Source organism: Ornithorhynchus anatinus, chromosome 14, assembly GCF_004115215.2.
Source record: "Ornithorhynchus anatinus isolate Pmale09 chromosome 14, mOrnAna1.pri.v4, whole genome shotgun sequence".
Taxonomy (NCBI): Eukaryota; Metazoa; Chordata; class Mammalia; order Monotremata; family Ornithorhynchidae; genus Ornithorhynchus; species Ornithorhynchus anatinus.
The window spans coordinates 33,898,924-34,020,819 of record NC_041741.1 but is presented as its reverse complement, the minus strand read 5'-3'; the positions used below and the strand labels follow the sequence as shown (position 1 = coordinate 34,020,819).

Below are 121,896 nucleotides of genomic sequence, written 5' to 3'. Positions count from 1 at the left end.
CTAAAAATAATTGCCTGAGGGCTCAGAAATGTAACTGTCTCATTTTCATGGAATAATTTATCATATTTTCTCAAGCAGAGCAAGATGAAAGGTGTAGTCTGAACTGAACAAAATAGTAGCATAAGGTTCATCCTTGTGTCGCACAATTAGAAACTCTCGTATTAAAAAAAGGTTCAATACCAAAAAAAAAAAAGGATACATTGAATATCTCTCCCAAGAGGCCTCCCCTGACTAACCCCTCAATTCCCCAACCTATTCGCCCCTCTTTAACGTTGCCTATGTTCCTGGGTGTATATTCTTAAATGCTTTGATAATAGTAATAATAATGTTTGTATTTGTTAAACACTTACTATGTGCCAAGCAGTGTTCTAAGTGCTTGGGGAAATACAAGGTAAGCAGGTTGTCCCATGTGGGGCTCAGGGTCTTAATCCCCATTTTACAAATAAGGTAACTGAGGCACAGAGAAGTTAAGTGACTTGCCCAAAGTCACACAGCTGATAAGTGGCAGAGCCGGGATTAGAACCCACAACCTCTGACTCCCAAGCCCGTGCTCTTTCCACTAAGCCACACTGCTTCTCTGATACTCACCCCACCCAGCTCCACAGCATTTTTGTACATACCCTTATACTCTGCCATCTCCCCTCTCTGTAGTTTATTGTAATGTCTGCCTCTCCCTCTAGACTGCAACCTCTTTGTGGGCAAGAATCGTGTCTACCAACTATATTATATTGTACGCTCCCAAGCACTTAGTAGAGCACACAGTAAACATTCAATAAATACCAGTGATTGATTAATCAATACACTCTACAAAATGGAGAAGCAGACTGAAAGAAGAACAAAAAGGCAAATGCAAATGATCTGTAAAACATAAAAACACCCACCTGTTCTTTCTTATTCTTCACACTCTGTGACCTAAATGCAATAGATACAGAATATGTATGAAGTGAGCGGCAACAGGTTGAGCTCTGACAGTATTTTGGGCATAGGTCTGCTTAGCCCAGGTGAAGAGGAGTCTGGACCATTCTGAATGATTTACAGACTTACTTGATGAATAGAGCACGGGCCTGGAAATCAGAAGGATCTGGGTTCTTATCCCAACTCTGCCATGAGTCTTCTGTGTGAGCTTGGGCAAGTCACTTTACTTCTCTCTGCCTCAGTTACCTCATCTGTAAAATGGGGATCACTGGGAGCCTCATGTGGGACACAAACTGTGTCCAACGTAATTAGCTTGTATAATAATACTGGTATTTGTTAAGCGCTTACTGTGTGCCAAGGGCTGTTCTAAGTGCTCTATCCCAGCGCTCAGTACAGTGCCTGGAATATAGTAAAGCCTAAACTATGCCATATTTAAAAAAAAAGTAACCCACTTAGGAATATCAAGCCTTGGATCTTGGAGCTAAATGACCTGGTTGGTCTGCTTATTTAGAGGAAATCAAAGCATATTTCACTGTATTGAAATAGACAGTGCAACAGTGACCCATATTAAGGTTTACATATATCCAACTTAAGAAACATTTCATAAATGGAGAACCCATCTATAGTAGCCTTGTGGGAATCTAAAAAAAAAAAAGTAATGTCATTTTTACATGATCTTGGAATCTGTCCTTTCTTTTTGAAGCCAAGGAGTTTAAGCTTGGAAACCTAGAGAATAGTGTATGCTCTTTTGAAGAAAGGCAGCATGAGTGGGATGTGCGAGAAGAATAGACGGTAATAGGATATGTAGTCAGCTACTGTATGATGAACTGGAAAGGGATGGCAGAAAACAAGGGGGACAGAAGAAACGTTTTAAGGATGCAGTAAAATGAAGCCTCAGACCCTATGGTATCACTGCTGAAAAATGGCACATTGGATCAGAAATTGACTCATTGTAATCAAGAAAGGAGTGGTACTTTCTTTGAACCAAAGTTTCAAGTCAGTTCTTGGCCCTCTTCTATTCTCCATTTACACTCACTCCCTTGGTGAACTCATCTGCTCTCACGGCTTCAACTACCATCTCTACACAGATGACACACAGATCTACATCTCTGCCCCTGTCCTCTCCCCGTCCCTTCAGGCTCGTATCTCCTCCTGCCTCCAGGACGTCTCCACCTGGATGTCTGCCCGCCACCTAAAACTCAACATGACCAAAGCTGAGCTCCTGATCTTCCCTCCCAAGCCCGGTCCTCTCCCAGACTTCCCTATCACCGTGGATGGTAAGACCATCCTTCCCGTCTCTCAGGCCCGCAACCTCGGTGTCATCTTTGACTCGGCTCTTTCGTTCATCCCACACATCCGATCCGTAACCAAGACCTGCTGGCCTCACCTTTATAATATCACCAAGATCCGCCCTTTCCTCTCCACCCAAACGGCTACCTTCCTGCTACGGCTCTCGTAATATCCTGGCTAGACTACTGTGTCAGCCTTCTCTCTGATCTCCCTTCCTCCTCTCTCTCCCTGCTCCAGTCTATTCTTGACTCCGCTGCCCGGCTCATCTTCCTGCAGAAACGGTCTGGGCATGTCACTCCCCTTCTTAAAAACCTCCAGTGGTTGCCTATCAACCTCTGCACCAAACAAAAACTTCTCGCTCTAGGCTTCAGGGCTCTCCATCACCTTGCCCCTTCCTACCTTTCCTCTCTTCTCTCTTTCTACTGCCCACCCCGTACGCTCCACTCCTCTGCCGTCCACCTCACCGTCCCTCGGTCTTGCCTATCCCGCCGTCGACCCCCGGGCCAAGTCCTCCTGCGGTCCTGGAATGCCCTCCCTCCTCACCTCCGCCAAACTAATTCTCTTCCCCTCTTCAAAACCTACTTAAAACTCACCTCCTCCAAGAGGCCTTCACAGACTGAGCTCCCCTTTTCCCTCTGCTCCCTCTACCCCCACTTCACCTCTCTGCAGCTAAACCCTCTTCTCCCTCCTTTCCCTCTGCTCCTCCCCCTCTCCCTTCCCATCCCCTCAGCACTGTACTCATCCGCTCAACTGTATATATTTTCATCACCCTATTTATTTTGTTTAATGAGATGTACATCACCCTGATTCTATTTATTTGCTATTGTTTTAATGAGATGTTCTTCCCCTTGACTCTATTTATTACCATTGTTCTTGTCTGTTCATCTCCCCTGATTAGACTGTAAGCCCGTCAAAGGGCAGGGACTGTCTCTATCTGTTGCCAATTTGTACATTCCAAGCTCTTAGTACAGTGCTCTGCACATAGTAAGCGCTCAATAAATACTATTGAATGAATGAAAGATCATGAGAGGAAGAGAAAAGTGAAAACAGTGGCGGGCATGGCAAACAACGTACACAACTGCGCACCGCTAGACAGGTCTGGTCTAGTCCTCAGTGGCTCAGTGGAAAGAGCAAGGGCTTTGGAGTCAGAGGTCATGGGTTCAAATCCCAGCTCGGCCACTTGTCAGCTGTGTGACTTTGGGCAAGTCACTTAACTTCTCGGTGCCTCAGTTACCTCATCTGTAAAATGGGGATGAAGACTGTGAGCCCCACGTGGGACAACCTGATTCCCCTGTGTCTACCCCAGCGCTTAGAACAGTGCTCGGCACATAGTAAGCGCTTAACAAATACCAACATTATTATTATTAGTCCTGTGTAGGCCTTTACAACCACAAGTGCAGCCAGAGATAAACATCACCTTGTAGTTTTACAGCATCGGGGTGTGTGTGTGTGTTGACATTATAAGCAGAGGTTATAACTCCAGTGGTTGCTCATCCACCTCCATATCAAACAAAAACTCCTCACCATTTGCTTTAAAGCAGTCCATCACCTTGCCCCCTCCAAACTCACCTCACTTCTCCTTCTGCAAACCAGCCAGCACACTTTGCTCCTCTAGTGCTAACCTTCTCATTGTACCTCAATCTCACCTGTTTTACCGACGACCCATAGCCCATGTCCTGCCTTTGGTCTGGAACGCCCTCCCTCCTCAAATCCGACAGACAATTACTCTTCCCACCTTCAAAACCTTATTGAAGGCACATCTCCCCCAAGAGGCCTTCCCAGATAAGCCCCACTTTTCCTCATCTCCCACCCTCTTCTGCGATGCCCTGACTTGCTCCCTTTGCTGTTTCCCCCTCCCAGCCCTGCAGCACTTATGTAAATATCTGTAATTGTATTTATTTGTATTGATGTCTGTCTCCCCACCTCTAAACTGTAAGTTCATTGTGGGCAGGGAATGTCACTGTTTACTGTATTAAATTCTCCCAAGTGCTTAGTACAGTGCTCTGCACACAGTAAGTGCTCAATAAATATGATTGAATGAATGAATAAGCATCTGTCATTGTCCTAGGAAAGGTACTGAGCAGTTGCATGCCACTCTGTTTCCACACCTGATAATAAAAATAGCTTGATACATACTAAATATATCTGCTATTATGTAAAGAGTTATTTCTCTCAAATTTTTGGAAATGTAGATCTATGGAACTCTCCTTGTTAGCACGTTGACCTGGGGTGATTGACAAATTTCAGGCTCATTCATTGAAATGACATATCTCCAGTCTTGCTGATGGGTGTGAAGAATTTACAGCTGCGAAGTGAGGAAGTGACTTTTACTGGCAAAAACACCCAATCCACAACCCTGCATTCATTTTAAGTTCTTGCTACTGTGATCATTTATTTTTAAGTGGTTGAGATATTTAAAGTTTTAAAGGAAGTGCTGAAAAAATAAGTAATATATATTTAGGCAGTACTTTATTTCAAAGAACTTTTGCATCTTTTATCTCTTTTTCTTTCATAGACATGAACATAAATCTAGGACTGCTATTAAAATGAAGAGGATACAGATATTGACCACTCTTTTAGGTTCATATAATCTCTTTCTCTATAACATTGATTCTCTTGAATACTTCTAACTTGGTTTCACATGGCAATCTCGGAAGGTTTTTCTTTTCTATTTTGAACAGGAGTAGTGGAGGCCTGACACCAATTTTGGTTTGCTCCTTACTATTCCTAGAGATCTGGAGCCCAAGGCCATGTGTTATTTGTTGTTGCTTATTATTATTGTTCTCATTATCATCATCATTATTATTTTTGACATTAGTTCAGCATTTACCAAGCACTCTTCTACGTGCTGGGGTAAGTACAAGTTAATCAGGTTGGACACAGTCGTTGTCCCACATGGGGCTCCCAGTTTAAGTAGGAGGAGGGAAGAGACATTGAATCCCCATTTTACACAAGAGGGACCTGAGGCACAGAGAAGTTTAGTGACCCAACCAAGGTCACATAGTGAGCAACTGGAAGGGCCAGGACTAGAACCCAAGTCCTTTGACTCCCAGGCTTGTGCTCTTTCCACTAGACTACACTGCTCTTAATGTATCAGTACCAACTTCTAGGTAATCACTGAATTTCCAATCTATCCTGAAGAAGACCATCTAAACCAACCAGAGAGTTCTACATCCCCACTGTGTCACTGAGTTGTCAGATTAGGGTCAAATACATTGCAACCTTATCACTGATTCCTATAAACTTATCCAAACTTAGTTATACCCTCCAAAGCTTCTTTCATTTATACATATATGATTCATCATTTATTTTGACCACTCTACAGCGCAACAGCTGCATTTACCTGTACTTAACTTCAGTACAGGGCCTGGCACATAGCAAGAGCTTAACAAATACCTTAATTATTATTATTCTCGGTGCCTCAGTTTTCTCATCTTCAGAAGGGGTATAAAAATACCTGCTCTCCTTCCCCCTTAGACTGTGAGCCCCTTCCGGGGGGGACCACGGAAAAGGTCCCCCCGCAGATGTCGTCAAAGCGGGATCAGCAGCAATGCTTAAAAGGATGCCAGCTCTGGCACCAAAATGACTAGGAAGCTGCCATTATGTTTTCTCAGTCGAGCATATGATTGCCAAACACCTCAATGAATGTGAATGATGTCACCAACGATAGCGCTCCCAACAAGACTGAAGACAAGTCTGAGAAAATCAGAAGTGGCCACAAGCTAATATAAGGTGGATGTGGGGTTTTTTCCTTCCTGGGGCATTTTTCCCATTAGATAAGCCCCAAACAATCCATCAATCATATTTATTGAGCGCTTACTGTGTGCAGAGCACTGAACTAAGCGTTTGGAAGACTTCAATAGAACAGAGTTGGTAAATACACTCACAGACCACAAGTAGCTTACAGTCTAGAGGGGGAGATAGTCGTTAATATTAAGAGATAAATCAAAGGAAGAGTCAGGAATACACAACAGAACCAGATCCTCCTCGTCCCTATAGTCTCTTTGGTGCCTTGCTCCATTTAGAAACACTGGCTGGAACCATCCCGTTTCACCTTGCTCCAGACCTGCAATGAGCTCCTGTAGTGGGAGAGCCATTGTCATATCAGTGGTATTTATTGAGCACTTATCATGCACAGAGCACAAGTACGTACTTGGGAGAGCACAGTACGAAGAGAAGGGAGGTAGTGAAGGCTAAAAGCAGGCCACAGTCATTGCTCTGACAGCTGGTGGTTGTTTCCTGCTGACCCAAACTGCACTTGTCAGCAATTGTTTCAGTGGGAAATAAGGAAGGTGGAGGGTGGGGATTGGAGAGGTGATTAAAAGACGTGTGTGTGTGTGTGTTTGTGTGTATGAGAAATTCACTCGATGAATTTTTTTTTTCCCACTTCAAGCCTTGTAAAGGTTAAATCTTTGTACAGTCAGTTCTGCCAAACGGTGTGTTTTCAATATGTGTTTTGACTAGAATGGGATTAGAGAATTAGGGACCCTTCTTCCAACAACAGGAACTTGGAGTGCAGTGATATAAGTGATATCTGTGCACACGTACACAACAGGTGAAAACTTCAGAGCAGGTGTCCCCTTAATATTGTGTAGGAACACAATCTCTGAAGGGTTGGAGAACTGGATAGGTGTACTGTCCTTATTTCTCTGGCATTTATCACGTCAACCCAATTTGCACTGCTTGAATCAGTTTCTAGCAAACAATGAATTTTAAATACTTGGAATTGGCTTCCTTTGAAATGCTCATGAAGGACTGAAAATAGTTTCCACACACCTGACTGAAACAGTATTGCTGGGCACTGTGATGAATTTGTAGCCGCATAGTCTTTCATCCAAATAATGTCATGAAAATATTCATTTTAGCAGAAAATGACTGAAGCAGTGTGACCTAGTGGAGAGAGCACGGGGCTGGGAGTCAGAAGGATCTGGGTTCTAATCCCAGCTCTGCCCCTTACTTGCTATGTGACCTTGGGCAAGTCACTTAACTTCTCAGTTTCCTCACTATAAAATGGGAATATCTGTTCTCCCTCCTACTTAGACCATGAGCCCCATGCAGGACAGGGACTGTGCCTGACCTAATTAACTCTTACCTACCCCAGTGCTTAGAATAGTGTTTGATGCATAGTAAGGGCTTGTGCCATTAAAAATAAAATGACCGTAAGCAACTCTCTAATCCAAATGCCTCCCCAGAAAGAAAGGCTCTGTGGGACAGAGACTGTGTCTGATCTGCTTATTCATTCATTCGTATCTACTGAGTGCTTACTTTGCGCAGAGCACTGTCTCAGTGCTTAATAGAGTGAGTGGTACAGAATAAATGCTCGATAAACACCACAATTATTACTATTAGCAGTAGCAATAGCTGAGGACCCCAGTGTAGTTACCAGGACCCCTGTTTAGCCTCTTGAAATCTTCCTCTGGGATGAAGGGTTGCTCAGAATCCTAAATCAATGATTTTTCCCCAGGTGAGTGTCTGACTGTGCTCCAGAAGGGAAATTTCTTCTGCTGCTGATGGATTGACCACAGTTACTAGGTTGTGGAGAAATCCAAACTGGTTTCTGACCCCATCGTTAGCCTGAAATTTTGGTGGCATGGAACAGAATCGCTCATTAGAAACATGAATGCCAGCATCTGCTGCATGGAGAAGGCCCCTTTCACATGTCAAGAGCTGTGTACTTGGAAACTTGGGGGAAACCAGCCTGTCAGGGATGGTCATTTGAAAAACCTCCCTCCCTGTCCACAAAACCCCAGCCCAGGCTCAACAGCTGCATGATTTTGGGCAAGTCATTTCTCTGTGCCTCAGTTTCCTCATCTTCAAAATGGGGATAAAATACCTGCTCTCCTTTGCCTTTAGACTGTGAGCCCCAAGTGGGACAGGAACCGTGTCCAACCTAAGTATCTCCTATCTACCCCAGTGCTTTTCCCAGTGCTTGGCACCTAGTTAACACTTGACAAATACCATAATCATTATTACTATTATTATCATTACCAAGAAGAGCCAGATACGGCTGGCAAGCTATAGGCTTCTACCATAGCTCCGGCATAGTGAATAGAGCATGGGCCTGGGACCCAGAAGGTCATGGGTTCTAATCCTGGCTCTTTCACTTGTCTGCCGGGTGACCTTGTGGAAGTCACTTCACTTTTCTGGGCCTCAGTGACCTCATCTGTAAAATGGGAATTGAGAACCACATGGCACAGGGATTGGGTTGATGATGACGATGACATTTGTTCAGCGCTTACAATGTGCTAAGCACTGTTCTAAGTGCTGGAGTAGATACAAGGTAATCAGGTTGTCCCACGTGGGGCTCAGAGTCGTAATCCCCATTTGACAGATGAGGTCACTGAGGCACAGAGAAGTTAAGTGACTTGCCCAAAGTCACAGAGCTGACAAGTGGCAGAGCCAGGGTTAGAACCCACGACCTCTGACTCCCAAACCCGTGCTCTTTCCATTAAGCCACGCTGCTTGTTCAACCCCATTTGCTTGTATCCACCCCAGTGCTTAGTACAGTGCCTGGCACAAAGTAAGCACTTAACAAATACCACAATTATTGTCACGATTATTGTTAGGGTGAGCAAAAATTGAATTTATTCTGGCAATCTAGAAAACCTCCAGAAACGCAACAGCAGGGATATTTCTGGCATCTCTGTAGGTAACTGGAGTGAAACCTCAGTGGGTGGTACATTCTAAAGGGGCCATAGACAGGAAGTTCCTAAGAATGGCGAGGGGAGGTGAAACTTGACCCAGGTGAAAAATGTGTCAGTACACCACTGCACTCCTGAAAGCAGGTCTGAGTAAGGCTTATTCTGTCCAACTTCATCCTGGTGTTTGACAAAATGAATCCTCAATTGCAGCGGATTATCTCATCTGTCATCTAAACTCACTGCCAAACAGAAATAACCACATTCCCGTTGTTACCGAAGCTCACTGCGAGGCTATAAATAGTTAAAAAGACACAAAGAGATGCATTTCTTGGAGTGAAACTTCAGAAAGCACTTTTTGCTCCATTCAGTCTGATGTTACACTACTAATGGAATAGCTTTTTTTCTCTGTTGGTCATGAGAGCCAAAAGGAGTTTCTAAAACTAGTGAAACTAGATCTAATCTGTTAGAATGAGGCTTCGTTTGCAGTTGGCTGTAGAACAGCATTCCAGCCTTAGGGAGGTGCATGTAAAGGCATATACACAATCTGTAATTTATTTATTTATATTCACGTCTGTCTCCCCATCTAGACTGTAAGCTCGTCACGGGCGGGGCATGGGTCTGTTATATTGTTATATTTGTTATATCATATTTGCCCAAACGCTTAGAACAGGGCTCTGCACACATTCGACCAACTGAGAAGACACAACACACACACACATACTCAACACACTACACTTGACAGCAGCGTGATGGCACATGAAGCACTGTGGCTTAGTGGAAAGAGCACGGGCTTGGGAGTCAGAGGACATGGGTTCTAATCCCAACTCCGGCACTTTGTCAGCTGTGTGACTTTGGGCAAGTCACTTAACTTCTCTGTGCCTCAGTTACCTCCTCTGTAAAATGGGGGTTAAGAATGTGAGCTCCACGTGGGACAACCTGATTACCTTGTATCTATCTCCCCCAGCGCTTAAAACAGTGCTTGGCACATAGTAAGTGCTTAACAAATGCCATCATTATTATTATTATTATTACTACCCTTACATTTATTAGAGGTACTATCTATCTAAACTGTAAAAGATCCCACTTGAAATTCTGAGATCCAAATAAGAAAGAGAAGAGTAGTATTGAGCACTTACGGCATGCAGACCACTAAACACTGAAAAAGAATACCCAGGTGGGAATTAGACAAGGCCTCTGTCCCTCTTGTCTCGTCTTATGCCGTCGAGTGGTCTCCGACCCCGAGTGACACCATGACTGCATCTCTCCCAGAACACCCCACGCTTCCGCCTGCCATCCATCTGGTAGTGAATCCATGGAGTTTTTCTAGGTACAAATCCGGAAGCGGTTTATCATTGCCTCCTTCCGTGCAGTAAACCTGAGTCTCCTCCCTCGACTCTCTCCCGTGCCGCTGCTTCCCAACATGAGTGAGTTTTGCCTCTGTCTCTGGGAGGGCTCAAAGTCTCTCTTCCCCTCTTCAAAGCCCTACTGAGAGCTCACCTCCTCCAAGAGGCCTTCCCAGACTGAGTTCCCCTCTTCTCCCTCTGCTCCTCCCCCTTCACCTCCTCTCAGCACTGTCCTCATTTATATATATGTTATTTATTACCCTATTTATTCTGTTAATGAGGTGTCCATCCCCTTGATTCTATTTATCGTGATAATGTTGTCTTGTTTTTGTTTTGTTCTGTTTAGCTTTGCTGTCTGTCTCCCCCAGTTAGACTGTGAGCCCATCACTGGGCAGGGATTGTCTCTCTCTGTTGCCGAATCATACATTCCAAGCGCTTAGTACAGTGCTCTGCACATAGTAAGCGCTCAATAAATGCTACTGAATGAATGAATGAGTGAACAATCTATGAAGGGGCAGAGGGGACTGGCAACAGACACAACTCACACCCTTCGCTCCTCTAATGCCAAAATACGCACTGTACCTCAATCTCGTCTATCTCGCCGTTGAACTACGTCCTGCCTCTAGCCTGGAACTCCCTCCTTCTTCCTCTCCGACAGATAATCACTCTACCACCTTCAAAGTCTGACTAGGTCCTCATTTCCTCTTCTTCCATTCCTTTCTGCATTACCTTTGCACTTGGCTTTGCACCCTTTTATTCACCCCTCCCTCAGTCCCACAGCTCTTTTGGATAAATATATTATCCATAATTTATTTATTCATTCAATTGTACTTATAGTAATGCCTGTCTCCCCCTCTAGTCTGTAAGCTTGTTGTGGCAGGAGGCGTGTCTACCGGCTTTGTTATATTGTACTCTCCCAACTGCTAAGTACAGCATTCCACACGCAGCACTCAATAAATATGATTGAGAGAGGAAACCAAACAGTAAGACAAGATAAAAGCCAAAAATGAAGATCAGTAGGACTTTGAACTGAATGATCAAAGCACAGTAGGTAGTTCACTGTCACAAATGTGAATGCTGAATGTTTAAATAGAAAATAAAAATCTAAAATGTGGTTGCAAATTTTAGAAGCAGATACCTAAAATGGACTAATTCAAACACAGAAAGGACTTTCCCAAATGAGCTTCACTCAAGGTCAATAAATCAAAAGTATCAAGAGAATATTACTAACACTTGCTCTATTGACTCAGCACCGGGGCCCAGTTTGAGTCCCAAATCTGAGACACCACATGTAGTCCAAAAACAAACAGAAAAACCCAGAGGTACAAAATGGACTCAATTCATTTATTTTGACTGTGTTCTTAGTACATTAGTAAATGCCCCCAAAAATTATTTTATGAAAGTAATTAAGTCTGAATAACAGACCTCTCTCCAAATCTCTACCATTAAATTTCCCTCAAGTGGTATAGCCATCTTGTGAATTGTCTAAATTATCAGGGTATTTCACACTGGAAATCTAAGTGACTTGTTTTTTTCTTAAAACATTTTCATAGGAGAAATTAAAAAAAACCTCTGAAATCAAAGTTGTCTTTAAGTCTTCTTAGCCAAAAAAAGAAAAAGAAATATAAAGTCTGGATGAAATTTCTTCTCAATCTCTTTTATGTACCTTCGTGAAGTGTGGCATAAATAAGATGAATCCAAAGGGGAATTCAGATAATGCTGAATGGCCACTGAGTATTTGTGTTTAGGGGATGGCTTGAATCTGGAAATGTCCTCTGTCCCTTTCTTCAAAATACACTTACTTCAAAATATATAAAATAAATAAATCTTGCAGGTGCTTCCTGAAAATGCTGAAAAGCAATCTGTTTTGGAGACAATGCGAATTGCTGCATTCCACTTCCTCTTTTCTCGTCTCTAGTATTATTACTAGGAAATCTTATACCAGGTCAAGATCTTTGATTTAATAGAGGTAACATTTTCTGCTTGAATTAAGAAACGAGCCTCTCAAGAGCTATTGAGTGATAACCCTCTCCCTGCGAGGTATCATCACACACCAAAAAATTAGAATTCAAGTGGGAAGTGAGCAGAAGGAGAATTCCAAAGCCCATCTTCTATTCTGAGGCAACTGCCCTTCCTATTCCTTTTTTACTGAGTGGAGGAGTGTTAATTAGCAAAAGTAAGTTGCAAGAAGAATTGCTACTAAATAAAATGTGTCTGGAAGTTCTGCGTGGAGTATGGGCTTGCTGGAAACTAAAGAGCATTTAAGGGTGCTATTGCCTTCCTCTAGAGAGCAACTTAATATCTGTTGGAAACAGGTCATTTGAGGCTTGACTAGCCTCGGGATATCTGATTTCAGCTGTTCTGCTCTTCAAGTTTTGACTTAAATCCAAGAAAGAAATTCAAGACATTTTAACAGGAAGTTTTAAAAACATACAAGTACAATGCCTCAAAGGGGCTTATTGCCATGTGCAGTGCCCCCCACCAGCACCCCCCAAAGTCATACTCAATTACCCAGAATCTATTTTTAACACAGACCACCTACTAGAAGCGATTTTTCTGGCAGAGAGTGCTTAATTGCCAGAGCACTGGGTTAGATGATTTGGTTCTGTGGGATTTACTGCCACAGACAAAGTGGGTGTCATGGTAATTCTCTACCTCCTTCCTCCCCTCCTCCTTCCTTAAGAAGCTCTGGCCTCTGACGGCCATCCCAGTTCTCACTATCTTCCTAAGTGTCCGATTCCAAAAGCTCCATCCCGAGAGCAGACGCAGACCATCTCAATAAAACGTGTTTACCTCCAATGCTTCTTTCCTTGCCTCCGGGCTAACAGTGGCCAAGCATAAGCCCTTGACTTTCAGTGTGTGCCTTTTCAATCAGACTTTCCCCAGGTTTATTTAATTTATTTAATTTTTCCTGTGGTCACATCTGGTTCTACAGGTAAGTTGGTTCTGGCCAAAAACTAAGGGTCTGACTTTACTTTAGTAAATCAAAACCAAACATAAAAATGCCCCCACAAGGCAGCATTTTTTCTCTCCATTCAGAATTTCTTAAATGCAAGACTGCTTTATTTTAAAACATAGTGAAGTATGTTAAATTCTCCTCCCCCCGCCCCCACAGACCCTTTATCTGGAGTAGCCATTCAGCTTTTAGTGCATTAAGAAACTTAGTTGATCAGGCTCAAGTGACACAGACAGGCTTACTGTCTTCTTTGCATCCTCCCTTTGCAATGACGAAAGGGATATTAATATATAAATCACTCATTAACTAAGAACAGTCAGGATCATTGCTGGAAATGCTATAGTTTTGATTATGATTTGCACTTCTATGGGGAAAGGTGATGAGTTAAATAGAACTTAATATATTCAGCTTTTTCTAAAAAATGAACCCAGATATTTATTACAAATACCAATCGTATCAGATCGGTTTCCAAGATTAAACATTTTGGCATTCAATCTAGTTCTAAATACCACTTTGTTCATATGTTACATTACATAATATCATAAGAGAATGCAAACCAGGCAGATTCTAGAAAATACCCGGGAGGGATACCTATTTGGATAGTAACTCTCTTTAGTGTTTCATTCTCCCCAATCTAAACGAAACCAAGTGTACATGACTATTTCTCTCTGTAATACCAAGGACTATGTGGATTAATTGCCCTCCATTGTGTGATTTATTTTTTTTAAATGAGCACACTATATAAAGCTTCAGAAAGCGTGAACATTACCAATGATTGGTTTTCTTTCTCTCTTTTTGTGTTCTCTTTCATTCCAAGTCAAAAACTAAATATCCGCTATATATTTATCAAGGTCATCTTGTTTCAGGTCTCTTCTCCAGGGTCTCTGCATTTAGCCCTTCCATTAAAATGGGGATTTATCTTCCACAGCTTAACTTAACCAGCGGTGCTTGCTGAATCAGTTGGGCTATTTTAGGCCCGTCGATCTCAATTTTTTCTTTTAAATAATCCCTGAAAATATTAAGTGATGATGTGTCTCCATCAGGTGTGACAGATGAGCCATCAGTCCTTCATTCATTCAAGCATAAGCTCTCTGTGGGCAAAGAGGACTTGCCTTTATCCTTTTGTCTGGCCTCCCAAGTGCTTAGTATAGTGCACTACACTCAATGTACACTCAGTAAATACCATTTATTAATCTATTACTTCCACCACCACCACCACCAAATCCTGTTTCAGGACCGAGAACCTGAGCAGATGAATCTTTTTTAGTGAGAATGCTCCATGCCACTTACACATTCTCCGGTCCTGGTCAGCTACGGGCCACAGGGGCGCAGGGCGCAACGAGATGTAGGTCGGCAGGTGTGCGGCACGTGGCCGGGACCACGGCACAGTGCTGGAGTGCTGAAACCCAGCAGGTGGTCGCCTTGGTAACCGCTGCAGTCTCCGCTGCTCCATCTTTCAGGATCCTTGCCGGGCCCATCCACCTCACGGAACACACTAGGTGATTCTTCGGGCAGAAACCTCCACCTCTGAGGGTGTAGTTTCAATAGGCCTAGCCCGGACTAGAACCCAGGTGTCCTGATTCCCAGAGCTGGACTCTTTCCACTGGGCCAACAGCAGAGCAAAGATTCATAAGGTCATCCATGCTTAACTAGAGCATCGCTACTTAAAAGGGTTACAGATATGAGAAGTCTGCTAAACTGTGGTTCAAATCATGTAGGCTGGTCTTCGCCTGGACCTCCGATGGGATTCAGAATTCTGGGAGAAGCTGAATCAACAGCCTGGAAAACTGGAGCCTTCCGTTTCTCTTGCTCAGGTGAGGCACGTCCTACTGCCGACCTGGAATGCCCTCCCTTCTCACATCCACCAAACTAACTCTCTTCCCCTCTTTGAAGCCCTACTGAGAGCTCACCTCCTCCAGGAGACCTTCCCAGACAGAGCCCTCCCTTTCCCTCTGCCTACTCTGCCCCTCCCCATTGCCCCTACTCCCTCCCTCTCCTCTACCCCCTTCCCCTCCCCACAGCACATGTGTATATTTGTATATTTATTACTCTATTTTATTAATGATGTTTCTATACCTATGATTCTATTTATCTCTTTGGATGGTATTGATGCCTGTCTACTTGTTTTGGTTTGCTGTCTGTCTCCCCCTTTTAGGCTATGAACCCGTTGTTGGGCAGGGATTGTCTCTATCTGTTGCCGAAATGTACCTTCCAAGCGCTTAGTACAGTGCTCTCCACACAGTAAGCGCTCAATAAATACAACTGAGTGAATGAAAAAAGGGCTAACCAACATAAAATCATGTTCTTAAAAATCAATATGAAAAAGTCAGCTATGTTTATCCTAGAAGATGGGCCAAGATAACCAAGCACCAATTTTTTCTGTCAGGCAGAGAAAGAGATTGAATCTCAAACTATACCTCACAGAAGCACATCAGGACATTTCAGCCTGGTTAAAAGAATACACAAAAAAACAGCTCTACAGACATGCTTCTCCTGTGACAAGACAATAAGATAACCAGCAACACTCAAGGAACTATCACACCTACTTCTTAAGTACTGAATGTTAGAATTTTTTAACAGCGCTCATTTCACAACTTAATATAATGGCATTTGGGATATAGAGAGATTCTGAACCTACACCTCACCTTCACATTAGGTATGTAATACAGTTGGCCTTTTATGGCTTCTCTTCCTTGTACTGCTGCCCCTAATAGGGAAGGGGATTGGAGATAGTCTGATGGAATAAGTACAAGTCAGGGGTCTGCCCTGCTTTATGATCCTGGGCAAGTTCTGGGCCTCAGTTTCCTCATCTGTAAAATAATGACAGTAAAACTGACCTTTCCCAGATTCACTGAGGATAAAATGTGAAAATCCTTGATGTGAAAGTCATTTAGAGAAATAAAAGTACTATATAAATTCAAGGAATTATTATTAGTAGGGAGAAGCAGCATGGCTTAGTGGAAAGAGCACATGGGCCTGTGAGTCAGAAGGACCTGGATTCCAATCCTAGCTCTGCTACTTGTCTGCTGTGTGGCCTTGGGCAATTCACTTCACTTCTCTGTACCTCAGTTACCTCATCTGGAAACCGGGGATTAATACCATGAGCTCCAGGTGAGGCACAAACTTTGACCGATCTGATTAGCTTGTATCTAATCGACCCCACTTATAACAGTGCCTGGCACACAGTAAGCACTTAAAGACCATTAAGAATTATTATTATCATTATTTTAAAAAATACCCCGTGGGAGAAGACGGATATTTTCTGATCCTGGACCAGACCACTTCTGGACCAGAAGACCTCAAACAGAACCTAGGAGCCCCTGCTTCATGCTCTGCAGCTCATTCTCTGAACTCGAGAGTTCAGCCCACCTCCAGAGGAAGAGGGGTGTGTCTGAGTGCTGTTTTCTGAGCCTGGAAAAGAGGTCCTAGGATAAGGAGAGTCCTCTGGATTACTTACTCAAGATCAGAAAAGAGGACCTGAGAATCTCCCCTATTTCCGACAGTCCTGAGATCCGAACAGAGGCCAGGCTAAAGATAGCTCTCTTTACCTTAGAGAAGAAGGCTGCGGGGGAGAGCTGGGGCTCCTGGGTCTCACTTCTGATCCTCTGGAGCGCTGGACTCCACCTAGGACCTGAAAATGGGGCTCTTACAACCGCTACTCTACCACAGTCAGGCCATCCCAGTGGATGGAAAGGTGAAACTCACATTTTTAACTGCAGTTTTCTGCCTCGATACCTGCATGTATAAAATGAGATTGTGGCTCCCAGGATGGTCCAACACGGAGGCAACTGGATTCCAGCCTCAAACCTGAAGGGATCTGGGAGGGCGTCTGCATCAGGGGTGCAATTTGCCTATAAGGCATTAGATTGGCTTACAGTCGTCTGGGCGTCCTATCGATTCTACCAATCCGGGGGCGAAGGGGTTGACCTGTGGTCCAACGTGGCACTGCCTCCCCCTCCCAGTCCTGTGACACAATCTGATGCCACTCTGAGCCTATCCCACTACAGGTTGCTGCCGACGCTTCCACCGCTGCTGCCAGGCTACGTGAGTGAAGGGAGAGGTGTGTGCAGGAAGGTCCTCTTCCCTCCCCTTAGAGCAGGAAAGCGGCTTTATACTAGCACCTTGGGAAGGTTCATGCTGAGGTCCAGCGTGACCCTCCTGTGGAGCTGGGAAAGCCCAGGCTGACTCCTCCCCTACCCTTGTCATGGGGTTCAGCTCCAGGTTCCCCCACACCCGCTTCGGTTTCGGAGGAAAGTATGTGCCCACGCTTAGCCCGGGTTCCTTTTCTTCCTCCCAAGCCTCCCGGGAAGTCCCACGGGAAGGTCGGGTGACCTGGTAATTCAAACGCTGAGACAGATCAATGAATAGCCACTAAAAATGCCCCCTTGTCATGTCACCTCGAAGGATTTCGCTTGAAAAACGTTCCGTAGAACAACTCACCATGGAATCCCGGAAGGCATTTCCTACCCTAATAAATAGTTGTTATAGTTTAGAGAAGTTAGAATAAACAATATAAACTATAGAATACAGGTAGAATAGAATAAACAACAATAGAATGGTTGTTTCCTGTAGACACCAATAATAAAAATAAAAATAATCATGCCGTAGTGGAAAGAGCACAGGCCTGGGAATCAGCCGGGGCAGTGGTGGGACAATGGGAGTGCCACCGTCCTCAACCACGGTCGCAATAATTCCTCCGGGCAGGTTCTTGGGTCTCAAGTCTCAGGGCAGGCATTGCCAACCAGAGACTCCACCGCCACGAACATCCAGAAATACAGAAGTAATCATATTCGAACCAAGCATCTTTCTAGGGAGGACCAGGGCAGACTGTCTTGAGCTTTCTTACTGTCCTGTTATCATCCCTCAGAAACTATTCAGAGTGCCTGGCAATAAAATGTGCAAGTGTGGAACCTGGGAATTACCCAGGTCCCTTGCTTCCTCTCTTCCTCCTCTTCCTGGCTGTCTGCCTTTGAGCCAGTTCCCTACTCTTGAGGCCCTCTTCCAGAGATTGGCCAGGGAAATAAAAGGAGAAGAAATCCAAACCGGTTTACATTCTGCTTCTTGATTACGAGTTCTGATGAAAAGTTGGGTTGGGTTGGAGGTTGAAACTGTTGGCAAAACTGAGGTTTTGCCACTGCAGGGGGATTTCAATTCTTCACTCTCTCTGTTCCCCATTAACCCAGGTAACCAAGAGTTGACTGTATACTCAAATCTGCCCAACAGACAGATTCTTACCAAATATAGAACCAATGATCACAACCTGGAAATAGAAAGTCGGGAGGCAAAAGGCCCACTAGAAACCTAAGGAGGGGCTGTTCTGTCAAGATGACAGACGAGAAAGTAAAATGGGAAGGATATTTCCTACACCTCCGTGTAGAGATTACAAGGAAAGAATATCTGACTTTCAAACAGGCACAATTTGGGATCACGATTTTAGATTTTGGACTAAAAAAAGGAGAGGCACATCCTAAACTTCAAATGATAAGAAATTTGAGGGGAATCAAACAGAAAGAAAACTGGAGGGGGATTTATAGCTTCAGCTCAAGATTCGTAGGAAGATAGAGGGCAGAAGGTGAGGCCTAGAGGAAACAAGACTAGAAGAACGTTACCAGAAAAGGGGCAAAACTGCAGGAAGATAGGACTTAGTTAAATTAAAATGGCAACACTGATATGTTAGGAAAATTGAAGCAGAGAGGAACAATGAAAATCATCGGGTTCCGCTGAACAGTGAACCATGTGTTTCCCAAACACTTTAAGTTCAAAGAAAAGAAGTAAAACTCCACACACTAAAACTGCTTTAGAGATTGACCGGGGGGGGGGGGGGGGGGGGGTGTCCCAAAGGCTGGCGGCAGAGTCCAGAAAAATTGAAACCACTGTGGTGCTCCAAAACTTCTCCAATGATTCTATTCGAGGGGAAATGGAATTACCCCAGCCTCTGTTGGATTTTAACATGGCTTCAGCAGGCAGCATCGGCGGATCCAAAACGACAGCTCTGTGATTCAGAAAGGAAGGAATCCAAGGGCGAGGGGGGAGAAAGAAAGCAATGCCATTATCTACTGCTTACTGACCGGAAAGACCGATGAACTGAAATAGTGAGAAAAATAAGCAAAGATGGTGTCGGTGACTACATGCTATTCAAATCACAAGAAGGAATGAGATTTCAGAACAGCATACAAGACAAACTTTGTTATTTCATGGGCGTAAACCTTGAAATTAAAAAAATCCGGTATCGTCGGTGAGTCAGGAGCGGTACAAACATACTAAAGCTCAAGACATGGTGAATTTTCTCTAAAACAGAGTGCTCGGAACAAGAAAATGTTTAGAGGGCCTCTCAAAAGCCTAATGGAATATAGGTTAAGCAAAATATGCTCCGGGCTGTAAATGGAAGTAAAGGCAGATAAGTGAGGTGAGGTTCATTGCTGAAAAAAAGAAAGAAAACCAAAAAGGAACCATTTCTATTTCTAAAAACAAGTTTGTAAAGGAGGGAGGGGAGAAGGATCAAAAATTGACAGGAGAGAAAATAGGCCTGTAGACAAAGGAGCAACGCACGGGCTTAAAGCTCAATAAATTGATCAATCGACTGTCGGCTCTGAGATGAAGAACTTTGAACGAAAACTTTGTTCAGAAGGATTGAGACTACCGGCTCATGTCCTAAAAGCTACCGAACAGCTGTGGGACGATAACACCTGCCACTCATCACAGACCTGAACCAATGACCGAAAAGGTGAAAGGCCCGAGTCCTAGAACATTCCATCCCTAGGATCGTTTTTAGGACGCCTTCCACTTTGCCATTCTTCTCTTTGTGCCAGGTACACCCTCCTAAAAACAGGTGACAAAAGATTCCAGATGGCTCCCTCCCAAGGCCTATTGCTTACCTTTTGATATTAATACTTAAACGATCAATCAACAATCAACCATATCTGTTGAGCACCCACTGTGGGCAAACCCCTGGACTCATTGAAGTAGTAGTAGCGTTTACTGAGCACCCACTTGGTGCACTGCACTGAACTAGTCGCTTGGGAAACACGGAATAAAGTGACAGGCTCCCTGCCCGCAAGGCGCTTACACTCTACTAGGGAAGACGGGACTGGGCACGTTCTCGATTTGCTGACATCTCACCAACAACTCTGTAAAAATCATCAAAGTCGAAGCCTGGCGGTCATGTAAAAATCACCTCCTCCACTTTTCTCACCAGAACAGGTGCAGCAAAACATCTTGGGCCTGGTTGGCACCTGTGCCCTAGAGCAAACAGTAACACCGCTCGATCTGTAACTCCTCCATTCCAATGTCAGAGGTAGGATGGGGAATTCCGAACCCTCCCCTTAATTTTTTGCTTTATAACTTCGGCAACCCCTCTCCCGTGCTCGGTTCCTCCATCTCTAAACCGTCGAAAATCTTTGGCATCCGCCAAGCCGGCATGTGGCGATCCTGGGGTTACTGTTTGTGAGATCCTGGAGTTACTGTTTGTGAAACACCAAGTTACAAAATCTTCATTATCATTGCTGGATTAACAAATAGGATGAATGGAGAGCTGGTTTTACCACCTAGCCAATTCAGTTTCTATTGTTATCTCTAGTTTTCCACCATAGGCAGCCTGTAAATAACCCAGTGTGACTATTCAATTCGGTCACTTTCTGAATGTCTGTTGGTCTGTTTTGAATAGCACATTCCAGGAATAAAATTGGCTAAGACTCTGGCACAATTTACTGCTTCCAAACCGAAAAGAATTAATGCCTCTGCCCTTGACAGAAAATGTTTCCTCTGGAGCAAATACAAGTCTAGCTTAGCGAAGAGCCTTCCGACAGATGAGGTGGGGGGGTGGGGGGAGGAGGAGAAGCAGCGGCAGGATAGGGCAGTAGGAGGGGAGGCCAGGGCAACTTGGGGAAGGGAGGGCAGGAGGTTCGGTGAGAGAGACCTGACTCTGGGAGCCCAGTTCTGGGAGCCTGCCCCAGGGCAGGATCTCTCCCCGGCCTCTTTCTTCAATCTCCCCACCACGGCTGGTTTTCTCCCTGGCCTTTCTGCTGCTTCTCGGGAGAGTGACCGAATGGTCAGAGCGAGAGGTCGGCAACTCCTGACCCGTGTGGGTAAATTTATGAAAACCAGCTAAACATTCTGGCTGTCGTAACAGAGTAGACTACGAGTATCTGTTCAACCCCCTTCCCCCCAGCCCCCCCACCCCCAGCCCCAAGATTAGAGATCTGACACCCAGCATCACCAAATTGCAGCAGGATAAGGCTTATCTTCAAATTCCAACAAATCTTTTCTTCACCGTGGGTACCGAGCAACAAAACAGTGTAACGAAGGGAATTCATTACAGAGGAGATTCTTCGAAATGAAAAATATCAATAAATTGAAGAGGGGTTTGGATAAATTCACGGATCGGATGCCCATAAATTCGGGACGGAGGGGGAAAAGTCAAGGTCGTTGGAAGGAACACCCCTGAACATTAGGAACGATGGGGTTTCTCCACCTATCCTGTTGCCACTGTGAGAGCTGGAAATGGGGGTTAGGGGGCTCACCCATCTGCACCAGTAAATTGTACATCATTTATGTTGCCTGGCAAAGCTTTCTAACTGTGGAGTGACAAGGTGGGTAAAAACCACAACAGGCATCAAAAAACATCCATAAACATCACTTGGCACGAACCACGTGGAAGAAGATCTATGAATGCGTCCCATTAAAAGACACTGCCAAAAGGACCTCAGACTTAAAAATAAACCACCCGGAGGGAAAACAGGGTGTCACCTCATCTCCAGCCACCACCAAATCAGACTGACTTTCACCGGTTGAGTCCCGAGTATGAATACAGCTCCCATGTAAAATACCAATCATAATTTGTAATTCTAAAAACTGATTATGTAACTTTATTTGAGCTTCCCTCCAGTCTCGAAGCGCATTCGAAACATTCCTTCGGTAATCCTCCCATCGCTCGTTTGGTATGGTTAGAGACCAGATTTATCCTTCCCATTTCGCAGAGAGTAAAAATAAGAACGTGGGGAGGTCAGTGATTCCCCCGGGTACGATCGATATTAGAACCCTCAGCTTCTACTCTTCTAACCCTTTAAAACTACAGCAGCTCTAACGTCAACGAGCTTGCAGCCCCAGACCTTGAACGCTGTACGGGGAAAAGGCTAACATAGTAATTATGGAGGAAAACCTGTGCTTTAGTTTCAGCTTGGGGTGTAAGGTTGTCGGTTGCGTGAAAATCTCCAGAAGAGAGGTGCCCTTTAACCCTGCTGATTTTTCTTTCATTAGTTGAACCAGTTATTCACAATCACCGAGACGGTCCGCTAAAATACTTTTCTCGTGGCCGGTTCGGAACGACAGTCTGAGTGAGAGGAGGCGCGGTTTCAACACTAACCCTAACTCTACGGCAGGGTGACGAAGATTTTGTACCTTCCACGCAGCTGGCTTGGGTGAGTATGAAAGAAGTGAGCCTTTTTTGAAAAGATTTTTAATGTTTGTGGAAGTGCAAGTTTTCTACAACTCCAAGAAATTAATGAGTGCAACTTGTCAAAGTTTGCTTTATTTAATACACTCTATTCAAAGTTCGATAATAGCTACAGCAGTGGATAAACGCTTTCGAAACAGGCAAGTCTTCCCCTGTATCCGGAAGAAAATTAAGTGAAAGTACTCTACATGGTAGAAGGGAAACAACTGCTGATACCTGTGGCTAGACAATTCAAAACAACAACCTGGAAATTTCTACGGCCCTTCCTAAAAGAGCCACGGCAACAGGTAAAGACACCGCTACGTCAGGAAAACGAAGGAAAGGACCGTCTGCCAGGTACAGATTTGAAGAATTCTGTGGGATTGCTGGTAGACATTTACAATTTGCCTTTGAGAGAAGTCTCCCCTTTAGGTGGACTACTGTGTTCTGGAACTCAAACGAGACAGTCGGATGAGAGTGGCAAAAAGACATGCACAGAATCGACTGGTCTGACTTGCTTTCGTTAACTGCATAAAACACGGGATCAAGTCTCACGAGCACGATCTGTTTTACCAAGGTCTAAGCACGCTAGAATGTACAACCCAAATATCCTCAGACACCACTTCACCATCTGGCGAGCAAAAAAAGGGAGCCACCTCCTCTCAGTTTATTAGCCTTTCTTCCTTCTTGCGGTCTATCGTCTCAGAAAAGAGCACTCTCCAGATGTATCTATCGGGAGAAAGATCACTCGGGAGAAAGTACAGTGAAACCAACCGAGCAGAAATCCGGGAGAAAAACCTTCTGAAAAGATGTTCTCTATCCTGTGAAAAATAAAGGTACAACCGATACTTCTCCTTATGGAAGGGAGAAACTAGTCCTTTTCGCACTGGGAGCAGAAATAATCTTTTCCTTTCACCCCGCCCCCGTCCCCCTCACCCCCCCCCCACAACACACATTCTTAGATTGACTTTTGTTGTTTTGCTATATGACTCCACTTTGAAACATACAGCTGGCTAGTCAGTATTTTTTTTTTTTTGGTGGTCTCGACGTAGCTGCATTCAAGGACAGGAGGCGTACTTATAAAAATAGAGATACTTATACCTGGTACTGATATTCTTTCAGGTAGTCTTTTAGTCTCGTCGGTAAAGGCAATTCCCAGATCTTACTTGTACATTTGTTTATGGTTAATCTACAGAGATGTTGAAGTGATGGAGTTGAAGTATAGAGAGGTTTGGTCAAATATAAGTGAACAGTTCCATTCCGGGGTGTTTCGGAGCCAGTTCTCTTATCCTTACACATTCGAACGTAGTACTCGATTAGATGGGCCACACTGTCAAACTGCTTGAGCCTGGATTTGATACATATGATCGAATCCAATCTGAATTTCCCATCTTGATATTCTATGCGGAGATTGGTCGGTCCGGCTGATGTTTTTACAGATATAGTTAGAAGATAGTCCGAATGGGAACTGTCTCTAATCAGAAAAGTTCCTTCTGGAGCATCTTTTAATTTTTCTTTGGCTTCATTAACAGTCATGTTTCCCCAGTACCACCCTGGTGGCAGTTTGTATTATATTTAAAGAAAAAAAGCGAGAGAAAGAAAAAAGGGAAAAATTATTAAAGGATTAGATAAAGCATAATCACTCCGGTCATCAATTTTCCTCGCTTCTAGGGAAAAGACCGCTGGCAAAAACGCACCGAGACTGCCAGAAATTTATCAGGGGAGATTTTCCGAAATTTCGCATCTGTGCCATTTTGGAATTACAGATCGAGCTAACTCTCTGCAATGGAATTTTAAAGTCAAACACCGCAATCGGATTTTTTTCCTCCAGACAAACGACTGGCGACGACCGCTACGGGGGACGTCGACCCTGTGGACGGTGACGCCTTTTAAAAATGCATTTAAAACGAAGGGTGTATTAAAACTTAGTCCTTCTCCCCCCCCCCAACCCAGATAGTTCAGTTCAATTCTTGTCTAGTTCTTTTTCACTGAAAGAGTCAAAAAATCAAGGGGGGAGGGGGGGCGCGACGGGACTTAGTCCTCCTCTCCCCACATAGTTCATTTCAATTCCTGTCTAGTTCTTTTTCACCGAAAGAGTAAAAAAACCAAGGGAGGGAAATTTAGTCCTCCCCCCCCCAGATAGTTCATTTCAATTCTTGTCTAGTTCTTTTTCACTGAGAGTCACAAAATCAAGGGCGGGGGGGGGGGGGGGAGACTTAGTCCTCCTCTCCCCAGATAGTTCATTTCAATTCTTGTCTAGTTCTTTTTCACTGAAAGAGTCAAAAAATCAGAAGGGGGGGGGGGACTTAGTCCTCCACTCCCCAGATAGTTCATTTCAATTCTTGTCTAGTTCTTTTTCACTAAGAGTCAAAAAAATCAAGGGAGGGGGGAGGAAATGAACCTTGCATTCATTTTGAGGGTTTTTTTTTCTTCCGTGTCCGAAAACTTTGAATCGGCACGTTCGGTTCCAAGATTTTGAAAACGGCGGTGAGCCTTAAGCCGACACCGTTTTGTTTTCCCGAAACGTTTGGTGGAGACCTGGGGGTAGCCGAGCGAGGCGTCGGCGTGCTTGGCGCCTGGGAGGCGCTTATCAAATAGCACCGTCGTTATGACGACTCTGACGATGCTGCTGCCGCAGGTGGCGTTACCGGCTCGGCTACCTCGAAGGACGGCGGGCAGGTGTCGGGCGCGCCGGGCGGGAGCGCGCCGGGCGGGAGCGCGCCGGGCGGGAGCGCGCCGGGCGGGAGCGCGCCCGGGTCCCGGCGGGGGCGCGCCCGCGCGCTCTCGCTCTGGCTCTCGCTCCCGCGCGGCCCCGCGCCCCAACCCACCTGTGTGCGTGAGCTCCCGCATGGCCTTGGCGAGGCCGGGCGGCTCGGGGGGCTGCTCGTCGGCCGCGCCTTCGGAGCCATCGCTGCCGGCGCGGGGCTGCGGGCAGCGCAGGGTCATGGGGCCCGGGGGCAAGCCCGGGGGGCGGCCCGGGGGCGGCGGCGGCGGCGGTCCGGTCCGGCCCGGCCCCTCGGACCAAGCTGTCCCGCGGGCCGCCTGGAAGGAGGACGACAAGGAGGACAGGGGGGGCACACGGTCAAGTCGGGGCGGCCCCAGCCCCCCTCCACGCCCCGTCTACCAGAGCCGGGGGGAGACGGGACCGGTCCCCGTCCCCATCCCCGTCCCCGTCGGGCGGCGCAGCCCCCGCCTGCCCCCTCGCCCCCCCGACCCTTAGGAACCGACCCACCCATCTCATCCCCATGCGGCCGTGCGGCCCCCCGGGGCCCCCCATCTCATCCCCATCCAGCCCTAGACACCCCCCCTCACCACCTCCTCCTCCCCGGGGGCCAGGTGCCATCCCCATGCGGCCCTGCCCACCCCCCTTTCCTTTCTCAGCCCCCCCGGGGGGGGGCTTAGCCCCATCCCACTGGCGCAGCCCGCTGCCCCTGAGTCCGGGGGTAGGGGGTAGAAAAATCCCCTCTCGATCCATCCGTGCACCCCCCGGCCCCAAGGGCCTCCTTTGCCCCCGGGAAGAGCGTCGGTCACCTCCGGGACCGGCCGCTGTCAAGGACAACTAAGTCGTCAAGGCGGGGAGCGGGAGGGACAGGGGGGCTCCCACCTCCCACCCCCCCCGCGAACGGCAGCCCCCGGCCCGGGAGGGTGATGTCCTGGGGGGGGGGGGATGAAGCCGACCATACCCCCGAGGGCAGGGCCGGGCCGGGCCGGGCGGCGGCCTCGCTCGACTCACCGCCTTTCCCGGGAAGGCCGGTTGGAGCCCCTGACATTGAAATGAAGAGGCGGCCACATCCTCACCCTGGAGACTCGTCCGGCCCCGCCCCCGCCCCCTCCCTCGGTGACCGGCTTTTGAGGACGCGGCCCGGGGCCGCCGCTGTCGAGGAATCGGCGGCTTCTTGGAGGAGGAGAGGAGGAGGCCCCGGGCTTCCATACACACGGGGCAACCCACGGCCCGGGCCCGCTGGGGACCCAACAGACCATAAGACGGGGTCCTTACCTTCCCCGCAGCCGCCGCCTTCTCCTCCTCCTGCGGACGAGACCGGGGGCAGGGGGGCAGGGGGGCTGGAGAAGGGAGGTGGGGGACCGGCCCTCCTCGTCGATGTTCGGTTAGGATGCGGGATGAGCGGGGAAACGGCTGACACCAAACCCAGGGACCGGCCGGGGGGGGAGGAAGGAGCATCGGCCCGGCTCCGCCCCGGCCCCACACGAGAGCCTTCTCCCGCGGGGCCCGGCCCCCGCCTCTCCCCTCCTTCCCCCCCACCCCCCGACCCGCCCCTTGCCGCGACCGAGGAAGGATGGGGAGGGGGCGGGAGGGCCGGCTAGGAATTAGGAGGCGGATTAATGAGGCTGCACATTTAGGAGAGGCTGAAGAACCCCCTCCCGCTCACCCCGGGTGCAGGGGGGTGGGGGAGGTGGGGAGCGATGTAAAGCGGGGCGGGCGGGGACCGGACGCCTCGGCGGGGAAAAGGCCGGGTCGGGCTGGCTCCCCGGGGGCAACAGCTAAGCGTTTGGCGGAGAGTGCGGGCCTGATTCCGCCCCCCTCCATCCCCCTGCATCCCCGCCTTCCTGCGCGCCGCCGGGCGGAGCAGGCCGGGGCCGCTTTCCAGGAACTTTCCAGGAATCTCCGTCACGTGGGCGCGGCCCCGCCGGCCGCTTTAAAGAGGAGCAGGACCGGCTCGGGAGGAGGAGGAGGAGGCGGAGGCCACGGCGGCCCGATCCCGCTCACCCTCCCCTTCCCTCCGGCCGCGGTGACCCCCCCCCAGGTGCCCCCCTGCACCCCGCCAACGCCACGGGGGCGGGCAGGGAACGGATCCGCCTGCAAGGCCCTATCCCGCCCTGTTCGACCGCACGCCGAGCGCTCAATAAATACGAGCGGTGGATGGGACTGGTCGAGGCCTCGACTTTTCCTTCGGGGAGGAGAGGGTGGGGGGCCGGGGGCCGGTCCCCGGCCCAGCAGGGATGCGCCTCCTTAACGGCCGCCAACCTCTGCTCGCTCCCCTTTTCCTCCTCCTCCTCCTCCTCCTCCTCCTCCTCCTCCTCCTCCTCCCCTCGCCTCTTTGCCGGTCGGGTCCGGGCCCGCCTTGGTCTACCTGAGGTCGCCCCACCGCCCCCGCTTGCTAAAAAAAGGACCTGGCTAAGAGAAGCAGCGTAGCCCAGCGGCCACAGGCTGAGGATTCAAGAGGTCATGGGTTCTAATTCCCGGCCCCGCCACCTGTCAGCTAGGTGACAGGGGGCAAGTCACTTCCCTGGGCCTCGGTGACCTCATCTGTAAACGGGGGAATAAGACCGTGAGCCCCACGTGGGACAACCTGATTACCTTGTAAGCCCATAAAACGACAGGGACTGTCCCTATCTGTTGCCGACTTGTTCATTCCAAGCGCTCAGTACAGTGCTCTGCACATAGTAAGCGCTCAATAAATACTATTGAATGAATGAATGAATTGCATCTACCCCAGCGCTTAGAACAGTGCTCGGCGCATAGCTCTTGACAAATACCAACATTATCAGCATTAAAAGGAGAGCCTAGTTTGGCAACGCGGCTCTCCGTCTTCCTTCCCGAGGGTGACCTCTTTTGTAGACGCGACCTAGTTTTTCCAACACTGGCCCTTCACGGGGAGCGCGCTGGGGAGTGGAGATGAATAGCAGCCCGTTGCATCGCTTGTCCAAAGGCTGGAAGGGCCGTGGTCCCTCTGGACGCGGGGTTGACGCGGGCCGAGGGAGACCGAGGGCTGCGGGAGAGGGTTGGAGGGTTGGACTGCTCGAAAACCGTGCTTGGGGCCTCCCCTGCTGGCCTGACGGCAAACGTTAAGTTTCCTAAGCCCCGTTTAGGCCTACGCCGATGTGACTGTACGCGGGACACTAAATTAATCAGATTGTACACAGCCCCTGCCCCACATGGTGGTGTGTGTGTGTGGGGGGTCACGATCTTTATCCCCATTTCCCTGATGAGGTAACTAACCGAGGCCCAGAGAAGTCAAGTGACTTGCCTAAGGTCACCCAGCAGACAAGCGGCGGAGCCGGCATCAGAAACCCGGTCCTTTGGACTCCCGGGCCCGTGCTTTAGCCCCTAGGCCCCAGCGCTTCGTACAGTGTCAAGGACCGCCATTAGAAAATAATAGTAATGATGGCATTTGTTAAGCGCTTACTATGTGCAAAGCACTGTATTAAGCGCTGGGGGGGATACAAGGTGATCGGGTTGTCCAACGTGGGGCTCAATCCCCATTTTACAGACGAGGAAACTGAGGCACAGAGAGGTTGTGACTTGCCCAAAGTCGCACAGCTGACAAGTGGCGGAGCCGGGATTAGAACCCATGACCTCTGACTCCCAAGCCTGGGCTCTTTCCACTGAGCCCCACAAAATGAAAGTGGGTTAGGACTGTGATCATGTGGTGTGCAGGGGGCATGTCTACCAATTCCGTTCTATTGCACTCTTCCAAGGGCTTACTACAGTGCTCTGCACACAGCACTGTAGCTCATCCCTCTAGGCAGGAAGCTCATAATGGGCAGGGAATGTGTCCATGTATTTTTCTATCACACTCTCCCAAGCCCTTACTATAGTGCTCTGCACACAGTAAGCACTCAATAAATAGGAATGAATGATAGGCGCTTAACTGGGGGAAAGGCACAGTAGAGGGAAATAGAGCCTTTCATCTTTTTATCAAGTGCTTTCCACCTTCAATGTGGAAAAGCTCCCCCACACAAGTCAAGTTGGCGTGGTTGTATATCCTCCCAGTGATAAGAGAACAATGAAGCCCCCCCAAAAGGAAAATCATTGAAAAAAATAAGCCCGCTATGGTCAAAAGACAATTTGAATGTTAATTTGCCTGGTGAGCAGCCGACCTGGACCCTAAGACCCGCCTAGACCACGAAAGGGGTCTGAGTGAGTCCTGCGGAAGTTTGAGCAGGTCCTTCTCCAACCCCCTGGAGGAAGTGGGAAGGGAAGCAAAGCCTCAGCAGTTCTGGGACCTACCGACTCCAATTCCTGAATCCAGCAGTCTGGATGCTATCGGGTCCAGTCAGTGCTGGAGCAAGCCAGGCCGCCGCAACTCCCCTTTTTATTTCATTTCATGGTATTTGTGAAGTACTTACTGTGTGCCAGGCACTGTACTAAGCGCTGGGGAAGATAAAAGATTCGACACAGTCCCCGCCCCACATGGGGACTTATCCCCATTTTACAGATGAGGTAACTGAGGCACAGAGAAGCTTAGTGACTTACCCAAGGTCACACGGCAGACGAGTGGCAGAGCCAGGATTTGAACTAAGGTCCTTCTGACTCCCAGGCCCGTGCCCTCTCCGCTAGGCCGCACGGCTTCTCGGCTCCGGTATGAGAAAAAGACCTGGAGAAGGCGTTCCGGGTGGCGTGAAGGAGCTTCACCCCTTCACACGTGGGCCGAGTCCAGGAGGAACTCTGCCACCCAGCCAGCCTCTGACCCCCACACCCCGCTGTCTGCTGTCTCTTTTTATCTTCGGCAGCGGTACCCTGGCCTCACCCATTTTACCCCATTCCGAGGCCGTGGGCTACTTGCCCAGTGTCTTCTTCAGGCACTGGCTGGCAGCTGCACAGAGTAAGCACTCAATAAATACCATTGATGGATTGATCCCTCCCTCAGGGAAAACTGCCATTGCCTCACCCGTCCCAACCTCCACAACTGAAAGCTACCAGAATTCTAGCGAGATATAGAGCAGTAGGGTACTGGGGCTGGAAGAGCAGAGTTTGGGGCTCTTCTGACAGCCACGGTAGGTATCGACTGCAACCACGGCGGCTTCCACAGCCTTCCTAATTTTCTAAATTGTGTGGAGGCCACATGCTGCCGATGCTTCTTTCTGCCCCCCCAGGAGCTGGGAGCCTTCCCTGACTAGGCCCTCATTTCCTCTTCTCCCACTCCCTTCTGCGTTACCCTGGCGCTTGTTTTCGCTCCCTTTTCCTTCACCCCTCCCTCAGCCCTACATCACTTATGTTCATATATGTAATGTATTCATTTATATTAATGTCCATCTCCCCTCTAGACTTTAAGCTCATTATGGGCAGAGAGCGGTCTAATTCTGTACTCTGCCAACTGCTTAGTACAGTGCTCTACACGTAGTAAGTGCTCACTAAATACCATGACATTGGCATTAAAATGTGTCTTAAGCTCCCTCTTATTTATTAGGTCTCCTCCCTCACTATACTCCAGGTCACCCTCTTGATTCTGTACTCTGCCAACTGCTTAGTACAGTGCTCTACACGTAGTAAGTGCTCACTAAATACCATGACATTGGCATTAAGATGTGTCTTAAGCTCCCTCTTATTTATTAGGTCTCCTCCCTCACTATACTCCAGGTCACCCTCTTGATTCTTCCCAAGCTAACGTTCTCCATGTGATCTGTCCTCCACGTCCCTCCTTCTACCCCCTTGTTCACTCCCTTTTTTTTCCTTCCTGGAATTCCTCCCCTTTCAAATCCTCCAAATTCCCTCTTCCCATCTTCAAAGCACACCTCTTCCAAGCGGATTTCCCCATTTAATTTTTTTCTCCTCAGGTCACATACCACTTATTTCTTATGGTATTTATTAAGATCTTACTATAAGCCAGGCATCCTACTTAAGGCTGGAGTAGATAAAAACTGATCAGGTTGGACACGGTCCCTGTCCCACGTGGGGCTCACAGTTTCAATCCCCATTTTACAGATGATGTAACTGAGGCACAGAGAAGTTAAGAGATTTGCCCAAGGTCTTGCAGCAGACAAGTGGTGGGCACTTTTGCACCTACAACCACCCTTTACTTACCCATTAATCAATCGATTTATGGTGTGTGCAGAGCACTGTACTAAGTGCTTGGGAAAGTACAATATGATAGACTTGGGAGATGCAATCCCTGCCCACCAGGGTTTAAAAGAATAGAGAATGATGGCATTTATTAAGCACTTACTGTATATTAGGCGATTAGATAAACACAAGATATGAGAGCCACATAGGGCTCGCGATCTGAGGAGAAAGGAGAACGGATATTGAATCCCCTTTTTATAGATGAGGAAACTGAGACCCAGAGAAGTTTTTGCCCAAGGTCACACGGCAGGTAAGTGGCAGAGCTGAGGTCAGGGCCCAGGTCCTCCGACTCCCAGGCCTGTGCTCTTCCTGGTAGGCCACTAGTGGATGCTGTTGAATGCTCTGTCATTTTTATTATCATTCTGGATCATGATCGGATAGGATTTGGGAAGTGGGAAGTAAAGAAAAGGGGAGACGGGGTGTGGCAAGGATCAGATGGAAACCTAGCCTGAATTTAGGTCACACAAGAGATGACTATGTGAGGTTAGAATCTGAAACTAACAAAATCACCCCCAATTGTGCACATGCAAACATGTGCACCCCCACCCCCTCTCATAAATCCAATAGTTAATCCAGTCAGAAGGTTACGGGGTCTAACCCCGGCTCCGTCACTTGTCTGCTGCTGTGTGACAAGTCACTTCATTTCTCTGGGCCTCAGTTACCTCATCTGTAAAATGGGGAGTGAGACTGTGAGCCCCACGTGGGACAGGGACTGTGTGTCCAACATGATCTGCTTGTATCCACCCCAGCACTTAGTACAGTGCCTGGCACATAGTTAAGCGCTTAACAAATACCATTATTAGTATTACTGTATGCAGGGCACTGTACTAACTGCGTGGGAGAGTACACCACCACAATATAACGGACACATTCTCTGCCCACAATGAGTTTACAATCTACAGCAGGACCCAGATGTTAATATAAATTGTGGATATGTACACAAGTGCTGTGGGACTGGGGTGGGGGGTGAATAAAGGGAGCAAGTCAAGGTGATGCAGAAGGGAGTGGAGAAAATAGGAAATGGGAGCTTAGTCATGGAAGGCGTCTTGGAGGAGGTGTGCCTTCAGGAAGGTTTTGAAAGGGGGGAAGAGTAATCATCTGTCAGATATGAAGAGGGAGGGCATTCCAAGTCACAGGCAGGATGTGGGTGAGAGGTCGGCGGTGAGATAAACGAGACTGAGGTTCAGTGAGTTCAGTATGTTCAGTATGAGGTTCAGTATGGGCTGAGTTATACTAGGAGAGTAGCAGGGTGAAATAGGAGGGGGCAAGGTGATTGAGAGTTTTAAATCCGATGGTAAGGGGTTTCTGTTTCAGGCGGAGGTGGATGGGCGAATACTGGAGGTTCTTGAGAAATAGGGAAACATGGCCCGAGTGGTTTTGTAGAAAAATGATCCAGGCAGCAGAGTGAAGTACAGACCGGAGCAGGGAGAGACGGGAGGCAGGGAGGTCAGCAAGGAGGCTGATAAAGTAATCAAGGCGGAATAGGATAAATGCTTGGATGAACATGGTAGCAGTTGGGACGGAAAGAAAAGGGTGGACTTCAGCGATATTGCGAAGGTCAAACCGACAGGATTTTGGTGACAGATTGAATAATGTGGATTGAATGAGAGACATGATTCAGGGATAACGCCAAGGTTAGGGGCTCGTGAGCCAGGGAGAATTGTGGTGCTGTCTGCAGTGATGGGAAAGTCAGGAGGAGGATAGGGTTAGGGTGGAAAGATAAGGAGTTCTGTTTTGGACATGTTAAGTTTGAAGTGATGGCAGGACATCCAAGGAGAGATGTCTTGAAGGCAGGAGGAAATGCAAGATGGCAGAGAGAGAGGTCAGGGTTGGAGATGTAGATTTGGGAATCATCTGCGCAGAGGTGGTAGTTGAAGCCCTAAGAGCAAAGGAGTTCTCCAAAGGAGTGGGTATAGGTGGAGAATAGAAGGGGACCCAGAGCTGAACCTAGAGGGACCCCCACAGTTAGGGGGTGGGAGGCAGGGAAGGAGCCTGCGAAAAAGACAGAGAATGAGCAGCCAGAGAGACAGGAGGAGAACCAGGTGAATGAAGCCAGTGTCAGTGAAGCCTTCAACGGTTGGATAATGTTTCCAGGAGAATGGGGTGGCCGACAGAAGGCAGCTGAGAAGTCGGACAGGATGCTTCTGGCAAGGAACAAGGGAGAAACAAAGTCAATTGAAAACCTTTAATTACCGGGAAGTCGGCATACATAAACAGGAAGAACAATCTGCAAGACCAGCTGTTCCTCCTAAAGTGGCTAATCTGGAGCCTGTAGGTACATGAGTTCCTGGTAGAGGACTTTGAAATCTAGTGTTAGGATGAGGAGGATGAGCTGGGCTATGGGTTCTCTATTGTCCCAGAAGACAGATAACTTCATAAGGAAGGGGCAGATCCTCTCTGGTCCTTTGTGTAAAGTGAAAAATAGCTTTTTGAGATTTTCCCCACCTCTTGCCTCTTGGCTTTCAGTCGAAGCTGTGAGGTCACTCTGGCAAGGTCACCCTGGCAAGGTGACAAAATTGCCAGGGACTCCTTGGGGATGAAACTCTTAAATTACTTCTCTCGGTGACTATAATGGTGAGACAGCCCACACCTCCTCCTCTTCTTCCAAAGCAACAGCAGCTAGTAGTGCTCTGGGTGCCATCACTGAGACTTGGCCTAGAGGAAAGAGCACGGGCCTGGGAGTCAGAGGGTTCTAATCCTGCCTCCGCCACTTACCTGCTGTGAGACTTTGGGCAAGTCACCTCACTTCTCTGTGCCTCCGTTCCGTGCCTCCGAAGCAGCGTGGCTCAGTAGAGAAGCAGCGTGGCTCAGTGGAAAGAGCATGGACTTTGGAGTCAGAGGTCATGAGTTCGAATCCCAGCTCTGCCACTTGTCAGCTGTGTGACTGTGGGCAAGTCACTTAACTTCTGTGCCTCAGTTCCCTCAACTGTAAAATGGGGATGAAGACTGTGAGCCCCACGTGGGACAACCTGATTCCCCTGTGTCTACCCCAGCACTTAGAACAGTGCTCTGCACATAGTAAGTGCTTAACAAATACCAACATTATTATTATTATTATTCCCTCATCTGCAAAATGGGGATTCAAAACCTGTTCTCCCCCTTACTCTGTGAGCTCCTCGTGGGACCTAATTATCCTGAATCTACCCCAGTGTTCAGTACAGTGTCTGGCATATTGTAAGCACTCAACAAATGCCACAGTTATTATTATCACTAATAATAATTATTATTATTATTCTCTGTGCCTCACTTTCCTCATCTGTGGATAGGGACTGTCCTGATCTGATTATCTTGTGCTTGATACAGTGCCTGGCACATGGGAAGCGCTTAACAAATATCGTAATTATTCATTATTATCTCCCCCAGTCCTTGGCCCAGTGTTTAACAAATACCCAAATCCTTATTATTAGCTGACCTGACCTATGCTGGGCGTTGTAGTAGAGTTTCCGGTGTGGCTGGAAGAGCGTGTTTCCAGTTGGGTCAGAAAGTAGAACAGTACAGTGCACTTAGTAGAGTTCATGGCTATTACTACAACTGCTGAAGGGTTAGATAAAGGTAAAGGGACTCCCTGTTGCTATGACAACAACCTCTGCCCCCACTGTGCTCTAGGGTCTAATGTGTTTGAGCCGTTGGCCTGCCTCGACCTCTCCGGGACTCTCTGCCCAGGCAGCCTTGGGGATCATATGGGAGAAGAGGCGGCAGTCGGAGCTCCAGAATTTAGTGAAAGCAGCATGGCGTAGTGGCTAGAGCACGGGCTGGGAGTCAGAAGGACCTGGGTTTTACCCTTGGCTCTGCTACTTGTTTGTTGTATGACCTTGGGCAAGTCACTCCGTTCCTCTGTGCCTCAGTCCCCTCATCTGTAAAATGGGGTTTAAAACCTTGAGCTCCCTACTGGACAGGAACTGTGTCCAACCTGATCGGCTCTGATCTATCCCAGCGCTTAGAACAGTGCTTGATACACAGTAAGCGCTTAACAAATACCATCATCGTCATCATCCGAACTGCAGCCCCCAGCTCAGAGCCTGTGTAGGCAGCAGCTCAGTGCCTACTTCAGTCCTGCAGGAGCCCATCAATCAGTTGTATTCACTGTGCGCTTACTGTGTGCCGAGCACTGGACTAAGTGCTTGGAAATGCCCACTGGCAGGAGCCAGAACCAGGAAACCACCATTGCTCTTCAGAAGTCAAGATCATCCTCAAGTCTAAGTGACAAGTGTCATGTGCTGAGTGGAGGAGGGGGCTGGATGCAGGCTAAATTCTTGCTACGGAATTATGGACCAACCTCGAACCTGAGACTTCAAGACCAAGAACTTGCACAGAGGAATTGATTATAAGCTTCTTGAGGGCAGGGATCGTGCCTACCATCTGTATCGTTCTCTCCTAAGTGCTTTGTACAGTAGCGACTGATTGACAGACGGTGTGAGTCACTTGACACGTGCCCTTCCTCATTCCCGCCAATCACGTTCCCACAAGGGCATGGAGGGCAATGAGTGAATTGGTAGGCAGGGGTGCAGGACGCTGTGAAGTGCGTGTGTGGCAGGAAAAGGAGAGCTGCGACTAGCAGATAGGATTCTCAATTCCCAGAGCAGCACTCTGTCTACTAGACCAACATCAGGGCACAGCTAAAGAATCCAGGCTGCTAAAGAATCCAGCAATGCCCAAGCTAAATAAGTTCCTGATAAGGGTGGACACCACTGTCTTCATCATTACAGATATCGGTCGAGCCCCTCAGAGCATGTCGTGCAATTCATATACAGAGAGTATTCAGAGAGAGAAACATGGGACTCTATGTACAAAACTGAATAAAAGTGGGGGCCTGCATAGGAGGAGCTCATAATCTAGGGATGGGAACTGCTTCCAGGGACCAAACCATCACCCTATCATATCCTCTGTCGGCTAGGTGGGTTCCATGTGTTAGTTTCCCCAACCAGTAGCATTTTAGTTGGAATTTAACGCTTTTCAGCTGAATCCTCCCTTTCTCTCTGGGAAATTCTTCTTGTCTTTCTGGAACAACCAGTGCTCAACCTCTTGAGTCCAGAGAACCATCTCAAATCCCAGTGACGACATGCCAAACAGTAACCCTGTCTGAACCCGGAAAGAACTTCAATAAAGACTAGGTTGTTTTCCTTTCCCAAAGCTACTGCCGCAGAGCTTCTTATTTTTTTTTGACAATAAACACTAATGGCATGATTTAAATCAAGTCTTATGTAACATTTCTGCCTTTAAGGAAATCAAAACTTCTACAGCAGTGTGCAAATCTCTATGGGCCAGAAAGTGGCATCCTGGGTAGGTCTGCCCAGAGTCTAACTGTTGTGGGGAATTGGCATTTTCCCCTTATTCCAGGTCTCTTTTACTGCTTCTAGGCAGCTTCTACTGGTCCTGGCCCTGCCTCTTCTCAGGGTACCACGGGAAGAACTGGTCACCAGATGCCAGCAAGGGAAGCAGGGCATCAGCTAACTGGGGATATGGGGGGACGTGAAGGAAGAAGGCAGAATTGGTTTGGCGCTCCAGGACCACAGGGGTAAATGCGGATTTGGGACCTGTCCCATCCTTGGCATCTATTGTCTATCCTGCCACTAGATCACCCAGACACAAACAAAAGGTTGCCAGTGCCCTGCCGATCCTTCCACCAGCCCGACGACATACTTCTTCTCTGCCCACTTACATCTCCCTGATACCTGGCATCTGACAGTACAATCCTTCTCCCAATCCAGTTGGGACAAACGTGTTTTAAAAGCTGCCTGAGAATTCAAACCTGTGGGGAAACACAGCTGGAGGTCCTGGCGCTACAGCCCCAAGTAAAAAAGAGGACTATTTCCTTTATGGAGGTTTTTGTTCTTTCCAAGTCCTTTTTGGATCAACTTAAACAGTTCCTAAGTAAATAAATGTGGCAAAGATTCCCTCTACGTGCTCAGATGGGGGAGAAGCAGAATGTTTTGATTAAATAAACCATTTACATAAAACAAGTTCCTTGTTTACCAACTGCTGTCATATTTCTTGTCATTATCTAGTGAAGTGTGAAGTCTTAGTATTCTGGATATAACCGCTCTAAATAGGAAAAATACTAAAGTTCCTTAACCTAATGTTCTCGCTGTTAGATCCCATCCAAAATTGCTAATTCAAACCAAGGAGCAAAATATACCCCTAAGTAATCGAGAAGTAGAAATAGCAAAGAATGTCGTGGTTTATCTTTCTCTGAAAACCACACATTACCACCACGACTCTTCTTTGTTTGTCTTTGTACTTTGTTTCTAATGACTAGTTTGTCAACTTATGTCAATGGAAAACCATAAGCAACAGATCAGTTTCATAGTCACCTCTCTATTAGCCACCCTGATTAAGGGCTGAAGTGTGGATAATCCAAAACAACGGATAATGCAAAACAGGACTGGAAACCTGGCCCCATTTACAGAGATGAAAGATGACCCTGACAACTGGGTGGGTGATGAGGGAATTGTAATAGTCGCAGAAGTGGTACTATTTATTAAATGCTTACTATGTCCACGGCACTGGATTAAGTGTTGGAAGACTATATATTGAGTGGGAATTAGACATACCCCGGGCCCTGAATGAGAAGTGGAACTGCATTAATTGAATCCTGAAGAGAGGCTCCGCTACAGAGACCCACAGAAGAGAGATGGAGGAAAGGCAGGTTGCAATTGAGGAGAGATTAAAAGAAATCTGCTGCGGTTAATCCATTCATGGATAATCAAAAGTCGACTATCCTATTCTGTGCTTCACGTCTGAGGCCCTTTACAATTTCTTCCTTGGTTATACCCTAGACATTGCCTTTCCCCTATACACCCACTGCGTACTGTTTGAAATCAGCCCGTGCATTCCCGTGAAACTAAGCTGTGAGCGTTCAACATTCTGTCCCTGAGAAAGGCATTGTTATCTTCGACAGGCGGTATTGAGCGTCCAGTGGTCAGATTGCTTGATCAGTCATCAGAAACGAGAAGCAGCGTGGCCTACTGGGTAGAGCATGGGCTTGGGAGTCAGAGGACCTGGGTTCTAATCCCAGCTCCGCCACTTGTCTGTTATCTATGTGATCTTGGACAAGTCACTTCACTTACCTCAGTGACCTCATCTGTAAAATGGGGATTAAGACTGTGAGCTCCATGCAGGACACGGACTGTGTCCAACCCGATTAGGCTTGTATCTACTCCAGCGCTTAGTACAGTGCCTGGCATACAGTAAGCGCTTAACAAATAGCATTTAACACAAAGGAAAAAACAATGGTAGCCTGATGCACTGTACAGCTGGTATCCTGGAGCTTTTGGACAGGAAAGGCTAATCCCTGAAGAGAAGATGAGTTTCCTTTGCCATTGGTCTAAGGGACAGGTAGGTGTTTGTTTCCAATTTTCATATCATTTGCTTGCTATAATAGACGGTAGGGTCTATTCTTAGGTACCACGAGAAAAACTGGTGGCCCACAACTTACTTTCAGATATAGAACCTTGGGCTGAGTGAACCACTGATCTCACCCACCTTGGACTCTGAGCCTTTTGTAGTTTGATAACCAGCCACAGGTCTACAATCATTATCCATTTTGCACTCAGTGGTAGCTGGGGGAGGGATGTGCGAGCACTTCCAGGTACCGCCAAAGATATCAACTTTCCATTTTGACCACAAGGGCAAAAAAAAAAGGAGCGGGGATTTTAGCGAGGAAGGGGAGAGAAGGATTGGGAGGGGCAGGTGTCGGAAGACCTAATAGGCCGAAGAGCCATCATCTGGAATCTTTTCAGCCCTGACTGGAAACTCTGATTTTGGGTTGAGCAAGTCTGGGAATCGAACCCAGAAACTGAGGAGGCATTTCTCCCCATAACCTCTCTGGGGAAAGTCCCAAATATTCTGAACTGGAACACAGAAGAAATGCAATTTAAACTACAGAAAGAGAAAGAGTGAAAAGTGAAATCAGATCCAAATGACGTCAAAGCCCCAGACTAAAGAAGCTTATCTTTGCAAAGTTCCATGACTGGAGTTCTAAAAGGATGTACTCACATATGGCATGTGACGGGTTCTTAATAAAAATGGTATTTGTTAAGCAGTCACTGTGTGCCGAACACAGGGGTCAATACAAGGTAATCAAGTTGGACACAGTTCAGTACCACATGGGGATCACAGTCTATGTAGGAGGGAGAAGAGGTCCCTAACCCCATTTTAAAGACAAGGAAACTAAGGCACAGAGAAGTTAAATGACTTGCCCAATAATACCCTGTAAGCAAGTGGTGGAGTTGGGATTAGAACTCGGATCTTCTGACTCTCAAGCCCGTGCCCTCTCCATTAAGCCACGCTCCTTCCCTGACTCTTCAATAAGACTATCAGTACAGTTCAGAACCAAGGCAGCAGAGAAATCAGAAAGCCAAAGAGTCTCCTCTCTATTTAAAGTCAACCAGTCAATCGCATTTACTGAGTGCTTACTGGGTGCAGAGCACTCTACTAAGTGCTTGGGAGAGTGCAGTGTAACAATATAACCAAAATATTCCCTGCCCACATCGACTTACAGTCTAGTGGACCAAAGCCAACCAGCCAACCTGCTAACCAGCTTGGTTGGCTTTCATTCCCAGGGGTTTTGAGCTAGGTAGGCCTTTGCTTTCTGGGACATGACACTCTCAGGCAGGCTTCCTACTTCCCTTCAACAGCTCGACTTGAACATTATCACACAACCTGCTTCTGTGCTCTGCACTCAGTAAGGGCTCAATCAAAACCTTCAGTTAAGTGAATCATGTGTCTCATCATTCAAAAATATGGTTTCAGTTGCTTGAAACTATCTCAACTAGATGTTTGCCTGTTTAATTTTGGAAAATAATTACTTCCTAACACAATTAAAAATCCAGGAGTTTTGTTGCCCTTTCCACCAGCCTGAAGTAGAGAACAAACTCTGATGCTCCAATCACTAGACAAGACTAACTGTGGGAATATGAGGCAGTAAATCATTCATTTGAAATGTGGGGGCTGAAACAAAAACAGGGCTTAATGAACAGGGTTCAGATGAGCCGATGATCAGATGTTTCATTGAAGAACAGCAGGAATCCATTGAAAGCAACTTGAAATGACTACACAGTTGCAGACCTCTGCTGAAACATAGGGTATTGGAATCTTACCTACATTAAACCGGTTTAAACTCAGACCCTAAGAGATAAGATACAGTCAAGGAAAGGTTAACAATTAACAAGGAGTTGGCAGAAAGCTTTAAAAATGTCAGAGTAATGGGACATTGGTGTAAGTCAAGGAGAGAGCACTGGGTTAAAAAGCAAAAAAGGCATAAAGCTGGCATTGTGAAAGATTCAGTGTCAGCAGGGTTTAGCCAGGGTATGCACATTTTGCAAAATGTGATCACCCCGCTAATAATAATAATGTTGGTATTTGTTAAGCACTTACTATGTGCAGAACACTGTTCTAAGCGCTGGGGTAGATACAGGGTAATCAGGTTGTGCCACGTGGGGCTCACAGTCTTCATCCCTATTTTATAGATGAGGTACCTTGAGGCCCAGAGAAGTTAAGTGACTTGCCCAAAGTCACACAGCTAAGTGGCAGAGCCAGAATTCAAACCCACGACCTCTGACTCCCAAGCCCGTGCTCTTTCCACTGAGCCACGCTGCTTCTCTGGCAGCCAAGTCCCTCTGGCAGCCGAGTTCCTCTCCTCATGCAGGCGGGACCCTGCTGGGGCAGTCATTCATTCAGTTGTATTTATTGAATGTTTACTGTGTGCAAAGCACTGTACTAAGCGCTTGGGAGAGTACAATGTTACAACAAACAGAATGAGCCCACAGTCCAGAGGGGCACCAAGTTATTCTAACACAGCACGTGGCATAGTGGACGGACCCGATCCTGGGAGTCAAAAGGTCATGGGTTCTAATCCTCACTCTGCCACTCGTCTGCTGTGTGACCTTAGGCAAGTCACTTCACTTCTCTGGGCCTCAGTTACCTCATCTGTAAAATGGGGAATGAGACTGTGAACCCTATGTAGGACAGGGACTGTGTCCAACCCGATTTGCTTGTATCCACCCCAGCACTTAGTTGGTAGACCTGTTCCTTGCCCACCAGGAGTTTACAGTCTACAGGGAGAAGCTCTCACACTATAACTTACACCTCATCGGTTGTCAGTCTGCCAAAGATGGCATTTTTAATCTGCCTCTCTTGATGCTTTCAGTATAGCATTCCACTAGGGTCGGGGCAACATTCTCTTACTGTGCCTGAATCGAAGGAAGGGAGCTTGGGCTGGAGAAACCTAGCTGGCTCTGCATCTTCCCATACAATCTTCCCTGCCTGGACGGTCTGATTGCCCTCCAATCAATCAATCAATGGTATTCAATGAGTGCTTACTTTGTGCAGAGCACTGTTCCAAGCTCTTGGGAGAGTACATTCCCAGCTCTGCTATTTGTCTGCTGTGTGACCTTGGGCAAATCACTTCACTTCTCTGTGCCTCAGTTACCTTATCTAGGGATTAAGACCGGGAGCCCCAAATGGGACATGGACTGTGTCCAATCTGATTTACCTGTATCTACCCCAGTGTTAAGAACAGTGCTTGGCACATAGTAAAAGTGCTTAACGAGTACCATAATTATTATTATTCTGATTTCTGAGCAAGGAGCCTGATGGGACAAGCTCCTTGGATAGTAGGAATCAAGTCTACCAACTCTGTTGTATTATACTCTCCCCAAGTCGTGCCTTGTGACACAGTAAACACTCAATAAATATCACTGATTGATTGACCCTCCTGCTGCTCTGATTGCCAGATTGTCTGAAGAGAGCCTCTCGGGACTGTGTTGGGTATGAGAGCCTCTTTCTTCTGTAGCTCTTCTTCCCACAGGCCTCTTTCCTCTGTGTCTCTCTCGATACCGAAACTAGAAAGCGGTCGGTTCGAAACAAGCAACAGGAAACACTTCTTCAGTACCACGGAAAGTTGTTCAGGCTGAAAATATCAGTAGGCTCAACAAGGGCTTGAATAAATTCATGGATACATGGTTCATAATGGGTTTCTTAAGGGCAAGTTAGGAATGTCAAGGGGAAATGCAAGGGATGATAGATAGTACCTCTTACACTGTGACCGATTGAGTGCCAACTCCTCAAGGACAAAGTCAGTGTCTTCCACTTTTATTGTACTCTCCCAAGTGGTAATTCAGGGCTCTGTACAGACAGTAGGCACTCGATAAAAACTAATGAATGAACAGGCATCAAGGAAAGCAGCATAAAACTCCTCCAAGAATCTTGTAACCACTGTCAGAAACAAAATACCGGCTAATGGCCCCTTATCTGAAACAGGAATGGCAATTCTTTTAATCTTATATTTTGGGTAAAATGAATATCTTTGTGGGAAAAATTTTCTAACTGGCTTGGAATTATGCACACTTAGGACTTGTCTTCTGGCTTGTAAACTCGTTGTGGGTAGCAAACATATCCACCAAATCTATTACAGTGTACTCTCCCAAGAGCTCAGTACAGTGCTCTGCACACAGTAAGCACTCAGTGAGTATGATTGATATCTTATTCACAGATTTTATTTCCTTCTATTAAGGAAATACTATTCTGATTTATTGTCCCTACCTGTTGATTGATTATTGTTAAATTAAAATGACACCCACTCGGGAGATTTTCCTTATTTTTTTGCATATCAGCTTCATCTAAATATTTGACTTTATAATGCTCATAGAAAAGGAGGCAGAAAAAAAAGATACAGGAAGTGGGGAGGTGGAGGATTTTGAACAGCACTAGGTAGATATAGAACATCTGGGCAAGTATAATAGCTAAATTCAACCTGTCAATTTATCCTTATTAAAAGGGTCTCCTTTAAATAAGGATTGTGAAGGTTTTCTCTTAAAAAACGGTGCCAAGCACTAGTCCATGTGCCAATTCATGCCCAGTCCCTTTTGGGCAGGGGAAATGTATTTTGAAACAGTGTTTAAAATGTATTTCCCATCTCACTTTCTGTGCCAAAAGTCAATATTAGTGAAATCTGGCAAAGCTGATGACATCAGAGTCACCTCTAACAGTGCAGGAAATTGCTATTCTAGGTGCCTGTGATGACTTCAACTCCTGGAGAAGAAACAGGAAACTCAAGAGTTCAGCTATTCAGTGATAAGTAAAGGAGGAACTGGCTTTCAAATGGGTTCTTTCAATCCGGTATTTTAGCAAGGCCCCAGTGAGCCCAGGTGTTCCATCTCTCCCAATTTCCCCATTTTTAACCTTCATTGTCTAGCTAGGAAGCAGCAGCACTGTTCGGAGAGAGGAAGTGGGAAAGGGGAGGATACAAGGGCTGATAACAGCATGATTAATGACCCCCAATTCATCCCTGTGCCCTCCTGGTGGCACCAAAGATCTGGGTGTGGTCTTGGCAAATGGGCCATAGCAGAGATGAGGAGAAAAGGATGTCCATACCCTTCAGACCTTTCCCCACCCCCTTCCTCACACTTCCATCATCCTCACAGCACAGTGGCCTGACCCTACCTATGACTGCGCATCACAAATTGTTCTTCGACCACCATCCTGGCCCTACCGTTTGCCATATCCTAGATTAACGTCAGGCTCCTCTTTGGTCTTCCTGCCTCCAGTCTCTCCTCTCTCCAGTCCACACCACTCACCTGGATAATTTTTCCAAAGTGCCATTCTGTACAAATCTCTCCATTCCTCAAAAGTCTCCAATGGGTATCCATTCCTTTCTGCACCAGCCAGAAAATCCTGACCATGGTCAATCAGCTCTCTCCCTCATACCCATCCACTTTCTTCTCCCACTACCCTCCACTTTGCAAGCTTTAATCCTCTCAAGGCTCATCAGTTCGCTATTGCTCATTCTCCTCTTTCTCACCGCCAATCTCTTGCTCGCACCTTCCACTCCCTTCCGCTTCAAAGTGGACAGACCACAACTCTCCCTATTCAAAACCCAGCCCTTCTGAGGAGACTTCCCGAGTTAATCTCTTCTCCCCTGCCTCCGGAGGCTACAGCCCACCAACCATGACTTCGCTTGGGTACGTACCTTACACACCTTATTACCTAAGCATTACCTCATATAACTATTTCCTTTGCTTCTCTCCTCCTGTTAGTTATTTTAGTATCTGTTTCCCCTAATAGATGGTAAGATTTTTGAGGGCAGAACTCTTAGATCCTCTGTTGGACTTTTCAAAATGCAAAGGCACTTAAAAAAATGGTATTTGTTCAGTGCTTACTATGTGCCAGGTACAATACTAAGCGCTGGAGTAGATACAAGATAATCAGGTTGGACACAGTCCGTGTCCCAGATGGGGCTCAGTCAATCCCCATTTTACAGATGAGGTAACTGAAGCACAGAGAAGTTAAGTGACGTGCCCAAGGTCACACCAGACAAATGATGGAGTGGGATTAGAACCCATGACTCTCAGGCCTGTTCTCTTTTCATTATGCCATGCTGCTTCTCTAAATACTGTTGATTGCCATTTTAAACAACAGAATCAGTCAACAGCCTCTCACGTATAAGCCTTGGATGACTAAGCCCCAGAGGTGAGGCTCACAGTCTCAGTCTCAATCCCCATTTTACAGATGAGGTAACTGAGGCACAGAGAAGTGAAGTGACTTGCCCATGGTCACACAGCAGACAAGTGGTAGTGCTGGGATTAGAACCCATGATTTTTTTTGACTCCCAGGCCCGGGCTCTCTCCACTACACCATGACCTGTCCTCTTCTAGGGGCTCAGAGGGTTGAGTAGGAGACAAACTGGTTGGACTTTTTCAAGATCTTTCAATAATATCGGTAAGACTGCTCTAGTAATAGTCCATTGGGAAAGACAGGTTCCCAAAGTATTTTACAAAGGTTAACTAATCACTTTCAGAGATTAACTAACTTCACCAAAGCTGCAAACTGAACTAGTCCTGGGCTGAGACGAGAATTCAGTCCCCTACTATAAAACTTTTCTGCCTTCCTCCTTCACCATCATTCAACCTTCCATCACCACCACCAAAATCACTATCAGCATCAACAACTGCTCTAATCCACTTGAAAAAGTGCCAGAAATTTCAAAACCACATCATTTTCAAAAAAGCACACCTTACATCCAACTCACCCAACACGCCCTGTGCGGCAGAGAGGAAGGTAAGTATGAAAGAATGTTGGCAATTGGACTTCTCTCACAAACCAGAAACCCAAATACCCTTTATTTTCTGAATTCATATTTCTGCCCTGGAGTGAATAAACAATCCTGGGAGACAGTATAAGACGATTTCCTAGAACTTAAAACTTCAGTTCTAAATCGACAGTTGGAGTAAAGAGTCAGAATCCCAGACGCCCGCCCAAGGCTGGCAGAGGCTCAGAACCGAGGGTCACACGGGGATAAATAGGCTGACGGGAAAGAATCCGTCTGAGTTCCTGGCCTCAAAAATCAAATAGCTATTTGATCAGGTGGCGGTTTGCAACTCTGTGCTGGACACAACTCTATGGGGAAAGACAAAAAAAACTTTCAAATTAGAGGAAAAAAAATCACCCCTCAGGAAATGAGGATTGTTGCAAGGGAGTAAAGTGTATACGGCATAGGTTTCTAATGCCCCATTTGGGTGCCCCAACTGAGTCAGAAAATACCAAAGAATGCCAAAAAACAAACCAGAAAAGTACTACAGAGGAATAGATCTTCTAAAGTACTTAAAATAGAACTTCTTTCCTCTCAAAGTTACTATGAGAGAGAGCTCTTTATCCAAACCCCCATTCAAATCCTTAATGTATCTCGCTTGGTGATATGCGATGGAATAGAGGCATTTTATCCACCAGGGACCATCTTTTTATTATTTATCTATTAGATTGGGAAGGTGCAGCATGGCCTAGTGGCTACAGCATAGGCCTGGGAGTCAGAACAACCTGGGTTTTAATCCTGACTCCACCACTTGTCTGCTGTGTGACCTTAACGTCTCTGTGCCTCAGTTACCGCCTCTGTAAAATGAGGATTAATACTGTGAGCCCCAAGTGGGTCACATTGTTTCCAACCAACATCAGCATTTAGTACAGTGCCTCGCATATAGTAAAGACAACAAATTCCATAAAAAGGTCTCTGCAGTTCTTTCCAAAACGTCTTCATCTGCTTCTCTTGACACTTCAGAGGCAAAGAAATGTCAGAAAATGGGAGGTTGGGGAGCTTCCTTATATCTCTTTCATGCTGATTTCAACCATTTCAAAGGTTTCATTTCTGGGAACTAATTATTACAGTGTGGGCTTGTGTTGTAGTTTAGCATTCTTTGTTTTTTTCCTACCTTAACAATTCTCTTGAGGCTCAGTTCAAGTATTGTTTCCCAGTAGCAAACTGCTTAGAGAGGTATTCGCATCTGCATACATTGCTATTTGATCGTCAAAACAGAAAAATGTAATGGAGATGAGAATTAGGTTTGAAATCTTCGGGGGAATAAAAACCCCATTAGCCTTGTTGCTGCTTTGAATAGATTCTTAGAACAGCTCTAATGTCCCTGCAGCCCAATGAGGATGAAGGAAACCCCACAAGTCACTGGGGTCATAGGCCAGGGACCACATCTTCCTGGCAGAAGCCAAGGAATAGGGCTGCCATCTTGGCTCCACCTCCAGCCCCTTTCTGACTTGAAAGAGTGGGTGGGCTTGAGCTACCTTTCCTACCCAAAAACCTGTGAGGGTGAAACAAATGCACTTACATTTGCACCCTTTATTCACCCCACCTTCAGCCCCACAACACTTATGTACATATCTGTAATTATTTATATTAATGTCTGTCTCCACCTCTAAACTGTAAGCTCCTTATGGGCAGGGAATGTGTCAGCCATCTGTTACGTTGTACTCTCCCAAGCGCTTAGTTCAGTGTTCTGCATACGGTAAGCACTCAACTGACTGACTGATTGGCATCGCCCTCACACTGCTAAATCCACAGGGGTCATCAGCCCCATAGCCCCTATGGAATGGATGCTTACGGTTCCAACTCTCTTCCTCCTTTCCAAAGACTCTCCCTCGTTTCCATGCTGTAAAACACGATCCAGCCCTGCCCTCTTGATATTACATGCTGGAAATGGCTGAACCCATCTCTCTGGTTTCAACTGAGTTTTCCTGTCAGATACAAATATAGTCAAGAGATAACCTCTCTCTTCCTATTGCATCAGAAAGCTTCTGGGTTATCACTTAGACTGTCCCCAGACTAGAGGATTGACTCATCTCAAAAGAAAACGCAGAAGAGAGTGGAAGGGAATGTGGGCCAAAGCTTTAGGAAATCTCCCGACCGGGGTCAGCTCCTGTCTGGGGTGGGGATCAGCACATGACCAAGAGCAGGGAGAGGAGAGATGCTTGAAGTCTGAAGAACGATGGAGTGCAGCCAATAGTGTGGAGACATATAGGGTCTGAAAAGAGAGGGTTGCTATGTTGTGAGCAGAGCCAGCTCTCCACTGGCAGTGTCGCTGGCTACTTATTCCCAAGCCATGGCAGAGTCACTAATTCCTAACCTCAGCCACTACACTGTAAATAATAATAATAATAATGTCGGTATTTGTTAAACGCTTACTATGTGCTGAGCACTGTTCTAAGCGCTGGGGTAAATACAGGGTAATCAGTTCGTTCCACATGAGGCTCACAGTTAATCCCCATTTTACAGATGAGGTAACTGAGGCACAGAGAAGTAAAGTGACTTGCCCTCAGTCACACAGCTGATAAATGGCAGAGCGGGGATTCGAACCCATGACCTCTAACTCCCAAGCACGAGCTCTTTCCACTGAGCTACAATTAACTCCTTAAAGGCAAGTGTCATGTCTACTCATTCTATCATACTCTACCAAGTGCTCAGTGCAGTACTCTGCACGTAATAAGTGCTCAATAAATTCCATTGATTGATTGATTTTTTTATGGTATTTGTTAGTCACTTACGATGTGCCGGGACCTGTACTGAGCACTGAGATAGACACACGATAATCAGGTTGGAGCCAGTCCGCGTCCCACATGGGGCTCACACTCTTAATCCCCATTTTACGGTCGAAGTAACTGAGGCACAGAGAAGTGATTTGCCCAAGGTCACACAGCCGACAAGCGGAGGAGTCGGGATTAGATTGTATTTTTGCTAGTGAACCAAAATAGCAGAAGATATACCACCCTGGAGAAACTGAGGACAGAAGCACTGGCGGAGAGGGGAACTGCTCAGAGTAGCCTTGCCCATCACGTTGGGCCCACGTGCTCCTGTGGCATCCAATGTGCTTCCTGCTGCCTCGTCTTACAGGAGTAATCTACACAGTTGACCTAAAATACCACCAGTTCACACTAATCCCTTCTTACACGGCCCTCGATGAATGAGATTCTACCCAAAGCCGCTTTTGAGCATCTTGTCTCTTTACTGCCGCCACTGGTTTTCCTAGCTCAGCTGCCACCCCCAATTACTTAACTCCCTTTCGATCCACATCTCTGTCTGCAACCTTTGATAGCTGTCTTACAGAATAAGAGAGTAAATCTCAAAATGACAGAAGGCTGCATTTGCTCATATCTTCTAGTTAGAACGAGGGGTGAATGTTAACTGATTTTCGAAGCTGCCGTTAGCCCCCACACCCTTTCAACGGTGGGTTCTGTAGACCTGAACTCTAGTGTCCAAGGGAAAGAGTTGAGGAGCCAAAGGCTACGTGGATTCTGAGGTGGCCCTCGTGGCTCTAGGCTCCACGACTGCACAGATGTCTAATGCACCCCTGTGGAAGTCTGCCCAAGGGTCCCAGAACCTAGAGTGTTTCTCCGGGGGCATATCTGAGCCTCATAATTTACTCCAGAGCGTTTGCATCTCCTCCCCAAATAGACAAGGACACTGCTTGCGAGCTGCGGAACTCGGCAGCAGCAGCCGAGGCAGAGGGAAGCCGGGGACAGTTCAGTATGGTATCTGAACTGGCCAGGGAACAGGCCAGAGGAGAAGCGGACAATCCAGTGTGAGGCTGCGACATGAAAGAGAAATCAGAGAAGAGGCAATTGGGTAAAAGGCCCGTGGTGCCACCTCACTGCAGGCCAGACATAAGGACGGGGCCGGGACAGAAGGGGACTCCAGGCCAGAGTAATCCTGAAAGATTCCCCGGGGTGATGAGGCAGAGGGAAACAACAGCTCTGTGCCCGTCTGCCGTGGCTTTTAGGTGTGGTGAGGTGTGTGGTAGTGGCCCCTCGTACTGTGGGTGTTTGGCGAGGTTCCCTTTTAACCCAAGGCCCTGAGAGACAGTTTTAAATGTTTCCCCTCCCCGGTTGGAGAGCCACATTTGATACCATGGAGAGTCGGATATGGCTCCCGAGCCATTGGCTGTCAACCCCTACCCTAGAGCAATGCAAGCTCCCTGATCTATTCCTCCGAGTCTCAGCATCTCTCAACAGAAGCGGACAGATACGAGGGATCCCCGCTGAACCTCCCTTGGGATTGTGTTTCTGCAGCAACTATCAACAATACGTCACCCGAAAAGTTACAATGGAAAAGGAAAGAAATAATAAATTTAAACATATGTATAGGGCCTTTTTCCTTGCTTGACAGGCCTGATTTTTTGCTGTAGTTATACAGGTAAATAGAGTGACTAATAGACCACATTTAAAAGCCTGAATCAGCAGCCTATGGAGAAATGATTTCTATTTTCTCCTGAAAAGATAGAGCTCCTGAATTGCAGGCTATTAAGCAATCTGTGAATCTGCTTCTATTCATTCCACTGCCACTTGGCTCTTAAGCTTTTATATTTCACTCTTCCAGCTTCTCCTCCCATATTTCCCTTAAATGGATAAGTTGAGACGAGCTTCTAGTCACTGCGCATAAGCTGGCCTCGGTGTCACTAATCAGGGGTAATCAGTAAGAGCCCGCTCTACCTGAAAACTGGAGGAGAGAGAGCCCTCTGGTGTTTCTACAATAATACTCTTTGACAGAAGAAAATGTCGTAAGAGTACAATCATTTGTATATCAGGAAGACAAAGGGAAACAACTGCTTCACACTGGCTTTAAAAGATTAGATAGCTGTTGACCAGATTACAGATGATTCTGTCTGGTACTAAGAGAAAGCTCTATCCTTGCTAGAGATACATGAACAAACCGGGTATGGTACAAGGATTTTTGATGGGTAAATACTGCTATCTGGTTGACCAACAGAAGAAAGGATCATGGATCTATCTGTTTGAATTTGAATTTTGTCATTATTTTCTTCAGTAAACAATTCTTTTAAGAAATGATTTGTTGTTTTGGGCTCAGAACAGGTCTAGGGTGGCAGAACCACACACTGAGGGTCCAAGACGGCCTGTGAAAATGATGGTATTTGTTAAGTGCTTACTATGTGCCAGGCGCTGTAAGCCTGTGGCCTATGGATTGGAAGAATTAGCAGGGGGTGGGCTGTCTGTGGACCAGAGGGAAATATTACAAAGTGGTGGGAAGGAGAGGGAGAGGCAGAGTTGATAGACGGAGAGTTCCAATTGGACATGTCTGGGCCTTTGAATGAATACACTGCCCTATGCACTAGTCCACTTCTCCAGGATTGCTCCACTTTCCTCTATGTCAGGGATGGTCACGTGTACGTGGGAGGGGAGGGAGACGGGGGAGAGCAGGAGAAAGAGAGAATGTGTGTTTGTATCTCCCTTTCTTCTGTATTTGTGTTTGTGTGACCATCAATGCATTAGAGAACTGGAGTAAGCTGCTTGAAAATTCTCACACAGGGATGACAGGAGAATTGCAGGAAACGAAGCAGGGACTACAAACCCCTAGATCAACCCATGGTGTTTACCGAACACTTCAGTGCTTTGGAGAACACAATACAACAGAGTTGGTAGACACATTCCTCGCCTACAGGGAACTTAGAGTCTAGAGGGGAAGACAGAGGACAAATGGACTGGTTTTGTCTACACTTCCCAGCGGCTGTTGGGACACTGGGAGGATATTGGCTTTTCTGAACCTGAACCTCCCATGGGGTTAGAACAAATACTCCTGAGGAGAGCTCCAAGAAGGAAATCAAACGTTGGAGTTTCCTGTGCAGCAGTGCTGAGGACTTGGGGATCAGCTTCTGGTTGAGACCATACCTTATCACGATTTCCATGTGGTACAATATAGCTCTCTGCAGAAGCTATCTGGGGCAAAAGGGAAGTTAGGATGAGTTAATTTGGGAGTGGTCTTAGACCAAGCTCCTCCTCTAGACTGAAAGATCTTTGTGGGCAGGGTATATGTCTACCAAATCTAATGCAGTAGAGTTATCCAGTTTTACTATAAACTAAAGGTTACATTCTACGAAAACTCGCCTTAAGGAAAACTCACGCTGTTGTGTTCACCGGTTCGGATGCCATTGCTTCAATAACGTGGCCGGCCAAGCCCAGACAAGCTTGCGGTGTCAGCAGGATGTTCCCTTCATCACATTCTAGCCAAAATGTAAATTAAAAATACCTGTTATGGCCAAACTGAGTGCACTGTTAATGCTCCCATGACAGTACGGATGCTAAGTGCTACAAGACAACCTCCCTGCCACCCACCACCTCATGGTGACTAGTGATCCGGAGATGCTAGGAAATGAACCAGGTACGTTAGCATGTGACCCATTGAGTGTGGTCATTGTCAGTGGAAAGCCACCTCACAATAGCTTCGCTGGATGGGGTACGTGAGGAAAATAAAAGACAGCTGCTGATTAGAACAATGAAATGAGCACCTGAAAACTAGGAAGAACAGAAGAAAGGCTCTGAGGTTGTTGCAAAGCAGAATCTCAGAAAACAAAGCATCACAGTGAAAACTGGTTGACCACCAAGGCCGCCTAGCCAACCTGGAATGCTGAAAGTAAGGAAAGGTTCTTTTCAAGCGGAATTTGGAAATAACTATGAAACTAGGGGGCGAAAATGAAAACAATGCCAGGCCCATAAATAGAAAACATGTAAAGGCTTGAATATGCATGAGATAATACAAGAAATAATATTTTTTAAGCACTACGTGCACAGAAACGTACTGATGGGAAAGAATACGCAGATGGGAATTAGTCACAATCCCTGGCCCTCACAGGACTCACAATCTAAAAGAATATGAGAGGCTAGAAGGAGCCAGAGACAGACACATTAGGAGTGATGAAATAATAGCACACTGAAACAACAAATGACAAGGACAAATACACAAAATAAAAAAAAAAAATCAGTAGGATGCTGTAGCAGGATTTCAGCATCCTCGTGACCCAGAATCCAAAGCACACCCAGAGCCACAGGGACCACTACAGCAGCTACCAGCCTATCTGAGGTTTTGTGGAGGCCTCCATCTATCAATGGAATTCACTGAGTACTTACTATGTGTAGAGCACTGTACTATGCATTTGGGAGAGTACAATGTAAGAGTTGGTAGGCACATACCCTGACCACGATGAACTTGAAGCCTACAGGGGGAGACAGATGTTACTATAAATAGCTCCGGATAGGTCTGCAAGTGCTGTGGGCCTGAGGGTGGAGTGGATATCAAAATGACCCAAGGGTACAGATCCAAGTGCAAAGACAACGCAGAAGGGAGAGGGCCTTATTTTCCTTCCTGCCAAGGTGGTGGAAAGTCAGATCAGACACGCGTCTCCTCAGTGACACAGAGGACAGACAATGCAGGTTCCTGGGGATACAGCACAGCTATCTAGCGGGGGTGGACACCAAGGCTGTCAACTATGCCGGGACCACATGGATAAAACACAACTCTGATAACTTGGGAGCGAATGGGGCTACTGAGCTTGAGTGGCAGGAACGAAGGAAGTCACACCATAGGGAAGATCTTTTGTTCCCTTAAACTCCCTTGGGCCACCGCGCGGCTGATGCCAGCAGAAGTGCGCTGATAACTCCTTCCTTTCATGCATAGATTCAGCGCTTATCCCCATCCCCCTCCTGAGCGTGGAAGGGTTGTTTCAGGCCAACACTGCTCAGCCTCAAAGACATATGGTCTCTTCTCATCAGCAGAGACCTTATTAATTCAAACAGTAAATTTTAATCCCCTTCATTCTAAATAGTTCCACACCCAGGGACAGGGGAGAAACTCTCCTAAGCAAAGAAAGTCCCTCCTTTAAAAGGGAATCCTAAACTACCCTTCACACAAAAACAAAAGCCCCTTATTTACCTGGCTACCCCTCTCAAAGGACAACCCATCAACAAGAGTACCAGTCCCCATCCAAGGACATTAAGGAGGAAATCCAAAATGCATAAAGTACAGCTCAACTCTTGGTTTCAACCGACATCATGGCATCAGGGGAGAGGGTTAAGAAAAAAAAAGGGTAGGTGAACGAACAGGAGGAAGAAAGTCTATCGTATTTGAAAGCAAAGGAAAAATCAAGCACCAAGGGAGGGTGCCCAGAGTGCACGAAGTTGTCCTCCATTCTTTGTTCAACTACCCCTTAAATTATCTTATTTTCCACCATCCCAGGCCCACTGAGGCAGGATATAGTAGCCTGCCTCCTAACTCCCTGCCAAGAGAGGCTCTGTGGTGAATGAGGTTCTGGTGAATTAGGCAAGACAAAGGGAGGAAGCTCTACTTTGCTACTCCTGGCAGGGGAAGGAAGAAGAGGAGAGATATGTGAGGAAGATCGAAGGTCAGATAGCCGTAGGGGGAACAACAGAACCTAGGGCCCCGGATGCAGACATCTGGCCTCTGGGAGGGTCCTAGCCCCAATCCTGGTCTCAGAAGTTTGGAAGGAATTCTTTTTCAATGAGATTTTCAGGAAGCATTCTTGAGTGATGAAAACCGTCCCATTTTCAAAACTTTTCCAATAAATATGTAAAAAACGGTTCCTTTATCTAGTGGATAGCCTGATTTATTTTCAGAGGCCCACAGAACACTTTAAAGGGTTACCCTTCAACTACAGGGTATACTAATACCATCAAAGTAAATGTCAGTATATTGGTGATACTCTGTAACATGAGGACAAACTGGCCACAGAAAAACGAATAGTGCCAATTATATTTTGGAATTAGCTACAACCTAAGCTAGATAAGAAAATCCTTAAGGTCACAGATCGAACCCAACAACTGTATTGTACTCTTGCAAGCACAGAGTACCTTGCTCTGAACAGAATAAGCACTCAGTAAATACTATTGATTGATCGAGTGAACAACCTGATAAAGAACTTCATTTCATGTGTTTGTAAAAGGCCAATAGAATACTCAACTGTCTTTACTGCAAAATGCCAAATGTATCATCTGACACAAGAAATATGAATTGAATTCTATGGATCTTGAAAAACATTTTTATTAAATATTACTTGAAAAGAAATCAGTACTTGTTTTTGTTCTGAAATGGTAACCAATGATTAAATATTGGACAATTGTCATCTTGTTGACCAACAATTACTTGATATGAAGTTCTCAAAATCACCGGTCTTTGGGAGGGTTGACCTTCTTGCGCCGCATATGGTACCTTGAAAATAGAAAGAAGGCTGGTAAGTCATTTTTAAAAAGAACATGGATTTGGATTTCCTAGTCAGAAGCTCTAAGAAGTGGTAGTGCTCCTCATGGAAGTCGACAAAAGTATTTATTGAGCAGCCAGGTGCAGAACACTGTAGAAAGTGCTTGGGAAAGAAAAATAGAAGCACAGTAATTTCTTTTAATGTCTATCTCTCCCAGTAGATTGTAAGCTCTTTGAGAGCAAGGATGGTATCTATTGTAGAGTACTTTCCTAAGTGTTCAGTAGAGTGCCCTGAACACAGTAAGCGTTTAAAAAATACCACTGACTACAACCTAGACTGTAGACAGAGTCCCTGTTTTCAAGGAGCTTTCTTTCCAACTTGTGACTTTCCCTCCCTCCTCAAATCCACCACTCTTCCCCCCTTCAAAACCCTACTGAAGGTGCACCTCCTCCAAGAGACCTTCCTATACTAAGCCCCCTTTTCCTCAGCTCCCCCTCCCTTCCATGTCACTTCGACTCGCTCCCTTAGCTCTCCCCCCCTTTCCCCTCTCCATAGCACTTATGTATATATGTATATATCTGTAATTCTATTTATTTATATTGATGCCTGTTTAGTTGTTTTGATGTCTGTCCCTGCTCCCCAGACTGTAAGCCCATTGGGGGCAGGGACTGTCTCTCTTTATTGCTATATTACATTTTCCAAGTATTTAGTATAGTGCTCTGCACACAGTAAGCCCTCAATAAATGACTGAATAAATGGGTGAATGCCTTTCAGACAGCTAGGCAAGGTTTCTCTGATTCTCTTTTAAACGAGTTAATTTACCAGCTGTTCGCCTCAAATGGGCATTATGAAGATGATTAATAATAATCATAACACTTATGATTACTGGGGATACAGCACAGTGCTTACTATGTGGCGAGCACTGCTCTAAGTGCTGGGATAGATAGAAGTTAATAATAATAATAATAATAATAATAATGTTGGTATTTGTTAAGCGCTTACTATGTGCCGAGCACTGTTCTAAGCGCTGGGGTAGACACAGGGGAATCAGGTTGTCCCACGTGGGGCTCACAGTCTTAATCCCCATTTTACAGATGAGGTAACTGAGGCACTGAGAAGTTAAGTGACTTGCCCAAAGTCACACAGCTGACAAGTGGCCGAGCCGGGATTCGAACCCATGACCTCTGACTCCAAAGCCCGTGCTCTTTCCACTGAGCCACGCTGCTTCTCAGCGTGAGTTAATCAGGTTGGTCATAGTCCCTGTCCCACATGGGGTTCACAGTCTAAGTAGGAGGGAGTAGGATTTAATCCCCATGTCCTGAACCTTTCTGTACAAAGATGATCTGGGCAGAGGAGCGAAGTATGGACTGCAGTGGGGAGAGGCAGGGGGTTGGGAGGTTAGCAAGGAGGTTGATGCAGTAATCTAGGCAGGAGAGGATGAGTGATTGTATTATCGTGGTAACAGTTTGGGGGGAAAGGAAAGAGCAGATTTTAGTGATATTGTGAAGGTGAGACCGACGGGATCTGGTGACAGATTGAATATGTGGGTTGAATGAGAGAGCGGAGTCAAGGATAACGCCATATAAATACGACTGGATGAATGAATGAATCCCCATTTTACATATAAGGTAACTGGAGGCCCAGGAAAGTGACTTGGTTCAAGTCACACAGCAGGCACGTGGTGGAGCTGGGATTAGAACCCAGGTCCTTTAATGGACTAGGGATCTAAGGGGTTGATTTAAAGGCCCCAAATAAGTTCAGACAACCTTAACTTGTTTCCTATGACAATGCTTTGACTTATGACAAAAGGGTACTTACTGTAATCGCAAAGACACCAGTTGGGTGTTTAACAGAGGCACAGTGAAAAGTGATAGTGGAAAGGTGAGTAAAAAGATGATAGCAACCTACAGTGAGAAATGAACAGCCGTTATAATAATGGCTAATAATGTCACAGAACCCTGCTGAGAGATGCCCAGGGCAGGCTTTCTTTTTGTTGTCTGCTGCATCAGCTGCTGTTTCTTATGAATTCCAGAGGATGCACTCTAGCATATGAATATGGTCCTCCAAAAGTTGTGCCTTAAAGCTACTCTTTCACCTTGCAAATGGAAGGTGATAACTAAACTGTTCTGCATCCTTTTTTCATTGTTTGTGATCAGAAATCGTAAGCAATTCTTGGCATTAAGCAAGGATGCAGGGCAAGTATTATTGTTATGTGCTTTTATTCCTGGCACTATTTTCACACTACTGAAGACAGCGACTCTTTCAAAGGACTGGGAAATGAATGTGACTTGCAAAGAGTGCGGTGATTCTCAGCACGAGTACAATGCCGCTCTTCTATTCCTGCCATCATTCAGGTGTGGCATTTAAAAAGGGATAATTTTCTTCTGGGCTCCTCTCTGCTCCCCATATTATTTCACCTCGCCTTTGTGTATGCATCTGAATGGAGCTAAGAGTAGAACAGGGGAGGTCACTGCCTGTCTTTGTGTTCTTTTTCTCGTAGCTGACGAGAAATCGGAGGGGAGAGGGGGAAGGAAATAGGGTAAAGTTGCTAGCTGAGCAAACTCTCCTTTCTTAAGCCAGCCCATTCAATCAATCAAGGCTATTTACTGAATGTTTACTGTGTGCAGACACTGTACTAAATGCCTGGGAGAGTACATCTGAGAGAAAAGAGCTTGACTCCTCTGTCCATGAAAATACTTTAGTGCTCCTTTTCTGGCTCATTGCCATTTGTTGACAAGGCTAAAGCACCGATGGTGAAGAGGAGAAAGATATGTCCTAGGCCCTCAATGAATAATGATGATGGGGTAGAATTGGCAATGGTAAAAATCAAATGGCACCAACAAACAGTATTTATTGGAATATCCAGTGTGAGGATTACTGTACCACGTGTCCTGGGGAACACACAAAAGTAGTAAAAGATGTGTTTCTTACCCTCAAGGAGTCCTACAATTTCATGGGGAAGTGAACATAATTCAGCAAATATACTATATTTGAGAATGAGCGGACATATATGTAATATATATGACAGATCAACAATATATATGAGTGCTAAAGTATGTGGGGGGTTTAATTAGGACATGCCTCTTGGAGAAGGTGTTTTTTAAGGAGTGAGACAAAGAAAGTAGTGGTAGGTTGGTAGTTTGGATATCAGGACTGAAGGATACATTAGGAATTGGAAAGCCTTCCCTGGAACCTTCCTAAGACAGTTTTAAGGAGCTGCAATGTCATCAAATATCTAGTTTCAAAAGTCCTGTAAACTGGATAAAATTGGATGGCGGAAAAGAGGGTGGGAAGCAGGTAGACCTTTGGCTGTCCGCACTCGGAATGAGAGCAGGGGAGAAGAACTGCCTTCAAAGAAGAAATCAAAGGTGTTAGTCAAGAGAGGTAAGAGGAAAATCAATAAAGACCACGCCTAGGAAGCCAAGGCCAAAGAGAGTCTGGAGAAGCAGTATGATTAAATGGGGGTACAATGTCATCAGTGGTATTTGAGTGCTTACTACTTGCAGAGTACTGTATTAAGCACTCGGGAGAGTACAATACAAAAGAGTTGGCAAATACGTTCCCTGCTCTCAACAAGGTTCAAGTCTAGAAGGCCTCACCATTCTTCATAAAACTGCTAAATATAAAGACAAGGACAAGTGGAGTTTCTAGAGAAACAAGACTGGCACAATTCTTAACTTGTATATTAACTCAATCACTTGCTTTCCTCTACTTCTTTGCACTATCTTGATCATAAATTCTTAATCACCTCATTTAAACAGATGGTACTAGTAAAGCAAATCGTGTTCCAATCTGTGATAAGTTTAACGATCACACATTTATGAAAAGCATCATAAAAAAATAGATTTCAAAGCTACAGAAAAAAATCTGCAGATCTTTGTTAGTTTCTAATCACCAGCTCTGGTGAGATTCCATTAACATCTTTGAGAAATATTTTAATGAGCTTCATCTATTAGATTATTAGTATTACAAGGAATACATTACATATTACAACCTGGAAGCTTCTGTCTTAATTTTTCCCATCAGAGAGAATAACATCACAGAAGATGTTTTTTAAGGTTGTGAATTTCTTCAGGATAGAAAATCTATTTTTCTATTTTTTTTTACATATAGCAGAGCTCTCTGTAGTAATATAATGGTTAATAAAAAATAGTAATAATACTACTTACTGCCCCACTGGGTACCAGCGATGCTTGGTTGTGTAGAATATTTTGCTAAGCTGTTCTATGTTGATTTCTGGCTCCAACCGTTTCTTCTCAACTTCCAACTGCATTTTCAGTATTTGATCATGTGTTTCGGCTTCGTTTTTGCTAGGATCTGGTCGAGGTAGAGGCTATAAAATATCAGAAACAGTTTCAGGAGACAAGAAAATTAGTTTGTTTAAAACATCTCTAAAGTTAATTGTTTACGTCTCAGACCCAGTTTGCTAACAATAAATAAATGGCATAATTCACCGCATGGCTTTTAATTCTTAATCTCGTCTTCCATCACGTGACCTACACGTATGTCCTCGGCCCTCCCAGCACAGCTGAGGAACTATCTGCCCACCCCACCATACTCTCAAGCTCTGAGCACGCCAGGCCCGGTATAAAAGTTGCTGCTTTGCCTCTTCAGACCCTCTTCATCTCCAGCTGAGAGAAGCATCTGGTAATTAACTGCAACCTTGCATCCCTGAGTGTCCTGAGGGCCTCCTCCACCACCCATATTCATAGATTGCCCCTCGAGGGACAGGATATATGTCTTATCCCCACCTGTCTACTCTTTCCTAGCACTTAGTACAGTCCTCTGCACAATAAGGGGACTACTACTTCAGAAATCAGATAACTTTATCCTAGGGCCCAGCAGGGGCTGTTTGGCCCATGGCCTTCAGGTCGACGCACTAGGTGTGGTTTGTGGTTTTTTGTTACTTTTTTCAAAAATTAGGAATGGTGGAAAGAGCTCCAACAGGAGTAGCCCAAGTCCATTTCCTCCACTCCCCAATTTGGACCTTCGGGAGCCCTGGAGCCAGAGGTCATGGGGATAACAGCATACACATGACAGGGCTTGCAGGCTCAGCCTTCTCTCAACAGGGAAATTGGGTCCAGCACCAGCTGGGCCCACCTGGGTGCTGAGCAGCTTCGGACCCTATGACGCTATGGCTCAGCACGAGGTGGGACCGGAGCAAACAACTGGGAAACAGGCAAACCCTCGCCTCGGGACCCTCTTCGACTGCATGAAATTTTTGGAATGATTTTCTGATAAAAGAGCTGTCAAGAGTTTACACTTACTGCAGGTTCCATATGGAATGACTGTGTAATAAAACATTAAAATATATATTCTTATCACTCAACTAGAAGAAGAATAGTAAAAAATGGAATTGCCAGAGTCACAACATCAAAACTTAGCTACACACTTGAGCTGCCTAAAATGAGAAACTAAGCAAAATATATATGTTTCACTGGATAAAATAAATTTTCACAGATACTTGATTTCAAAAAGGGAGATTAAGGGGACAGAGCAACCTTTCGGCATTTGATGTTCACCCCACCCTCAGCCCAACAGTACTTAAGTACATAGCCTTTTTTTTTTTAATATACAACTGTTTGTCTCCCATCTGGACTATAAACTCTCTATGGACAGGGAACATGTCTACCAACTGTCGTATTGAACTCTCCCAAGTGCTTAGTAGGGTGGTCTGCACACAGCAAGCACTCGGTAAATATCACTGAAAAGAACTTCCTGTGCTTAGGAATTAATGTTATTCAAGTGTAGAATAATCGTCACCCAAAGCATTTTGACACTTCTACTTATTTGGTGTCCCCTATGAGGGTGGGTGCTAACTTTTGATTTTCCAAAGACAGAAGGAGGATTCAGATCTCCTGTCTGCGTATAGCTAACAGTGAGTACTGCCAGGTTTAGGAATTAAATCCAGGTTCCTGATTTCTCCTAAGTGCCTCAAACAACTTTAAGAACATAAGTGAAAAATATTAGTCAAAAGATTAAATCAGAAAGAACGAATGAGGACCTTGGAAAAAAAAGCACAAATTCAGAACCCGAATCTCCATTTTCTTTTTAAAAGAGAAATAATTGAAATTCTTAATTAGAAAGGTAACATCACACATTTAAGAAGTGGCCTATCCCATTCCTGAGCTACTGAATCACTTCCCGCATTATTTCCACATCTTCCACAAACCTAACATTCCCACTGTTCAAAACTGATCAATTTGCCACCATTAACTGTCTAGCCAGGCAACCTCCGGGGGCTACCACGCACGAGAGAAGCTGCACCGTCCGCAAGCCACCCAGATTCCCACTGGGCCCCGCTGCAGTCCGGAAAGACTCAAAGTGCAGCAGTGTGAGCCCTTCTTGACTTTTAGATCACTGGGCAAGTCGCCGCTGTGGTTCTGACTTCTGTGACTGTTGGGATGAGCTGGGAGGAGCCTGAAACATCCGTGATTTTTTGATATTTTGGTTTCACCCTTCTTCATGAGTCTGTCGCCAAGGAATCTCCTCTTCCTCGGTCCCTTCTTAGATTATGAGCCTCTTGGGCTCAAAGGCCAAGCACCGTGTCTACGGTCACATCCACAGACGCCTTTCCCAGCACTGAGAACGGTGCTTTGCACACAGTAGCAAGTATTTGCTACTACTACTTCTCTTGGAAGAAGCCCTCGGTAGTAAATGGCAGAGAGTGACACTTTCGTTACTGAATTAAATCATTCTTAGATATTTATACCTACCTTTGTATGTGAATACGGAAAGTCCAAGGTAGGGTGGTAGCAAACTATCGTCCTGCCATCGGATGTCAAAGCTAGCTCCACCTTGCTGTAAAAGAAAGTTACATTTTATTTGCGACACATTTCCTTGCTAAAATTAAAAATGCACAATTCACCAAAAATGACTCCAGGACAGGGTGCTAGATGTTCCCAAGCTGCAGGAATAGTCGGAAGATTAAACAGTTTCACCAGCGCTTTAACTTGAAAGTGCTGCCTAAAGCACTTCTGTGCCCACTCCTCATCTCTTCCCAACTCCTGACCAAGCTTCAAAACAGCATCGTTCCCTGCTCTCTCCATTGCTGCCGTTCAGCACGTGGCCTTGGCCTTTCATCCTTTCCCTACAGCCTCCTCTCGAAGGCTAAAGTAGAGCCTTGGTCAACCGAAGGCCTGGGGCCTGCTGGACCTGAGCCAAACTCCAGGAGTGTCACCCACATCAGAAAGGGGATGGAGCCCGTCTCCCCTGTGTAAGCTAATGGACCTCAGAGGTCCGTGGGCCAGCCATAGACCCTTGTAAGGTGCATCGACACGCAAGTGAAGGAACCTCTCCGTAGGCTTTGGAGAAAAACATGGCTCCGGGGCTCAGAGCCAGGTCCAGCCAGAGGTGCCCAGCCTGCTTCTGATCTTCTATTTTCAGAGCACGTCAGGTCCCCAGGTGCCACATTTCCCTTCTGGCAAAAATGGACCACACCTGGAGAGTCCCTACCTGTAACTCTGCCCCAGACTCTGTTAGGTGTAAGTACCTTCTGTCCCGACAACTTCTTTCTCAAATAATCCACTACTATCACCGTGGGCCCAACTACTGATTTCATAAAAATGCTCCAGCTCAACATCACAGAATTTTCATTTTTATTAGCAGTAGGGAAATTTACGGAAGACTAACTCTATAGCACTTTTTAAAAGATTTACAAGGGAAGTATATTTTGCAGTTGTCTGCAAGAGCTGGATCAAATTGGGGTAACCATACAGGCTGATGAGGCCAAATCGCTCAACTAGATGTAAGCAAATCACCACACAAAAAAATTCTGAAGGAATCTGAATGGGAAGCTGTGGAACGCCTGGCCTTTACCAAGAGTTAAAAACGCAGTGTGGCAGTGTGGCGTAATGGAAAGAGCCCAGGGAGTCAGAGGACCGGGGTTCTAATCCTGGCTCTGACACCGCTCTGCTGTGCAACCCTAGGCAAGTCTAAACTTAGTTACTTCATCTGAAAAATGGGGATAAAATATCTGTTCTCTCACCCCCTTACCCTCTGAGCCCCATGCGGAACATGGACTGTGTCTGACCAGACAGTACCGACCCAAATGCTCAGTACAGAATCTGGTAAAGAGTTAAGTACTTGAAGGATATCACGGTTATTGATATCTGTTCTGAAGGACCGACAGAATCCATTTAATTCCCACCTATAAGCAGGGCTTCAGAAAAGATTCTGGGAATTATGGACCAGTGGATCTCAATGGTATACTTATCAAGTGAGTAGAATCGATGATTATGTTTAGTAACAGTGAGTCTTTAAAAAAACCTCCACCTACTGGGGAATGACATGATTTCTGAAAGGGGTGATTGTACCTCAATTTCTGGGAGTATTTGAGGGGGGCCAAAAAGCACGGGCAGAGAAGGGAACTGGTTTGAAAAATGCCAGATAAGCTTTAATGTGAGGATGGACGTAATGAACCTGGGGGGAAAAAATAAACTCAACCCCAGTTGCAACCTCATCCTTACTCACCATAAAGAGCATGGGCCTGAAAAGAGAGGATCTGTGTTCTAATCCCAGCTCCAACACTTGTCTGCTGGATGACCTTGGGTAAGTCACAACTTCTCTGTGCCTCAGTTACCTCATCTGTAAAATGGTGGATTAAGACTGTGCACCGTATGTAGGATAGGGACTGTGTCCCAAACTGATTATCTTGTATCTACCCCTCCCTCCTCCCTACCACCCACCCCGCATGCTCCGCTCCTCTGCCGCCCACCTCCTCACCGTCCCTCGGTCTCGCCTTTCCCGCCGTCGACCCCTGGGCCACGTCCTCCCGCGGTCCTGGAACACCCTCCCTCCTCACCTCCGCCAAACTGATTCTCTTCCCCTCTTCAAAACCCTACTTAAAACTCACCTCCTCCAAGAGGCCTTCCCAGACTGAGCTCCTCTTCTCCCTCTGCCACCCCCCCTTCACCTCTCCGCAGCTAAACCCTCTTTTCCCCCTTTCCCTCTGCTCCTCCACCTCTCCCTTCCCATCCCCACAGCACTGTACTCGTCCGCTCAACTGTATATATTTCCATTACCCTATTTATTTTGTTAATGAATTGTACATCGCCTTGATTCTATTTAGTTGCCATTGTTTTTACGAGATGTTCTTCCCCTTGACTCTATTTATCGCCATTGTTCTCGTCTGTCCGTCTCCCCCGATTAGACTGTAAGCCCGTCAAACGGCAGGGACCGTCTCTATCTGTTGCCGACTTGTTCATTCCAAGCGCTTAGTACAGTGCTCTGCACATAGTAAGAGCTCAATAAATACTATTGAATGAATACCCCAGTACCGGGCACAGAGTGGGTGCTGAAATACCACATTAAAAAAAGAAAGAAAAAACAAGCAACCAAAAATGCCAACTGAACCTTGGGCACTATCTGGAATAGGAAAGAAAAAAAAACAAAGGAGCTGGTTTTGCTACTATAAAAACCACTTTAGCCTGCCTGCCCCTGCAATACTTCAGGCAGTTCTGCTCATCCTGTTAGGGTGGAGCTGGAAAATGTAGAGAGAAGGGCAACCAGGATGCTCCGCAGTAGGCTGACAGCCTGCTGGAAAGATTCTTACTCCTCAATCTGAAAAGACTCGGGCTAGGAGGGAACACTATAGGCTACTTAGTAGCCTATAAAATTTGCAATGGGGTGAACAGAGCAAATTTCAGTATACTAAGTCCTACTGCGATAAGACTTTTTTCCTGAAGAGTAACCTCACACAGAGACAGGAAACCCTTCATACAGCAAGTAGTAGGTTTATGGAATTTGTTCCCATAGGATGTCATATAGGCAGATGACAGCAAGTTCAAGAGAGCTGAGCCCAAAATACAGAAAGCCTCATATCTTTAGGTTCAAGAGGGATTTGGCTCAATTCTCTGTTCAGCTGGTTGCCCGAAAGCAAGCTGGGATCTAGAGGGGAGGTGATCCCCTGGTAGTGAAATGTTTCATATTCACACTGTGAAGGCAATCAGCTGTCCTTTAACACAGGTGTTGGATCCTTAAAGAATCTTAAAGAACCTCACATTAAGGAGAATTTGGGTTGTGGTACTGATGCTGTGCCTGACACCTAACGCACACAAAAAATCATTTCATCTGACATTGCATTTGCTGAATCCAGACAGCCACACATTGTTGGAAGACACTCTCTAACTTCCTGAGAGAATACTAACAAAATTCATTGTAAAGGTGCACACTCTTGCTTGTCCAGAGTGAAATACAGGAAATGAAAAAGTCCAACCACTAGATATGTCAACGACCTCAAAGAGAAAAGCCTTGAAAATAAGTTAATAGTTCCATGAAGCTACAGGCTTTTGTTGCAGAAAAACTGGAGAAGGAATTTCTGGCTGTATCTTTTATGATCTGGAAAATACACTGTGCTTTCAGCCAAAATCAACGCGAGCTATTTGTATTAGGAACACATTTAGCTAACAAGCACATTGTCAAAATTGCAAATTTGAAAATAACAGAGAAAAGGATTTGAGAAAGTGGCACAGACCCCAAACAAGTTACCAAATTAAATAACTTCTTATTATTTCTAAAACAAGTATAAATGAAAGAATTCTTTGTGTTTCATTTGGATTGAAAACATACCAATTATAATTATCTGGAAGAGGAGTATATGTAGATTTGTGACAAGCAGAAAATGCAGCTCCATCTGTAGAGACAAGAAATGATAAAAGCTGAGTTGTAGGATATTGACACTGCCATATTTAGACTAAAGTTCTGCACTGGGCCCCTCAATTTTTTTTCTGAGTTTAGACTCAATGAATAAGATTTAGCTTCTAATAAGAAACTGTTATTCTCTTGCAGGAATAAAACTCTTACCTCATCTGTAAAGTGGGGATTAAGACTGTGAGCTCCACGTGGGGTAACCTGATTACTTTGTATCTACCCCAGAGCTTAGAACAGTGCATGGCACATAGTAAGCACTTAAATACCATAATTATTATTAAATTACTGAAAATAGTAGATACCACACTTTTTTTGGCTTTCCACCTTACATTCACCTTTTAAATACAAATTAAAGTAAGCCCGCTAAACATGGTAGGTCAGTTATTTTATGGCAATTATTTTCCACATTTTGATGTGAAATTTCTGTGAGTAGAAAAGCCACTCACTGCAAAGCTATCGCATTAAATGCCAAAAGGAATCACCTTGTGGTGATGCTATTTTTCAGAACCTAAGAAGGCTACTGTAATTTTACTAATTTGGCACACTATCTGCACCCCTTGAGTTTTGGTTTTGAATATAAGCTCATTGTGGGCAGAGAACACGTCAACCAACTCTGTTGTACTGTACTCTCCCAAGTGCTTAGTACAGTGCTCTGCACATGCTAAGCACTCAATAAACACTACTGATTGAATGCCGCAATACCTTCAATCCCCTCTGGATCCCAGTTTTCTCATCTGTGAAATGTGGATAAGACAGACTGTGAACCCTATATAGGCCATGGCATTTGTCCAATTTCATTACCTTGTACCCACCTCAGTACTTAGTGCAGAGTAAGGACTTAATAAATCTTATTATTAATGTGTTTAATACATCTCACTCTATTCCCATATGGGTGTCACTTTCATAAAGACATCCCGGTCACGGACAACCTGTGCTATAACATTCACTAAGGCCCATATGAACAGCTGTTACCAACACCAGTGCCTCACGCTGTATCCAGGCAGTTAGAACATCAGATGAATATTCCCTAATTCTGCCAACACAGTCTTATCTGGGTCTCATCCGATTACCCTGCACCTATCCCAGGGCTTAACACAGTCCTTGGCACCTAGTACGCCCTAGCTCCATGAACAGCAAGTCTGTGTTACTTTACTCAGCTGCTGCCGTGTCAGAGAGGTTGGAAGAATTAAAAATAAAAGGGTTACTTACTCTGTATTGAAACCAGTCTGCTGAACGCAACTAAACGGGGCAACATTGTCCTGGGCCCTAATGTCCATCCTACTGTTGATGCCATGCTGAGTTAAGATGAGAATCCAAAGGTATGAGAAGAAAACCTGTTGGGTTTTGTTTTCACAGCTTCCTGGATGTGCACTTCCACACAACTGGTTTTTATTCCACTGTTCAAATGACAAAGAAAAAAAGGTTTAACTGATGGAACCACAGTGATGGAAACACACTGCTCCTTACTGCTCCTAAGAACTGTCAAGTTTCAAGGTGATCTAACAATTTAAAAAAGTTTTTTGGACGACAGTAAGAACTCTCCCATTTACATAGCCAAGATAGTAAGTTAGAAATGACTCGTGTTGTTCAATAGCAGCTCCAACGGCATAGAAAATATCCGAATCTATTTCACTTTGAGTATTTCCTACGGTATCATCTCTTGCCTACTAAAAATAAATTCCCTTCTAGTTCAGTTACTATTCTGGTTATAGCATTTTCACTTCCTGGAGCCTTCTCTTATACAGCCCTCATGTTATAATATTAGGACCAAACCGGGAAAAGTCATTCCCTCAGTGAAATTTTTCTGAACAAGACCATTCCCTTTCTGATAGTTGGTGCCAACCTGACAGATGTAGAAGCAACATGGTCTACTGTAAAAAGCACCAAGTTGGGAGTCAGGAGCCCAAGGCTTTAGTCCCAGCCCTGCCATTTGCCAGCTGCGAAACCTTGGTTAAGTCACTTCATTTCTCTCTGTGTTAATTCCCTCATCTGGAAACCGGAGAATACCTGCTCTCTATCCCCCTTAGACAATAAGTCGCCTGTGGGGTAAGAGCCATGGTTTGATCTGACTGGGTTTTATCTACCCAAGTTCTTAGCACACAAAGCCCTTAACAGATACAATTACTACTATAATTAAGAGAAAAGACCAAACAGCTCTCCTGGAGGAAACAAACAGCCTAACCAACGGTTTCAATAGAAATTCAACCTTTAATAACCTCGCAGAGTTTTCCAATAAATTAGCTCCTCCGTGACATACGAGTTTAAGAAATCACCAGCTTCCAGGAGCCACTACCTTGTGGTCAGGAAACGTGTCTACCAACTCTGATGTATTGTATTCTCCCAAGCGCTCAGTGTAGCGTTCTCCCTATACCGTAAGCGCTCGGTACTACCGAAGCAGCGTGGCTCAGTGGAAAGGGCCCGGGCTTGGGAGTCAGAGGCCATGGGTTCTAATCCCCACTCCGCCACTTGCCAGCCGGGTGACTTTGGGCAAGTCAGTTCACTTCTCTGGGCCTCAGTGACCTCATCTGCAAAAGGGGGATTAAAGCTGTGAGCCCCACGTGGGACAACCTGATCACCTTGTATCCCCCCAGCGCTTAGCACATAGTAAGCGTTTAACAAATACCACCATTATTATTACTGGAGAAGCAGCGTGGCTCAGTGGAAAGAGCCCGGGCTTGGGAGTCAGAGGCCATGGGTTCAAATCCCGGCTCTGCCACTTGGCAGCTGTGTGGCTGTGGGCAAGTCACTTCACTTCTCTGTGCCTCAGTTCCCTCGTCTGTAAAATGGGGGTTAAGACTGTGGGCCCCACGTGGGACAAGCTGATTCCCATGTCTACCCCAGCGCTTAGAACAGTGCTCTGCATATAGTATGCGCTTAACAAATACCAATATTATTATTATTACTGATTGATTGATAATTTACACCCATTTCTCTTGGGCACGACAAGGGGCGCAGCAACACCCGGTCCGGCCGCCAGGGGGAGCAGCATTCGGAGGCTCGAGAACCCTTGGTCCTTCTAATAACTGGGACAGGTTCAGGGCTTAATAATTCTAATAATAATAATAATAATATTAATAATGGTATTTGTTAAGTGCTTACTATGTGCCAGGCATTATAGTAACTCAGGCATTATACCAAGCGCTGGAGTGGATACAATCAAATGGGTTTGGACACAGTCCCTATCCCACTTGGGGCTCACAGTTCCAATCCCCATTTTACAGATGAGGTAACTGAGGCAGAGAGAAGTGACTTGCTCAAGGTCGCACAACAGACAAGTGGAGGAGCCGGGGTTAGATCTCATGACCTTCGGACTCCCAGGCCCATGCTTTAGAGAAGCAGCGTGGTTCAGTGAAAAGAGCACGGGCTTGGGAGTCAGAGGTCATGGGTTCGAATCCCCGCTCTGCCACTTGTCAGCTGTGTGACCGTGGGCAAGTCACCTTGCTTCTCTGGGGCTCAGTTCCCTCATCTGTAAAATGGGGATGAAGACTGTGAGCCTCACGTGGGACAACCTGATGACCCTGTCTCTCCCCCAGCGCTTAGAATAGTGCTCTGCACACAGTAAGCGCTTAACCAATACCCACATTATTATTATTATTATTTAGACTTTTAGACTGTGAGCCCGTTGTCGCGTAGGGTTTGTCTCTGTTGATGAATCATATCTTCCAAGCGCTTGGAACAGTGCTCTGCACACAGTAAGCGCTCAATAAATACGACTGAACGAATTGCTCTTTCCACTATGCTATAATGGTAATAGTGATGGAATTTGTTAAGCGCTTACTACGTGCCAAGCACTGTTCTAAGCCCTGGCGTAGATACAGCGGAAACAGTGTGGCTCAGTAGCAAGAGCCCGGGCTTGGGAGTCCGAGGTAGTGGGTTCTAATCCCACCTCCGGCACTTGTCCGCTGTGTGACCCTGGGCAACTCACTTCACTTCTCTGGGTCTCCGTAACCTCATCTGGAAAATGGCGATTGAGACTGTGAGCCCCAAGTGGGACAACCTGATTATCTTGTGACTACCCCAGGGCTGAGAACAGTGCCTGGCACATAGTAAGCGCTTAAATACCATCATCATTATTATCATTATTATTATTACAAGGTAATCAGGTTGTCCCACGTGGGGCTCACGGTCTGAATCCCCATTTGATGGATGAGTTTAACTGAGGCCCGGAGAAGTGAAGTGGCTGGCCCTAGGTCACAGAGCTGTCAGGATGCAGAGCCGGGATTAATTAATGTTGGTATTTAAGCGCTTACTATGTGCAGAGCACTGTTCTAAGCACTGGGGTAGATACAGGGTCATCAGGTTGTCCCACATGGGGCTCACAGTTTACAGATGAGGGAACTGAGGCCCAGAGAAGTGAAGTGGCTGGCCCAAGGTCACAGAGCTGTCAAATAGCAGAGCCGGGATTAAGTAATGTTGGTATTTGTTAAGCGCTTACTATGTGCAGAGCACTGTTCTAAGCGCTGGGGTAGATATAGGGTCATCAGGTTGTCCCACGTGGGGCTCACATTTTTTAATCCCCATTTTTACAGAGGAGGTCACTGAGGCCCAGAGAAGTGACTGGCCCACAGCTGACAAGTGGCAGAGCTGGGATTTGAACCCATGACCCTCTGACTCCCCAGCCCGGGCTCTTTCCCCTGAGCCAGGCTGCTGGATTAGAATCCAGTCCTCTGACTCCCAGGCCTGGGCTCTTTCCACCACGCCACGCTGCTGCTCCAGAGCTGCGAGGTCCTGGGCTGCTAGGCGGCCATCGTGCATTTAGAAAAGCAGCGTGGCTCAGTGGAAAGAGCCTGGGCTGGGGGTTCAGAGGTCATGGGTTCGAATCCCAGCTCTGCCACTTGTCAGCTGTGTGACTGGGGGCCAGTCACTTCACTTCTCTGGGCCTCAGTTCCCTCATCTGCAAAATGGGAATTGAGACTCTTAGCCTGGGGGACAACCTGATTCCCCCGTCTCTCCCCCAGCGCTTAGAACAGTGCTCTGCGCATAGTAAGCACTTAACAAATACCAACATGAGCAGCGTGGCTCAGTGGAAAGAGCCCGGGCTTGGGAGTCAGAGGTCATGGGTTCGAATTCCGGCTCTGCCACTTGTCAGCTGGGTGACTCTGGGCAAGTCACTTCACTTCTCTGGGCCTCAGTGACCTCATCTGGAAAAGGGGGATGAAGACTGGGAGCCTCCCATGGGACCACCTGAGTCCCCTGTATCTACCCCAGCGCTTAGAACAGTGCTCTGCACATAGTAAGCGCTTAACAAATACCAACATTATTATTCACTTCTCTGTGCCTCAGTTACCTCCTCTGTAAAATGGGGATTAACTGTGAGCCTCACGTGGGACAACCAGATGACCCTGTATCTACCCCAGCGCTTAGAACAGTGCTCTGCACATAGTAAGCGCTTAACAAATACCAACATTATTACTCACTTTTCTGGGCCTCAGTTCCCTCCTCTGTAAAATGGGGATTAACTGGGAGCCTCCCGTGGGACCACCTGATGACCTTGTCTCTCCCCCAGCGCTTAGAACAGTGCTCTGCACATAGGAAGCGCTTAACAAATACCAACATTATTATTATTCACTTCTCTGGGCCTCAGTTACCTCCTCTGTAAAATGGGGATTAACTGGGAGCCTCACGTGGGTCAATGTGATTACCTTGTATCTACCTCAGGGCTTAGAACAGTGCTCGGCACAGAGTAAGCGCTTAACAAATACCAACATTATTATTATTATTCACTTCTCTGGGCCTCAGTTCCCTCCTCTGTAAAATGGGGATGAAGGCTGTGAGCCTCAGGTAGGACAACCTGATGCCCCTGCCTCTCCCCCAGCGCTTAGAACAGTGCTCGGCACATAGTAAGCGCTTAATACCAACATTATTATTATTATTATTCACTTCTCTGGGCCTCAGTTACCTCCTCTGTAAAATGGGGATTAACTGTGAGCCTCAGGTAGGACAACCTGATGCCCCTGTCTCTCCCCCAGCGCTTAGAACAGTGCTCGGCACAGAGTAAGCGCTTAACAAATACCAACATTATTATTACTCACTTTTCTGGGCCTCAGTTCCCTCCTCTGTAAAATGGGGATTAACTGGGAGCCTCCCGTGGGACCACCTGATGACCGTGTCTCTCCCCCCGCGCTTAGAACAGCGCTCTGCACACAGTAAGGGCTTAATACCAACATTATTAAGATTATTCTCGTGCGGTTGAGCAGCAGGGCATCGGGCCCCGAGGCTCCCCGGGGGGAAGCAATGGGTTCCGCGCCCCGGGGCAGCCGTCGTCGCGGTGGCGGGGGGAAAAAAGTCGCCCGGACCGAGGGTCTCTGTGCCAGGGTGTTGCCCCCCTGCCGGGGGTGTCAAAGGCGGCGAGCAGGACCGGCCAGGCCCGGCCCGTTACCTGTGGGGATCAGCGCAGCGCCGCCGCCATCTTGCCTCATCCGGGTTCTCGGGCCTCATTCGGGTCCTCGGGCCTCATTCGGGTCCTCGGGCTTCATCCGGGTCCTCGGGCTTCATCCGGGTCCTCGGGCCTCATCCGGATCCTCGGGCTTCATCCGGGTCTTCGGGCCTCATCCGGGTCCTCGGGCTTCATCCGGGTCCTGGGGCCTCCCAGCCTTGGCGCGCTCCGCCCCGCGGCCTCCTGGGAAATGTAGTTCGTGCCCGGACTACGGCCGCGGTGGCTGACGGGAAGGGGGAGCCTTTCCCCCCCCCCCCCCCGCAGTGTAGAGCGGGAACGGCCTGAATGGCCACCGTGGTGGCGTCTGCTAAGCGCTTGCTGCGGGCAGCGCTGGGGTAATTGTAATGTTGGTGTGTATTAAGCGCTTACTATGTGCAGGGGGGGTCCCACGTGAGGCTCCCAGTCTTCATCCCCCTTTTACAGGTGAGGGAACTGAGGCCCAGAGAAATTATTATGCGCTTACTATGTGCAGATAATAATAATAATGTTGGTATTGGTTAAGCGCTTACTATGTGCCGAGCACTGTTCTAAGCGCTGGGGTAGACACAAGGGAATCAGGTTGTCCCACGTGGGGCTCACAGTCTTCATCCCCATTTTACAGATGAGGTAACTGAGGCACCGAGAAGTTAAGTGACTTGCCCAAAGTCACACAGCTGACAAATGGCCGAGCCGGGATTTGAACCCATGACCTCTGACTCCAAAGCCCGTGCTCTTTCCACTAAGCCACGCTGCAGAGCATTGTTCTAAAAGCTGGGGGAGGTCCAGGGGACTCAGGTGGTCCCACGTGAGGCTCCCAGTCTTCATCCCCCTTTTACAGATGAGGGAACTGAGGCCCAGAGAAATTATTATGGTATTAAGCGCCTACTATGTGCAGAGCACTGTTCTGAGCCCTGGGGGAGATCCAGGGGACTCAGGTGGTCCTACGTGAGGCTCCCAGTCTTCATCCCCCTTTTCCAGATGAGGGAACTGAGGCCCAGGGAAGTTAATAATAATAATGTTGGTATTTGTTAAGCACTTACGACGTGCAGAGCACTGTTCTAAGCGCTGGGGGAGATCCAGGGGACTCAGGTGGTCCCACATGAGGCTCCCAGTCTTCATCCCCCTTTTCCAGATGAGGTCACTGAGGCCCAGAGAAGTTATTATTACGGTATTTGTTAAGCGCTTACTATGTGCAGAGCATTGTTCTAAGCGCTGGGGGAGATACGGGGGAATCAGATCACTGGGGGTCGTCATGTGGTCCCACGTGAGGCTCCCAGTCTTCATCCCCCTTTTACAGAGGAGGGAACTGAGGCCCAGAGAAGTGAAGTGACTTGCCCACAGTCACACAGCTGATGAGTGGCAGAGTGGGGTTTCGAACCCATGACCTCTGACTCCCAAGCCCGGGCTCTTTCCACTGAGCCATGCTAGAGCAGGAACAGTAAGGATCGCCATAATGATGGTATCTGTTAAGCGCTTGCTACGTGCTGAGCGCTGTTCTCAGTGCTGGGGTAATAATAATGTTGGTATTTGTTAAGCGCTTACTATGTGCAGAGCGCTGTTCTAAGCGTTGGGGGTCATCAGGTGGTCCCACATGAGGCTCGCAGTTAATCCACATTTTACAGATGAGGGAACTGAGAAGTGAAGTGACTGGCCCACAGTCACACAGCAGGAATTTGAACCCATGACCTCTGACTCCCAAGCCCGGGCTCTTTCCACTGAGCCACACTGCTTCTCTAATAAATGTTGGTATTTGTTAAGCACTTACTATGTGCCAAGCTCTGTTCTAAGTGCTGGGGGAAGATACAAGGTAATCAGTTTGTCCCAGGTGGGGCTCTCAGTCTTAATCCCCATTTTACAGATGAGGTAACCGAGGCACAGCGAAGTTAAATGTTGCTGATTTGTACATTCCAAGCGCTTAGTACAGTGCTCTGCACATAGTAAGCGCTCAAATACTATTGAATGAATGAATGAATAAGTGGCTTGCCTAAGGTCACCTAGCTGGCAAGTGGCAGGACTGGGATTAGAACCCACAACCTCTGACTCCCGAGCCCGTGCTCTTTCCACTGGGCCACGCTGCTTCTCTGTAATCTCTGCTTCTCTTGCTCTAGACCAGGAATAATAAGAATAGCAATAATGATGGTATCTGTTAAGCGCTTACTACATGCTGAGCACTGTTCTAAGCGCTGGGGTAGATACAGGGGAATCAGATCGTCCCACGTGGGGCTCACATTTTTTAATCCCCATTTTTAGAGATGAGGTAACTGAGGCCCAGAGAAGGGAAGTGACTTGCCCAAGGTCACACAGCAGACAGGGGGCGGGGCGGAATTAGAACCCACAACTTCTGACCCCCAAGACCATGCTCTTTCCACTAAGCCAACGGAAAATGTCCTACTAGCAATCTGCGGAAACCCACACTAAAATCCACGTGGCCTGCTGCCATCCCGTGCTATAGTAAAACAGGGAATGCCGTGGCCTCCCCTGGCTAAAATAATAATTTTTTAGAGAAACGGAATGGCGCATTGGAGAGGGCACGGGCATGGGAGTCAGAAGGACTTGGGTTCTAATCCTAGCTCTGCCAGTTGTTTGCTGTGTGACCTTGGGTGAGTCACTTAACCTCTCTGTGCCTCGTTCCCACCTCTGGAAAATGAGAAGACTGTGAGTCCCATGTGGGACATGGACTGTTCCAATCTGATAAACTGGTGAACCACAGCGCTTAGTACAGTGCCTGGCACATAGTAAATGCTTAACAAATGCCATTTAAAAAAACAAAAAACCTTCAGATACCTCTCCCTGCTCTCAGATGGTTAGTACAGTGCTCCAGACAGAGTAAGCACTCAATAAATACAATTGATTAAATGACAATAAGGGCAGATGCCACTGAACTAGGTAGAAAAAATGATATAAAAATTACATGAAAAATTATAAAGCGCAGCCTAAGCAACTCAGATTTTTGCCAGACTTTTCTCCCTTGTGTATGGGGAAAACTCACCAGAAGGTGCGTGCAGTGAAGGAGGAGAAGGGGAGAATTTAAAGTGTGGGCAGGGATTGTCTCATTGCTGAATTGTACTTTCCAAGCACTTAGTACAGTGCTCTGCACCCATTAAGCGCTCAATAAATACGATTGAATGAATGAACCACACACAGGGGATGCAGCATTTTTGGTGCTAACCACTTTTTGTACTTCTATGTCCTCTATCCTGCTGCGGTCCCTTGCCCGTGTCCTGCCCCAGGCCTGGAAAGCCCTCCCTCTTTATATCTGACAGATGATCGCTCTCCTCACCTTCAGTCGTATTAAAAGGACATCTCCTCCAAGAGGTCTTCCCTGAGTAAGCCCTCATTTCCTCTTCTCCTATTCCCTTTTGCGTCACCCTTACACTTGGATTTGCATCCTTTATTCGCCCCTCCCTCAGCCCCACAGCACCTATGTACATAGCCATAATTGATTTATATTGATATCGGTCTTCTCGTTTAGACCGTAAGCTCGTTGTGGGCAGGGTATATGTCTACCAACTCTGTGATTCTGTGCTCTCCCAAGTCCTTAGTACAGTGCTCTGCACATAAGGACTCAATAAATATGATTGATTGATTGATTGATTGTGGCCACAGAAGCTGGCACCTGGGCCTGCAGCCCTTGAAGGAAGCTCGGTCTGGGAGAAGAGGCAGACCAGTACGCTCCTCTGAAATTCTCCAAGGAGCCCTTTCAGACTCCTCCAAGTGCCCCAGCAAGGTCTTTGCTATGCCACTTTGGAAAGAGCACTGCAAAGCCTTTTCATCAGCGGCGGTGAAGGTTGCCAGGCGGTGAAAAATTCCTCCAAAAATGACTTTTAGAGGGAAATTTTCTTCTCAGCATTCCAGTTGAGAAGAAATCAGACATGTTCATTCATTATTCTCTATGATTCTGGCAGCAGGTATTATCAAAATCTCCATTTAAACAGCTGGAAAAACCAAAATAGGCAGATTGAGAGCCATGTAGTGAATCCATGACCGAGCTTGGAAGGCAGCCCAGGATTGACATTTAATCCATCTACAATACTTTACAGGGCTCTACCGGTTCTATTTATCTTTTCTTTCCAGGCTTCCGATATTGGGCCCCTAAAACTTCTCTTAGAAGCAGCGTGGCTCAGTGGAAAGAGCACGGGCTTTGGAGTCAGAGGTCATGAGTTCGAATCCCAGCTCTGCCACTTGCCAGCTGTGTGACTGTGGGCAAGTCACTTAGCTTCTCTGTGCCTCAGTTACCTCATCTGTAAAATGGGGATTAAGACTGTGAGCCCCACGTGGGACATCCTGATTCCCCTGTGTCTACCCCAGCGCTTAGAACAGTGCTTGGCACATAGTAAACGCTTAACAAATACCAACATTATTATTATTAGTAGCAGCGTGGCTCAGTGGAAAGAACCCGGGCTTGGGAGTCAGAGGTCATGGGTTCGAATCCTGGCTCTGTCACTTGTCAGCTGTGTGACTGTGGGCAAGTCACTTCACTTCTCTGTGCATCAGTTACCTCATCTGTAAAATGGGGATTAACTGTGAGCCTCACGTGCGACAAACTGATTACCCTGCATCTACCCCAGTGTTAGAACAGTGCTCTGCACATAGTAAGTGCTTAAATACCAACATTATTATTATTATTGGGAGTCAGAAGGACCTGGTTCTCATCCCAGCTCCAGCACTTGGGCAAGTCACTTGACTTCTCTAGGCCTCAGTTATCTCATCTGTAAAATGAGGATTAAGGCTGTGAGCCCCTTGTGGGACTTGGACTTTGTCCAACTTGATGAGTTTGTATCTACCCCAGAGCTTAGAAGAGTGTTTGATACATAGTAAGCACTTAACAAATACCATCACTATTATTATTATTATGATTATAGTATTGCTACGGTGGCTGTCGCGCTCTTAGGGAGTTGGGGGTGGCGGAGAAGAGCCCAGATCTAATACAATTATTCCTGCCACGGTGCCATTTATAGTGCAAATTTGGATGGAATGGTGATGAAAATGGAGGGGAACACTGCCAAAACTCAAACCTGAAGTGGACATAATGTGAATGGGAATATGACTGGGGAAAGTTTTCAAGCAAAATTGCATTGTGCTTTCTTTCAGAAACACTATCAGTTCATTAGCATTACACTGGAAACTAACTGTAAGTGTTTAAAGTTCACCTTTGCTACACGTTTAAACAAGTGTATTTTAGAGTTGCTGTTGTTCTTGGTTTTACTTTGTTTAAAGCCTGTTTTCTGCAAGAAAGTGGAAAAGACCTCCCTACCCCATCTTAAGCCCCTTGGCATAGCACACTTATCTACTGCTTGTGAAATGGGTGAATGTTCGATGGTGCTGGCTGCCGTTCTTCCTATACCAGCTATCTCGCAACACAAACCGTTGGGCACAAGGAAACCCACGGAGAGCAAGTGGATGGCTCAGTGTTCACATGAGCAGATGTAGAATTCATTATGGAGAGGTTGGAGACTAAGGAAGTGAAAGTCAAACAAAGGTCTTGAGTCTTCCTTTCCAGCTGGAGAGAGGACAGAATTAACTAGGCGCTCCAAACAAGGAAGAAGGAAAAACCTTCTTTGCCCCCCTCCATTATGATCTGAACCCATCTGTGCTCACGCCCAGCACTACCAGTTGCTCCTAAAGCTCAACTTTCACTGCTCAATGACCTTGAGAGGGGACCTTCTACTTGCATGTAAAGGACAAATGCTTCACTCTTGCCCCCACCGCCCTGTAGAGTTCCACAATTAATTGCTGGAAACTCCAGATTAAGCTGCTTCTGCTAGGGATCTATACCATTTGGGCACCTGATATTTGCCCCACCCTTAGCCCCACAGCACTTAATGTACATATCCATGATTTATTGATTTTCCTTAATGTCTGTCTCCCCCTCTAGACTATAAACTCGCTGTGGGCAGGGAACTTGTCTACTAACTCTGTTATACTGCATTCTCCCAAGCATTTAGTACAGTGTTCTGCCTAGAGTAAGTGCTCAATAAATATGATTGAGACAAGTAGAGGCATTGAACCTGTCCCTTGAGGTCACTCCTGAGGCATCACCCGCCCCCATGCTGGCTCCCCACTCCTCCCCATGTTGCTCACTACCCAGTATAGCACAATCTTAGTAATAATCAATCAATTGATATTGATATCAATTAATAATGATGTTTATTTCACACTTACTGTGTTCAGAGGACTGAATTAAGCACTTGTGAGAGTACAACAGAGTCGGTAGACAACTTCCCTTCCCACAACAAATTACGGTATCTGTTAAGCGTTTACTACGTGTCGAGCACTGTTCTAAGCGCTGGGGTGGATACAAGTTTATCGGATCAGACCCAGTGGCTGTGGCTCTGGGGAGGCAGGCAGAGCCGAGTGCCATGGGTAGGGGAAATAATTCTCAATTTCAAACTGGCTGAGCCGTGCTCCCCTACATAAGGGAACAAGACTCTCATTATGAAGAAAAACAGAAAAATGACTTGTTTAAGAATAAGAAAGATCTAAATAGAACAGCTGGAAAGGAGGACTGCACTGGCCGTAATGTTTTATATTTGCTATATAGAGATTATATAAATCCTGGCAGTAAATTAAAAGGAAGGCAGAACTTGAATTTCAGCAAACAGGCCCAGGGCTAAACATTTCTCCATCTGAAGTATGTTTCTTTATATACACACCTCACCTTCTCAAACAATTCTCCCCCTCTGCAAACCCTGCCTCCACCTGTGTCCAAACCCAGTCAATCAAAAAGCATCAGGTTAATAATAATAATGTTGGTATTTGTTAAGCGCTTACTATGTGCAAAGCACTGGGGGGGATACAAGGTGATCGGGTTGTCCCTCATGGGGCTCACAGTCTTCATCCCCATTTTACAGATGAGGTAACTGAGGCCCAGAGAAGTGAAGTGACTTGCCCAAAGTCACACAGCTGACAAGTGCCGGAGGCGGCATTAGAACCCGTGACCTCTGACTCCCAAGCCCGGCCTCTTTCCACTGAGCCACGCTGCTTCTCTAGAGTAGAGGAGGTAGGTAAGAGGTTAAATGAAAGGAGGAAGTATGTTACCATGGGAACTTCAGCATCACACCAGGGAAAGGACTAGATAAATTATCCCAGGCAGCAGAGGAGGAGAAATGTCAAGGGATGTGAACAGGTGAGAAACACTGCAAGTGGGGTGGTCCTCTTTGGTCAGAGCCAGCTTCAGACAATGAACCAGGCCATGTGTGAAACTACCACACGGGTATGGTCAGGGCCAGGGCCAGACAATAATTAAATGAGGTAGCCACCTTGGGACGTCCTCTGAGAGGGGCAGCTGTCGTTGAAAATTTGAAAACATTCAGCTTTCCTCACAGCCCGAGTCAGACATGGTGGCCACGCGAACAAGGATCTGGGAGAGGAATGAAATGTTTTGGGAAAGGGGGTGGTCCAGGGTCCACTCCCCAAACGGAGAGGCCTTCTAGGTTAGGGGGTGCAGGAGGATTTCCGTATGACATCGTTACGTGAACCCCCACAAAATGGAACGGGGTCATATGGAGAGGGAGGCAAATTTTTTCCTCCCCCAGCCAAATTGGTCAAAGGGCTGGATCCATCTCTGTGTATGGTAGTGTCCAAGCTTGCGCCCTCCTCAGCCCCTTTCTGCCTGGCCTGAAATTGATGGGGAGGGTGAGGGAAGGGCAGGGAACCCATAAAGAACCTGCTGCCTTCACATCACTAGTAACCGACGGGTATCATCACAGCCGTTTATGTACACGAGAGGTAAAGTGCCCTTGGTTAAGCAGCTTGGCCTGGCAGAAAGAGCCCGGGCCTGAGGACCTAGGTTCTAGTCCCGGCTTTGCCACTTGCCTGCTGTGTGACCTTGGGCAAGTCACTTCACTTCTCATGCCTCAGTTTCCTCAACTATAAAAATGGGGATTCAATACCTTTTCTCCCTCTCTTTAGACTGTGAGCCCCATGTGGGACAGGGACTGTGTCTGACCTGATTGATTTGTATCTCTTCCAGTGCTCACAACAGTGCTTGACAAATACCATTTAAAAAAGCACAGCCTGTATGTATTCACATGCAGTTACTAAATCTGAGTCTTTAGAAGTCAAGTGTAATCTGGGAGTTTAATTATGGAGCATAGTGGCAAAAATAATGTAGTAGAAAAGCCACCTTCCCTGTTAAGGGAAATTGCCTCATCTTCCCTCTCCAACCCTCAGCCCCCAGTTGGGGGAAGGATAAACCAGAAGTGTAGACATAAAATAGAGCAAGTTGAAGAACTAAAGTCTTTTTGGGGAGGGCCTAGTCAGGACACCTGAGTTCTGGCCCTACTTTGGCCACTGTCTTGCTGTGTAACCTCAGGTAAATCACTTAATCTCCATGCTCGTCCTCTAGACTATTAATTCACGTCTACCAATTCTTTTATATTGTACCTTCCCAAGCGCTTAGTACAGTGCTCTGCACAGAGTAGGCACTCAATAAATACGATTATGTCTGTTTCCTCTTGAGGATAAAAATACCCGTCTCCCCCTACATGAAGCAGATGCCATGAAGACAAAAAGAGATGAGTAATAGAAAAGTTGTTTGGAAAAATAGTGCGATAAAAAGTCAAGATCTTTTTATTATGGGGCGAAGGGCGAATAAGCGGGCAGGATAGTGCCTCAGGGGCGTAAATGTAGGGAGGTCGCAGGGTAGCAGCGGTTAAAAATGTAAAGGCGCCCGGATCGAGGCTGTGACAATGGAACCTGGGAGGGAAACGTGATGGTTCCGGTACGGGGAGGTAAGGCAGAGACCCCCTCCCTCCCAGATAAACACTATCTAGGTTTGGGGGTTTCAGTGGTCTTCAGCATGATGTCATAACAAAATGATGCCTTGCAAACAGAACACAATGTGGTAACATCACACAGAATGCCACACAAGTACACAGTTTAATTAGAGAATGTTAGATGGAAAGGGAAGGGAGTGGCAAAATGTTTCCCTGTCTTGGGTGGCCAATATCTGCAGCCGGCCCTGCGTATTAAGCATGATCTACGATGGTACCCGCAAATGTTCTCTACTCTGATCAGGTGAATTTTTTGAACACGATCATGACGGTCATGAAACTTAAATGCACGAGAATTCAGGCCTTTGTGAACTTTAATCCTGGCTCTGCCACTAACTCTGTGAGCCTTTGTGACCTTGGGCAAATTTACTTCCCTTCTCTGTGCCTCAGTTACCTCATCTGTACAGTGGGAATTAAGACTGTGAGCCCATGTGGGACAGGGACTGTGTCCACCCCAATTTTCTTCTCTGTCCCCCAGTGCTCAGAATAGTACTTGTCACACAGTGAGACCTTAACAGGTACCACAATTATTATTATTATTATTGCAAATACAGTACGATTGCTAGAGTAAAACTCCTGTATGCCTTATGGTATCAGAATCGACAGACAAAAAATCAAACAAAACAAAATGAAACAACCTTTTGAGGAGGGAATTTAAGATAGTGAATATTCAGAAAAAAGGGAAATTCTGTGTTGGGGACTCCTTTGGGATTTTTGGCATAAAATTATCAGGTCATTAGAGGGGTGAGGAAGCAAACTAGAGAAAAGCACGACTTTATGCTCAAGAGCAAAGTGGCCTAGTGGATAGAACAGGAGCCCAGGAGTCAGAAAGACCTAGGTTAATAATAATGATGGTATTTATTAAGCGCTGACTACATGCCATGCACTGTTCTAAGCACTGGGGTAATAATTATGGTATTTGTTAAGCATTTACTATGTGCTAGGCATTGTTCTAAGCGTTGGGGTAGATACGAGATAATCAGCTTGGACAGAGTCCCCATCCCACAGAGGACTCACCATCTTAATCCACATTTTACAGATGAAGGAACTGAGGGGCAGAGAAGGTAAGTGACTTGCCCAGGGTTACACAGTGGACAGGTGTTGGGACCGGGATTAGAACCCACGACCTTCTGACTCCCAGACCTGTGCTCTATCCACCAAGCCATGGGCATCCCGGCTGTACCCCTTGCCTGCTGGGTGACCTCGGGCAAGTTACTTCACTTCTCCGAGCCTCAGTGCCCTCATCTGTAAAATGGGGATTCAGACTGGGAGCCCCACGTGGGTCGAGGGGGCTGCGTCCAAACCCGATTAGCATGTAGAAAAGCAACGTGGCTCAATGGAAAGAGCACAGGCTGGAGAGTCAAAGGTCATGGGTTCACATCCCTGTTCAGCCGCTTGTCAGCTGTGTGACTTTGGGCAAGTCACTTCACTTCTCCGTGCCTCAGTGCCCTCATCTGTAAAATGGGGGTGAAGACTGTGAGCCCGACGTGGGACAACCTGATCACTTTGTATCTTCCCCAGCGCTTAGAACAGTGCTTGGCACATAGTAAGCGCTTAACAAGTGCCATAATTATTATTATTAGGTACCTCAGCACTTAGTGACTGTGACTGTGGGCAAGTCACGTAACTTCTCTGTGCCTCAGTTATCTCATCTGTAAAATGGGGATTAACTGTAAGCCTCATGTGGGACAACCTGATTACCCTGTATCTACCCCAGCACTTAGAACAGTGCTCTGCACATAGTAAGCGCTTAACAAATACCAACATTATTATTATTAGCGCAGGGCCTGGCACACAATAAGTGCTTAGTGAGTGCTACAAGAAACAGACAAATCAAACTGATGTGAATTTGGGAGTCTTTTCCTGTCACATACCGGTCCATTTTCAGTGCGGCCTGAGCAGGACATTTCCGGGCGACCAGGCAGACAGGCGGAGAATGGGGTGCTCTCCCTCCCCGCCCGTCAGGAGGGTCTTCTCGGAGCAGGAGACTGAGATAATAACAATAATAATGATGGCATTTAAGCGCTTACTATGTTGGGGAGGATACAAGGTGATGAGGTTGTCCTACGTGGGGCTCAGTCTTCCTGCCCACTTTCCAGATGAGGGAACTGAGGCCCAGACAAGTTAAGTGACTTGCCCAAAGTCACCCAGCTGCCAAGTGGCAGCGCCGGGATTTGAACCCACAACCTTGACTCCCCAGCTCGTGCCCTTTCCACTGAGCCACCCTGCCCAGCCCGGCCCGTTGGGCTGGAGGGAGCAGGACCCTCACAAGGCCCTCTTCTATTCCAGGCCTTGGATTTTCCATTTCACAGATGAGGGAACTGAGGCACAGAGAAGTTAGGGTGGCTCAGTGGAAAGAGCCCAGGCGTGGGAGTCAAAGGTCTTGGGTTCCAATTCCCCACACACACACTCGTCTGTTGTGTGACTTTGGGCAAGTCACTTCACTTCTCCAGGCCTCAGTTCCCTCATCTGTCATTCATTCATTCATTCAATAGTATTTATTGAGTGCTTACTATGTGCAGAGCACTGTACTAAGCGCTTGGAATGAACAAGTCGGCAACAGATAGAGACAGTCCTGGAGATGAAGACTGTGAGCCTCACAGTGGGAACAACCTGATGACCTTGGAGGGTTCGCTCTCCAAGGGCGCTTGGGGCTTTAACCGGTCCATTGAAGATCTGATGGCTATTTCTTTTTTGTCTCTTTGTTTTTTAAAGGCAAAATGCACAGGAAGTCATTCTCCTCATTAGAAATGATGGCGGAGAGAACTGCTTGGTGACAACGGCCCCGTCGCCGGGCCCCATGTCTTGCCATCCTTCTTCCCCTTTTAAACCGTGAGTCTGTTGCTGGGCAGGGGTCGTCTCAATCTGCAATCTGTTGCCCCAGTGCTCTGCACAGAGTAATTGCTCAGTAAATATGATTGATTGAATGAATGGATGGATGAATGAATGGCCAGTGGGGACCCTCGGGAGACGGGCAGGGGATGAATGAATGAATGGCCAGTGGGGGCCCTGGGGAGATGGGCAGGGGAATAAATGAATGTATGAATGAATAGCCACTGGGGGCCCTTGGTAGAGAGGCAGGGGAATGAATGAATGGTTGGGGGGACCCTCGGGAGATGAGCAGGGGAATGAGTGAATGAATGAATGGCTATTGGGGGCCCTGGGGAGGAGAGCAGGGAATTAATGAATGAACGAATGGCCATTAGGGGGCCCTCGGGAGGCGAGCAGAGAATGAATGAATGAATGAATGAATGAATGAATGAATGGCCGGGGGGTCCTAGGGAGACAGGCAGGGGAATTAATGAATGAATGGCCGGGGGCGGGGGGGGTCCTAGGGAAACGGACAGGGGAATGAGTGAATGAATGAATGGCCAGTGGGGGACCCTCGGGAAACGGCCAGGGGAATGAATGAATGAGTGAATGAATGAATGAATGGCCAGTGGGGGGCCCTCGGGAGACGAGCAGGGGAAATGAATGAATGAATGAATGAGTGAATGAATGGCCAGCCAGGGCCCTCGGGAGACGAGCAGGGGAATGAATGAATGATTGACTGAATGGCCAGTGGGGGTCCTCGGGAGACGGGCAGGGGAATGAATGAATGAATGACTGGGCAGCGGGGGTCCTCGGGAGACGGGCAGGGCTGGGCGGGACGCTCGGTTTTCCCCCATCAAAAGGGTTCCGCGGGGACTCTCGGGCGGGCGGACGCGGCGCCTCCGCTCCCCCCCCCCCCCCCCCCCCCGCTTCCCCTCAGCCGCCCCGCGTCCGGCCCCGCCCCTGACGTCACTTCCGTCCGGCGCCTCCCCCTGGGGCGCGGACTCCATTTCCCAGCGGCCCCCGGGCGGCGTGGGCGCCGGCGTGTGGGTGACGGACGTCCCCCGGAAGTGGAGCCGGGGACTTCCAGCGGTGCGCGAGGCGAGCGGAGGCGGAGAGGAGCCCCAGGCTGAATTCCGGAGCAGACAAGATGGCCGGGCTGCCCCGCAGGATCATCAAGGTAACGGCCCGGGAGGGAGGGAGGGGGGGGGCCCGGGGGCCGGCGGCCTCCATCGCCGCCGCCGCCGCCGCCGCCGCCGAAAGGAAGGAGGGAGGAAAGGCCGGGGGCCCTCCGGCCGCCGAAGGCGCGGGCGGAGAAGGACCGGCCGAGCCGGGGCGGGGCGGGGCGGGGCGGGGCGGGCCTGGCAGGCCGAGGCTCCCGCCGCCCGAGCCCCTCCGACCCCCCTCCCTGCAGCCGCGGGATCCCTGTCCCTCCTCCCCCACGGTCTCCCAAGGATGGCCTTCCCTAACCGCTCGCCGTGCGCCGAGCACTGCGCTAAGCGCTGCGAGGGAGGGCAGGGGACCAGGCTGTCCCACGTGGGGCTCGCAGCCTTCACCCCCGGGTTAATAAGGTTGGCGTTTGTACAGCGCTCAGTGTGTGCCGAGCACGCTGCTAAGCGCTGGGAGGGATCTAAGGGGATCAGGTGGTCCCATTTTCATAATAATGATGGCATTTGTTAAGCGCTTAGTGTGTGCCGAGCACTCTGCTAAGCGCTGGGAGGGATCCAAGGGGGATCAGGTGGTCCCATTTTCATAATAATGATGGCATTTGTTAAGCGCTTAGTGTGTGCCGAGCACTCTGCTAAGCGCTGGGAGGGTTACAAGGGGATCAGGTGGTCTCATTTTCATAATAATGATAGCATTTGTTACGCGCTTACTAGGTGCTCTCCTAAGCGCTGGGAGGGATAGAAGGGGACCAGGTTGGCCCACGGGGGGCTCGCAGTCTTCACCCCCGTTTTAATAAGGTTGGCGTTTGTTAAGCACTCACTGTGTGCCGAGCACTCTGCTAAGCGCTGGGAGGGGTACAAGATGATCAGGTTGTCCCACGTGGGGCTCGCAGTCTTCACCCCCATGTTAATAATAATGTTGGTATTTTGTTAAGCGCGTAGTGTGCGCCAGGCCCTGGGATAGATGCAAGGTGATGATGGCATTTGTTAAGCGCTTCCTATGTGCAAAGCACTGTTCTAAGCGCTGGAGAGGATACAGGGTGATCAGGTTGTCCCACATGGGGCTCCCAGGCTTAAATCCCCATTTTACAGATGAGGGAACTGAGGTACAGAGAAGTGAAATGACTTGCCCAGAGTCACACAGCTGATAAAATCTGTAAAATGGGGATTAAGACTGTGAGCCCCATGTGGGACAACTTGATTCCCCTGTGTCTACCCCAGCGCTTAGAACAGTGCTCTGCACATAGTAAGCGCTTAACCAATACCAACATTATTATTATTATAAATAGCAGAGCCGGGGTTAGACCCCGCGACCTCTAACTCCCAAGCCCGGGCTCTTTCCACTGAGCCACGCTGCTTCTCGTTTTCATAATAGTAATGATAGCATTTGTTAAGCGCTTACTGTGTGCCGAGCACTCTCCTAAGCGCTGGGAGGGATACAGGGGGACCAGGTTGTCCCACGTGGGGCTCGCAGTCTTCGTCCTCATTTTAATGACAATAATCATGGTGGTATTTGTTAAGCGCTTACTATGTTCCAGGCCCAGGGATAGATACAAGGTGATCAGGTTGTCTCATTTTCATAACAGTAATGATTGCGGTTTTTAAGCTCTTACTATGTGCCGAGCACTCTCCTAAGCGCTGGGAGGGATAGAAGGGGACCAGGTTGTCTCACGTGGAACTCACAGTCTTCACCCCCATTTTAATGACAATAATTATGTTGGTATTTAAGTGCTTACTGTGTGCCAAGCCCTGGGATAGATACAAGGTGATGGGGTTGTCTCATTTTCATAATAGTGATGATTGCGTTTTTTAAACTCTTCTATGCCCCGAGCACTCTTCTAAGCGCTGGGAGGGATAGAAGGGGACCAGGTTGTCCCACGTGGGGCTCGCAGTCTTCACCCCCATTTTAATAATAATAATAATAATGATGATGTTGGTATTTAAGCACTTACTGTGTGCCGAGCACTCTCCTAAGCGCTGGGAGGGATACAAGGGGATCAGGTTGTCTCATTTTCATAATAATAATGATGGCATTTGTTAAGCGCTTACTATGTGCTCTCCTAAGCGCTGGGAGGGATAGAAGAGGACCAGGTTGTCCCCCGTGGGGCTTGTAGTCTTCACCCCCATTGTAATAATAATAATGTTGGTATTTGTTAAGCGCTTACTATGTGCCAAGCGCTGGGAGGGATACAAGGTGATCGGGTTGTCCCATTTTCATAATAATAATGATGGCGTTTGTTAAGGCTTACTATGTGCCGAGCACTCTCCTAAGCGCTGGGAGGGATAGAAGGGGACCAGGTTGTCCCACGTGGGGCTCGCAGTCTTCGTCCTCATTTTAATGATAATGATAATGTTGGCATTTGTTAAGCTCTTACTATATGCCAAGCACTCTTCTAAGCACTGGGAGGGATAGAAGGTGATCAGGTTGTCCCATTTTCATAATAGTAATGATGGCGTTTGTTAACAACTTCCTATGTGCCAAGCACTCTCCTCAGCGCTGGGAGAAGTACAGAGTGATCAGCTTGTCCCACATGGGGCTCACAGTCTTCATCCCCATTTTAATAATAATAGTAATGATGTTGGTATTTGTTAAGCACTTACTATTTGCAAAGCACTGTTCTAAGTCCTGGGGGGATACCAGGTGGTCAGGTTGTCCTACGTGGGGCTCACCGTGTTCATCCCCATTTTACAGATGAGGTCACTGTGGCCCAGAACAGTGTCAGCTCCTCGGAGACCTTTTTTTTTTTTTTAAATGGTATTTAAGTACTTACTATGTACCAAGCACTGCACCAAGTGCTGGGGTAGAGACAAGCTAATAATAATAGTGGTATTTGTTATGCACTTACTATGTGCCAAGCACTGTTCTAAGCACTGGGATAGATACAAGATAACCAGGTTGTCCCAAGTGGGGGCTCACGGTCTTAATGCCCATTTTACAGATGAGGTCACTGAGGCCCAGAGTAATGAAGTGACTTGCCCAAAGTCACACAGCAGGCAAGCGGCGGAGCCGGGATTAGAACCCATGACCTTGACTCGCAAGCCCTTGCTCTTTCCACTGAGCTACATTGCTTCTCCAGGGCGGGAGGCCCCCAGGCCCGGCTCCTTGCGGGCTGTGGGCGGCTTCCCGCGGGGACCACAATTCTGACTATCTTGATGATGTTGTCTTGTTTTGTTTTGTTCTGTTTTGCTTTGCTGTCTCCCACGTTTAGACTGTGAGCCCGTTATTGGGCCGGGATTGTCTCTATCTGTTACCGAAGTGTACATTCCAAGCGCTTAGCACAGTGCTCTGCACCTAGTAAGCGCTCAATAAATACGATTGAAAGAATGAATGAATGAACCGCGGCCTGCTCGCCGCCGCCCCACAAAGTTTCCCATTATTTCACTCGACTATGCCTCCCCCACCGGCTCTCCGGTACTGACAGCATTTTTGAGCTGCCCAACTGTGCCGTTCAAACGATCCCTTCATTCATATTGCATGCGAGGCCTCCACAATTAAATAATTATAATAATAATAATGGCATTTTAAGCGCTTATGGTTTGCCAAGCACTGTTCCAAGCGCCGGGGTAGGTAATGAGGTTGGCCCACGTGGGGCTCACAGTCTTCATCCCCATTTTACATTGGTTCATTCAGTCGTATTTATTGAGCGCTTACTGTGTGCAGAACACTGGACTGAGTGCTTGGAATGTGCAATTTGGCAATGGATAGAGACAATCCCTGCCCAACAACGGGCTCACAGTCTAAAAGGGGGAGACAGACAAGAAGACAAAACAAGCAGTCAGGCATCAATAACATCAAGAATCATAGATATATACACATCATTAATAAAATAGAGTAATAAATAATTTATACAAATATACACAAGTGCTGAGGCACAGTGAAGTGACTTGCCCAAAGTCACCCAGGGGACAAATGGCGGAGCCAAGATTAGAACCCCGGACCTTCTGCCTCCCAGCCCGGGCTCTTTCCACTAAGCCACGCTGCTTCTCTGGTTGATGACACTTTGAGGCTCTTGTCCTTCCCAGTCCTCTATTCGGTAGGGATTGTCTCTATTTGTTGCTGAATGGTACTCGCCAAGCGCTTGGTACAGTGCTCTGCGCACAGTAAGCACTCGACAAATATGATTGAATGAATGAAGTGGACAGAGCGCGGGCTTAGAAGTCAGAAGGACCTGGGTCCTAATCCCGCCGCCGCATACCTGCTGTGTGACCTTGGGCAAATCATTTCACTGGGCCTCAGTGACCTCATCTGTAAAATGGGGATTAAGACTGCGAGCCTGATGTGGGACAACCTGATTACCTTGTATCTACATCAGTGCTTAGAACAGTGCTTGGCACATAGTAAGCACTTAATTACCATAATAATTATTATTCATTACTTAAAACCTGGACACGAGACGCGGGTTTTCAGCAACTAAATATTTCTGCGGAACCACTGATCTTGGCAAGTTTTTGTATATGTCCAGCCCAAGGTACACTGTTGGAGAGGTTAATCAATCAATTGATGGTATTTATTGAGCACTTACTGTGTGCAGAGCACTGTACCCAGCACTTGAGGGAGAGTTGGTAGATCTCCCTACCCCCAACGAGTTTAAAACATAAATTTTTAAAATGCACTTCCTCATCCACTTTTCAACTGAACTAAACGGTCTAGTTGAAAGGATGATCAAGTAGTGATTTTGCTCACATTATCAACAATTTCCTTCCGTTATGGTTCCTTTTTCAGATAGTGAAACTTGGTAACTCGTTCAGATATACAGAAAATGTATGATTATTTGTACTTATCGGGATAGGTTGCAGTATATTTTGCAAATGGCTGGTGGACCCCACTTAAACTATCATTTGAAATTTGAGTGCTACTAGTGTATCACTTGCTGGTGTGCTAGCGAAAAGTTTAGGCATTCAGTAAAAAAGGGGAAAATTTTCTTTTTAACCATCTGTTGCTCACATCTTTTGAGAACTGGGAAATGGATGTACCACTTTTCCTTATGAACTTTGAGTGGCTTGGAGAATCTCTGCCTCGAATTTTGTAAATAATTCTGGCTACAATGATATTCAGTTTTGAGTGACCGGTGCCTTTTTTTTAGTGGCTGCACATCAGCCTGCCACTGGCCTTTACAAATCGTCTACACCTTTGATCATCCCCCGTGGCACTCTCATAGCAAGAGTCAGATGGATTTGGGTTCTTCTTGCATTCTGCTCTCCCCTGTTAAGATCCAGCCTTAAAAACACTTGAAAAATGTGTGTGCCCCCAAGATTGTTTCAGTGCCACACTCAGATTTAAGTGAAAATCTGGGGTTTGCCAGGATTTATTAAAATATGTATCATTTGATTTAAATGAGTTCACAAATTTCAAGTTATGCAGTTTCTTCTTGGCAAGGGCTTGACCAAGTAGGTGCCAAAAAAGTAAATGTGAGACTAATTAGAAGACAGTAGTTAGAAAATTAATGAAAAGAATACAGTGAGCCTTAGTTACGCAAATCTTGCCCATAATCATTCTTGGAGTTTATACTCACCAAAAATATAAATTGATATACTGAAAAGTTAAAAAGAGAGCATGTAGGCTTATCCATGTTCTTGATTTTTAGTGTGGGTTTACTTGGGTGGTAAGTGTCCTCAGGATATGAGAAAACGTTCCGTACTCTAATCGATAGTATTTATTGAGTGCTTCCTTTGCGCAGAGCTGGTGTCAGGGTTAGGTAGGCCTGCCTGCTTGCCTGGGAGAGAAGGAAGAAGGGAAGAGGAGAGGGGCAGTAGGCCTGCTCATGGACTCTCCCCCAGGGAGCAGTACAACTGTGGACGCAGCAAGATCGTTTACGGCTGACCAGCAGGCCACGTCTTCGATAGCGACAGGTTACAATGCAGAAGGTAAAAAGGAAAAAGGAAACCCATCAGACTGAACTAAATCTGGTGTAGAGAGTTGAGATCCTAAAGTTACCATTTGTCACTGTGTTGTCATTATTTCTTTTTATAAAAGCTTGTCTTGGGAACCTCGTATTTTCTTTGAAAAAGATTATTTTGTCAAATGCTCATTCATTCATTCAATAGTATTTATTGAGCGCTTACTATGTGCAGAGCACTGTACTAAGCGCTTGGAATGAACAAGTCGGCAACAGATAGAGACAGTCCCTGCCCTTTGACGGGCTTACAGTCTAATCGGGGGAGACAACAGACGAGAACGATGGCAATAAATAGAGTCAAGGGGAAGAACATCTCGTAAAAACAATGGCAACTAAATAGAATCAAGGCGATGTACATTTCATTAACAAAATAAAATGTTAATGTGTATGTGTATAAAATGAATGGAAGCGTAACCATCTGGGTCGCCACCTCTGAGTTTTCCAGTGGGTTCAGACACATTCCTCGGTGGTGAATGGCTGGAGCGAACAGCCCCTGTGCTGCAGTGTAACCACCTTTGTTAGCTGGTTGCAGCACCCCGCCCCCCCCATTTCATGAAATGATTCCCATAGTAATAATAATAAGTGTTTACTGGGTGCAGAGCACTGTACTAAGCACTGGGAGAGTATACACAGGTGGGAGTCAAACACGGTCCCTGTCCCTCATGGTCTGTATAGAAAATAGCCGTGGTGGAGGAAGGGCAGCAGTTACTTACCACTGGTCACCACCCAATCCCCAGCCTTAGCCCTAAATCCTGCCAGACTGGCTAATTGGAGAGGTTGTGGTGGGGAGAGAATATCGGGGAGGGAAGGAACAGGTACTGACAGCCTCCACCCACCCCCTCAGTTCCCCAGTTACTGCTTGCCCACCACAGAACCACTGCAGCTCTAACAACTGTCCAGACGCTCAATCTGTAGTCACTCGGGTGTGCAGGCCTCAGATTGCTCTATTCCATACAGAAATCCTCAGCCTGGCCCAGCGGAGTAACCGGGTTTAGGGAAGTTAAGAGAAACTGCAGCGGAGCGCGGCCCTCGACAGAGTCGATGCCTGCCGTTCTGTGCACCGTCTCCCTTCCCCCACTGCTGTTCTGCTCCACTCCGTGCCAGAGTTGTCTATCAGTCACTGGGTGGAGCGAATGAGTTTGGGATTCCGAGTGGGTGTAGGAGCCTCCCTCTGCCTGTTTCTCTGACATTCCTCCTAACTTCTTTGATAAAGGAAGGCTCTTTCTACTCTAGCTCCTGTTTCTTTTGTAATTCTATTACAGGGCTTTACAGAGCAGGAGTCTAATCAACGTGGCTGATGATCGAACTTCTAGCCGATGTTCTTTGACTCCCCGGCTTGGCTTCGTGTGATCTTCGAACCCCTAATCACTTGGTTTTCACCCCACCTCTGGCCCCACAGTACTTTGGTACCCATCCTTATACTCGGCCTTTTTATACTCGGCTTTTTTCCCCCACCTGTCGTTTAGTAAAATCTCCATCTCCCCCTCTAGATGGAAAGCTCCTTGTGGGCAGAGATCATCTCTTGCAGTGTACTCTCCCAAGCCTGTAGTACAGTACTCTTGCAAACAGGAAGCACTCAATAAACACCATTGATTGAACTATATATGCTGGGCTCCCACCGTAGCAGTTGACAGGAAGGGGTGTGGTGACCAGGAAGTGTATTTTTGTACGCGCATCATTTCAGGAGTACCGCTGCCCTCCTCTAACAGCCCAGTTGCGGGGCAAAAGTTGGTGATTGCCGGTGGGACCCCCAACCATCCATATTTGAGAATAAATTTGATCATTCCGGCTTCTCAAAGTTTGAAAACACCTGGAAAATGTCTAATCAGTTTTCTTGGGGACTCCACTTCTCCTTGGCGTACAGTAAATGCGTAATAAATACCCTTGTTATTTTTTGATATTCTCTCAGTATTAAAAGCTTAAGATGAGAAAGAACCTGGGATTGTCATTGCAGGTGGTATGTGCTCTGTGGAATTCTTAAAGTCTTTCATTGTTTCTACTGGATTCATGTCTCTTCCTGGGATATAAGAGGACATTTTTAGAAATGGAGAGGATAGCGAATTCAGAAATGTCCATTTTTTTTGGAGCGAGAATGTCCTTTGGGCTGTTTTCTACACAAAAAAAAAAAGAGCTGTCGTCTTTCGGTGCTCTGCTTCCTTCCACGTACAGAGAAAAGAAGTCCGTGTGTGTGTGTCCTTCGTGTAGACCTCTTACCCTGGGCCAAGGGGAGAATACGCTTGCCAGAGTCCTTGTAGCCGTGCTGCCGACTGGGCTTCCTCCACAGGCACAATCTGTGGGTGTGTGGGCGGGGCGGGGGAAGGAAAGCTCCAGCCTGCCTCACATTGAAATAGTACTAGTTTTCTGGCTCCCCTTTGTCTCACTTGCAGCTATACCTTTATTAGATTCTGCTTGCCTAGGGCTCTGCACCATTATCATCATCATCATTTGCTTTTTGGTAAGGGCTTGCTATGGGCCTCGCACTGCTTTAACCATTGGGGTAAGTACAAGATAATTATGGAGCGCTCAGTCATTCATTTAGTCACATTTATTGAGCGCTTACTGTGTGCAGAGCACTGTACGGGGGAGAAAAGTCCATTTTACAGATGAGGAAAATGAGGCCTAGAGAAGTTTTTGCCCAAGGTCACACAGCAGGCAAGTGGCAGAGACTGGAATTGGAACCCAGGGGCCAACTTCCAGACCTGAGCTCGCTCTCTCTCTCTCTCTCTCTCTCTCTCTCTCTCTCTCTCTCTCTCTTTCTCTTTTCTTTTTTCCTTTTAAATGGTATTTAAGCATGTACTAGGTGCCACACACTGTACTAAGCATTGGGTTAGATATAAGCTAGTCAGGTTGAACGTGGTCCATGTCCCACATGGGGCTCATAGTATTAAACCCCATTTTACAGATGAGGTAACTGAGGCCCAGGGAAGTGAAGTGATTTGCCCAAGGTCACACAGCAGACAAGTGGCAGGGCTGGGATTAGAGCCCAGGTCCTTCTGATTCCCGGGCTCATGCTCTTTTCAGCAGGAGAAGCAGCGTGGCTCAGTGGAAAGAGCATGGGCTTTGGAGTCAGGGCTCCTGAGTTCGAATCCCAGCTCTGCCACTTGTCGGCTGTGTGACTGTGGGCAAGTCACTTCACTTCTCTGTGCCTCAGTTCCCTCATCTGTAAAATGGGGATTAAGACTGTGAGCCCCACGTGGGACAACCTGATTCCCCTGTGTCTACCCCAGCACTTAGAACAGTGCTCTGCACATAGTAAGCGCTTAAATACCAACATTTTTTTTTCACTAGGCCCTGCTGCCTCTTAGAGCTTGTCCCCCTTTGTCTCATGCCCATCCTTGGAGGACATATGTTTATATGAGCTGCTTCTTCTGGCTTTCCCCGCCCAGCCCTCTGCCCCCCTCAAAAAGGGTGACAAACAAATGGATTCATTCAAAAGTATTTATTGAGCGCTTACTATGTGCAGAGCACTGTACTAAGCGCTTGGAATATACAAATTGGTTGTATTGAATGTAGAATGTAGAATTGAATGTATTGAATCTAGAAACAATTATTGCTAGATAGTAAATTTAGCTCCCTATTTTTATTCACACAAGGCATTTTTGGAGGGTAACTCTTTTAGTGATTTGTCATTAATTTACTTCTATACTGAAAAGCTTGATTCTTAATTCTGTTGAGGAAAATAATCTGCCCACATTTTGGAGGTATATTAACTTTAAGGCCCTAGGGTATAATTTACTGTACCCATTAAATATCTCATTGGATGTCCCACCAACAGCTCAAATTAAATAGGGCCAAAACTGAACTCATCTTCCCACCCAAACTCTGTCCTCTCCTCATTTTTCCCATCCCTGTTGACAGCACCACTGTTGCCTCTACCTCATGAGCCTGTAATCTTGGCTTTGTCCTTGACTCATCTCTTTCATTCCACCCACGTATTCGGTCTGTCACCAAATCCTGTCAGTCCTACCTTCAAGGCATTGCTAAAATCCGCACTTTTCCTCACCATCCAAATTGCTACCGTGCTGACCCAAGTATTTATCCTATCCCGCCTTGACTATTGCATCTGTCTCCTCGCTGACCTCCCAGCCTCTTCCCGCTCCAATCCCTACTTCACTGTGCTGCACGAATCATTTATCGACAACAGCGTTCAGTTCGTGTCTCCCCACTTCTCACTCAAGAACCTCCAGTGGCTGCCCATCCACCTCTGCATCAAACAGAAACTCTTACCTTTGGTTTTAAAGCACTCAGTCAGCTCACCCACCCTACTGCACTTCACTAACCTCTTAATACACCCCAGCCTAAACACTCGGCTCCTCTAGCGCCAGCTTGCTCACTGCCCTGATCTCTCTTGCCCCTGACCCCTTTCCTACGTCATCCCTCTAGCCTGAAACTTCCCGCCACCCTGCCCTATATGCACCAGACCACCACTCTCTCCATTATTAAGGTCACACCTCCAAGAGGCCTTCCCCGATTAAGTCTTCTTACTTATAAATTGCTTATTCATATTAATGTCTGTCTCTCCCCCGCTAGACTGTAAACTCGTTATGGGTAGGGAACATGTCTACCAATTCCATTGTACTGTACTCTCCCAAGCCTTTAGTACAGTGCTTTTCACATAGTATCGCTCAAATACGATTGAGTGCCCTGGAATGTCATTTATAATTTGTATTGCAGTGGTTGAGTGTGTAGATCTTCGGGGAAATAACACTATCATTAATATGGTGATTGAGAAGTAAACTAAATCATCTTTCCCCCTCACCAGCCGTTAGATTAGTTTGAGCACTTGATATGCACTCCATCCCCAAAGCACTTATGTACATATCCTTGCACTCTCCAATTTCCTGTAATTGTAATTTATTGTAACGCCCCCCCCCCCCCCCATGTAAGTTCTTTGTGAGCAGAGAATGTGTTTATCCCCTCTATTGATTGTACTTTGCAAGTACTTCTTTGCAAACAGAAAGTGCTCAGTAAAAATCATTGATTGGTTGTCTGGTGGTGGTGAGTAGGGTCTAGGATCACCGTGATCATTAACAGGTGTGGATGCAGGTGGATAGGGTTTTTGGGGAGATGCAAGGGCAAATTATGAACTCAATTTTGTCAGTTACGGCTTCCACACAAGCGTAGAAGTCTGAGTAAACTTTGTGCATTTCTCAGGCACAGAAATGTAGCCTGGGTGACCCAAGGTGCTTGCAACTAACTAGTTATTTCCAAATTATTAGGAGTCTTTCTGACAGACTTTGAAAGAGTGAGAATAGAGATCATATTCTTTTACAAATCTGTAGTTCAAATTTTCCAGCTCTCTTTAAGGTTATAGATATTGTGCATGCAGAGAGAGAATTGATTTACCTACAACGATTTTAGAAATCCACTGCTGAACTGGTAATAGAAAATGAAAAAGCCTTTCCTTTACTGATTAAATTATGCCATTGAAACAAGGATGCTTTACTAACTCGCTAGTATAATTTTTCCATTTGCTAAGATTAGGCAATAAAACTAAGGATTTCAATGCATCAGGTTTAGAAAAGTCAAAAATCAGACTTATGATTCAGTTGAATGTTATGTACTAGACCAAAATAGTTTGTAGGAGAGGATTTTGTGTCATTAGGGAGGCACTGTTGCCTAGTGGAAAGAGCATGGGGCTGTTAGGGAGGAGATCCCGGTCCTGGCTCCAGATGCTTAATGGATAGAGCACAGGCGTGGAGTCAGAAGGTCATGGGTTCTAATCTCCGCTCCTCCAGTTGTTTGCTGCCTGACCTTGGGCAAGTTAATTGACTTGTCCATGCTTCAGTTATGTCATTGGTAAAATGGAAATTGAGACTGTGAGCCCCTCTTGGGATAGGAACAGTGTCCAATCTGATTTGCTTGTATCCATCCCAGCACATAGTAAGCGCTTAAAAGATGGCACAATTATTATTACTAGATGACCTTGAGCAAGAAAGTCACTTGACCTCCCCTCCCTGCCACACACAATTTTTCATCAGTTAAATGGGAATAAAATAGATTGCGGGACAAGGACTGTTTCCAATTTGATCATTTTGTATCTACCTCAGTGCTCAGCATTCAGGAAGAGCTTAAATACCATTAAAAAAAAATCATTCTTGTTTTCTGGAGAGTCTTCTGCCCATCTTAAACACTTACTCCCATAATGAAAAGAACTGCAGTATTTTTCTGCAGTGTTGCCCCAAAATTCTATACACTGAGAATGGAGTTTGAGTTTTAACCTTTACTAATGGTGGATGCATGGTTGATTTTTATTGTCTTTAAAGACCTTGGGAACTGTTGCAAAGAATCCTCAGAGTTGGGCACATTTGGCTCTCGAAAACCACGTCTGAAGTCAAAACCTAGGTCAAAACCATTTTCTCTGCGGGCCTCTTTGCTGAACATTGTCCCAATACCCTATTTTTACCTAAACCCCGAGTTGGGTACTCTGTCAATTTTAGATCAACTACATTAATGTGCTTTAATTCAGAATTTAACATTGAGAAATTTAAAACTTGTGTTTCTAAATTTTGCTTCCAAACAAAAAATATGCTCACGATTGAGGTTTCTGAAGAGTTTTATGGTAATATAGAAGGATTTTTTTAGTGTTCATAGTAGGAGTCATGGGTATTGGTTGTTCTAGAGACAGACTGTCTGTTTGGGAGCTGTTGCTGCTGCATGTCTTCTCTCCCCCTTTCCTACATGCCCCCTGTCATCCCATTCCCAACCCCGAGGCTCCCACAGCAGCAGTGGGAAAGAATGGGAAGGAGTGGGAAGAAATAGGTTGCATGTTGATCAGTGCAGCTAGCCTGCTGCAGACTCCCATTCTGATTCCATCCCATACCCCTGCTTTAGGATACCCCTTGGGAGTGGGGGGTAAAGAGAAGCAGATGGGGCATGAGCTTGGTAAAGAAGAACAGGAGAGCTTGGAGGAGGGAGGGGAAGGAGTTATATAATCTCTTTAGGAGCCTGGTGTTGTAAAGTAGGAATAGTATTAAGTGCTTACTGGGCACTGTCCATTGCGTCCTAAACCAGAGAATGTGAGTGGTCAGAGCTTTCTAAGGTGCCAAGGTATGTGTGTACACACATGCACGCATGCGTGTGCCAACTCCGTACTTTTTGACTGATACTATTAACAGAATACTGCCAGGAAACTCCCTATTTTTTTTTTTTTAACCCCAGAGCAACCCTACCCCAACCCCTCCCTGCTACCATGCTCTTTGTTTTTGTTTTTTAAAAAAAGCTCACACTTAGTGGTTCATAGGAGTGGAGGGGGCCCCGGCATCTCATGTATGACCATTTTGGGGGTCAAAAATGGGCCACAGGCATCCCTTGCAGCTTTGGGGACTTCTCTTGGTCTTAAAGAGAAGCAGGCTAGGAGGAGGACAGTGATGAATCTCTCAGTAGTATTTAGTAAGTGCTTACTGTGTGGGCAGAGCACTCTACCGCTGATCTCTCAGTTTGAGTAACACTGTATTTTCATACATTGGTAGGGTGTGGCACATAGTTTGGCTCTTGAATCTTGTAAATCAGGGTTCTCTCTAAATTCTCCAAACACTTTCTCAGAGCTTTTCTCTGCCTACCAAAATTTAAAGTTTTTAAAACATTTCTTGCAGTGGTTGCCATTTAAGAAATCTTAGATGCCCCACCCAAACCTGGGAAATAAAGTTTTCAGAACATCCTAAGCTTTTCCTACCAAGTGCTCTGAATAGAATAGATGTTACCAGGAAGCATAAAGAATGCTTCAAAACTTGTAGAGCGGGCATGTTATAAATCTCTCAGCACACGTTTAGCTAGGCTGTACTTCAAAAGCCATTTTAGCCATTTGCTCCAAATGTAGTGTGAATATTCTTAATGACTCATGTGCCCAGCCAAAGTAAAACAAAGGGCTGCATATTTATGTAGTAAATTTAGAACTTTTTTCAACAGCCATTCTGGGCAATTCAGGCCAAGGTATTTTTCTTTTCTTGAATTCCTCAGATTGGGAGTGTGGTGGTCCTCAGTTTACTTAGTCAATTTTTCAGCTCTCCAATTGACTGAATTGTTGTCAAGAGTGCTGCAGTTTTACAGGGTTTGCTGGGGAAAATTTTTCAGATCATGTTGGGCTTTTAGGGCAAATATCTCCCAAAATCAGTGAAATGGAGAGGTAGGTGATGTTGAGCCCTTCTAAAAAGGACTGCAAGATACCTCTCCGACAACCAGGATACCTTTTCTTCTTCCTTGCTGGATGCTCAAGGAAAGATGGATGAGATGACTGTAGAGATTACTTGCAGAAGCAGCATGGCTGATTGGATAGGGTAGAGGCCTGGGAGTCAGAAGGACCTGGGTTCTAAACCAGCTCTGCCATTTGTCTCCTGTGTGACTTTGGGGCAATTACTTCACTTCTCTGTACCTCAGTTACCTCATCTGTAAAATGGGGATTAAGACTGTGAGCCCCAGTGGGACAACCTGGTTACCTTGTATCTATCCCAGTGCTTAGAACAGTGCTTGGCACATAATAAATGCTTAGCAAATGCCATTATTATTATTATTAATAGCTTGTATCTACTCCAGCACTTAGTGCAGTGCTTGGTACATAGTAAGTGCTTAACAAATACCATTAAAAAAAGTCTCTGAGGTAACTGACACATTGCAGAGTATGTATTTGGGACACTTCTATGAGGGAGAAGGTACATATTTACTTTGGAGGCCCTGGTCCACATCAGGAGGTTGAAAGTCAGCTGTTGAGGGCCCAAGTTTTGTACGTGAGTCACAAAGTTGGGCATTGCTTCTTCATTAAATGTGATAGATTTTTCTTTTACTCACTGAAGCTTCTCCCTGGCCCTGCTCAGATGCAGAGATCTCAAATGGATCTCTTTCATCAGAAGTTAATATCGTTGTATTAACCGTTAATTTCCCTACCTATTTGTAATGGAATAGATTGGCAGATGCTTTGAAGCTTTTATTTCCCACTTGTTTTTTCAGGGCAGTTGATGAAATTTGAGTGCCTGCTGGTGTGCAGAGCACCAAACTAAACATTCGGGAGAGTACAATAGCAGGGCAGGATGTGATTGAATTTTAAACTCCTTTTAGGCAGAATAAAGGATGTTTCAGTGTCACTTGTTTTAGTAAATTTATGAAACTAAAGTAGGATTTTCTATGTTGCAGTCCTTCGTGGTGAAACCCAATTTCTGCATTTAGGTACTGCCCTGTTTGGGTGGAGGTAGTAGAAGGTGAAGCCGCCATGCCATTTGTGGATTTCTCCCATTTGAGCCAGGGATGGAATTTTGCCTGGGAGAGGACTCCTTTGTAGTAAAGCCCGTTTCCTAGATGTCATGCGATGAATTTGAAAAAGTTCTTGTTTCAGTTTTCCCTGCACCACCGTGGTTACAAAGTTGCTGCCTTGGATTTCCACTGGGTTTTATGCTTCCCAGTTTCGGTTTCCAACTGGTGAGCCTTACCAGTGACTCTTTACAGAGTGAAGCAGTCTGTGTAATGTGTGACTGATGTGCTGGTATTTTCAACAGCTCAGGGTGGATCCCTTATTTTTGATATTTTTCATAGGCAGTGGGTCAGTTACCTGGCACATGGTAAGTGCTTAATAAATACCGATAAATATTACATTTCAAAGTTGGATTTGTTGCCTTGAGGCTTGATTACTTTGAAAGGGATTGCTCATATGTTCTTAACGTAAATGTTGAGATGTGTTGTGGACAGGGAAAGCGTCTAACTCTATATTGTGCTCTCCAGTTCTCTGCACATAAGTGATCAATAAATGTCATGGATGTGTTGTGAAATAGAAGGGTGTCAAGTTTCAGTGGTGTTTTGGTTTGGGGTTTTTTTTGAGTTTAACTATATTATATTGATTCACATGGAAGAGGTTAGTTTGAGGTTAGTTTGTAAAATGATGTTTGTGGCATTCCCCCCCCTTTTTCCCCCTCCGCTCCGTCATTTGCAATTGTTTGTGCCATATCCAGGGAGAATATGATGTAGCAGTTTGTTTTACATTGCATTTTGGGACAGTTGTAAGTGGTGACAAACTTACTTGAGGCCCCACTGTTAAACTCTCAAGTCTTTTATATTTTTTAATACCTTGAATTATAATTTTCGTTAGCATGGGGGTAGATCCAAGATAATCAGCTTACAGTCCCCATCCCACATAAAACTCTTGGTTTCAGGAGTAATTCAGCCCCATTTTATATATGAAGAAACTGGTATGGAGAATTAAGTGACTTACCAAGGGTCACACAGCAGATCAGTGACAGAGCTTAGACAAAGACCCACATCTACTAATTGCCAGTCTCACACTCTTCCCACTAGGCTGAATTGGATATGGGGCATTACTTTTCTTTTTCCAAAGCTCTTTCACAACAGTTATCTCATTTTAGCCTCATCCCATCCCTGATCCTGAGTATTTAATGGTAAAAGCCACTTTGGCCTGTTAATTTTTTATCAGCTTGACTCAGTTACTGTTTTTGGACAGTGTTAGAAATAGCCATTCACCTGGTGGACCCAAACCAGTGATTGGGCGCTGGAGGAGAAGCAAAAACTGATTTAATCAACTGTACTCTGAGGGAATCTCCCTGTGGGCAGGTAGGCTGGAAACAAAACAAGGCTGGTTTAAGATTTACTTGTTTTTGGCTCTTTTGGGTTGTATTTTCCCTGAAGGACCATTGATGATAACATGGTTTAATAATCCTGTAGCTAACCGCTGAAACCTGAAGCCTCATTCCTACTTCATTGGTGAAATAAGTTTTTGAGTCAAAGATGGATGCATTGAAATCATTCCTTTGCTTCCTTCTCATGTTGTTTCTTCCTCTGTCCTTGAGAATTTTATCCTTTTGGAGATTTTGGTTATGAGTTGTAATTGAAGTAGTAAAGGTATTCCTTTAATATTGGCTTACTTCTGTACTAATTTTTAATGGGCAACTTGATGTATTTGCCTACCTTTTTGTTGTGTCAGCATTTGACCTTAAACATTTGAATTATAGTAACAGTAATTTTGGCTTTATTAAGCACTTTGTGGTAAGTGCTAGGGTAAGATTTTGTTTTAAATTAGATGAAATGTACTCTACGAAGTGGTGGGGTAGATACAAGATAATCAGGTTGGACACCATCCATGTCCTACATGGGCTCACAGTCTTCGTCCTCATTTTTTAGATGAGGTAAGTGAGGGCCAAAGGAGTTGTGACTTGCCCAAAGTCACACAGCAGACAAGTGGCAGAGCTCGGATTAGCTATAAGGTTGTCAAATCAAACAGAACCCCTGTCCCAAATGGGACTCCTCCATTTTACAGATGAGGATGCAGAAAGGTAAAGTGACCTGTTGAAGGCCAGTCACAGAGCTGGGACTCGAATCATCGTCTCCTGATTCCCAGGCCTGGTGTTGCCTTCTGTTGAAACACTGATTCTCCATCAATTGTGGGTGGTGGGCCTTCTCACCAGCTGTGCCCCAGAGTGGTCAGATCTCTGAGTGCTGCCTTGCTTAATAGTGACATTGGAGATATTTATTGAACAACCACGGATTAGAGCACTGTACTAGACATTTGGGAGACTTAGGGAGGCATATTATTCAGTTAATCATATTTATTTAGTGCTTACTGTGTGCAAAGCACTGTACTAAGCTCTTGGAAAGTACAATTCAGCAACAAAGAGAGACAATCTCTGCCCACAGTGGGTTCACAGTGTGGTGGCGAGGGGAATCCCTATTATATGATCCCCATTCTCAAAGATCTTAAATCTAATGGGGCAATCTCAGGAACTTGAGCAGGTCGGCTCAAGCTGCCCTCTTTATCCTCCTCTTCGGAGTAGTTAGCTACCCCTCTCCAGTTACAAGCCTGGAAGAGGAAACGACTCTGACTGGCTTTCTAAGACAACTTTAGGATTAAATTAAGTACATTTCTCCTAAATTGCACCTCAGGGATATAAACCACAGGGATAATCTCGGTCCACCCCTTTCCGGGCAGACTGTGAACAGCCTCCGTAGCTGGCTTAAACACTTCAACAGGAAACCCTTCCTGCCTTGAGCGGCTTCTGCTTCCTTACTGGATTTCCGCTTTTGTGTGTCAACAGACCTCCTGCAGTCTCACTCACCACTTTGAAATGAGGATGCCTTAAAAAGCCTCCACCTATTTTATCTTCAGAATTGAGGAAAATTCTGTCCTTCACTCACCACCCCAGGGACAAGTGGCAGAAGCTAGGGTAGGGGGGTGGGGAAGTGGCTCAGTAATTCTTCCTCTGTGGGCAGGGAACATGCCTGCCGACTCTGTTATATCGTACTCTGCCAGATGCTTAGTACAGTCCTTCACACAGTAAGCGCTCAATAAATGTCTTTAATTGATTCCCTCCCTGCCTGACTCAGCTAAAGTGGATGGAACTCCCCTTCCCCTTCAAGTTCTCATCACCCCTTCCAAGAGGTCTCTCATGTCATGAAACCCAAGCGAACTTCCCTCATATTGAGAGAAAGAGGCTCAGAGGGTGAGCCTTTTGGGTTGGCCATTTCTTGTGCCCTGATTTCCCCCCCCCTCCCCCCCCACTCCCAGTCTCCCTCCACTCTTTCCTACAGTACCTCCTCCTTATGCCTGAGGTTTGCAGGTTTCTGAGACTCCCCCCCCCCCCCCCCCCCCCCCGTTTTCTGGGTTCTCCCCAGCAGCAGACTCCCTGCTGGTCCCAGGAATCTGGCACAGAGCTAGTGTTCACTTTGTTTTTTTGGGGGGGAAAGGCGGTGTGGGGCATTAAATCCCTCAATTTAAGTGCTTTAATTGGCTGTTTTGAGGAGCAAAAAGGCACTAAAATCGCTGCTAAAACTAGATGTTTCTTAGTAAGTAAATTATGTGTGTGAATGATATAAGCTTTTGTTGATCAGGAGATTTCTTAAAAGCTGATGCCAGAAGAAAGACTAATATTACAATATGCTAGGTCCTCCCATGGGTGAGCTAGTGAGATATAAATGTAACTGTCTTGATAAATTTCATAGCTAATGATTGATTTTAAAAGCCACTACCACAAATCTGCGAAAAGATAAGATATAGATTGAAGACCACAATCCAAAATTTCTCTATACTGGATCCTTTATGGTACTACTTATGAAGAGCTGATAAAATGCATGTATTTTATGCAAGTATTTACATTGCAGGAGGGGGTTTTAATGTGGTAGAGGATGGAGGAAAGATGTGGTGTGGGTGATCTGCACTTAAAAAAAAAAAAAAGAAGAACAAGAAGAAAACAGGAAGAAGCAGTGTTTCTACTTCTGCCTGGAGAATGCTGACAATTTGAACCAAGCAGGAATTTGGAAGAACCAGCCCAGTTTGGACTTTTTCTGGAGGAACCTATAGTTTTCGAAATGTTGTAGGTCCTGATCAATCATATGATCATGGTTCATGCAACTGAAACCATATACATTTAGAGATGACCAATTAGTTATGTTCTATTTTTCTATTTGTAGTAGGCATCTTGGCTTGTGTAGATGTCAGCTTGGATTTACAAATATAGTACCCTTAATGAACCAGAATAAGTGACATTGTTTCCAAAGGCTAAAAATATTGGGAGCTAGGGAGGGTCAAGGACAGTTATTTTCAGGCTTTAGCCCCAATCCTCTATCAGTTAAGGGATGGTAATAATAGGTTAAGTATTACTACCTCGCTCCTGCACCCCTGATGATCAGTGAAAACAGTAAGCACTTAATAAATACGAATGAATGAATGAATGAAAGAAAATGAACAAAGCTGGAAAATGAACTTTGTAGTGGTTCCTAGGGAACGTGTTTACCAACTCTCTGGCACTGTACTTTCCTAAATGCTTAGTACAGTGCTCTGCACACTGTAAGCACTCAGTAAATGCCACTGAATGAGAGACAAATTTTAAAGTGTTTTTGATAATAGTATTGATTTGGATTGATAAGTAGATTAACATATTTATTAAAATTTCCGAGTAAAGTATAAGAACATTGACCTTTTTAGGTGTGATATGGTCACTGGTTATGTGAAACAATTCCATGATTTTGCCATTTGGATAATGTCTGTCTGCTAGGTAATAGTGTAAGATCAGGAATTCAAAAGTATTTTCCACATCAAATTTTAAAACAGTAAACTGCATTGATTGAAAAGTGTTTTTTGAAATAGGTTATGTTAAAAGAGAATTACTTTTTTCAGCGGGATTACTGGGCACTGGTCTGGTAGCCGGAGGACCCGAGTTTGAGCTGTTACTAGCCTGCTTTGTGACCGTGGGCAAGTCACTTAATCTGTCCTCAGTTCCTCATTTGTAAAATGGGGGAATAGCCTTTCCTAACTGCCTCGCAGAGTTGTGTGAGGGCAAGAATGAGATACTTAATGCGAGAGCGCTGGGGGAGTAAAAATACTATGCCAAAGCAAGGTATTCTTATTTCAGTCATTTTTTTTCCCATAATACAGGTTTGTGTGCTGCGTTTTGGGTAGAATGCCGTTAAGGAACTGGTGAAAGTGCTTTTGGCAGTGGGCTTCTCTGGACAGAGCACTGTGATGTCAGAATGTATGGATTTGAGCATGGTCTTGGTGCTGGTCATTGCAGCCTGCTCTAGTGGAAAGAGTGTGGGCCTGGGGGTCAGAGGACCTGGTTCTAATCCTGGCTCTACCACTTTTCTGCTTTGTGGCTTTGGGCAAGTCACTTCACTATCTGTGCCTCAGTTTCCTCAACTATAAAATGGGGATTAAATACCTGCTCTTCCTCCTCCTACTTAGACTGTGAGCCCCATTTGGGTCAGGGACTGTGTCCAACCTGATTAACTTAAATCTATCCCACTGCTTAGAACGGTACTTGACACATAGTAAATGCTTAACAAATACCATAATAATAGTTCTTAGATTGCAGGTACAATAGTGTAAGTATTCTTTTACAGTAGGTTCCTTTGGAATGAAATGGCCACATTTATCAGAGAATTGAGTGTAGTAGCTGTCATCTAACCTTATTTTTCCTTCCCTGCTATTGTATTTTTCAGTTAGTCCCTTTTCTTGGCTATATCTACCGAGTTTATAATTCTGAAATATTTTAGCATTTGGAAAATATCTTCTCATTTTTGTGCTTTGTGTTGGTATTTGCTTAAGCTACACATAATTACCACTGAGTGTTTTTTTGTACTGAAATCATTTGATCATTAATCTTTGCCACTGGATGCAAAATGGTAATCAGTCAAATAGTAGAACAAAGCCCTTGGGAGAGGATGCTAGTTATTAGATGTGATCCTCAAGGATCTTAGCAATCTAGTGGGGGAGACACAGTAAAATAAATTACAGATAGGAAGCAATAGAATATGAAGATATGTATAAAATGCGATGAGATTTGTGGGAATGTGGGGCTAAATGGCACTGAACGGAACCTATCTTTTCTAAGAGGCAAAACTGGGGTAGGGGAGATAGGGGGAGGGGGTGTTTCAAGCCAGAGGAACAGCGCAAGTGAGGGGAGAGAGTGAGGTACAGCTGGAAGATTGGCTTGGGAGGAGTGAAGACAGTTGGCTAGGGAATAATAAGTGAAGACAGCAGACAGGTCAGGTGGGGCCAGATGGTGAAGAGCCTTGAAGATGATTGGGAGGAGTTTTTGTTTGCCACAAAGAGATGTCGAAAGTGGGTGGAGGGTTCTGAGAAGAGGCGAGGTGTAGGCTGAGCAATGGGGCAGGAAGATGATCTGGGCGGCAGTGTGAACTAGAGATTGCAAGTGTGAGAGGTGAGAGGCTGGGAGACCAGTGAGAAGGCTAATGCAATAGTCTAGCTGGGGCAGCACCAGAGTCTGTAGCAGGGCAGTAGCAGTTGGGTGGAGAAGAAGGCGCGGATCCGGGGGAGGTTGGACAGGAAAAACAGGCAGGATCTGGCAGTAGACGGAATGTGAGATGAATAATAGCCAAGAATCAGGGATGACCCCAAGATAGCGAGCCTCTGGAATCAGGAAGGGTGTGTGGAGGGGTTCCTCTTATTGTCGACTGGGAAGGGAAGGTAGGAGAAGGAGAAAGATGAGGAGTTGTGTTTTTTAGACATGCTAAGTTCAAGGTGCCAGCAGGACACCTGGGTGGGGATGTCGAGGAGGTGAGAGGAGTTGTGGGGCTATAGAGCAAGCTTTGGAAGCCATCCACTTAGGTGCTGTGAGCATAGTAGCTGTGAGCAGACGAACTCCCTGAGAGACTGAAAGCGAGAAGGGTAGAGGACGCAGAGCAGAGTCAGTTCTGGGTTTCAGCAGAGACAGAATCAGAATTCTGTCGTGACATTCCCTTGCTTGGTTTCCAGGGCTGCCAAGATCAGGTCTGGGACTGTTGTGAAAGAAGAGAATACCTTTTTTGGGCCACCCTACTAAGGCCAGAAATGGGACCTCAGCATCCTCTGGCTCCATTGTGGCCCTGGACTCTGAGCAGGGGGCTGGTTAGTGTAGCCCACCCTGTTAAATACTGTGGGGAAGAACAGGATGCCAAGGTCTTTTTCTTTTTAATGGTATGTGCCAGGCATGTACTGAGTGCTGTTTTTCACTGAGATGGGGTCTAGGAAGACACCACCCATGAATTGAAAGTGGTCCCCAGTTTTCTCCACCTTCTGATTGTGCAGGAAAAAACCAAAATCCATGATCTAAAATAGGTTTGGTTCCCATCTCTCTGGACATCCAAGAGTTTGCAGATAGGCTTTGGCAGTTTCATAGTTTTGACCAGTTCACACCAGTGGCATATTTAAAGGTATTAACCCAAGAACTCAATTCTATGAAATTTATCAAGGCAGTTACATTTATATCTTCACGACGTTCATGCCCATTTCAGCTTTGTGTTTTTCACGCTCGTATTGGCAAGAGAATCAGCAGGCCCAGTGGAAAAAGCATGGACCTTGGAGTCCATTAATCTTGGCTCTGCCAATTGCTTGTCATGTAAACTTGGGCAAGGCACTTAACTTCTGGGCCTAGGTTTCCTCATCTGTAAAATGGGAATTCAATACCTGTTTGCCCTCCTATTTAGACTGTGAGCCCCATATGGGACAGGGACTGTGTTCAACCTATTTAACTTGTGTCTACCCCAGTGCTTAGAACGGTGCTTGACATATAAGTGTTTAAGAAATATAATATTAATATCCATTTGCCTGTTTCTGCAGACAATATCTTATTGTTTGCAATACTGCACGTGGATTTGCTAGTCATCAACAAGTCTTACTGTGACCTAAGCTTGTGGTTCGCAGCATCCCATTTTGCTTATTCATGACTAAAAACTGCAGACCACAAGTTTTCCACATTAGTCCTTCACGACAGTAGATACCCTGCATGGTAGTTCCAACTGAAACTGTTAGTCCCTCGCAAAATTAGTTCCACAAATCCATTTCATACTATGTTTTGTGCACGGAAGCGTCATTTGTCAGAAAGCCCTCGCTCAGTAACAGCAAGTGTTTCTGGGAAGCAGGGTTTGTGGAGGGAGCTTGTTTGTGGGTTTATTTGGGCCTGTGTGGAAGGTGGAGTAAAGGAGACTGAAGGAGGAAAAAAGGCCAGTCATTTTAGTAGTTTTTCCTCTCTAATGAACAGTGCGTTTAATCAAATCTCAGAGGACTGTTGTTTTTTTTTTTAATTTCTTGGGTTGTAGAACCTGGAAATTGGAAGTGAGTCTGGAAAATAGCCTTTAAAGGCCTCAAGGAGTCAATGAATCAGGAAGCCTTGTGGACTTTTTCCTAGCCACACTCTGCCTGAATGACTTCTGAGTATCTAGGTCTGGGTACATGTACTTAAGCTTAAGAAGCTGTTTAATTAGATTTCAGAACAAGTGGGCTGGAGAGGGAAGTTGGGCTTGGTAATTTGGCCCTAAAGCTTTGGGGAGCAAAATGGGTTTTGGGCAGAGTGCTGTTAATTGCTTTATTGGCATCAAGACACTGGGGGATTTCTGATTCTCACTTCAGGAAACCAGCTGCCATTTGAATTTTAAGAATTTCTTTTTCTTTTCCTTCCCTAGTGTCCTTTGAAAATTTCTGAATCTTTCCAGGGGTCCTCTGCCATGATCAGCAGTCTTTTTCTTTTTAACAGAATGCCATGTGGATTTTAGCAGTGTGTAAGATTTTGAAAAATACAAAAATCCAACGCTGTTAAAGCACGAGGAGGAGGATTAGAGCTGCACACGGCTAAACTAGGCCTTAGTGACTCTCCATCTGACATAATAACCAAGTTCACCTTAACTCACTGAGCGCCCCATTGCCTTGCACTCCTTGCTTCCCTCCTGGCCTTGTTGCAGGCCCAGAAGGTGGGAAGAGTTCCCCTCGGTGCTCTCCCACTGTCTCCCTACTTTCTGGCTGGAGAGGTGGTATTCTGAAAGTGTTGTCAGTAGGCCTTCTGGTTTTACAATGACTCATCCTTAGATGGACATTCTCATCATTTAGAGAGACTGTATGTTCTCATAGAAAGAGCCTGGTTTGGCGGTCAGGAGACCCAGGCCCGAATCCCAGCTCTGTTACTGACCTGCTGTATGACCATGGGCAAGTCATCTAATGTCACTGGCCCTCAGTTTCCTCATCCATAAAAGACATAGTTCTGTGTGGACCAGGGACTGTTTCCAATCTGGTTAACTGGGATTTACCACAATGCTTGGTGCGCAGAGTAATTGCTTAATAATTGCTATTGAAAAAGACCCATTTTTACAATGTACATATAGCCATATGTAAGGTTGCACCGCAGAGTGGGAGGTGCACTAAGTTTATTTCAAGTCCTATATTGTCAAAAGGATAAGATTAATATTATGGCATTTTCCTCTGGAGAAATGTGGTATGGTTACGTTAGCAAGTTGCAAAGGATTTACCTTGGCAGACACCAACCCTATCTCTCTCTCTCTCTCTCTCTCTCTCTCTCCCTACTGGTGAAATACCAGTTCTTTCTATAAGTACCAGGGTGGAATTCTTGAGGAAGGGCCAAATCACCTGACTAATGAGACAGTTTAAAACTAGGATTTTGCCAGAGGTGCCAATTTTTCATTTTTGGGTGTTGGGAAGAGTAAATAAGGGAATAGGGCCTAGAGGAGGAAAGGGAGCCGTAAGATAGGGGATAAACCCCCTAGGGCCCTGTACAATGTAGGCCTAACCATGAGAATCAAAGTAGGTATGATTTGGGCCATCCTCACCACCCCCATAACTATTTTATGGGTGAGAAGAAGCGGGGGCCACTCTTCTGCTCCCATGGCCATACTGGAGATCTTGAGACATGGAGCATCTTTGGTTCCATTTGAGTTTGTTCTAGCTTTGACCCAGGCAGTCCTCTGTTTCCTTCCACCCTTTGTGCATCTCTCCTTGGCACTGTGGAATGTCCCGGTCGGGTATCGGAGAGGGAGGCTCAGAGTGAGGGAGAGGCAGCTGTTATTCAGTTCTCTGAGGTAGGTACTCAAGGTGACCCTGTACCTTTGACTGACTGGGTCCACCTCTAGCAGCGCACGATCTGCTATTTATGAAGCCCAACTTGTTGGAACCCAAGCTTCTCTGACATTCTCCCCCCAACACACACAACTATATCCCTTTCCTGGCCTTCTTAAAGTGTCAATCTGTGTGTATGACACATAAAAGCAGTGTTAAGAAATAAAACAGAACTCTGATGCATTCTGTATGCTGGATAAGACAAGACTAATTTTCCAAGCAATTCTCTTTCTTATAACCATAATAAACTTGGTCTCTGCATGAACTGTACCTGTATCTAATACAAGAGTTCTGAAAGATCTCTGATCACGAGGAGTTTGGATTTTAAGGTTGCTTTTTCATTAGCAGGGATTAAGGTTTGTGAAGCTTGGTACTTTAGGAAAATGCCTCTGACGTATTTCCATAGCCAGAGGCAGGTTCTGTTGGTTCTTGCAATTTAGAGTGGGTACATTTTTGCACATTAAGGGATGTCATTTGATATGTGAGGTACACACTGAATTGAGATGCAGCATGTAGGGGAGACTAGTGCTTGAGAAATCATTGGTAAGAGTGGACAACCCCCCAAAAACCCAGGACTTTCCTGAGTGGAAAGTTATTACTAAAATTTGGAAGGCTGCTTTGCCTCCCTCCCTCACTGCCATTTGGGAAAGGTGGAAGAGCAGCTCTTCAGGCAGTGGTGGGAAGCAGCCAGGAGCCCCTTTCAGGGCAGGGATTGGCAACTCACAGCAAGTGGGTCAGAGGGGGCGTGCCAACCTTCAGCTATTATTGGGACAGGCCACGAGTCAGACTGAACTCACTAGGTGAGGGAGGAAGACAGTCCCCAGGGGTTAGTGCTGCTAAAAATGGGAAGGGGCAGTGGAGAGACAGAGTAAGAGAATGAATGAGTGTGTTCTTAGAAGCTAGTATAACCTCTCAACCCTCTAGGGCAGAACTACCTTAACTCCTGCATTCATTCCTGAGCCAAATTTCATCTCCTGAAAATATTTTTGGGCCGGAGGTGGGAAGGATGCAGGCATAGGCACCAGCTCTTCACATTGCAAGAGTGAAAACAGAATTGGAGAAGGGTTTGGGGGAAGAGAAGATATGAGAGGAAGAGAAATGGAAGAAGTAACAGGTGGGGAAGCCAACATTATAGGGTCTTTTCAGCCCATCTTGGGGAAGACTCGGGGCTTGTCAGACTTGAGGCAGATGAAGCTTGGGGAGCTCAGCTCCACCAAGTGTGGGGGCAGTCACTACTGTCACCCCTTGGAGTTAGATGCAAATAGCTTGGTTTTACTACGGGCAGAGGAGTGCGGGTGGAATGGAGAAGCTAAATGCTCTGGGCAGCTTCCTGTTTTGTTGCCATGGCAATTTTCAGATCTTAATCTTTCTCCTGTTCCTCCCCTTCTCTCCTCCTCCCTTCTTCCATCCAATACCCACTCTCCTTTCACACGATATCATTCTCCTCCTATCCCTACTCCATCGCTTTCCTCCCATATGAGTTCCTCTCCACCCCCATAGACTCCCATCCCAGAGATCTACTTCCTCCCTCCCCTCCCCTCCTCAAGCAATACCCCCGACTCCCCCCGCCACCCCGCACCCACTCTCACAAGCCTCCTCATCTCAGGACTCTGCTTGTTTAGTCTCTCCATCTTCCCCTCTAACACTCCTCACAACACCTGTGCAGTCTCTGACTGGATCTCACAAGTAATTATATGCAGAACCATATTGGGAACACCCTCCCCTCAGCTATTATGTCCCGCTGCAGCGTGCAGCTGCCATCTTCTTGTCTGTGGTCAGCCTCCGCGCACCCCCCTTTAAAAAAAAAAAAAGGTTTATAAACCGGATAGGAGCCACACATGGCCTGGATCCTGTGTCTAACAACACAGATGATAGTTGCACGGGTCGGGGTCACTTGAAGGAGGAAACCATTGAAACCCAGTGCTTTCCTACCCAACCTCTCCTCTCCCAAGCATTACATACAGTGCTCTGCACACAGAGGTCCATAAATACCACTGATTGATTTTGGGACTTGATCCCTGCCTCTCTCATCCCAGTCTCCAACGATACCGGAGAGTTTCCTTGAGAGCCTAAAAAGAGTTTCTGAGTAGCCTGAAGACTCCTCAGATTGGGATTTGCTGCCATACTGGTTCTTTGAAACCTACCATCTCATTTGCTTCTCTACTTTAAGTCCTTCTTTTGTACCTGAACTCAAAATGAAAAGTTGGCACAAAGGTTGACAGCATTGTTGGAAAAGTAGTAGCCTTTCTCTGATGCAAACATCCCTTTGCTATTTTTGTATGAATTGTAGAGTCATTTTTCACTTCAGGGAAGTTGAAAGAAGGGCAGAAGTCAGTTTATTGGTACTGAACCTAAAAAGGGCAGATGAGGAAGTATCAAGTGCCTCTTTGATGTGGTACACTGTACTAGGTGCTTGGGGAGTACGAATGGCATTCATAGGGAGGCAGGGGAAACTTAGCGTGGAACAGATGATCTCTGTCCTCAAATGGGTAATTGCTCTGGTAGTCTCATTCAGCCAAATTCTTGGGATTTGGTAGAGTGGCGCAGCCAGGGAGTTGAAAGGGAGTTGGGGATCTGTAGGCCTTATGGAAAAGGGAGCTCTGGGACTGAGATAGTAAATTTTTGAGGTGTAAAATTTGAAAAGTATAGATTCCTTGGATGTGTTTTGAGATTTTTCTTTCTGTGATATGAAGAGAGGAGGTTAACACAGATTTCTCTGTATAAAGAATGCCATATTTGGGCCACTCACTTGCCTTTTTATTTTTGTGTTTATTCAGGAATTGAGTCTTTTTGGTCCCAGAGTTCTAAAACAGTCAGATGTTTTCCAAATGGTGGAAAATAGAATTAACATGCTTCCTTGGTGACACTCTTGGTGACAAATGTTTATTTTTGTTTAGGGACCAATTTGACATTCTAAGTACATTCTATCAGTCTGAGTCTTCTCTTTCTATTTCTTTCCTCTTGCTTCGAAGTAATTGTCTTTCATATGTGTATGTCTCCATATTTTCATCTGTAAACGAGAGGTGTATATGTGTGTTTATTATAATACTGTATGCAGATGAAAATGTGGAAACATGTTTATATATACACATAAGCACACACATACATATGCATATTCTTCCTTTTTGAAAATGACATTCAGTAAAATGCTATCCGTGCATTGGAATTTGGCTGGAAAGACCAATGTGCAAACAGTAATCCATTCCACACCAATTAATGGTATTTCTTGAGCTCTTACTAACCAAGCGCTTGGGAGAGTACAGCTGACAGAGTTGATCGACGTGATCCCTGTTCTTAAGATGCTTGCCCTTGAGTGACATATTCTATCCATGTAAAAATAGCATGGTGCTTCTTTGCTGAGTTTGCTCTGTGTAGTCCCTTTTGCTAGATCCCTGCAGGAGTGACCCCGTATATGACCCCCATATCCCCAAAGAAGATCAACTTTCCCAACCCCCCAGCTTTTCTGCAGGGGGAATCATGGGTCTTTGATATATTTATTTATATTACTGTCTGCCTCCCCCTCTAGACTGTAAGCGCATTGTGGGCAATAAATGTGTCTGTTTATTGTTGCATCATAGTCTCCCAAGCGCTTAGTACAGTACGCTGCCTACAGTAAGCACTCAACACGATTGACTGACTGACTCTGAGGCAGGGTTGACAGAACGGTCGTCTGTGCTCCCGTCAGCTGTGCCCTTTCCCACAGATCCTCTGAATCCAAAGAGGATGCGAGTGAGTAAAAGAGAAGGAACAGGTGGGGTGGGGGACCCATGGGACAGGAGGATTAGGCCTGAGTGGATTCTGGAGGCAGAAAGGATGAAGATGGGGGAGGGTAGCCGCCATGTGGGCCGTGGTGCAGCCCCGCTCATGACACACTCCAGACGTGGCCTATCAACCTCCGCTCCAAACAAAAACTCCTCATTCTAGGCTTCAAGGCTCTACATCACCTTGCCCCTTCCTACCTCTCCTCCCTTCTCTCTTTCTACCACCCACCCCGCACGCTTCAATCCTCCGCCGCCCACCTCCTCACTGCCCCTCGGTCTCGCCTATCCCGCCGTCGACCCCCGGGCCACGTCCTCCCGCGGTCCTGGAACGCCCTCCCTCCTCACCTCCACCAAACTGATTCTCTTCCCCTCTTCAAAACCCTACTTAAAACTCACCTTCTCCACAAGGCCTTCCCATACTGAGCTCCCTTCTCCCTCTACTCCCTCTACTACCCCCCCTTCACCTCTCCGCAGCTAAACCCTCTTTTCCCCCTTTCCCTCTGCTCCTCCACCTCTCCCTTCCCCTCCCCACAGCACTGTACTCGTCCGCTCAACTGTATATATTTCCATTACCCTATTTATTTTGTTAATGAATTGTACATCGCCTTGATTCTATTTAGTTGCCATTGTTTTTACGAGATGTTTTCCCCTCGACTCTATTGCCATCGTTCTTGTCTGTCCATCTCCCCCGATTAGACTGTAAGCCCGTCAAACGGCAGGGACTGTCTCTATCTGTTGCCGACCTGTTCATCCCAAGCGCTTAGTACAGTGCTCTGCACCTAGTAAGCGCTCAATAAATACTATTGAATGAATGAATGAACTTTCCGGGGAGACCACAGCTACTGCTAGAATCAGTCAATCAGTAATCAGCATTTATTAAGCTTTGATCCTGTGCAGAGCACTGTGCGCAACGCTTGGGAGAGTCCAATATAACAGAGTTGGCAGACACATTCCCTGACCACAAGGAGTTCAGAGTTTAAAGGCGGAGTCTATAGTAGAACCTTCCTGTTCTGGCCCAGAAATCCTTAATAATAATAATAATAATAATAATGTTGGTATTTGTTAAGCGCTTACTATGTGCAGAGCACTGTTGTAAGCACTGAATTACCTGGCCCAAACCTGCAGCTTCCTTGTGGGCATTTACTCCTAAAGCTGGGTAAATTGTTGGGAAGGCAGAGCTCTACTTCTTGCCGCTTTCCAAACTGTCTCTTTGCCCCCCAAAATCTCTGCTTGGGGAAAGCAACCCATCTTCCTGATGGCCACGTAGTCTCCGGGCCCGTGTTTTCCAACACCTCATTGCTGCTCCTCATTGTTTGAGACCATGAGTCATCAGGTCTGCCTTCTTCATCTGTGTATAGGCCCCATTTCAGGTTACTAAAACAATGCTGCTTGAGTATCCCCCATTGTCTGCTTCATTCCTCTCCAGTGAATGAGATTTGCCTCCATGCTGGTGAGGTGACTGTATTTCAGAACGCATGGACTCTACATAGGTAGAGTCATATCTTTATTGGTATGTAATTCTGGGAGGGAGAGCAAGGAGAATGATTGGGTGTGGAAGGGGATGGGTGTCAGCTCTGCTGCGGTCAGAAGCTGCTACTAGCCCTGGTGGTTGGGGTTTCTGAACTGCTTTAACTGCTCTTCATGCTGCTTCTGCTTCGTCTTTCCCCACCTGGCTTCTCAGCAGAGGGGAGGGGTTAGGTGAGTAGCTTGGGCCTGGGTTCATGTTGAAGCTTTAGAAGCAGCTACTCAGTAGACACTTAAACATTCTGAAACACGAGAGGGTTGCTAATGCATGGCTCACTCAGGTTTGTTTTTAAGCCCAGCCCATGTGTATTTAGAAATCTTTGTGCTGTTTCTAAATACAATTCCATAACATCGCATTATCCAACGTGGAATTGTTTGATGTGTCAAAAATGGAGTACGGTTGGCAGATTTCAACTGTTGAAAAATGAGTATAGTATTGTCTCCCCGTTTTTCAGAATATCCTCCCTTTTTCCTTCTATGTCATACCAAAGTGCCTCCATGCTTCCTAGGTCTCTGTTTCCTGCTAGAAAGTATTTCACATTAGCCATATGTGAGTAATACCAGGAAGAAAAATGTCCATGCAAGCTTTTACATTTTCTTCTGTAGTTTTCACCATTTCTGGGGGACATTGTTGAGCAGTTCTAAAACGAAGGGATAAAAGTTGTCTCGGAAAACGTGAAAGTTCTGAGGAAGGCCTGTCGATTTATTTCCTCACAGCATCTCTAGAATCTGTCCCTCCCTTCTCCAAACTGCTACCAAGTTGGTCCAGATCCCTCATGTCCTATCTCGACTACTAGGCCCCCGACCCAGATCTATCAGACCTCAGTTCTTCCCCTATCCTGCCCGTACCTCATTTCTCTAAATGATAGATCAGGTAGCTCGAATAGATCAGATAGATTAAATAGATCATCTTTCTAAAACATTGTTTTGCCCATGTCTCCTCCGTCTTCACAAACCTCCGATGATTGTTCATTCCACCGCGCATCAAGCAGAAACTCCCGACGGTTGGCTTTAAAGGACTCAATCAGCTCTCTTCCCTCCCACCCCTCACTTATCTTTGCCCCTCTTCTACTAGACTTGAGCTTACTGTATCCTTCCCTCTCAAGCCCTTGTTCACACTCTCCCTTCCATCTGAGACTCCTTCCCCCTTCACATCCAGCACACCACCGCTCACCCCATCTTCAAATCTTTCTGAAATGCTCCAGCGCTTAGAACAGTGCTTGGCACATAGTAAATACTTAACAAATACCAGCATTGTTATTATCATCTCCAAGACGCAGTCCTTCCCTGATTAATTTACTAAACCTATTCCCCCCCCCCCCCCCCCCCCCGCCCAACCAACCAAAAGCAAAAGCAGCTGCCACTTCTGCACTTTCATGTCATCTAAGTACCCGGGAACCCCCACTTCCCACTTTTAACCCATATATGTATATCTTTAAACTCTGTAACTTAAACTCCGTAACTTCCCCTTACCTGTAATTTATTTTGGTGTCAGTCGCCCCCAGTAGATTGTAAACTCCTCGAGGACAGGCATCATGTCTGCTAACTCTTACTGTACTCTCTCAGTACAGAGTAATTACTCAATACATGCTATTGTTTGGAAAGGAAAACAATGCTTGGCCACTTCATTTCTCATCCCCAGCCCTTTGTCCCCAGGAACAGTGAAGAGGCTTTCCCCAACTAAGCCCTCACTTCCTCGTCTCCCACTTTCTTTATGTCATCTTTTGCACTTGGATTTATACCCCCTTTTCACCCATCCCTCAGCCCTGTGTACATATCCATAAATTATATTTAAGTTTGTCTCCCCCTCTAGTGTGTAAGCTCATTGTGGGCAGGAAGCGTGCCTGCCAACTCTATTATTGTCCTCGCCTGAGCACTTAATGCGGTGCACTGCACACAGTAAGCGCTCAATAAATACGACTGATTGAATCAGGTGCCCCCTCGCTCAAACTGTGAAGGAAGAATTCTTTAGGGTTCCTGTGAGCCCCTTATATGGAAATCCTAGAGTGGAAGTAAAGGTTTGGAGATACTTTTCAAATGCAACATACGAATTGTCTTGATGGGCAATTGTGTTGCCTTTTACTCTCTGCCACCCCTATTACCAAAGGACATGTTTGGTAGCTCCCGACTCTTTTGAGCAGAACTGACAGTCTCCAACAGTTTGTTTTCAAACCTTAGTCATTTTACCTTTCTTTCTGTCGGTTATGTTCGGAATAGTCTAAAAGATGGAGCACAGCTTTTTTACTCTACCATAATAGCCTTTCCCTCTACCAGCTTCTTGAAGCTGTCACTTTTCATTGCAGCTTGATGCAGCTTCATTGCAGCTGTCACTTGATTCCCCGGGGACTTTAAAAAGTGTTTACAATCAATCCTGTTAATTCACTCCCTAACTAGAAACTTGGTGAATTTTTTTTTTTGGAGGGGGGCACGGTAGCTTTCTTTCAGTGATGAATAGTAACATCATTAAGTCCATTTTTTCTAACATCTTATTCTAAGCCATATTATAAAACTAAACTTATATGAATTCTGATAGAGCTAGTCTGTTCAGTCAATCAACTGTATTTATTGAGCACGTACTGTGTGCAGAGTACGGGAATTATTTTCATGGCACTGTGCATGAAGGCAGGTTATAGATGTGACAATTTTATTTCTACCTCCCTTATTCCTTTGTATTTGATAAGGGGGGAGCAATTTAAAAAGAGAATTTTCCCCTTCATTTTTTTTCCTCTGGATAATTTTGAAGTTGTGAAAGGGACTCATTAACTCTGTCTCGCTCCTTACAAATTCCCCGGCGGGTTACCTTAGTGTCTTTTGATTTCTGATCACAGAATAGGTGTAATTAGTAGTCTTAGAGTCTGATTTGCTATCTAAATTTAGAAATGGGTAGCCAGGGTAATTTTGTGAAGAGGTAAGTCAGATGTTCATTCTAAGTCCTGGGCCCAAATGGAATCAGGCAGTTCAAATTCTGTTATATTTCTGATGGCTACACTAGTGAACTCTTTTGTAACCCGCCTGCCATTTAGGAAGTGGTAAAGATTCTTACATGGATGCTTCTGCTGAAGCGAACCTGACAATGTTTGTCAAAGCTGTGAAGTAACGATATTTATACAGAGCTGTTTTGTGTTCTGTTTTGTATTGTAGGAAACCCAGCGCCTGCTGGCCGAACCAGTTCCTGGGATAAAAGCAGAACCAGATGAAAGCAATGCACGTTATTTTCATGTGGTCATTGCAGGTCCACAGGATTCCCCCTTTGAGGGAGGGACATTTAAACTTGAACTCTTCCTTCCAGAAGAATACCCGATGGCAGCTCCTAAAGTACGTTTCATGACCAAAATTTATCACCCTAATGTAGACAAGTTGGGAAGAATATGTTTAGATATTTTGAAAGGTAAGTGTCACCCTTATTGTGTTAGCAAAATTTCTCCTTTTCCCTTAAGCATGACCTGTTGTTAACATTCTACTGCCTTAATTTTCTTTTGTTAAAGGACATTTAGCTTTGTGGGAAAGAGGTACGGTAAGCTCCTTGGTGGTCATGAGTTTTTAAACCTGTCGACTCTTGTCTTCTTAGATAAATGGTCTCCAGCTTTGCAGATCCGTACAGTGCTGCTATCAATTCAGGCTTTGTTAAGCGCTCCCAATCCTGACGATCCATTAGCAAATGATGTAGCGGAGCAGTGGAAGACCAATGAAGCCCAAGCCATAGAAACAGGTATTCATTTCAGTGTGCTCCTGCCGGGTCTGAATTTCTGTAGCCCTGTTGGCACCCAGCATCAGTGAAAGCTTTAAAAATGCATCTAAATATGGGAATTGTCAGCGAGCGATTGCTTCTGTGACCGCGAACACTAGCTTTATAGTTCTCAAGGTCCAGGCAAGTCAATAGGCAGACTCACCGACAGATCACAATGGGGGTTCGCCTAGGGAGTCCTGGGTCCTCCAGCTCATTTTCGTAGCAATTTGTAATAGAATTCTTTTCGGACGCCTTACAGGAGAATCGAGCACTTGGATCCTGAACCTCTCTGCTAGAGTAACGCCACTGTAGTTTTATAGATCACAATGATTGAATGGCTTTATTTACGTTTGCGTCCAAGTCTACCGAAAATTCCTTTAAAGAAGCTTTGGAGGGTGAGGGTGACAGACCTGTAGCCGAAACAGACTCTGTTGATCACCACTGTGCTTGTTAAAAAGAGTTTGATGGAGTAGAATGTACCAAAGTCAGCGATTGGTGATTTCTTAATCAAATATTGTGCATCTTTGTTTCTCTGCAGCCAGAGCATGGACTAGGCTATATGCCATGAACAATATTTAAGTTGGATCTGATCATCAAGTGGGCATCACTTCTCCTCTTCTGCCAAGACCTTCCCTTTTTTTGGTTTGCATTTAATGGACACAGTCTTAGAAACATTACAGAATAAAAGTCCCAGACATCTTCAGTCCTTTGGTGATTAAATGCACATTAGCGAATCTGTCTTGTCCCCGATTCACTGTTATAAAGCATGAGCAGAGGCTAGAAGTATCATTTGGATTGTTGTGAAATGGTTTAAGAGCAGTGGCGTATCCCTGCTTTTTATTCATTTCTTCCATCATGGTTTAAGTATAAGCACTGTGAATGAAGGTAGTTGTCAGGGTTAGCTGCAGGGTTGTGTCTTTTTGTTGTTTTGTTATTGTTTTTAAATTCTGTGGGCTCCTCTTCTTCCTCCTCCCCCCTTTTTATGGTGTTGCTAATTGCATTGGTTAAAGCAGCTAACCAGTTATATTTTTAGAATATGCCCTCTAGCCAAGTCTAACTCCGTAGACGCCGTAGATGGACAAGCTTCATTTTTTGGAACAAAAATGGGAACATTAAGCAAAACATCACAGCCCTCACTAATATTGTGATTCTGCCATCAAGTGTAGAAATCTCTCTTCAAGAAAAAGCTTGTGACCATTTTGTATGGCTTGTCTGGAAACTCTTCTGTAAATCCTATGTTTTAGTAAAATATTTTTTTGTTATTCTACTTTGCCTTTGTACAGTTTATTTTGCTGTGTTTATTTCGGTTCCCTAATGTGACAATCGTACTGACAAATTTAAACCAGAAGGAACACTTTATATTTTTGGTCTTTACCCTCCGACATATTAAGTAGTTAAGAGTTGGACTGCTGACTACTCTTTTTGAAGCAGATTTGTGATCGCACACTGCCACACGACTTTGTACAGACTGGCCAGGAGGATAGACAAAGATTTCATCAGTAATGGGCAGTTCTTTCAAAATAAATTTAAGAAAATGTGATTAAATGTTTGCAACCTCATTGGTTTGAGTATCGAATGGCCCTATTTAGGATGTTGGAAAATAACTGTCCAGGAGAAGTACAAAGAGTTGTGGTGGACGGCTGTGTAACTTTCCTTTGATATGTCACATCATGTCTGGAATGAAATTGTAGATTATTTTTAATCCCAGTTAATTTCTGGGAATGTCATTTTGTGGGTTGGAGAAAAATTAGAGGTAAAAAGCCCTGCTGATCATTTGTTTTAGTTTACTAAGCTAATTAATTAACCCAGACCTGACGAACAAACCATCAGCAACTGGTCTGAGTGCCACTAAAAATATTTATTCATTAGAAAGCATGGTGAAATTCTTAGCTGATTATTTTCTTCGACCTCAGTTTTTATCTTGGTGGACAATAATGTTAGTATTTGTTAAGCGCTTACTATGTGCCGAGCACTGTTCTAAGCGCTGGGGTCGATACAAGGTAATCAGGTTGTCCCAGTGAGGCTCACAGTCTTAATTCCCATTTTACAGATGAAGTAACTGAGGCACAGAGAAGTTAAGTGACTTGCCCAAAGTCACACAGCTGACAAGCAGCGGAGTCGGGATTAGAATCCACGACCTCTGACTCCCAAGCCCATGCTCTTTCCGCTGAGCCACGATATGTTTGCTGAGAGCCCAGGTCTCTAATTTGATCCTCCCCCCAACTTCATCGTTTCTCTCCATCGCCTCAGGCTTTCCTTTGCCTTCTTCCTTCCCCTTTTTCTGACTCCTTGTTCTTTTCCAGCTATTGGAGAGGCCAATCAGAACTATGTAAATTGTATCTTGCAGTGCATCCCTCGTCTCTTATAATTCAAGGTGATAGTCATGTAGTCTATTTGACCTCTTCCCACTCCTATTCCAGTAAATCTGGAGTTTCTTCAAAATGTGGTGTATTTTACTGTGCTCTTATGTAAGATGAAGAAATATCTATTAAAATTACATTTTGAACGTAATTGTTTTTGGTGACTGGTAACTGGTATTGTCCCTCAGGATACCCTGCCTGATGAACATGTTAGTTGAATTCAGAACTAATGAGATTTTTATAAGTCTATAAAACATGCAGAAATTCGGAGGGCAAATTGCAACTTGCAGTAGCTCTGTAATGATCAGAATGTTCAAACATCTTTGACTACAGTTCCAAAACGGATTTATTGTCCCAGACAGGGGAGTCTGGATCCCTAGTGGACTTTCCGTGCATCTCATTAGTGGAAGAGTGATCACATTACAGATAACTGATCAAGGTACTGTTCCATCAAGTATATGACCCAGTTGGAACTTATCTTTACATAGCAGGTGGCCCTGAATTGTTATCTTCTGACTTGATCACACAGTGTGTCAAATTATTTAAGTCCAAATTTTTAAAAGAAAAGCACTGTTAGAGATAATCAAATGACATTTTCTTTCTTTTCAAATGCTTGCACAGATGTACTCATCTTGATCAAACCATTCTCTCATGGTCCTTTTTTCTTTTCCTTTTTTTTTTAAAGAGACCTTATAGAGGTTGTGGAGTTGTGGAGCCTAGGGCTGATTGGTTTGGAAGGAGCTGGAGGTAGGGCCAAACTGATTTTGCTTTTGAATTACAATCTGGAGGTAGGGACAAACTGATTTTGCTTTTGAATTACTATCTGG

General features: G+C 46.0%; 3 protein-coding genes and 1 long non-coding RNA gene across 9 annotated transcripts; 2 read left to right on the top strand and 2 right to left on the bottom strand.

The window, feature by feature from the left end:
- Positions 1 to 2,155: 2,155 nt before the first annotated feature.
- LOC120638811 lies at positions 2,156 to 24,520 on the top strand. Of its 3 annotated transcripts, none has more exons than XR_005660776.1 (4): positions 2,156 to 2,192; positions 14,864 to 14,959; positions 22,401 to 23,411; positions 24,247 to 24,520. It is a non-coding gene; the product is annotated as an uncharacterized LOC120638811 (long non-coding RNA). The 3 variants fall into 3 exon arrangements; XR_005660777.1 differs by lacking the exon at positions 24,247 to 24,520 and adding an exon at positions 15,532 to 15,801 and having other exon boundaries at positions 22,401 to 23,605; XR_005660775.1 differs by lacking the exon at positions 24,247 to 24,520 and having other exon boundaries at positions 22,401 to 23,605.
- SOCS2 (suppressor of cytokine signaling 2) lies at positions 23,614 to 26,785 on the bottom strand. Of its 2 annotated transcripts, none has more exons than XM_029078738.1 (3): positions 26,573 to 26,785; positions 25,404 to 25,617; positions 23,614 to 24,128 (listed from the first exon to the last, which is right to left on the bottom strand). In XM_029078738.1, the coding sequence occupies exons 1-3, from the start codon at positions 26,753 to 26,755 to the stop codon at positions 23,671 to 23,673; spliced, it is 855 nt and encodes a 284-aa protein (XP_028934571.1). In that variant the 5' UTR covers positions 26,756 to 26,785; the 3' UTR covers positions 23,614 to 23,670. The 2 variants fall into 2 exon arrangements, with proteins under 2 accessions (XP_028934571.1, XP_028934570.2); XM_029078737.2 differs by lacking the exon at positions 26,573 to 26,785 and adding an exon at positions 26,309 to 26,521.
- A 27,690-nt stretch (positions 26,786 to 54,475) lies between these two features.
- Positions 54,476 to 71,832, bottom strand: MRPL42 (mitochondrial ribosomal protein L42). 2 transcript variants are annotated; one of them, XM_001510371.5, is made up of 6 exons: positions 71,684 to 71,832; positions 66,514 to 66,701; positions 65,224 to 65,287; positions 61,371 to 61,455; positions 58,824 to 58,987; positions 54,476 to 54,665 (listed from the first exon to the last, which is right to left on the bottom strand). In XM_001510371.5, exons 2-6 carry the CDS (start codon positions 66,596 to 66,598, stop codon positions 54,620 to 54,622), a joined length of 444 nt encoding a protein of 147 aa, XP_001510421.2. In that variant the 5' UTR covers positions 66,599 to 66,701; positions 71,684 to 71,832; the 3' UTR covers positions 54,476 to 54,619. The 2 variants fall into 2 exon arrangements, with proteins under 2 accessions (XP_001510421.2, XP_007668262.1); XM_007670072.4 differs by lacking the exon at positions 71,684 to 71,832 and adding an exon at positions 71,470 to 71,680.
- A 12,523-nt stretch (positions 71,833 to 84,355) lies between these two features.
- Positions 84,356 to 119,976, top strand: UBE2N (ubiquitin conjugating enzyme E2 N). Of its 2 annotated transcripts, none has more exons than XM_029079248.2 (4): positions 84,356 to 84,484; positions 118,124 to 118,370; positions 118,551 to 118,691; positions 119,248 to 119,976. In XM_029079248.2, the coding sequence occupies exons 1-4, from the start codon at positions 84,455 to 84,457 to the stop codon at positions 119,286 to 119,288; spliced, it is 459 nt and encodes a 152-aa protein (XP_028935081.1). In that variant the 5' UTR covers positions 84,356 to 84,454; the 3' UTR covers positions 119,289 to 119,976. The 2 variants fall into 2 exon arrangements, with proteins under 2 accessions (XP_028935081.1, XP_028935082.1); XM_029079249.1 differs by lacking the exon at positions 84,356 to 84,484 and adding an exon at positions 113,406 to 113,426.
- The last annotated feature ends 1,920 nt before the right edge of the window (positions 119,977 to 121,896 follow it).

What these genes read in the sequence shown, in the direction of transcription:
- SOCS2 (XM_029078737.2), bottom strand. Translation starts at nt 26,506, where the DNA reads ATGGAAGCCCGGGGCCTCCTCCTCTCCTCCTCCAAGAAGCCGCCGATT. An exon ending in CGGCCTTCCCGGGAAAGGCG is followed by an intron (nt 25,618 to 26,308) that starts GTGAGTCGAGCG and finishes TCCTCCTTCCAG; the next exon opens with GCGGCCCGCGGGACAGCTTG. An exon ending in GCGGGAGCTCACGCACACAG is followed by an intron (nt 24,129 to 25,403) that starts GTGGGTTGGGGC and finishes AACTGCCACCAG; the next exon opens with GGTGGTACTGGGGAAACATG.
- MRPL42 (XM_001510371.5), bottom strand. Translation starts at nt 66,598, where the DNA reads ATGGCATCAACAGTAGGATGGACATTAGGGCCCAGGACAATGTTGCCC. An exon ending in TTCCGTATTCACATACAAAG is followed by an intron (nt 58,988 to 61,370) that starts GTAGGTATAAAT and finishes GATATTTTATAG; the next exon opens with CCTCTACCTCGACCAGATCC. An exon ending in CGCTGGTACCCAGTGGGGCA is followed by an intron (nt 54,666 to 58,823) that starts GTAAGTAGTATT and finishes TCTATTTTCAAG; the next exon opens with GTACCATATGCGGCGCAAGA.
- UBE2N (XM_029079248.2), top strand. Translation starts at nt 84,455, where the DNA reads ATGGCCGGGCTGCCCCGCAGGATCATCAAG. An exon ending in TGCCCCGCAGGATCATCAAG is followed by an intron (nt 84,485 to 118,123) that starts GTAACGGCCCGG and finishes TTTGTATTGTAG; the next exon opens with GAAACCCAGCGCCTGCTGGC. An exon ending in AGCCCAAGCCATAGAAACAG is followed by an intron (nt 118,692 to 119,247) that starts GTATTCATTTCA and finishes GTTTCTCTGCAG; the next exon opens with CCAGAGCATGGACTAGGCTA.